The sequence below is a fragment of the Chaetodon auriga genome, chromosome 23, assembly GCF_051107435.1.
Source record: "Chaetodon auriga isolate fChaAug3 chromosome 23, fChaAug3.hap1, whole genome shotgun sequence".
In the NCBI taxonomy this organism is placed as follows: domain Eukaryota; kingdom Metazoa; phylum Chordata; class Actinopteri; order Chaetodontiformes; family Chaetodontidae; genus Chaetodon; species Chaetodon auriga.
This window is the reverse complement of record NC_135096.1, coordinates 1,287,578-1,421,963: the sequence shown is the minus strand read 5'-3', so window position 1 is coordinate 1,421,963 and position 134,386 is coordinate 1,287,578. Positions and strand designations below refer to the sequence as shown.

The window sequence follows — 134,386 nt, the reverse complement described above, 5'->3', positions numbered from 1 at the left end:
TCTGTGTATCTGTCTGGCATCCTTCTCTCTCTCGAAGGGTAACACCTGGGCTCAGGCTCACACTTGACCTCTACTGGCTGTGGTTGGTGGCGGCTCACTTCAGGATTATGTTCTAGTGAGACATGGTGATCTGGACTTTTGGACTTGTACTGAACAAAGTCATCTACAGGTGTTAAGTTAGTCTGTGTCTGCTGCCCTATACCTGTTTTAGCCACAAATTTTACCACCCTGCACTTCTGCACTTTCTTAGTGTCAGGAAAGTAGACAATGTATTCTGGACTGTTTTTGTCATACCCGATGAAAACACCCTTTTCACACCTTGGATCTAATTTTCTTTTGTCTTGTTTTTAAGCAAAACACTCAAACCCAAACCTCTGGGTTCTGGGCAGGTTCGGCTGTCTGCCTGTCAGTGCTTGGATTAGTGTCTGCTTTGTGAGTTTATTAAAACATCTGTTCCTCTCCACAGCAGCAGTCTGGACTGCATAAGTCCACAGTTGTTTTGTCAGATTACTTTCAATCAACATGCACCGTGCCATATCAAGAAGTGTGCGCCAATTGCGCTCAGCAGTGCCATTCTGGTGAGGAGAGTAAGGTGCTGATGTCTCATGTCTAATCCCATGTTTAATGAGTAGACCCTGGTAACCTTTTCCTGTGTATTCAGTACCTTGCGAGATCTGAAACACTTGATCTTGCCGTATGGGGCTGTGTCAGCTAGAAACTTCTCTGTAGCTTTTTAAGAAATACACAAACACTGTACTGGAAAAGTCATCAGTGAATGAAAGTGCATATCTGTGACCATCTCTGGACTCTGGGTGGATCGGTCCTGCCAAATCTGTGAGTACTAGCTCTGGAGGTGTTTTAGCTCTCGTATCAGGGTCTCTGTTTCTGGTTTGGAAAAATTTCCCAGAGTGCACACTTCACAATGTGGAGGTTTGTTTGTTGGACCTTTAAATTTAATGCCATCAACAACACTTTGTAACCTCTGAATGTCATCATAGTTGCAGTGCCGCAGAATCTCATGCCATGTCTGCATATCAAAACATCCCCTGCTTTGGTCATCACATTCATCATCATCATTATTTACTGTGTGAAAATAATATGATCTGTGATGTAACTGAATGTGTGTCGTACCGTCTCTGTGGATCAGAACGTCCTTCCCTTTCTTGAAGATCACGGTGGCTCCGCTGGCAGTGGCTGCTTTCACCGAGAAAATGTCTTGTGGATAGGATGGGATGTACAGAGCTGCCTCAGCGTGGTGTTCAGATGTCTGCCTCTGCTGTCAATCAGACAGACCTCTGTATCGCCGCAGTGCTCTGCCACCCCCTTGCACCTCGTGCCCTCAGCCAGCTCCACGCAGTGTGTATCGGCCTGGAACTCCTCATCAAACCTGTTGAACTTGGCGAGATCTGTGATCATATGCGATGTTGCCCCACAGTCGACCATCAGACCCCTCATGTTGACACCTGCTGCGTCGTCTCGGCCTCTGCGCTGTTTCCTTCTGCAGACTGTGACTGCGCCACAACTCTCGCTGGCAGGTTCTGGCCAGGTGTCCCTTCAGGCCGCATTAGAAGCACACCAGGTCTGCTGCTGCCCTCTCTGCTCCTCGGTCACCTGCGCTGGCAGGTCTCCCTCTCATCACGTTGTCATCAGTTGCCGCAGCCTGCATCTTCTCTGTCCTCGTAGCTGCATAGCTTTGTTTTAAACTCGGCAAAAGATACGGTCTCAGCACGCTGTGTAATATGGACTGCAAATGGTTTGAAGGACTCAGGCAGGCCCTTCAGAACCATAGCTACCAGTAGTCCATCACTTATTCAGTCACACTTTCGCTGTCTGAATTTTGAAGTGATGTCGGTTCTGTATAAAGATTGATTATGTGTGGCTTTCCTTTACCTTGGTAATAGTCCCTTTAAATCTTCAGAGCTTCTCGGCTGTCGTCTGCCACCTCTTGCATCACCAGTGATAGACTTTCTTGGCTGCATCCACTAGATGCTCCTCTGCGTCTTCCGTTTCGGTGTCATTGAAAACAATGTTTTTCAGGCCCTGCAGACGAAGATGGCCCAAATATTTTGTCTCCCATAGTTCGTAATTCTTTTCATCTCCGTCAAATAGGAGCCGAGACCAGCGGCTTGTGTCTGTGATTCTTCTGCTCATGGTGCTAACAGCATCTAATCATCACACACGGTGGAAACACGGCAAACTATCTCTGGATTACTCTGAGGAGTTAGAGAAAGAAGCACCGTATACAAGGAGAAATGAATCGGAGACGCTCTGCTGTTTCCCAGGTCACCTACACACAACTGAACTCAGCTGCGGGTGCGAGACTTTTATTAAACACGCCCACAATGGATATCAGACAGCTGCAATCAATCAGTCCTCAATCAACTCAAACACTCAATAAACATAACATAACATTAAGTTAACCCATCATAAACACAAAATAATAAATGAACATTTAATAATTGGGAGCACGGACTCAACATATGCACATAGAAGTAATCACTCACTTAAAATTGGGGATTGGATTGCAAGTCATGTGTGCATGTACCTTTGCCTTTTTCCTCTCCAAAATCCTTAAAGGCCAAGCCCTTCCAATTCTGCTCAGTGACTGAGCGGATGGGGAGATTGTTGTCCTCAATTTGTTGTCGAGGGGGAACCCCGGCCTTCACAATGTCATCGACAGTGGATCTGTTTGATGTCCAGACTGTCTCCTTGTCCAGTGTCTCCTGTATTTGGGCTGCTTGAGGGGGGTTGCCTTTCCTGTAAATCTGCAAATGGAATGAGCTGTACCATGGAGTACAAAAAGGTGAGTGAGTAGCATAATAGCTATATATATATATATAGCAGAAAAGGTGTGCATGGAAAAAAAATGATGCAATTCAGCTGCCTCCATTAACAAGACATGCACAATGCTTACACAGTATGTATTGACTCCACTGCCTAAGTTGGAGATCCCTCCACTTGTGGTAGTAAGGCCGGTAGTGTAGAAAACCAGCCTTTGTACATTGGTCTTTTAAAGGCGGGTCACCAGTCAGTGTTACAGGGAAGGCCCTGCAATAAGCATCCCAGTCCTGCAGGGATGCGGGTGTGTGTAGACTGTAGGAATTAGATGACTTGCTAATCTCAGGAATCAGTCTGTGAAATGTAAAAGTCTTTGTGGCCTTTGATCTCTAAGGTGAGAAGAGCATTCAATGGGGGAACAGGATGAAGGGGGAAGTTTTTAGGGTGCGATCCATTGTAACTGAGACAGGATGAGTGAACTCCCCCAAATTGTCATTGTTCTTGAAGGAAAGATTTTATCATTACCAGGTGCATGTGACAACCATTTGTCTTTTTGTTGAAAAGTATAAATGCCAAGACATTGTGGAGATCTGCAGAGAACACTCTGCATGGGTCTTCCCTCCATGCTGCATGTATTAAAGAGACCTGATTCATCACACCGAGTCTGTAATTCTTCTGAGAATTAGCAACTCTCAACCAGCAACAAGGAGAATTTCCCTTACAAGACCAATTCGACAGCAGTTCAACACAACAAATGAAACAAAAACAGCTGCAATGTGTCCTCGTCTGTTTAATTGCTATGAGTCAAATCAAAGCCTTGAAAGATTCATAGAGCATGCTTTTGATGTAGTAATACTGATTACTCACTTTGACTTCAGCCGTTGTAAATCTGATGCAGCGTTGGATAATGGGACCTCACCTTCTCCAAGGAAGAACTTGCCCTGGTCCGTCTTGTCTCCATCTTGCTGTTTAAGGGAAAACGGCCTGATGTTGTTGAAGTAGCATTCCAAAAACTCCAGAGAAACAAAGAAAAATAACTTCTTTCCCTGTCAGTTGGTGCTCCAACAGCAGGATAACCTCACAGTAGTGTCTGAAAGATGTGACTGCAGTGTTGGGGATGTAATCGCCACTGATTAGTTTTTGGTGGATATAATCAATATCCCTCTTTGCAGTGGTAAGGACATCCTTCTTTTGAGACCTGTTGCAAAAGTCACTGAGGTAACACAGTGTAGAAAAGCTGTATATATCAGCATACCTCTGAGTTGGCTGAACTGTCGGGCACATTTGAGGAGTGTTGGTGACTATGAATCCTCGACTCTGAAGGTGAAGGCATAGGCTGACACAAGAAGCTGGATCTTTGCAATACTCCTCGAGCTCTGAGAAGTCCCAAACTCTGCCCTCTCTGGCAAATAAGTTCTGGGAGGCAATTGCTCTGGATGCTTCTTGCTCCCTTTCCTCTTGTGTGTTGGTTTTCATACGCACCCTCTTCAGATGCGTTGGGCGGTGGCCTATGATGATTTGTAACCCTAAATGTCCGACCGACACATCACTATTTCCTCTGCCTGTTCCACTGTTATAATAAATAGCGGCGAAACTTGGTGGCCGTTATCCTGCTAATTTCTGTGTGGTGTGTGAGCGTGTCAACAGGTTGAAATGCCTGAAATGTCTAATTTCACATAAAAATGCATTAAGACACACAGAATATGCTTAAAATGTCAACTTTTTGAAGAGCTGACGGGGCTGCAGCTTACCTTTCCATCTTCCAACTCCTTCTGGAAAGTTTTAGCCCCCCCTACACAGCATCACTTGTTGATCATGCACCCTCTTAGCCAACATGGGACATGGAACCAAGACTGGCGTGTTCAGTGCCTCCGAATTAGGGGGCGCACGTTTCAGGCCCTTGATGTGTTGTTGATGTGTGTTTTTGTTTGTGTAGATGTGAGTGCAGCTGCTTATGCACACTGGAGCAGGTCCCTGCTCACACAGGGACGACAAAGGATCCAAGGTAGGTGAAACAGTAGGTAAGAGTAAATTGTTTATTGATGAATGCATGTTTTTATTGTTGTTGTTTGTGAATAAGCTGCTAGACAGCATAGTTGTGTTAGACATGCCGTTTTATTATTATGATTATGATTATGATTATGATTATTATTATTATTATTATTATTAGATCAATGTAATTAAAAAGTAAATATTAATAAAGTAATAACAGTAACAGTAAAGGTTCAAAATCAAAGCACACACCAAGTAATGAAATAACATTGGAAATCAAAACAACAGAGAATAAAAGATTTGACAGGTGAGGAAATAAATATAATACAAACCTGAAAAAGGGTGGGTCTCTTTGTCTGTCACGGTACATACAGCTGGTTAATCTAGTGTGTTTCCCTGATTTCTATCATTCAGAAATCTCTTAGGAGCTGGCTCCAGAGGACTCGCGGAGTCTGTCCCAGCTGCCAAGCCTTATCATTTGTCTCCATCTACTGGTCAACAGTCCAAACTACAGCCTCAGTCTTTTGGCCGATCCTGCTTTTGCGACTGAGCGTCTCTCTGTCATTCTGTCTCTCTGTCTGTCTGTATCTCCCTCTTTCTCCCTCCCTCTCTGTATGTGTAATTGAACAATAATGAGTGATAACTGTATGAATCGTATTTATTCAAAATCACAATGTTTTTCATGAAAGTTAAATGAAGTGTCAAGATGATATTGTGATTTCAAAGTAATAAAATCTAGATGCAATACCACTTCAGGCTTGCTGGGTCTAAGGACAGAGGATGTCACACTTTGTACAGACTATAAAGCCCATTGGGGTGATGTAAATTGTGATTGTGGGCTATACAAATAAACCTGACTTGTTTTTCTTTTTCTTCTCCTTCTTTTATGTATTCAACATCGTGTAAGTTGTGGACTCTTTAGTCTGGTCTCAGTGATCATAGGGACTCTCCAGATCGGCTCTATCCTGCACAGCTTACTCCTGCCTGACCAAACAAGAGTAAACTCTGCTGGGCAGAGCCAATCTGGAGAGTGCCTATGATCACTGAGACATACAAGCCTCCACGCCACGTCAAGGCAGAGTCCATGTGGAGGGTTTTATTTTATTTTCTATTTTTTACTTTTGTTTGTTTTTGTTTTTTCTTTTGTTGGGGGGGGGGGCTTAAATGTATATAGACTATACAAAGATCAGAATTCTACACAGATTGGTTGTCAGTTCCGTCTCGGGGAATCATCTTCTTTTCTCGTTCCTCTCGCTCCAGCTGAACTCTCAGGCGTAGCGCATTTTCACAGCCAAATCCTGAGTGTGGTCTGTGCAGGTCCCCTCAGTGGCTACCAGAGGGGGTGACGACAGACAGGCAGGCACAGACAGAGCGGTTAGGATGAGGCAACATGAGGGGAGGTGGCGAATCAGAGGCAGGTTAAGGTCAAAGGTCAAATGGGAATAAGACTACCTTTAGGTTCGGTTCCAGGTCCAGATCCAGCTGCAGGGTCAGACAGGAGGCTGGGGAGACGAGGGAGGGTGGGTGGACGAGACAGCCGAGGACAGAGGACATCCGGAGCAGCCAGGAGTTTGTCTGCAAGAGAATGACAAAAGAGTAGCATGCAGCATGATCCCATCAACATTTTATATCTTGTATCGTTTTTCCAAATGTATTTGTAACCCAATAAGGTCTTGGCTAAACTCGAGTTAAACTGAGTCAACAACCCGACAACGCCACCCTGGGAATACATCATGTTATTAATTATTACTTTGACCACACAGGTAAGATTCACAAAGAATTAACAGAGACGTGGTTTTGAGTTGATAAAAAGAGTTTTCTTTTGTTTTTAATCTCCTTCAATGATGCAAAACATCACAAACAATATGACATAAAAGAACATAAAACTGAAGGAAGATTGTTCAGTGTCTCGGCTTCAGTGATTTTTAAATAATTAAAAACATACTAAGAAGAACCTAGAAAAAAAATAGGAAGGTGGAGGGCTTGACTAAAAAAAGGAAACATACGAAGGTGTCACACTTTTAGGTTGGCATTAAAATAAAACACTGCAAACAAAGCACACTAAAATATAAAAGAACACACAAGGGAATAAATAAGTCAAATCACAAAGCCACCTTTTACACGGTAAAGCACAAGGCCACCTCTGTATGAATCAGCCAGTTTTAAAATGTAGTTACACAAAAACAAGCCTCACAACCCTAAAACAAGCTACAATCTTTGGTAAAATGTAAAACGAATTAAGAATATACTAAAAAATATAAATAATAAAAGATAAATACACTAAAATCACTGAATAAAATTTAGCACTGAAACCCAATAAAAGAAATTAAAAACTCAAGTGAGTTTCAACAAGCACAAAGCAGCAGTGGCAGTCACTGCTGCAAAGACACAAACACAGGTTAGACAATCTTGCTGTCTGTGCGTTGCTCACTGAAACACTACAACAATAGTAAAATTACCTTGGCTGTACAACACCCGATCAACGCTCAAGTTGACCGGCCGTGGACACAAACACGGACAGCGAGAGAGAGAGACAGAGAGAGAGACAGAGAGAGAGAGAGAGAGAGAGAGAGAGGGAGAGAGAGAGAGATCGGCTGGCGCGCCGCTACACGCATTTATGTGCCGCTAATGGTGCTGATTAGGAGCCTCGCTGCAGGTGCGTGACCGGAAGAAGCGGGGACGTTACTGTTAGAAAACAGCAGTGGTGGGGCAGACCTAACCTGCCGGTTACATATAGAATGTATCCAACACCTACTCTGCTCTGTCCAGCACTAGTGTTTCATAGGCTGCTCGATTCAAATATGCTGCAATGAAAAAAAAAAGCACAGGACTAATGGATCACACTGACATGAACAGACAGACAGACAGACAGACAGACAGACAGACAGGGACAAAGGTCAAAGCTCTAGGTGTTAAAGGAGTATCTCATTGTTCTTTAGCAGTGGGTCCGAGACTTCAACACAGATAAACTGTTGTGTCCGTAGTCACTTGTCTCCATCTAGTGGACAAAACAAGTCATTGCACCCACCTTAGGAAGTAACAACGACCATTAGTCCTACACTTACAAACCATTAAAAAGCAGTGATTTTGACCCCAAATCAAATGGAAATGCAATCAATGGAACCCAACGACTATTGTTAGCAGAAGTAAAGTGGGTTTTTTTTTTGTTGTTTTTTTCCTTTTTTTTTTTTTTTTTGTTCTATTCCACAAAAGGCCGAGTGGCCGAAGCTTTTCTTTGGAGCCGAGCAGCAGCACAACAGACTTGACTCATTTCATCAGCTGATCCCAGTCTTCAGACAGCTGATTGGTCAGACTGCGTGCTCTTGATCGGTCGGAGGAAAAAACTTGCAGCCACACGGCCCTTTTTGGGAATAGTTTGGACGTGCCTCTGGTAGAATGAAATGCATTCCGTGGCACCTGCCCCCCTTTCTCTCTGTCTTTAGCATTTACTTATTTATTTATTCTTTTACTCCATTTATTTATTTGTTTGTTTGTTCTTGTAGCTGTTTAAATGATTTGTTCATCTTCATGTCTGGTGATCACAGTTATCCATATATCATTAAGGAATGTTTCACATGCAGTATTTTATGTCTGCCCTTTTCCTGCAGTAGCTTTTTCAATGTTTAAACCTTTTGTTTCTCAAATAAATGAGTTGAAGAAAAGACAGTGCCTTTGTGTTTTTCACTTTTTTGTAACCCTTTCTATGTCAGTCTTATGTTAACAAGACTTCAAGGCGTTGTCCTTTGTAGCAAAAATGTTTATTTAAACATGACGGTAAACAACAACACAACAACAAATGAGTGAACAATAAAGAGCAATGGCTGTCAAAGCGGATAAGTGGTCTGGTGTAATAGTCAGTACGCTTACGGGACCCAAATGATTATTTTCTCCCTGTCTTCTGCTTTTATGGCTACAATGTTTCACGGGATCTCGAGTGTTTCTCCATTCAGGCCCGTAACAGTCTCCAAACCGCTCGCTTGGAGGAGGAGCGCGGCGATGAGGAGGACACACACGCAGCTGGCGGACAACAAGTGCATCCCTGCGACTCTTTCAGATCCTCAGTCTGTTAGCCCGGTTCTTTGTTGAAAGCCCAAGAACGGTCCGAAGCAATCTTCAGTTCACAGTCAAAGTATTTATTGAGGTCACATATAAAGTAATACAACGCTGGTCTCAGACTGACAGAGCTCCCACAGGATCTCCGCCAGAATGAGCATAGTTGTCAGACAAATGTTCACATTTATCATGTTGGGTTTGACCAAACCTGTATGAGGGTGTGTTGTGTGAAGCGCGTATCTAAATGCAATCGACATCACAAACAGAGAAGAGGAGACAAGACTGTCAACAACCAGAGTGCCACCTGCCTTTTTGTTATGAGAAGTGGAGAAGTGGCTCTCACCAGTCATGTTATCCTTACGACTCTAGGCTATGAAAGACATTCATGTAGGTTAAAGATCATGGGATGAAAACACATGAGATGACCTTAAAGGGCCTGATCTTTACAGTTTCAGCTCAGTTCCTTCCTTTGTCTCCTCCATGTTTCTGTGGCAGGAAGCTGCTCTTTAGCTTTTCTTGCTTGTGTAGAAAGAGGAACGATCAGCCGGCCTGTGAGGAGCCACGTTCCTCTGACGGTCTTTGATTTGAACTTCAGGACCCAGAACTCCTGCGTGGTGACCTGGTCACTGAGCAGGTGAGCCTGTGAAGCTCAGTGTGATGCTGCCCTCTGGTGGCTGCAGCAGTCTGTGCTGCTGATGGTTTGTGTGGATTTTCATTGTGATGGTTGACTTTGAAGAAATGCTGCTGGATGTTGATGTTTGTCTTCTTTCTGTTCATGAAGCTTTATTGAAACAGGAGTCCGTCTCTGCTGGTCTTTTACTGGAACAGCTTCAAATATTCTCACAGCTTCACACCATGTTTTCATTGGTTTGAAGAAAACTGTGTTTAAAGCTCAGTCACAGGCAGAAATGAGCACATCCAGAGTTTTTTTAAGACACTGATTGATTTTCCCTTCAGTTCCTGAAATGAATCCAGTGTGAACCATCAGAAATAAAGACAGACTTGCTGCAGCGTGAATGTAAATGATTCAAGTATCAATAAAGGTCATATGTGTCAAAGATGGCCAGAACTTTAGAGTCAAACCACTGCCACTGTCCTCCTGGCCTGCTGTCTGGCTCTGGCATCATGCAGAACCCTCAGTGGGGGGACAGTGGGCCATCAGAGTTTGTGATCGGGGACCTCTCACACCTGGTGTAGAAGGTGTTGAGTTCCTCAGCTGCTCTGGAGGACGGGCTGATAGCAGGACCTTTCTTCTTGTCGGCAGTGATGGTCCTGAGTGGATTCCAGACGGCTGCTGGTTCTGGTCTTGATGCTTGAATATGAGCAAGTATGAGTTCACTGAGCTGTTTGGTGAAGCAGGGCTTGTGGTTTTGGACCTCATGATGGTTTTGGTTGTGAGGAAGACCTGCTGACAGAAGCTGATATTTGTTGTTGTTGTCGTCCGGATTATGGGATGGAAAAGCACGAGCAGCTGAAATTTTCCTCAGATGTGATGAAGTTCTTTTAAAAATGTCAGATTGACAAACTGATCAGAGGCTCATGTTGAAGTCGTCGATTGTACGACCAGATGTAAAACGCAGGAGCAGCAGGAACAAATCAGCAACACTCATCCAGTGAAACTTAAAGCCATGAGTGTGTTTGTCGTGGTGCATGCTGGGAAGCGTCCCTGACAATGTCCACTCACACAAACTGCAGTTTATCGTCTCATATGTACTTCAGCATGTTTTTGTTTCCAGACTACAGTAAAAATCAGTGATTTTAGTCTCTTCAGAACTAAAAATGTTCATTGAATTATTGGATTGTTTGACTTTTTCAGTTGTGTTTGATAAAACCAGACAAAAACTTGATTTGATCTCAGTAACTAACACTCAGTTAAAGTGATCTCAGGTTTTAAAGCTCACTAAAGACACTTTCTGCAGCCCAGATGAACACGTCCTCAGCTGGCAGCGATCTGAGGTCAACATGTATTTTATCTTTATTTGCTCAATAAAACATGAACTTGATGATAACTGATGTCAGTGTCAGTCAGATCTGATTAAAGTTTAACTCTCTCAGGCCTCTCTGGCTGTTTGGACTGTACTTTCATTCTCTCTGGACGTTGTGGAACAGATTGTTTTCTCCGTCTCAGCCTCCAGCTGAAGGTAAAGAATCAACTCTGAAATGTTTTACTCGTTAGCACAAGCTGTCGTTAGCTTAGCTTCAGCACAAACGGCATCGATCTGCACCTCCGTCCATCGTTTCTCCAAACTCTGAGTTTAACTGTGAACTCTGGATGAAGGAGCTGAAAGCAGCTCCGTTAAAAACATCGGCCATGTTGTGTGGATGTTTGTGAGTGTAAACGCTGGAATAAGAGCAGAAGCAGAGCGAGTTGATCCTCAATAGCTGATGTGGAGACAGCAGGAAGGAGCATTCAGAGGGCTGTGAGGAGCTGAAACCTTTTATTTCTCAGTTCAATCTGTAACTGTGTCACTAAATGAGCTGTCAGAGCTCTGAACTCTCCTCCAACAGCAACGAGTGTCGCTGCTTTTTCTCACTTTGTGCTTCAATGTGATCAAGAATCAAATCAAAGATTCCTCTTTTAATATGACCTGAGAGGGCTTGATTGAGACAGGCTTTTATTTTGAAAGGATCTCTCAGTGGTGGAAAGAAACTAATTTACTCAAGTACTGGAGTTAAGTACAGTCTAGAAGTACTTGTATTTTGTTTGATTATTTCTACTCCATAAATATTTGACTTTTACTTCATTTTGTGACTTTTCAAATTAAATCAAATGTTCAGTTCGTTAAACTTCCTAAAAGTCGATAAAACAGTTAAAAGTTGCTCCACGTCGACCAACTCCAACATTTAAGTACTCGTTACCCATCAGTGATACAATAATCCAGTAATCTAACTGTTCAAGGAGCCGTTTTGATGGACTTTGTTCTCACAGGTGAAATCTAATTTTTGTTGCTGCCACATTAGTTTGTGTGAAGTGAAGCTTCATTTTTGATCTCAGGTTAATCATCGCGCTGCCTCTGTGGACTTTGGCTCCTTATCAAGGTTCAGCGTTCACCTTTATTATCTTTATAACAGGATTGACCAATGAAATGCAGTTACAACTCCTCCAAGATTTGACATGAGAATAAAACACTGAAACACAGCAAAGTTTAGAACAATATCACAAAAGAAATAAAAAGGAAAACTAAATTAGATTTACAGGAAGATACAGTACATATATATACATACACATGTACACAGATAATCATGTACTGTGTGCAGTATGAGTGTAATATACAATTTATACTGCAAAACCTGAGACAGTGGGAATGAGGGCAGTGCAAAGGTGATGGTGGTTTTGTGCAAAAGAAGAACAACAGAGCAGAATAATTCAATGTAAAATCTACGAATGCAGTAAAATGTCAAGAACAATTCTCGATGTGAAACCTGTCGAACGTGTCGAGCTGAGGTCCATCACAATCATCTGGAGACGCTTTGTCACAGTCGGTCCACTTTTACGTCACGACCACTTTGTTAATATCGAGGATCGTTCAGGCGTAAAGAAACTTTCAGTCATGTTGAATTTACTGAATATTCCACAAACTGAAGCTTCCTGTCAGATTCAGTCAGTGTGTGTCAGTGGATGTCAACGATTGACCAGGCATCACTTCACTGCGGCTTCATGGCGCCATCTAGTGGACTGATAGAAGTACAGCAGCTCGGCCTCACACTGCTGTCTGACTGCATTCAGCTGACACTGATATGAAAGACGAGATAACAGCCAATCAGAGGAGGAGCAGCTGATATTTGGACAGGAGAAACCTTGAAAGGATGATTTCAGCTGATGTGCACATGAATGATTTGTGTTTCCTCTCCAGATCAAAGTGTGTGTGAGCTGACGTGAGTTCAGCAGCATGAATCGGTGTGAGGACAGAGAGGAGGGAGTCCGTCCCTCTAAAACCAGTCTGTGTGGGGACGATGACGGCCAGACCGAAGCTCAGAGGTGAGACCAGGATCTCTGACTGTCCAGGACTCGTCTCCATGTCAGAGCACTCGAATCTCTCCACCATCATTATTCACACTCAAAGCTCTGTTTGTGTTGTGTTCAAGGCCAGAGCAGCAGGACCCATCAGCCTCTGCTGGACCTGGACCTGGACCTGGACCTGAACCTGAACCTGAACCTGGACCTGGACCTGGACCCAGCTGCGTGTCCTCCAGGAGTGACCAGTCAAAGGGTCGCCTCATTGACTTTAAACAGCAACATGTCTCTGACAGACAGTAAGCTGTTCTCAGTCTTAAAGTCGTGTTGAACAATTTGACCTGACATGTCCACATGTCCTCCTCATGTTGTCCACTGCTGATGTTTGTCCTCATTAAATCCAGTACATGTCCACATGTGGATACTGAAAGCTGAGGATAATATGAGGCTTCAGCACAAATCCAGTGGGGACCTTCCAAAGTCTCTTTACCATCAAACTTCCTCTTTGAATGTTGGACTAAAATGCTTCACTGACCATCGTCTCTGAATAACAGTCAGGATATTTGTGCTGAGTCTCGTGATGCAAACGTTAGAAAACAGACCAACAGAGTCGGTGCTGATGGACTCCACAGTTTAATTGATGTCTGTCAGTCACAGTAAAATCTGCTCAGAAATCAGTCCGTTGAGTCCTGCTTTGGTTCAAGATTTGATGGACAAATGAAGCGATGATCCACAGACTGAAATTATTCAGCTTCATGTTTGATTGAACTTTGGTGTGTTGATCCTTTTCTTGTTGATAGCTGCTAGTTTCTCCAGCAGCTTCTGAGTCTGAAGAAGAAAAAGTCAATTTCCATCCCTGGTGGTCTTCCTCTGTGTCTGACAGGATCTATGGGAGACCAGCCTCTGCTGGACCTGGACCTGGACCTGGACCCAGCTGTGTGTCCTTGAAGAGTGAACGGTCGATGGGTCTCCTCATTGATTTTAAAGGAGATCGACCATCTGCTGCAAAGAGGTAAACTGTTCATAACATTAATATCGTACAGATTCTTGTTTGAACTGTTATTTATCCAGAGAAGTTTTTTAAACCTGTTTGTTTATTTTCAGCATCGTTCTTCTTCTCATTCGTTTGTATCCTCACATGTGGAAGCTGCCCAGTATAACCAGTCTTCAACTCTTGACTCCAGTTGAACATTTCCTCCATACACACCTTCTGACTGATGACTGCATGAGTATGAAACAGTGACTTGATTGAGGCTAACAGATGCTAACGAAGGCTAACCCTGATTCCACTGAGTTCCTCCATCAAGTCAACATGTTATGGTTTTCAGTCATGTGACAACACAAACACAAACATGTCAGTGATAACAGCTGGACTGAGATCAGCTGCTGTGAAACACAGAATGAAGCAACATAGAGAGTCTGAGGAAACACACAGTCTGTTTGTGATTGATGCTGCTGATGGATTCACAAAGTCAAGAACGACACTGACGGCGGCATCATCGTGCCTCACATCAGGCTGGAGTTGTGTGTCTGTGAAGACATCTGATGCAGAGAAGGGTGTTATGGGTAACTAAAGGCTGCAGGAGCTCAGAGAGGACACAAAGCTCAAATATGTGTTGTGTGTCCAACAAGTGGACAAGAACAAATACATGTTGTCCAAGAATAAAAGAAAGAGCCAGAACAATTTCTCTGAGCAACAGCTGCACCTGTTTCCTTCATGTAGTCCAGAGAAGAACGTTCCAGCTTTCATTTGAAACACAGCTGGATGTGAACTCACCCTCAGCTTTGCTTTGATCCAGTATTCTCTGCTTCTCTCTTTGCTTTTCTCATGTTTCACTGAGTTTATTGTGACTCACTGCCAATTTGTGCTGGACAGGTAGCATCCAGTTAGCTTGTGTGAGTTGTGTGATGCTGTCCACAGTATTATAGGGGTCAATGAGAACTGGAGGGACTCAACCAGACAAGCTGGTGAACCAACACATTAAAGTGAAAGCTGCACAGAAATGCAGACTGGACTGTTGATTCACGGTGGGATCAGCAGTATGAGCAACACTTTAATGTCAGTGGAAACCATCAGATTCAATGTTGGAATCAACGCTTCAGCTCAAATGACCTTCAGCTGGTGTTTGTCTGTGTGTGGACGGACATGATGTGAGCTAATTCTTCATAATTTCTCCACAGAGTCCACCAGGAGAGCTCAGAGGGTCCCAGTGGTCAGTCTGCCCAGCAGCATCAAACTCACCTGGACTCCATATTTATGGTCTGTACTTGTACAGCAGCTGCTTTCACATCTGTTCTGTTCACAATAATCTCCACACTGCACTTTTTAGACCAGTGGACCATCAGTCTGTCCAACATGCATCTGATGTTTGCTTCCATGATTTCAGTTTGTGTCATTCATATCATCTTCTGTTCCAGCTGCTGGAGGAGAACATTGTCTCTTTTGTGAGGAACGAGCTGAAGAAGATCAAGATGGTTCTGAGTTCAGATTACCCAGAATGCTTAGAGAGTCAGGGAGAGGGTGAGGAGATGTTGGATGGTGAGGATGCAGAGCAGAGGAGGAGCAGCAGAGAGGCATTTCTGAAGATCACACAGCACTTCCTGAGGAGAATGAAGGAGGAGGAGCTGGCTGAGTGTCTGCAGAGCAGTAAGAGGATTTCTCTGAAGGTTTAACTGCTGGATCAGTGGAACATTCTCTGATGTCTCAACAGATGGACCAAAATATGTTCAGACAAGGAAATTAAATTCTCATATGAACTTTATCAATCACCTATTGATTTATTTGTTGTGTCTTCATTCAGGAAGTCCTGCAGTTTGTCATCGTAAACTTAAATGTAACCTGAAGGAGAAGTTCCAGTGTGCGTTTGAGGGGATCGCTAAAGCAGAAAAGCGGACCCTCCTGAATCAGATCTACACAGAGCTCTTCATCACAGAGGGAGGGACTGGACAGGTCAATGATAAACATGAGGTCAGACAGATTGAAACAGCATCCAGGAAACCACACCGACCAGAAACCACAATCAGACAAGAAGACATCTTTAAACCCTCACCTGGAAGAGATGAACCAATCAGGACAGTGATGACAAAGGGAGTGGCTGGCATTGGGAAAACAGTCTTAACACAGAAGTTCACTCTGGACTGGGCTGAAGACAAAGCCCACCAGGACATACAGTTCATGTTTCCATTCACTTTCAGAGAGCTGAATGTGCTGAAAAAGAAAAAGTTCAGCTTGGTGGAACTTGTTCATCACTTCTTTCCTGAAACCAAAGAAGCAGGAATCTGCAGGTTTGAAGAGTTCCAGGTTGTGTTCATCTTTGATGGTCTGGATGAGTGTCGACTTCCTCTGGACTTCCACAAAAATGAGATCCTGACTGATGTTACAAAGTCCACCTCAGTGGATGTGCTGCTGACAAACCTCATCAGGAGGAAACTGCTTCCCTCTGCTTGCCTCTGGATAACCACACGACCCGCAGCAGCCAATCAGATCCCTCCTGAGTGTGTTGACATGGTGACAGAGATCAGAGGGTTCACTGATGAACAGAAGGAGGAGTACTTCATGAAGAAATTCACAGATGAGGAGCAGGCCAAGAGAATCATCTCCCACATCAAGACATCACGAAGCCTCCACATCATGTGCCACATCCCGGTCTTCTGCTGGATCACTGCTACAGTTCTGGAGGATGTGATGAAGACCACAGAGAAAGGAGAGCTGCCCAAGACCCTGACTCAGATGTACATCCACTTCTTGGTGGTTCAGTCCAAAGTGAAGAACATCAAATATGATGGAGGAGCTGAGTCAGATCCACAGTGGACTCCAGAGAACAAGAAGATGATTGAGTCTCTGGGAAAACTGGCTTTTGAGCAGCTGCAGAAAGGAAACCTGATCTTCTATGAATCAGACCTGACAGAGTGTGGCATCGATATCACAGCAGCCTCAGTGTACTCAGGAGTGTTCACACAGATCTTCATAGAGGAGAGAGGACTGTACCAGGACAAGGTGTTCTGCTTCATCCATCTGAGTGTTCAGGAGTTTCTGGCTGCTCTTCATGTCCATCTGACCTTCATCAAGTCAAGAGTCAATCTGATGTCAGACGAACAAACAACCTATTATGAATCTACAGAGATACAGTTCTACCAGAGTGCCGTGGACAAGGCCTTACAGAGTCCAAATGGACATCTGGACTTGTTCCTCCGATTCCTCCTGGGTCTTTCCCTGCAGACCAATCAGACTCTCCTACGAGGCCTGCTGACACCGAGGGGATATGGCTCAAAAGCCAATCAGGTAACGGTTGAGTACATCAAGAGGAAGTTTGAAGAGACTCACTCTGAAGAGAAACGCATCAATCTGTTCCACTGTCTGAATGAACTGAATGACCATTCTCTTGTGGAAGAGATCCAACTGTACTTCAGTTCAGGAAGTGTCTCGCCAGATCAACTGTCTCCTGCTCAGTGGTCAGCTCTGGTCTTAATTTTACTGTCATCAGAAAAAGATCTGGATTTGTTTGACCTGAAAAAAATCTCTGCTTCAGAGGAGGCTCTTCTGAGGCTGTTGCCAGTGGTCAAAGCCTCCAACAAATCTCTGTAAGTACACAGATAGTGAAGTTTATTCATCAATAAATACTCTGCAATCCCTCAACAGGAGAAAAAATATGTAACTTCTGACTTGTTCCTTACTGTTGTCTCTTCAGACTGAGTGGCTGTAACCTCTCAAAGAGAAGCTGTGAAGTTCTGTCCTCAGCTATCAGCTCCCAGTACTCCTGTCTGAGAGAGCTGGACCTGAGTAACAACAACCTGCAGGATTCAGGAGTGAAGCTGCTGTCTGTTGGACTGGAGAGTCCACACTGTGCACTGGAAACTCTCAGGTCAGATCACAGTTTGTATGATGTCCTCACTGCAGTGTAGCAACTGCAGCTATACAACTAGCCAAACTCTTCCTTATCAATGAAGACATGAGTCATAGTAAGCTTTCGTGAAAATTGTCATTTAGCTGTGTAACATGTGCTTTCCTCAGTTAAATAAAGGGTTAGGGTAATAACTTGAACTCACCAGGTCCCACCGAGCCAAATACTGCGCCAGCTGTTCGGTCGTGGGTCCAATGTAGGAAGCTGTTGGCGCCCTCTGGTGATAGAAGGGCTGTGCTGGATGAGCTGCTCAGGTTTAAGCTTGCGGCCCCTGTCATTGCAGGTCCTATTGCAGATATTTTTAATCTGTCCCTCCACACATCTGAAATCTCACGTGCATGGAAGGCAGCTGTAGTGCGTTCCCGTTTTAAAGGAGGAGATCAGGCTGACCGAAACAGTTATAGGCCCATTTCTATACTGCCTTGCACATCAAAAGTGTTAGAAAAAATTGTAAACAAGCAACTTAAGGATTATTTGGGTGTTCATAATATTTTGTCTAAAGTTCAGTCTGGTTTTCGATCTGGTTATGGCTGTATCACTGCAACACTCAAGGTCCTTAATGATATTATATCTGCCTTAGACTCTAAACAATTTTGTGCAGCAATCTTTATTCCTGTTTGATTGGTGGCGCTGTACGAATGGCAGCCTGTTACAGCAGCTCTCTAGTTTTTCTTCTATTTTACTGTTTTCTTGTGCGTCTTTTTTATTCCATTTTAGTTCGCGTGTTTGTAATTCTCTGGTGCATCAGAGACATCAAGCACGCTAACTCTGGTGCTACTTTTCATCACTTTTTACAACTTTCTCCGTGGCTGTGGGTCCGTGAGACAATGGCCCCCATTGTTTACATTAGGGATCAGCTGCTTGCCCTGCGTAACACAGCTGTGCGGCCGGAGGAGCGACCTGATGTCCCCCCGCGAGTTAAGGAGGAGGATACAGGGGTGCCGCGCTGGGATCGGACGCCGCAACAGGAGGAGAGCTTATAGACTGACTCTCCCGTCCATCATCATGGGGAACGTAAGATCTCTCTCCAACAAGATGGACGAGCTAGCGGCGTTGACCCGGCATTATCAGGAATTCCGGCGGTGCAGTATGCTATTGTTTACTGAGACATGACTGGGAATGCAGCACACAGACGCGACTGTAGCGCTGGATGGATTCTCACTCATACGGGCAGACCGGACAGAGAAGAGCGGTAAGAGGAAAGGAGGAGGGCTGGCAGTGTTTGTGAATGATAGATGGTGTAACTCCAGGCACATCGCTATCAAGTCCCTTGTTAACAGGCAACCAGCTGTGTCCCACACAGTGAAGAGGTGGTCTGATGAGGCTGAAGAGGCTCTGAAGGACTGCTTCGATACAACAGTGTGGGATATGTTCAGTGACTCTCATGAGGAGGACATTGACAGTCTGACAGACAGCATCACAGACTACATAAACTTCTGTGTGGAGAACACTGTACCCACCAGGACTGTACGGTGTCACTCTAACAACAAACCCTGGATCAATCCTGACATTAAGGCTCTCTTAAAGGAGAAGAAGAGGGCCTTCAAGTCAGGAAACAAAGAGGAGCTGAAAACTGTTCAGAGGGCGCTAAGAAGGAATATCAGGGAGGGGAAGGACAGATACAGAAAGAGAATGGAGGAACAGCTGCAGGAGGCAGGGGAGTCTGGAGAGGCCTGAAAACCATCTCAGGTCACCAGGAGCCAAACTCCCAGGCGGCTGGGGATCCAAAGTGGGCAGATGAGCTGAACACCTACTTCTGTAGGTTTGAAGAAACATCTGTCCCTTCCCCAGCTGCACCAGCACTGCAGCAGACCTCTTTTGATCTGCCAGCACCCTGCCGAGTACCCCACTGACGCCCCCCCCCCCCCCCCCCCCCCCCCACAGTATTCAGCTCACCGCAATCAACGCCACCCCCCACTGCTCCTTCCAGCCCCCCATCCACTTCACAAGACACTCAGCCCCCCTGCTCCAACTTGTCCCTCACACCTCTCCAGGTGAGGAATCAGCTCAGGAGGTTAAAGACCAGGAAGGCTGCAGGACCGGATGGCCTCATCTTCCTCCTCCATCGAGCTCTATCTCACCTGGAATCGCCTGGGAGCTCTGTTCGGGTCCTTTTCCTGGACCTTGGCAGTGCTTTTAACACCATCAGACCAGCCATCCTGAGGAACAAGCTGGAACTTTCGAGAGTGGACCAACACCTCACATGCTGGATAGTGGACTACCTTTCCAACCGCCCACAGTATGTGAGGACAGGGAATGTGTGTCAGGGACTGTCCTCTGCAGTGTGGGGGGCCCCCAGGGAACTATACAGCTGACTTTTCCCACCTGTCACACACCTGCCACCTGCAGAAGTTCTCTGATGACTCTGCCATTGTCTGCCTCATCACAGATGGGGACGACAGGTCATACAGAGGACTCATTCAGGATTTTGTGGACTGGTGCCAGCAGAGCCACCTTCTGATTAATGAGGATAAAACCAAGGAGCTGGTTGTGGACTCTATCTGCTCAGGAGGCTGAGCTCTTTTGGGGTGCGTGGGGCACTCCTGAAGACCTTCTATGACTCTGTTGTGGCCTCTGCCATTTTCTGTGGTGTAGTCTGCTGGGGGAGCAGCATCACTACAGCTGACAGGAAGAGGCTGGACAAACTCAGCTCTGTCCTGGGATGCCCTCTGGAACTGGTGGAGGAGGTGGGGCGGAGGAGGATGACAGCCAAGCTGTCCTCCATGACAGACAATGACTCCCACCCCCTCCAACACACACTCACTGAGGAGCTCCATCAGTGACAGGATGCTACATCCAAAGTGAGTGAAAGAGCGGTATCGCAGGTCATTCCTCCCTGTAGCTGTCAGACCGTATGATAAAAACTGCTCCAAGTAATCAGTGCAATAGTCTGTGCAATAAGCTGTGCAATAAAACATGTACATAACAGTCTGTAAATACTATCTACAATTTCTTACCATTTTTTACAATTTCTTTCTTTTTATTTTCATTTAAAATTCTCACTCTTTTGTATATATACTGATGTTGTTTCTAATTTGCATGCACTTCTTATATTAATCTGCTCTCCTGATGCTGCTGTAATCTGGAATTTCCCCTCACAGGACAAATAAAGGAATATTGAATTGAATTGAATTGTATTGATTTAGCTAAGGCCTTTGATACTGTTGATCATTCTATTCTCATTTGTAGGTTGGCTAACATCGGGTTCTCTTATCATTCACTGGCAAAGTCAGAACATCTAAGTTTTAACATCATGCAATTTAATCTCATGTTCTGCTTTTCCTGATTCAGACACATATTAAGTGGACAGCAGCAAGGATTTCAGCCTCTGCTGGAAAGAGATTATGTGTACTGTATGTGTTTCAAGATGGCACGCAAGAGTGGCAGTTACTTACAGGAGCTCCTATTGCTTTTATTTTTGTGTGTGTTTTTGTGCTTTTTTTGTGTTTCTTCCATCACTAGTCTGGAGTGAACGTGGTAACTTCCAGGTGAAAAACTGGTGAGTGTAGTGATATGCTTTTTACCCTTTTCTGGACTTTTTAAAACCACACTGGGAGATCCATTCAGCCACAGCTCCATTGTTCACACATGGGAATGGCTGTTAGCACTGTGCAACACTGAGGGACTCCCAATGGAAAGACCAGAGATCCCCACGGAAATGAGAAGGAGCAGGGGATTTGAGAAGAAAAGATGGTATAAACCATCCATACCGTCTCTTATTGTGGGAAACGTGAGATCTCTCCCTAATAAGATGGAAGAATGCAGGGCAATAACCAGACTGCAGAGGGAGTATCAGGAATGTTTCCTGATGTGCTTCACGGAGAGATGGCTGAATGAGCTCACGCCACACTCACATGTTTCTTTGGACAGTTTCCAACTGCTGCAAGCAGACAGAGAGCGACGGAGAGCAGGAAGAGGAAAAGTGGGGGCATAGTGATGTTTGTGAACAACAGATGTTGTAGCCCAGGACACATCAGGTTAAAAGAGCAATGATACACAGGAGACATTGAGCTGCTGGCTGTTAGCATTCGGCCATATTATCTCTCACACTTCATCACAATAATTGTGTACATCCCCCTGTCGGCCGATGCTGCAGCAGCATACATGTTCGTACACACACTGCAGTGTTTCCTCTACATTAATTTAGGAGTGGCGGGCCACCATTCCCAAATCCTAGCCGCCGCTCCTTCAAATGTCTTTTTTTTTTTAATTGTCACAAATACACCACCGCCGCCTGTCTCCAGCTTCACAGCAGAGTCCGACGTTAATTACTTGCGAGAGCGTGGCCTTGAAAGTGACAGTCAGAGGAGTGCCGTCTTGGAAAGTAGGGCAACAACTTACCGGAGAAAAGGTAGACTTATTAGCTGAAGATAACTCATAATAGATTTTACAAGTTAAATAGACATTCGCAAAATATTGATGGCCAGCTAACGTTGCGTAACATATCGGTAGCTTAAGTTAATTGGGCCCGGTGCCAACTCAGTGTCTCTAACGTGAGTAAACTAATTGATAGCATTAAGCTAATATCGACAAGCCATGATGTAACTGCTGTCTGCATTTTCAGATGAGCTTGTTCAAATACTTCTCTAAGAAGAGAAAGACAGCTGATGAAGATGACGCTAGTCAGGTATCATTAGCCTTTTACTAACTCATAAATGATTATGGTTAGGCAAAAAATTGTGTCCACACTTGTAATCAGATGTGATGTGAGTGTAAATTATCTAACGTTAATGTTTTATGTAATCATATAAGACAAGTAACATTAGGCAGGGAGGAGCAGTGGAACAAAGTGAAGGAGAGCAGAGTACAGCAGGGGGAGAGCTGAGTGAAGGAGCAGGAGAGCGAAGTGATGGTGCAGCCTCTGAGCCTTAGAGCTCTTCCATGAAAAAACCCCCAGAAAAAATAATTGTTCTGAGCCTGGGTGCAAACTTTGCCACTGATTCTACAGCCCCATCAAGAAATTATTATTTGTTGTTTTTATTTTTTTTAATTAATTTTATTTTTTTATTGTTACATTCAGCCTTTAAAAAGCAAATTTCAACTGGCCATTCAAGGTAAATAGGTTGTAAAAGTAAAATCTGCAGTCAAGTGTCATTTGTTTAAGCCGCCACGGCTCCCTGGAGAGCCCGCCCCCGCTGCTGAAAAAAATCCTAGAGGAAACACTGCACTAGTGTCACAGCTACAGACATTGCACCCCCAGGCCCCCCTCCTCATCTCTGGAAACTTTAATCATGCTTTCTTGTTATCCACTCTCCCCACCTTCATGCAGTATGTTAAATGCTCCAACAGAGACAATCAAACCTTGGCCTTAGTGTATGCAAACACTAAGGATGCTTACACTTCATCACCCCTCCCCCCGCTGGGCCGGTCTGATCACAGCCTGGTTCATCTGTTCCCTGCATACATACCTTTGATGAATAAACAACTGCTAACCATAAGGTATGTAAGAAGATGGTCAGAGGAGTCCAGTATGGTACTGAGGGACTGTTTTGACATCACTGACTGGGATGTGCTGTGCAGTCCACATGGGAAGGACATCAACAGTTTCAACAGTTTAACAATCTGCATCATGGACTACTTTAACTTCTGTGTTGAAAACACTGTGCCTACCTGAAAGGTATCGTGTCTACCAAATACCAAACTCCAGAACTGAAAGCCCTACTGAATGAGGAGAAGAGGGGTTTCAGATCAGGAGACAAAAATGAGCTGAGGAGGCCAATAAGAAGAGGCAAGGAAACTGGAGGCGTGCCTTCAGTGGAACAACACCAGAGAGGTCTGGAGAGGCCTGAAAACCATCTCTAGCCACACCAGTGACAGTGGGAGGGGCCCAGAATTGGAAACTGGGAAATGGGCAAATGAACTGAATCTGATTTTCAAATCTGATTTTCAACAGAGTTGATTCTACCCCATTCCTTCCCCCACCCATCAGAGCCCAGACCTGACAGCATTACTTCTGCACTCCCCCTACGTCCCCCACAGAACAACCCTGACACCAGCAGCACTCTCCTCACACCACCTGTCCCCTCTCCACTCCATATCAGAGACTACACACCCCTTCCCCTACCTCATCTAACAGGAGCACCCCCTTCCTGCTCACTCACTCATTCATCACTCATCTTCAACCGCTTATCCGGGTCAGGTTGCGGGGCAACAGCTTCAGCAGGGGACCCCAAACTTCCCTTTCCCGGGCCACATTAACCAGTTCTGACTGGGGGATCCTGAGGCGTTCCCAGGCCAGTGTGGAGATATAATCTCTCCACCTAGTCCTGGTTCTTTCCCGTGGTCTCCTCCCAGCTGGACGTGCCTGGAATACCTCCCTGGGGAGGCACCCAGGGGGCATCCTTACCAGATGCCCGAACCACCTCAACTGGCTCCTTTCAATGCAAAGGAGCAGCGGCTCTACTCCGAGTCCCTTACGGATGACTGAGCTTCTCACCCTATCTCAAAGGGAGACCTTAGAGATAGGGTGAGACCACCCTCCTGAGGAAACCCATTTTGGCCGCTTGTACCCGCTATCTAGTTCTTTTGGTCATGATCCAGCCCTCATGACCATAGGTGAGAGTCGGAACGAAGATTTACCGGTAGATCAAGCTTTGCCTTCTGGCTCAGCTCTCATTTCTTCACAGCGGTGCGGTAGAGCGAACGCATTATGGCCCCCGCTGCTCCGATTCTCCGACCAAGCTCACGTTCCATTGTCCCCTCACTCATGAACAAGACCCCGAGGTACTTGAACTCCTTCACTAGGGGCAAGGACTCATTCCCTACCCGGAGTAGGCAATCCATCAGTTTCCTGCTGAGGACCATGGCCTCAGATTTAGAGGTTGTGATCCTCATCCCAGCCGCTTCACACTCGGCTGCGAACCGATCCAGTGAGTGCCGGAGGTCACAGACCGATGATGCCAACAGGACCACATCATCTGCAAAAAGCAGCAATGAGACCCTCAGCATACCGAACTGCAGACCCTCCTCCCCCCGACTACGCCTTGATATCCTGTCCATGAATATCACGAACAGGATTGGTGACAAGGCACAGCCCTGATGGAGGCCAACCCCCACTGGAAACAAGTCGGACTTACTGCCGAGTACGTGAACACAGCTCTTGCTTTGGGCATATAAAGATTGGATGGCCCTGAGAAGTGACCCCCTCACCCCATACACATGCAGCACCTCGAACAATATCTCCCGGGGGATCCGGTCAAATGCCTTCTCCAAGTCCACAAAACACATGTAGACAGATGGGCATACTCCCAGGCCCCCTCCAGGATCCTTGCGAGAGTAAAGAGCTGGTCCGTTGTTCCATAGCCAGGAATCCACATTGTTCCTCTTCAATCTGAGGTTCGACTATCGACCAAACCCCACTTTGCAACACTTTGGAGTAGACTTTACCAGGGAGGCTGAGTAGTGTGATACCCCTGTAATTGGCACACACTCTCTGGTCCCCTTTTTTAAACATAGGGACCACGTGTCATCCAAGACAGCCTTTTCCACCCAGAGCATTCAGCATTTCAGGACGGATCTCATCATTCCCCAGGGATTTACCACTGTGGAGTTGTTTAACTACCTCAGTGACTTCCACCAGGGTAATTGATGCTGATCCCCCATCAGCTTCCAGCCCTGCCTCTACAATAGAGGGCGTATCGGTCTGATACAGGAGTTCTTCAATGTGCTGCTTCCACCGCCCAACTACCTTGTCCGTTGAGGTTAACAGTGTCCCATCCTTACTGTACACAGCTTCGATGGTTCTCCGTTCCCCCCTCCTGAGGTTCCGGATGGTTTTCCACAAACACCTTGGTGCCGACCAAAAGTCCTTCTCCATGGCTACTCCAAACTCCTCCCACACCCGCTGCTTTGCCTCCCATATGGCGGAAGTTGCTGCCCGTCGGACCTGTCGGTACCTTGCAACTGCCTCTGGAGTCCTCCGAGCTAACATATCCCAGAAGGACTTCTTCAGTCGGACGGCTTCCCTGACCACCGGTGTCCACCATGATGTTCAAGGGTTACCGCCCCGTGAGGCACCCAAGACCTTTAGACCACAGCTCTCTGCCGCAGCTTCAGCAATGGAAGCTTTGAACATCGCCCACTCAGGTTCGATGCCCCCAACCTCCACAGGGATGCCAGAAAAGCTCCACTGGAGGTATGAGTTGAAGATCTCTCGGACAGGGGCCTCCTCCAGACATTCCCAGTTCACCCGCACCACATGCTTGGGTTTACCAGGTCTCTCTAAAATCTTCCCCCACCCTCGGACCCAACTCACCACCAGATGGTGATCAGTTGACAGCTCTGCCCCTCTCTTCACCCGAGTGTCCAAAACATGTGGCCTCAGGTCAGATGATACGATAACGAAATCGATCATCAACCTTCGACCTACGGTGCTCTGGTACCATGTACACTTATGAGCGTCCTTATGTTTGAACATGGTGTTCATTATGGACAGTCCATGACTAGCACAGAAGTCCAGTAACAGACAACCGCTCGGGTTCAGATCAGGAGGGCCATTCCTCCCAATCACGCCTCTCCAGGTGTCTCCATCGTTGCCCACATGTGCGTTGAAGTCCCCCAGAAGGACTATGGAGTCTCCTATCAGAGCCCCACGCAGGACTCCACTGAGGGTCTGCAAAAATGCCAAATACTCTGAACTGCTGTTCGGTGCATATGCACACACAACAGTCAGAGTTTTCCCCCCTGTAACCCGAAGGCGTAGGGAGGCGACCCTCTCGTCCACTGGGGTAAACTCCAATGTAGCAGCACTCAGCTGGGGATTTGTGAGTATCCCCACACCCACCCGGTGCCTCACACCTTGGGCAACTCCGGAGAAGAATAGAGTCCAACCCCTATCCAGGAGAACATTCCAGAGCCAACGCTGTGCGTAGAGGTGAGCCCCACCAGATCCAACTGGTAGCGCTCCATCTCATGCACAAGCTCTGGCTCCTTCCCCCACAGAGAGGTGATGTTCCATGTCCCCAGAGCCAGCTTCTGCCACTCATGTCTGGTCCGTCGAGATCCCCAGCCTTCACTGCCACCCATACGGCGGCGCACCCGACCCCAGCTTTTTATCCTGCAGGTGGTGGGCCCACAGGATGATCCCCTTCCTGTATGGTCCCAATTCCAAAGACTGTGCATCCCAGACATCGCAACCACTTCAGGCTGGTAGCCTTAACTTCTCACCTGATGAAGACCATGACGAGGATCATACTCAACCATCTCTGTCACCTGATGAGCAGCGAGCTGGACCCCTTACGGTGTGCACATCAAACAGGCATTGGTGTGGAAGACACAGTGATCGATCTGCTCCACAAAAACTTTTTCCCACCTGGAGAACACTGGGAGCACCGTGAGGGTCATGTTTTTTGATGTCACTGCTCAGGAGGAAGCTAGTAGTAGCTGGAGTAGACTGCCACCTGGCTGCATGGATCATGTGTCTACCTCACCAACAAACCACAGTATGTGAAGCTTTGCAACTGTGTGTCTGATGTGATGGTTTGCAGCATGGGGGCTCCATAGGGTACAGTGCTCTCTCCTTTCCTCTTCAGCCTCTACACATTAGACTTCAGACACAACACAGACAGCTTTCACGTCCAGAAGTTCTCAGATGATACAGCCAATGTTGGACTCGTATGATAGGGGGATGAACTGGAATACAGTCATAACCAACTTTATCTACTCAACCATCTGCACATAAATGCCAGCAAGACAAAGGAGATGGTGATAGACTTCCGCAGGAAAGTGCCACAGACTACACCGGTGAACGCCCATGGTTTTGATATTGAGATTGTGGACTGGTATAAATACCTGGGTGTTCACCTCAACCACAAACTAGACTGGACAAACAGCACAGACATTCTGTTCAAAAAGGGGCAAAGTCGTCTCCATCTGCTCAGAAGACTGAGGTCTTTTGGAGTATGTCGGACACTGTTAAGAGCTGGCTCTGTCCTGGACTGCCCTGTGGACACCATTGAGAAGGTAGGTGAGAGGAGGATGTAAGCTAAGCTGACATCAATCATGGACAACCCCTCTCACCCCCTGCATGAGACAGTGGGGGCTTAAGCAGCTTCTTCAGCAACAGACTGCTGCATCCAGTCTGTAAGAAGGAACGGTACCATAGGTCTTTCATTTCAGCAGCTGTGAGACTACTTAATTCCAGAATCATTTAATCTAGCACTGTGTCAACACAACATCACAAACCTACTGTTTGCACTACTATGTTATTTTTGGTGAACATTTGCTAATAAACATTACATTCATGCAAATATTTTGTGCAATACTACATTTTATTTAAGATTTATATATTCTTTTAAGACTAGACTGGATAATAATACATTGTTCTTATATAGCGCTTTTCAGGGTACTCAAAGACACTGCACAAAAAATACAAATAATGAAATAAGGAGCAAAAAGAATAAACACCATGTCGGCAGATTATGTGACCAAGAAGAAACAGGTACATTATGAAGAGGATGGGGCTGAGAACCTTGGGGGACACATTGGGGGAGGGGAGCAGTGGAGGATTTGTAGTTATTGATTTGAGATGAATTGAAGTCTGCCAGAGAGATATGATTTGAACCAGCTGAGGGCAGAGCCGGTGATATGAAAGGTAGTTTCCAGTCAGGAGAGAAGGATGAGTGATTGATGGTATCAAAGGCAGCTCTGAGGTCGAGGAGGATGAGAATGTTGAGGTTTCTGCCGTCAGAGGGGAGGAGGAGGTTGTTAGTGATTTTAAGGAGGGCAGTTTCAGTACTGTGTTTTGAGCGGAATTTCGGTTGAAATATTTCATACGTGCTATTGGTGGAGAGGTGTTTTTTTAGTTGTGAGGCTGCAGCACATTCCAGTGCTTTGGACAGAAAAAGTAGGTTGGAGATTGGTCTGAAGTTTTTTGGGGTATTGCGGTTGAGTCCAGGTTTTTTTTTTTTTTTTTAAATGGGGTTGACAGCAGCAATATTGAGAGATGGTGTGACAATGCCAGTAGACAAGGAGGAGTTTATTGCTGTGGTGATCAGTGGGGAAAGAGTGGGAAAGCAGACCTTTACAAAGCAGCTTTTGTCTGGAATACTTTTGTGATTTGAGCGGAATTCAATGTCTGAAATTAAGATGTCTGTAACATCTTAATTTCCGTTATGTGGGATCAATAAAGCTATATTTTATCCTATCGTACTGTATCACCAAAACTCATACTCAACTTTTATGCACAAATGTTACTTGTCTTCTTGTTCATTATTTCCTCTTCAGACTGAGTGGCTGTAACCTCTCAAAAAGAAGCTGTGAAGTTCTGTCCTCAGTCCTCAGATCCCAGTCCTCCAGTCTGAGACAGCTGGACCTGAGTAACAACAACCTGCAGGATTCAGGAGTGAAGCTGCTGTCTGCAGGACTGGAGAGTGAAAACTGGAAATTGGAAACTCTCAGGTCAGATGAAGTCACAGTTTGTCTTGAATTTTTAAAGAATTTCTCTAAAATTTGAGCTCCATTCAATTTAAACAGCTACTCTCATGTCAGAATTTGAAATTTCACAGAAAATCTTTGAATTTTCCAGTGTATTTTGTTCTAATTCAGATCAAAAAATTTTCACGCCATGAAATTTGAAATCTGGCTGAGATAAATGACTTTATTTTTGTATAAAATTATGTGACTGAATATCATTTCATGTCTTTCGTAATTCAGTCAACTCGCCAACATTTTTAGAGTCAAACAAGAAAGATTTCAACATGTGCTGAGATGAGATTTTATTTTCTTTATCACCAAAACTCTTGATTATTTCCAGACTGAATGTCTGCAACCTCTCGGAGAGAGGCTGTGAAGCTCTGTCCTCAGTCCTAAGATCCCAGTCCTCCAGTCTGAGAGAGCTGGACCTGAGTAACAACAACCTGCAGGATTCAGGAGTGAAGCTGCTGTCTGCTGGACTGGAGAGTCCACACTGTGCACTGGAATCTCTCAGGTGACCATTCAAGATCCCGTTCCACTGATAACCATTTCAAATCTGATTTTTGTCAGAGGGTAAACATTTAAGCTGTGTAGGACTGTGTCTGATAATATAATTTGTACAAAATATAAGCAGACTTGTTTCCTCTGTCCAACAGCAACTTCAATTTCCCACTGTGAAGTCACAGTTTCCTTTTGCCAGTGCACACAGCACTCTGCTCAAAGTGCATGTCTTCATGATCCCTTTGTGACCAAAGCTTCAGTCTTCATAAACTCATTTTAATGTTTTTAGCCATGCTAGCAGCATGTCTTTATGGATGGTCATGTGGGTCTGTCAGTCCTCCACTTGAAATATCTCAACAACTGTTGGATGGATTATCATGAAAGGTGGCTCAGATGTTCATGCTCCCCTCAGGATGAATTGTAACCACTTTGATCCTCTAACGTTTTATCTATCTCCATCATCGGGTCAACATTTTAAAGTGTTCACTACTTTGTATTATGATCAAATACCTGCAGAACTAAAGACATTCCCATCAACCTCAGCTGTACTTTGTCTTCACTGCTAACTAGCTAATTAGAAACAAACATTGTACCTGCTAAACATGAACATGCAAGTATTGTCATGGTGAGCATGTTAGCATGCTGAAGTTAGCATTTGTCTCAAAGCACTGCTGTGTCCAAGTGCAGCCTCACAGAGCTGCTAGCATAACTGCAGACTTTGACATTTAGATCACAGTTACATGGTCACTGTTAACATGTTCATTTAGCCATTCTGTTTATTGATTTATTTATTTGGAGACAGTTTCTTCTTGATTTGATGGACACAGCAGGACCTTCAGATGATCTTCCATGTGTGTTGTTCTGTGTGTTTGCAGGCTGTCAGGCTGTCTGATCACAGAGGAAGGCTGTGCTTCTCTGGCCTCAGCTCTGAGATCCAACCCCTCCCATCTGAGAGAGCTGGACCTGAGCTACAATCATCCAGGAGACTCAGGAGTGAAGCTGCTGTCTGCTAGACTGGAGGATCCTCACTGCAGACTGGACACTCTCAGGTATGAAGAGGCTGCTGCAGCCACAGTCAGTCAGTGTGAAAAAGGAGGAAGAGCTGGAAACATGTTGTCTGTCTTTTTGGTTGATGGTGGATGTGAGTGAGACATGAACAATCACACATGTAGGAAACCTTTGTCCTTTGATCACAACATAAACACTGGTTGAACATGAAAAGGGCATATTTGTGTTGGAGGTCTCAAGGAGAACATCTCCAGGAACAAACATGATAATGACCTGTTGGTCATAATTGATGCAGTTTGGACAGATCTCTGCATGGTAAAAGAACTGTCTGTCAGTTTGACAAATGTCCTTTTTGTCCTCAAAAGACATAAAAACAAGCTTCCAGTAAGTCCAAAGCAGTTGTATTTAGTTCAAACTGCTGGAACCTGACAACCACAGAACAGAGCAGGACTTTTGAGATGCTTCAGTCAAGTGTTTTTCTCAAAATGTTGGACTGTTCCTTCATCAGTGGAGAACAATTGGACTGAACATGGTCTTCACAGCAGTCATGGGTTGTAAATATTTCAATGTGCAGACATCAAGTGGCTCTTCTTGTTCTGGTGAACTTCAGGAAGTTTGACATGAAAAGATTTCCACACAACGGAGTCATGATGACTTGTCTCAGATACTGAATTTATTGACAGTATTCACACTTGTAATGAACACATGAAGCATGGTCACATATGGGACATGACGAGGAAAATCGTGTCCAATAATCAATGATTAAAACTCTGTTGGTTTGTTCAGTGAAGACAAAGTCAGACTGATTATTGATCATCACAGGTGGGAGAGCAAGAGAGCGATCAATGAGTGAAGCAGCTTAGAATAGAAGTCAGCAACAGATTGAAATGAGGAAATGAGCTGATGAAGGCAGATTTAATGATGAGAGAGAATCAGTGTCGCTGTCAGTGTCTGAGCAGAGCTGAAGAGGTTTAGGGGCAGCAGGGAGAAGCAGGCTGGATCAACATGTTGGGTTTGTGTGTATGAGAGTGATGTAACGTCCATGTTTGCATGCTGAAAGAGGAGGTGCTGCTCTGACCCCCCTCCTCCTTTCAGGGTGGAGCCTGCTGGAGTCCGATGGTTGAGACCAGGTCTGAGGAAGTGTAAGTGTGTCTTTAATTTGACTGATGAAAACAAAGCAGAGCACATTCAGCCATCTTCAAACTGTGACATCACTCATTCACATCTCTGATGTCATCATCATTTGTCCATCAATCAGCAGATGATGGATCAATAACTGCAGCTGTTTTCTTCTTCTTCTCTCCATCAGATTCCTGTGAACTCAAACTGGACACAAACACAGTGAACAGAAACATCAAACTGTCTGACAACAACAGGACCATGACGTATGTGAGAGAGGATCAGTCATATCCTGATCATCCAGACAGGTTTGACTGGTGGCCTCAGCTGCTGTGTGGAACTGGTCTGACTGGTTGCAGTTACTGGGAGGTCGAGTGGACAGGAGACATGTCTGTATCAGTGAGTTACAGAAGAATCAGAAGGAAAGGAAACAGTAAAGAGTGTGTGTTTGGATTGAATGATCAGTCCTGGAGTCTGTTCTGCTCTGATGGTCGTTACTTTGCCCGTCAAAATTACAGAGAAACATCCATCTCCTCCTCCTACTCATCTTCCTCTGTCTCTAACAGAGTAGGAGTGTATGTGGACTTTCCTGCTGGCACTCTGTCCTTCTACAGAGTCTCCTCTGACACACTGATCCACCTCCACACCTTCAACACCACATTCACTGAACCTCTTTATCCTGGTTTTGGATTCAGGATCTCGTCTGGGTCCTCACTGTGTCTGTGTTCTCTGTAGGAGGGAGAGTCTTGTAGGAATTAGATGACTTACTAATCCCAGGAATCAGTCTATGAATTGTAAAATCTTTGTGGCCCTTTCTCACTAAGGTGAGAAAGAGAACAAAAGGACATTCAGTGAGGGGAAACAGGATGAAGGGGGAAGTTTAAGCTGCGATTATGGTATAGTATGAACCCTGGGAAATAGGATGAGTGCACTCCCCCTAATGGTCATTGTTTTAAGGGACTGATTTACCAATACGAGGTGCATGTGACAATCAGTTGTCCTTTTTGTTGCCAAACAGTATGAAAGCCAAGATATTGTGGAAATCTGCAGAGAACACTCTGCCTCCATGCTGCATGTATTAAAGAGACCTGGGTCATCACACCGAGTCTATAATTCTTCAGAGAATTAGCAACTCTCAACAAGCAACAAGGAGAATTTCCCTTACAGTCTCCTCCTGTTAGAAAAACACTGCTGAACAGATCAGTTGAATCTTTGCAGGATCTCAGTCACATCAGTCTGTCAGGTTATTGGAATAAATTGATCAATGAACTTTGTTGAAAATGATTGAAAAGATTCCTCATTTACTTTGTGAACTTCTTCCACTTCCAGTCCTTTAAAGATGGAAGCTGTGATCATTAAACTGTGGAAACGCTGTTGACTTGAACCTTCAGCTGTGTGTTGATTTCAATTCTGGATCTTGTTCCAATCAAAGCTGAATGTTGCTGTGAGTGTTTGTTGTGTCTCTCAGATCAGGACTAGAGGTCCACCGGTACGTTTTTTTCAGGGCTGATACAGATTATTAGAAATCAAGGAGACCGATAACCGTTAAAATATCAGATATCATCTTGATTGTTTCACTTCATGTTGTGTTTTCATGGTTCATTTTACTCAACAACATCGAGCTGAACCAAGAATCAAGTGAGCACAAACTAATTCCTGATGGCTGATACCACTTGAACTGTTTGTTGACATATTAAGACATGAGGAAGGAGACCTTCAAAATCAAAATCCAAGACAAGTGACCACAGTGAGAGCAGCACAGGTTTCCCTCAACACCAGAGACAACCTGAGGGACGTGGACCTCGTTAGCAGACGCCCACTTCATTCAAACAACTTTATTACCACCAGTTTGGACCAGGTGGCTGATAACATGTCGTGATACTATTTGCGATTCAAACTTTAATTTAGAGTCAAGTTTCATCTTCGAAAGCAAAAAAACAAGTTTTTAAATCATTGTCAAACAAATCTGTCAAAGACTTTTAGAAAAGCCTTCAAACTTCAACGGTACATGAGAAACAACTGAAAAAAAGGAAACTTCACATAAACGGTAAGTAGTTTTTTCCTTTTTTTTTTTTTTTTAGGCTTCATCTCAACTGTATGCAGAGGATATATAGAGTTACTTTAATTTAAAATAAGCCCATCTTTTTTCCAACAACTTTTCTTTCTCATTAATTCTATAAGTTACCCTCTCCATCCTATAAATATTCTCTACAGTCTCTAGCCATTTATTTACTTTGGGGGCTTCCAACTTTTTCCAGATTCTTGTTATTTGTTTGAGTGCTGTAATTCTCAGAATCCAAAATAAATATTCTTCATCCTTTCCATTAAAGGCCATTAAAACCTATTCCCAACCATAAAGTGTGTTTATTAAATTGGCCCAATTTCCCAAACATCTGTTCTATTATGTGTATGACTTCTGACCAATACATTTCTCTTTTTTTTACATGTAAAGAATATGTGAGTGTGGTCCGCTTTGTCTTCCCCGCATTCCCTCCAGCAGCTAGAATTATTCTGTGTATATTTGCTGAACATCACTGGTGTTCTAAAATACCGTATATTTATCTTCCAAGCATATTCTTGGCAGAAGGCGATTTTATGTTTGAGAAATGATCTTTAAGACTCTGATTCCACTCGTCATCTGATATAGATGTTTTCAGTTCTATCTGCCATTTATCCTTAATGTTATTTATGTCTTCGGTTCTGTAATCCTGAAATATTTGATGCATTTGTCCAGTTATATTTTTCAAATTATGGTTTTGATTGGCCTTTATCCTATGTCTCAGAATGGGATGGAGATCTCCAAGAGATGTAATTTGGACTTTTTCCTTCAAATAGTTTCTCACTTGCAAATATCTGTAAAAGTGATTCTTGTTTAAACCATATCTATTTACTGTATTTTCAAAAGAATCGATTGCTTCTTCCTTGTACATTTGATAGAATCTTGTGAGGCCCTTACTCTCCCATTTTTTAAAAACATCATCAATACTATTTGGAATAAAATCTGGATCCCAGGCTATCTCTCTTAAACAAGTGATTTCCTGATCCTTAACTTTGGTTCATTTACATATTCTTCTCCAGATTTTAAATGTGTTTTGTACAGAATAACTTTGTGTTTTAATCTGTGCTTTTTTCTAAACTGAGAAAATCAAAGTACTGAGTGATTCAGCCAAATTAAACTCAGTGAGTTTCCATTTGGGTCTCATCTCATTATTCATCCATATTAAAATTGGTTTCACCTGTGTTATGCCCCGGTTTAGGGGAACCCTTGGCATAACAGATGCGCTCCCTCCAGGCTTCCCACTCCAAAGAAGGCCAGCAACTGGATAAACCAACTTCAAACCATGTGCAGTTTTATTTATCTTCAGGGGAAGAACAGGCCAACATAACAAACAGAACAAACTGAAATCGCCCTACACTTTCCTAACAAACAAAAGGAAAATAAATGACAAAGTTGTAACCTAAACTCCTGACATAAAACACAGGAGAAAACGGGTGCAAAACAAAAGGCTTCTTCCCCCTACTTCACTGCCCTAACTATTTACAACTATTTACAATGTTTACTAAAGTTCAGAACTTGGTCTTAATACAAAGGTACACACTTAGATTTTCACACTCAGAAGTTACTAATTCAAACCATCTACACATCCTGCTGGTGTCTTTGTGGTGGAAATGCTGGAGAGAGGCCGGGGGAGTGCACGCTGCCGGTTCAAATAGACTGGGGATCCACCCCCTGACCAATCGCGCTGCAGCAGCCATCATCAGGCTCCATCCCTGTTGGAGAGAGAGAGGGAAAAGAGACACACACGCACCGGAGGAGGAGACACTGCAGCAAAGAGAAAAAAAAACCCACATACACACTCACAAATGACCCACAGGGTCATAACACCTGTGCTGAGTAATAGTAGTTAATTACATTTGGTAATGCAAGTCCCCCTCTTTCTTTCTTTCTTTTTTTCTTTCTTTCTTTCTTTCTTTCTTTCTTTTTTTTTTTGTTTTTTGGTTGCAAAATTTTAAGTTTCAGTTTTGGCTTCTTTTCGTCCCACAAAAATTTTCTAAGCAGCCCATCCCAAACATTAAAACTTGTGGGTGGTATGTATGTAGACAGATTCTGAAATAGAAACAAAAAGCATGGCAAAACATTCATTTTAATGATATTTATCTTTTCAGATAATGTGAGAGGTAAGATTTTCCACCTATTCAGATCTTGCTTTACTAAATTCTCCAGATTCTCGAAATTACAATGATGTCTTAGGTCTAAATTATTGGGTATGATAACGCCTAGATATCTCACTTTATTCTGGTCCCATTTAAAGTCAAACTGTTTTTTAAAGTTTCTCTCCAAATGGGTACCAATTTCCATAGCTTCACTTTTATTTAAATTTAACTTATAACCAGACAGTATTCCATAGTTTCCAACTTCATCCAGTAACGCAGGCAATGAATTATGTATATCTGTGAGGTACACCATAATATCATCCGCGTACATTGCTAATTTCTGTTCATCTTCCTTAATTTTGAGACCCTTTATCTTCTCACTTGCCCGAATCCTCTCCGCTAATGGTTCTATGTATAAAGCAAATAGTTGTGGGGATAATGGGTCTCCCTGTCTTGTTCCTCTTTTTAAATTAAAAGTTTTAGAAAGGATCCCATTCACTCTGACTCTTGCTTTTGGTTCTTTATACATATTCTTCATCAAATCAATAAAGGTTTGGTGGAAGCCAAACGTCTGGCACACTCCAAATAAAGAGGGCCATGACACCCGATCAAAGGCCTTTTCAGTTTTGTTTTTATTGTATAGTCAATTACATGAAGAGTACGCCGAACATTGTCACTTAAAAGACGGTCTTTGACAAATCCTGTTTGGTCTAAATTAATCATTTTAGGTAGTATGAAAGTCTATTTGCTATAATTGATGTGAAAAGCTTTTGATCTACATTTAGGAGGGACACGGGTCTATAAGATGAACAATGTTTTAAATCTTTTCCATCTTTAGGTATTACAGTAATAATTGCTGAATTCCATGAGACTGGCCAGTTTCCTGTTCGTAGAATTTCATTAAAAACTCTGCATAGAATGGGAGAAAATAAGTACCTGAATTCCTTATAGAATTCACAAGTGAAAGCGTCACTCCCAGGACTTTTTCCAGTGTTGCTTTTCTGAATTAACGTTAGAATTTCTGTTTCTCCTATTGACTGTCCTAAACCATCATTCAATTTATCCGTCACTGTTGGGAGGTTTAAGAGTTCCAAGTACTTTTTCATTTCCTGCTTGTCTACTTCTGCTTCTTCTGGGGTATAGAGGTTTTGATAGTAATCCCTAAAACATGAAGCTATTTCCAACTTGCCCCTCTTACTTATGAAGTTTTTATCTATAATGGTGGTTACTGCAGTTTTTTCTCTCCGTTTCTTTAATTTAGTTGCTAATATCTTTAGTGCTTTTGGACTGTTATCATAGTATGTTTGTCTACAGAGCATGAGTTTCTTTTCAATTTCTTGTATTTCTATTGTTTCCAAAGCTTTTTTTTTTTTTTTTTTTTGCTACAATTGTGTTTGTATATCTTTATTCATCCATTTTTCATGCTCTTCTTGTAATTTATTTTCCAACGCCCTCTTTTCTTTTTCTCTTTGCCTCTTTTTCCAGCAAGAATATGCTATTATTTCTCCTCTTAATGTTGCTTTAGCAGCTTCCCACAGTATTATAGATGTTACTCCCCCATTATCATTTATCTCCAAATAGGACTTCATACTATTTTTTATTTTTTCCTTAAAACGTTCATCCCCAAGTGAGGAGTTATTTAACCTCCATACCGTTTCTCCTCGTTCCCTCTTCAAATTTAATTCCATTAAAACTGGTGCATGGTCAGCTATAGTTATAGGTAATATTTTGCATATTGTGACATTTGAATTTTCATCTTTGAACATTGAAAAAAATAATCTAATCTAGAATAAACCTTATGTGCATCAGAGTAAAAGGTGAAGGCCTTTTCCTGTGGATGTAAACAACGCCAGCCGTCAAATAGCCCAAACTCTATTTGAGCTTTTCTCATTAAACTTGCTGCTTGTTGTGATTTATGTGTTATTCTACTTTGAGTGTCAACCTTCTGGTTCATCACCAGGTTGAAATCTCCCCCCATTATAGTTTTTCCCTTGGCTTCAGTCATTAGCAGATCTAGAATCCTTTTCAGGAGGTCAACTTCTTTTCCAGGTGGATAAGCATTATGTGTTGTTCTTCTATTTCCCCCATTACAAATACATACCTTCCTTCCTTATCTCTGATACATTTTTCTTTTTTAAACATGAGATTATCTTTAATGAGAACTGCTACTCCTCGTTTAGCTGTTGTGTGGGAGGAGGAAAACACCTGTGCTGAGGCTAATTTCTCCAGTTTTGCATGTTCCACCTTACTCAGGTGTGTTTCCTGTAGAAAAATAATTTCTCCTCCTTCTTTCTTAAGTTTTTGGAGTATTCTCTTCCTTTTTATTGGATTATTTAGGCTGTTTGTGTTGAGAGATATACATTTAAGTTTCCCCATTACATTGATATACAAAATATTTGTTCCCTTTATATATGTATAGAAAGCCTTTAAACCTAGGAAAAAGCCTACAAAATATATGTATAGAAAGCCTTTAAACATAAGAAGAAGCCTACAAAGAATACATTCTGTGTGCATAAAAAACACCTGTGACCCGACCAAAATAACCAACCCTGAACTTCCAAATCCTGCCTCCTCTATATGGTTACAGCAAATATTCCACACTGTTAGTCTTATGTGGAAAAGGGGGTTAACTTGAATTAATCCCTGCCACGAGATGGTAGATGTGGCTGCAGTTCTGGGACTGAGAGTAGCCCATACTTGCATGGTCAGCTGCATACAAGTGCAAGGCCCCTCCAAATACTCTTTAATAGTCTATATAGTATATCCCTTCAAAGTGAAACTAAGGGTATAAGAATATAAAAAAATAAATAAATACAAAGGAATACCATACAATACCCTTCACATCCCTCTCCTATTTATTGGCCATATGCAAATTTCGTCTGAGTTCTAGACTTCTTGTTCAAGTGAAAATTCAGTTCAATCTCTTTAATTAAAATAATAATAAATAAACAAATAAATTGCCTTAATAAATAAATACCAAGAAATACATCCCTTCTTCACATCTTCGCATCCCTCTTTTATTTAATATTCATGTGCAAAGTTCATAGATGGGTTTTAGATCTCTTGTGTGGGTAGAGATAATGAATTTCAACTCATTTAAAAAGAACCTCTTTTCTCTTTGAGTTAATCATAAAATAAATAGTCTTAGCCTGTACAATGGCATCCATTCTGTCCTTAGGTCATGCCTACTCACTTCGATATGGAAGGTGCAGAGAAAGAGAAAGAACAAACTTTTTGTCGGGTATTCCACTGTAGGAAGTGGACCACGAAAGACCGAGGGGTTGCGTCTTCTCGTGCCGGCTTCTGTGTGGGTGAGCAGTGCGCCGCAACTATGTGTATCGTGTCGGCAGGGATCTCCAGCTTTTCCACAAGCACTGATTTGATAAATCTCACCGCATCATCCCCCTCTGCTCCTTCTCTCACTCGGTAAATTCGTACATTGTTCTGCCTTGATTTGTTTTCGAGGTGATTGATCCTTTGTTCAGCTTCTCCAATATTCCTCACAGCCTCCCCTAGAGTACAGCGGACTTCATTCACGTCTTTCCACATTTGCTTCATTTCTGATGAAAAGTTTTCGAAGTCCAACCGGAGTTCCCCAATCTGTTCCCCAATCTGTCCTTTGAAGTCCGTCAGCATACTTTTGAGGCTTTGTTCAAGCCAACTCATTTCCATTTCTTTTGATTTGTTTGTCACGTGCGTTTCCTTTGTCTTATTTCCAGCCCACATTTCCTGAGTAACTGCTCCAGATCTCAGATTCATACCCCTTGACAAATATGATTGAAGTATTCATTACACTTGAGTTCTAATTTGAGCTATTTTTGAGTTACATTTGGAGGTTTGTGAGGAGCCTCATTCACAGTGACATCCACTCGCGTGCAGTCAGACCGAAAGTCAGTCGAAAAAACAGGAAACTTGATCAACATGAACCAGAGACGCAGAATTTATTGTGAAAAAAATCGGTTTGATTTTAATGGAGTTTTTCTGTCCTGCAGCTTCTTCGTATTCGATGGAAAAAGAGGAAAAACAACGACAGAAAAACGGGTTAAAAAACTGGACTGAGGAGGCTTCATCATCACCAAAAATGAACCACAAAATAATGGAAACGATATGAAATTAAAGATAATTTCTCTTATTATGTCTTCCATCAAGGCTGGTTAAATGCACAATGTGCTGACTTTATTTATTGAGTGTTGGATGGTGGAGATGGTTGCAGGTGGACTTGGTATTCTGACGGTTTGTGGGAGCCGTGGAAGAGTCTCCAGGTGAGTCCAGATCCTGCAGATCTTTATTCATCAATCGTTCATCCTGATTCTCTGCCCCTCAGTTGGGTTTTGGATGTTAAAGACAGACATTAGACATCAGATTGACTTGAGGAACTAACAGTTGACTGATGCTGTGTGGACCAGGATTCACACTGATTATTAGGATCAATATGTTCTGATCAGTATTGATGATGTATGTTACAACCCCTAGCTCGTAGTGGGAAAAGGGAAGCAACATAAACCAGTTGTAATTGGTTAAACAAAGTTATTTATTTCAAAGGTAAGGTAAATGATATGTACAAACAAAAAACACCAGAGGCAACTCTAAAGGAAAAGGGCCTACGAGTGCTGATAAATCAAAAAACAATCAAAACCAAAAGAGGACTCTCTGGGATTATCTCACTTTGTCAAACAAAAGAAACCACCCGAAAATAAAACCCTCTCTGCTTAACTAAAACGGAACAAAAACAGCAGATCAGCACCCCTTCTTCCTAGTGCACGCTATCACAACTTCGCTACCGCGGTATCACTAGAATCACAGAATTTTGAAGCTGGCCCTGGCCCAGTCCTTCACTAACTACAAAAAAATGCCTCTTCACAATTTGTGACCACACACAACAAATGTCTGGCGCGCTGCTCCTCAGCCGCCGCGAGTGCCGGTCCGCTCGAGCCTTTCAGCATCCCGTCCCCGATTGGCGCCTGGTGATTGGTGAACGGGTCCGACTCTGCACCAATCCCGCGAGCGGACAGCCGAAGGTGGGAGGTGGGAGGCGAAGGGAGATCACACTTGCGGAACGAGCCAATCCCACGCCGAGGTCCGCTCCGCCTGCTCCGCACACACACTCCTCAGGTGCACGACGGATTAGACCAAAAAAAAAGTGGGGAGGAACGTCGGTGGCCGTAACACCCCTCCCCTTAAAATACAAACCGATAGGTTTTGTAAACCCACTAATTAAAAATACCTACCACAGCCTGGACTGAGCATCTGCCAACACGTTATCTGACCCCTTTTTATGCCGAATCTCCAGATTGTAGTCTTGCACGATCAGCGCCCACCGCATGAGCCGTTGGTTGTGGTTGTACATGCAGGATAGAAATACAAGTGGGTTATGATCGGTCAGAACAACAACCGGAGAGGAACACGAACCGATGTAAACTTCAAAGTGTTGGAGTGCTAGCAACAAAGCAAGAGTCTCTTTCTCAATAGTGGAATAATGGAGCTGGTGCTTGTGGAACTTCCTTGAGAAATAACCCACGGGATGATCAATTCCTTCAGCATCCTCCTGCAGCAGTACCGCACTCGCGCCCACCGCGCTGGCGTCAACCTCCAGTTTGAATGGCCGCGAGAGATCAGGAGCGGCAAGCACAGGTGCGTGGCTAAGAAGGGACTTTACACTATCAAAGGCATGCTGACAGTCGGGAGACCACACGAAGTCTACCTTGGGACTGGTCAAGCTAGTCAACGGCTGGACTACGGTGGAGAAGTTCCGGCAGAAACTTCGATAATAACCAGCCATGCCTAAGAATCTGCGCAGGGCTCTTCTAGTAGGCGGAACAGGGTATTCGGTGATGGTGTCAATTTTTGCATTAACCGGGCGCACCTGGCCTTGGCCCACCTGTCTCCCTAAGTAGGTGACGGTAGCCTTGCCGAATTCACATTTCGCCAGATTTAAGGTGAGCGACGCTGCAGCGAGGCGGGCGAACACCTGCTCAAGGGTCTGAATGTGTTCCTCCCATGTGATGGTGTACACAACTAGGTCATCCAGGTACGCATTACAGTTTGTCAAGCCGGCCAGGACGGTGTTTACCAGACGCTGGAAAGTGGCCGGAGCATTGCACATACCGAAGGCCATGACGGTATATTGCAGGAAATAATCTGGGGTCACAAATGCTGAAATTTCGGAGGCCCGGCTTGTCAGTGGGACCTGCCAATACCCTTTGAGAAGATCCAACTTGCTCACAACTTTGGCTGTACCTAAATTATCAACGCAATCCTCCATGCGCGGTAGAGGATATGAATCAGTGCTTGTGACGGCATTTACTCGTCGAAAATCGGTGATGAACCGAGGAGAGCCATCAGATTTAGCCTCTAAAAGGCACGGAGAACTCCAGGGACTGGAGCTGGGTGTGGCTAACCCATGTTGCAGGAGATACTCGGCCTCCTTCTTCATCAGCGCCCGCTTCACTGGATTAACACGATACGGGTGTTGCTTAATCGGCTTGGCACCTTTAACGTCAATATCGTGCTGGAGAACGGTCGTTTGGCTCGGGACATCACCGAAAAGACACGAAAAACGGCTTAACAAGTTCATTATATCACGCTGCTGCTCGTCTGGCAGGTGACTTAATTGGGACCGTATCACTTTCAGCATTTCCGAGTTCGGTAACCGAGCGCTTTGATGTGACGAATGACGCACCAGTAAATCATCATCATCTCCGTCAGACACCTTTAGGTTGTCAGACACGATCAGTGCAGAACTGCCAGAAACAGACGGCGGAGGATTATCGGGCCGTTTCGGACTAACTGCAGGTGCAGTGCGGGCGTGATACAGCTTTAACATATTAACGTGGCACACCCGAGTTTTTCGCCTCCTTTCGGGGGTGCCAATGACGTAGTCAGTATCACTTAAGCGATCACGGATTTCGTAAGGGCCGGAAAATTTGGCAGAAAGAGCTGAACCGGGAATAGGTAATAATGCCAAAACTTTATCACCCCGCGCAAAGTGTCGGGGAACTGCGGAGCGGTCGAAATGACGCTTCATCACCGCCTGCGAGGAAGAGAGAGACTCCCTCGCAACAGTGTTGGCATGGTGTAAACGCTCACGGAATTTACTGACATAATCTAACACATTAGTTTTGGGGAGGTTTCCGGACGACAGGAACTTGTCTTTTAAGGATTTCAGTGGCCCGCGTGGCGTGTGGCCAAAAACGAGCTCGGCGGGACTGAATCCTAAGGATTCCTGGACGGCTTCACGAGCAGCGAACAAAACGAGTGGGACCCCTTCATCCCAACTTTTTCCTGTTTCCAGGCAATACTTATGGAGCATGGACTTCAGCGTCTGGTGCCACCGCTCTAGTGCGCCCTGGGATTCAGGATGGTACGCGCTGGAGACGGCGTGTTTCACATTCAGCGTCTCAAGGACTTGTTTGAAAAGTCTCGACTGAAAGTTTGTGCCTTGATCTGTTTGAATCACTCGAGGGAGACCGAACGTGGAGAAGAACTTTATTAAGGCTTTCACCACGGAGCTTGTGGTTATTTTATGCAGTGGGACAGCTTCAGGAAAACGTGTAGTGGCGCACATAACGGTGAGTAGGTACTGATTCCCACTCTTTGTACGGGGCAAGGGACCAACACAATCCACTAGCACGCGTTCAAACGGCTCTCCTATTGCAGGTATAGGATGCAGTGGAGCTGGAGGAATGATCTGGTTCGGCCTGCCGGCGACCTGGCAAACATGGCAACAACGACTATATTTTGAAACGTCGCTTTTCAGGCCTGGCCAAAAGAAATGTCTGAGTATGAGTTGGTATGTTTTTGTTACACCTAGATGTCCTGACCACTGACTTTCATGTGCTACGGATAAAACATGCTGCCGGTACCCTGTGGGAATGACTATCTGGTAGACAGCGTTCAATTCAGAATCAGTGTTAGCAGGAGACCACCTACGCACCAAAACTTCATTATCAATGAGATAAGCGACCTTTTCAACTCTTGCTTTGTCGGCACTCACCACACTGGCGAAACACTTCTTCAGTGACGGGTCAGCCCGCTGTGCGGCGCACAGACGTTCGCGGGTGACCGGGAGAGACATGCCGTCAGTGGATGGCTTATCAGGGCTGGCGGAGCGCGCCAGCTCGGTGGTGGTTTTGCGGGGAGACGCAGCAGCGATCTCCGTGTCAGTCTCAGTTTCTTCTGAAAGGGTTGACATAAACACACTGTCAGATAAGGACACATCCTCATCATCTCGAGGTTTGCGTGCTTGTGCGCGAGTGATGACACAGGAGGGAAACAAATCTGAATGTGCATGCGGTACTTTACCATCATCCGTGCGCTGAGGAGAGTCCCGAACTTCCAGCGCAGGAGTCACTTTGCCCCCAGCTATGTCATTGCCCATTAGAAGAGCAACACCTCTGATTGGTAACGCAGGGCAAACAGCGACGGGGAAGAAACCAGTGATTAGTTTGGATTGTATATGGATGCGGTGTACGGGCCTGGGAATGTACCCCATTTCAATGCCGCGTAATACCGAACCATAGCCGCAGGCAGACTGTTTAGAAAACGGCAATGCAGAGGCCAGAATTACCGACTGGGAGCCACCGGTGTCTCGCAAAATACGTACCGATCGCTGGTCAGCAGACTCGCCCGTCAGGGACACTAAACCATCAAAGACAAAGGGCTTAAAGCAAGCATCAAGAGTTTCGTTGGAACTAGATTTAATAGGTTCACGCGGCTCTGCTTGAATTAACCCGATGCCTTGTGGCTGTGACGATCTCGGGGGAGGTGATGCTGGCATCTTGTTCTTAAGTTTGCGGCATTCAGCAATGACATGTCCAGGTCTGTGGCAATAGTAACACTCTTTGTCATGCTTTGTTGTAGCAGGTGCTTGATGTGAGCTAGACTGTGTAGCCGGAGTATAACGAGGCTTCTCAGCAGAGACTGATGGGAAAACAGACTTGTGAGTCAGCACATACTCATCGGCTAACACAGCGGCAGCAGAGAGTGATTTTACTTTTTGTTCATTCAAATATACCACAATGCGGTCCGGCAAACATTTCTTAAATTCCTCCAACAGTATTAGTTCCCGGAGCGAGTCAAAATCACTGGCTTGGCAACTATTGCTCCATTTATCAAATAAGGTTCCCTTTTCCCTCGCGAACTCAGCATAGGTCTGATTTTGGGCTTTTTTGTGATTTCTGAATTTTTGTCGGTACGCCTCGGGGACCAACTCATACGCACGTAAGATAGCTGCTTTCACCGCGTCATAATCGAGACTGTCTTCCAGAGGAAGCGCAGCAACAGCTTCTTGGGCTTTCCCATGAATTTTGCACTGCATCAAAAGAGGCCATACATCAGGTGGCCACTGCAGAGCAGAAGCAATGCGCTCGAATGCAGAAAAATAGGAGTCCACTTCGGCTTCACGGAATGTAGGAACTAAAGCAATGTGCTTACTGATATCGAACGCGGCGCGTGGTGAGGTGGTGGAAAGAGGAGACATACCTGTGCTGCCAGTGCCTGCATGTGGTGCCTGCGTCTCTCTGTGCTTGTTTATTTTGTATCTTCTCCTGGGATTCCATTTGGAGACGGGCAATGCGGACTTTTAACCGAGCCTCATCTCTGGACCCAGTACTGGTAGGAGAGAGAGGATCATAGCGTGGCAGCGTCACTGGCGTTTTTGCCTGCCTGCTCGCTTCACCACCCTCTCTCACAGGCGCGGGAGCTTCGTGAGGCTCACCACCCAGTTTCTGAACACCCACTCCCTCACTCAGGGTGCCATCCTCAAGCACAGCTGACTCCGATATCTCTGGCAACACAAGGACCTCCAATTCCACCAATCTATCAATAATTAAGGCCTTAAGTTCCCTTTTCAGTGAATGTTTGGGATATGAAATGCCGAAGTGGCCTGCTATTGTAGCTAAATCATCCTTGCGGCAGCTATCAATTTGACTAATAGAGGGCGCGGTCAAAAATGAATGTAGGTCAAACATATTTATGCCCAATCACAATTAGCTCAGCTGCCAAAAATTTTTTTTTTTTCTTTTTAAAAAAAAAAAATCAATCCAAACCTTCTCGTAATAACTTTGCTCACAGGATTCCTTTAATAGAATATCCCGGACGAGCCCCCATTTATGTTACAACCCCTAGCTCGTAGTGGGAAAAGGGAAGCAACATAAACCAGTTGTAATTGGTTAAACAAAGTTATTTATTTCAAAGGTAAGGTAAATGATATGTACAAACAAAAAACACCAGAGGCAACTCTAAAGGAAAAGGGCCTACGAGTGCTGATAAATCAAAAAACAATCAAAACCAAAAGAGGACTCTCTGGGATTATCTCACTTTGTCAAACAAAAGAAACCACCCGAAAATAAAACCCTCTCTGCTTAACTAAAATGGAACAAAAACAGCAGATCAGCACCCCTTCTTCCTAGTGCACGCTATCACAACTTCGCGACCGCGGTATCACTAGTATCACAGAATTTTGAAGCTGGCCCTGGCCCAGTCCTTCACTAACTACAACAAAATGCCTCTTCACAATTTGTGACCACACACAACAAATGTCTGGCGCGCTGCTCCTCAGCCGCCGCAAGTGCCGGTCCGCTCGAGCCTTTCAGCATCCCGTCCCCGATTGGCGCCTGGTGATTGGTGAACGGGTCCGACTCTGCACCAATCCCGCGAGCGGACAGCCGAAGGTGGGAGGTGGGAGGCGAAGGGAGATCACACTTGCGGAACGAACCAATCCCACGCCGAGGTCCGCTCCGCCTGCTCCGCACACACACTCCTCAGGTGCACGACGGATTAGACCAAAAAAAAAGTGGGGAGGAACGTCGGTGGCCGTAACAATGTAGTATAATTTTTCTCAACAGATATGTGAAGAATTGAGTCAAACACTGTAATCAATGGTAGTTTTTAGCAAGCAAGTGTTGTAGCAGAAGTGTAATAGTTCATTTACTTAAAAGTACAAGAGCAATGGAGAAATGGAGAAGAGGCACATAGAAGAGTCGAGATGGTGATGCTGTGCAAGGCTGACACGACACTGTGCAGCAAATATCAAAAATCAAGAGATCATATGAGCAAATGTCTGCATCATGAATCTTGGTACTTTCCATGATTCTGCAGGTGTCTCTGCAGCCAGTGTTAGTTGGTTCTAACCGGTTTTGGCCGGTATTGTCTGTAACCTTGCATAGCCCTGTGTGTCCTTATATAACCTTACTGTATTCAATCTATGTTACGTATCTATCATCACTCTATGAAAGGATAACAATGTTATCAATCACACTATGATTTGTTATGTCTTAATGCATACTGATTTCTGGTGATTATTGTGATTATACTTACTTTTAAAAAATAGAGCCTACGACAATCAGAAGCTAATGGTGTAATTGTAAGAGGTAAATACTTTTTAAAGAAACAAAACCCGTGACAATTAGAAGCTAATGGTGAAATTTCAAGGGAACAAGAAGAATAAAAGTACCTACAAGCCCAGGCTAGCGGTCAAGAGATAACGTAATGGTGTATAAAAAAATAGAAGGATCAGAAAAAGAGAAGATGCCCCAAGGGTGGGGGTGACCTTGAACAAACTGTATAAAAGACAAGCACTGACTCTTCTCAGACGGAGAGACTTGGAGAACTTATTGGAGTTACACCTTGTGTGTTTCTGAGTGTTTCCCCTTTGTTGTCAACAATAAAGTTGCTTCTCGGACTTCGACTCCTGCAGCCTCTTTTTGAGCATTTTTCTCGGACAGCTGAATTTGATTTACAACAATGACAGCAGTGAGATGAGGATTGGTGATATCGTCCACATCAGTATGAGGGTCTCTATTCATATGTGTGTTGATGATGGTGTCTCTGTGAGTCACTTTAACAGTCCAGTTCCATCCAGATCAATATCAAGCATGAATGCTTGTATTGATCACATCACTGTTGGTATCAGTGTGGTTAACAGCAGTCACTCAGACACTTCTAATAACATGTTTCAGCCTTTTTATCATTGAAAAACACTTCATGTCATCTGGGTCAGTGAAACTGACATCATGCAGTTTATCTTTCCACCACCAGAGGGCAACACATCATCACCAATGAAAGGTCCAGTGAGGAGGATTCAGTGGCACCTAGTGGTGAGGTTGCAGATTGCAGCCAACTGAATCCACCTCGCCTCACCTTCCCTACGGCGACAAAGTCTCTCTCTGGAGTCAGTGTGTGGTTTGTCTGTTCTGGGCTCCTCTAGAAACATGGTGGTGCAAGATGGAGGACCTGCTGCCTCTCTAGATATCAAGAATCATTCTAAGGTCACCAAAACACAAGAAGAAGAAGAAGAAGAAGAAGAAGAAGAAGTCTGGGAGGACTATGATGGCAGAAATGGTGTCAGAGCAGGAGTCAGAGAACAGATTTAAACATGAAGACACGAGAGGATTTGGTTTACTGCAGGGCGTGGCCGCCAGGTCTGGTCTGGCCTCTTCCTCTTCTGAGTGCACCTGACACCAATCACTCAATCAAGATCCACCGGCAGCCATCGGGACTCTTCAGATCTTCTAAGTACCTTTTGCCCATTGTTGCCTTGCCTCCTGTCTGCCTCCATGACTCCTGGTCCCTGTGCTCAGCTGCCAACCTTGTGCTCCAGCTGCTAAGTCTGGACCGTGAGTCTCTGGAACTGGATTCCCTCTTGGCCTGTCCACTCTCTGCCTACCTGTCAGCTTCAGTGTGTGGATCTCCCAGATTTGCATTTGGGTCTGTTTGCTGCTGTCTCAAACAGAACAGGAATGGGTTGATCATGATTCGTAAGTGTGGAGATGATCGCTGTGTGTCTTTCCCACCTGGACCTCACACCAACTCAGACAACCAGTTCTGAGTTCTAGACTGAACAATGTCATGAGTGGATCACTGTGAGCGGACACTGGAAATTTTTCTCACTGTGAAGCTGTTACAATCCAGCAGGTGGCGGTAATGAAACCCACATGGCTGCCAACCACCGTCAAAGTCAGAAGAAGAAGAACCAGAAACAAGGCAATGCAACATGGTGGACTCTGTGGAAGAGGACCTGCTGCCTCTGTGGACATAAAGACTCATTCTAAGGTAACGAAAACACACTGATTCTTATTTTGAGGTGATTAAACGCTAATGAAAACAGAACTATGAAGATTATTTCCCATATCTGCCAACAGATCCCTCTGAATCCTCCACACTGGACCTTTAACACTGACTGCTCTTTAATTTTGGGCTCTGGGTGAAGTTAATACTTGTTGGCTGGTTTTCAGCTTCATGGTCCCAGTTTTTGTGGTGTTTTGTTGGTTTGAAAAGAGAAACTTCAGACTGAGCTCAATGAAAGTTTGGACCTTTTTAGCAAACAGCTGACGAGCAGAGGTTCTTACAAACCATACCACATAATAACTCAGTAGGAGTGATCCGTGTGATGATCTGTGTGATGGGAGGCACAGATCACCAGCCCTGAGTTCTGGAGCTCAGAGACACTTCCTGACAGGTTAGGCCACAGCAGAGAAGCTGGCGTCCCTCCATCCTCACCGTCACCAGTGCTGAGGTCTCGAGTGGGGGAGTGTGGAAGTTGCGGTCATGACAGCCAGAGCTCCCACTCTCAAATGTGGTCTCCAAACCTCAAACCCAGTGAAACCACTAATGCTCCAGTAAAATCTCCTTTTAACCATTGCAACCAACTCACAAAACCTCTTGAAAAATCTCTCACACCTCAAAACATCTGTGTGAAAACACTTGGAAACTAGTAAAATCAAAGTGAATTCAACAAAATCCTGAAGTAAATCCTGTATGGGCTCTCAATTCAATCCAGCAACACCTGGAGCGAAACCTCATCCATATAAGGACCTGTGTTCCAAAGCCCTGGTCCACTCCTTTGATACGTCACAAAGTGGCTTTGATCCATCAGAGATGACATCGTTCGTTCGTTAATAAAATACGGGGCACCAACCTTCCTCAGCTCAGGATTTTATTTATTATTTCTTGTAATGCTGATGTAATGATAACGAATGAACCAACAGTAACCAGTCTGATAATCTGAAGCGTAAATTCTCGATAAGGGAGTGCTTATATCCAGCTCAAAAGGACACCGTCTGACCACGACTTGAAAGAAAAGTCTTATTTATTAAAACACAATAATGTATATGAATAATGAATAATACAACAGAGGATATGGGTGACATGAGGTAACACAAACAACTGCATTGAGAAACTTATGGCAAATAATGGCAGAATGAGTTTGGCAATAGTGAGAAGTAGTTTTGAGGGAAAAATGGGGATGCGAATGTAAGGTCAATTTCTTGAATGAATGGCTGAGAGGAATTAAGAAAACTGAGATGTTGTAACCTTACGGACCCAACTCGTTATTCAAACCCGGATAAGCATGCCTACTTTGCCAGCGGCGCTCCAGTGGATGTCTGGTCTGAACTGACACGAAGGGACTCCAGGCTGTCGTTCGTTGCTCTGGTCTGCGCTGTGGTCCAACGGACGAACCAAGCAAACCGCGGTTGAGAGCCAATGTTGGACAGGGATGTTTCAGGAGCTGGAAGGCCTCTGGTGTCGGTTACAGATGAGGAACGGCTTCTGATGGTTATTTAATTCAGACAAGTGGGTCGAGGCTGGCTACAGGTCTTTGGTGCAGAGAGTTGGCGACCGTATGGCAAAAACTTTAGATTAATAATAAAATTGAGAGTCTCTTCGATGGCCGGTCGAAAATGTCTCCAAAATTATTATTACGTGACTAGAATTTAACTTTGGAAAAGTTATGCGGCTGAATGTGGCCAGCAAAAATCAAAGTTTCACAAATATAAAAAAAAAACTTGGAAAAGAACGTTTTTCTGAATAAAGAAATCAAACTACTCAGTACTCAGAGCAGCAACAAAAAAAAAAGACAGAGGACAACGAAACGAGACGAATAACTGAAGACTAAGAGAAGACTCAGAGAAGACGAAAGACAAAACTAAAGACTGAGCGTCCGCTGCACGCTGCAGCCAGTATACTTGCTCCAGGCCGTGTCAATAGACTGTCGCGCATGTGGGATGGTTCGCAGGCGAGCGATGTGATTTTACCTTACAGAGCGAGAACTAACAAATGATTCGTTCGAGGGACTCATCTGCTTCTCACTATGGTCAATCACATGTATTTTAAATGATCAATTTTCAATGGCATTTCAACATTGTTCACAACATGCGTTAGACAATTCTTATGAATAATGGCAACATTCAACAATAATCATGATAACATTCTCGAATATTCATCCTAATAAACATGATGACTAAGGGTATAACTAACTTAATTTGACAAAGAAATAAAGAAAGGCAGACTATATTTGCCAAAATGATTATCTCTATTATTGTTACTACTAATAACTGTCTCATGTCAAGCATATGCAACCTAACCGCTACGAAACTCTAGATGGCAGTATGGATCCATGGTAGAAACTCAGACCAACTTTTTAGGAGAGTTAAAATCACAGATTCATCATTTTATAAGCTAGAAACACCAAAGAGCATTGATATCATACAGATTATGAGTTTTGTGTATATTGTAAGAACATCCAAAATTAAATCAAACACAGAGATGTCGTTATCCTGGTGTGATAAAAAAGAGGCACACAGACATACCCGCTTCCCTGAAAGGATGAGGAAGAGGTGTTTCTAAGCCAGACGTCCTGTCTCTCTCTGAAATCACACCTCCCTTTGAACAGTACAAATGATCAATAACTCTTAAAAGTTGGGATGTTTTATGACTCCATGTCTCCTGAAGAAACAGGGGAAAAAGGGGTCAGTTATATGTCAGTTCTGCTACAGCAACAATAAAGACAACATTGAAGTACTCATTGACAACTGCATATGAAATCAATCAAACCAGAGAAATCCCTTCTGAACTCACTGAAAATTGTTATAAACCAGCAAAAACTGCTGCAGGCTGACTGCTGGTCAACCTGTGAAAAACTCTGATCCACCAGTCCACCCCAAACAGTGAAACACGTAATGACCACTAAATCATACAAGATCACTAAATTAACTTACTGTCAGCCTAGTATGAAACTGGGACATAAACATGAGAGGACCATGTCCATCATCCACATTACATGCACAGCCATGATCCACGGGAACCTATGAGAGAAGAAAGCACAACAACACCAGGAAAGATGCTGAGGTACCAACACGCATTGATAGGAAATGAGTGTGTACAGATGGAGAGGCAGGTGTCCTCACTGTGTCATGCAAAATACTTGGACGGGCATTGCTCCCACTGAGTTGAAATGTGGTCTCCAAACCTCAAACCCAGCAAAACCACTAATCCTCCAGTAAAATCTCATCCATATAAGGACCTGTGTTCCAAAGCCCTGGTCCACTCCTTTGATACGTCACAAAGTGGCTTTGATCTATCAGAGATGACATCAACATTCCACTGAGCTCAGGGTTTGAGGGAGATCATTGGTTTCCATAGCAACAATAAAGACAATATTGAAGTCCTCATTGACAACTGCATGTAAAATCAATCAAACCAGAGAAATCCCTAGGGGGGGGCGCTAGTGAGCCAGTAATGGAGTAAGACACATTGTATCGTGCTCCTGCCAAAACTCTCCTAAAACTCCATCTTATTGCGTTTCTACGACCAGCTTGACATGTGTACTGCTTATAAATCTTCTTAGACAGCGATTTTGTGAGTTTGACCTGTGTGCGTTAAGTAAATGGCGAGTAATCTCCGTAAATATAAATATACTGGACTGCAGCAGCAGAGCTAACTCATCGGTGCATCCTTCACCTGCTCAGCCGGATCAATTAACTCCCCTTCCCCTGGAGGGAGAGATGGATGCTGTGGCCTTAAAAGTGGAGGTTCTCGCCTCTCTGAGAGCAGACATTGCTTCAGTCATCAGGTCAGAGCTGAAAAGTGTTCTTTCCGATGAGCTTAATACTATCAGAAATGAGTTAAGAGAACTCGGATCGACCATCCGCTCTGATATGGACTGTGAAGGCCGCAGTTGCCAGTGTGGAGGAAGGCTTAACAACATGGTCGGATGAAGTCACCGCGTTACAAACAACTGTCGCCGAGCTAAAAACAGAAGTTGCAGAACTGAGAGAGAGGAATGAGGACATCAAAGGGAGACTGCGAGGGTGCAACATTCGTATCATGGGCATCACAGAAGAACCAGACCGCTTGCACAGAGGCCTCACACCGAGGAAGCCAAACGGTAAACCCCGGGTCATCATTGATAAACTACATTATTACCAGGACTGCAAAGACGTGCTACGCCATGCTCAAGAGCAGGGACCACTGCACTACAGAGGGCAACCGATCGCTATTTTTCCAGATTACACAGCAAGAGTTGCTCAAGCCCGTGCTGCGTTCAATGATGTCGGGAACCTGCTCCGTGGTAGAAGTGATGTCCGCTATGGAATACTGTTTCCTGCACGTCTCCGCATCTCATACAACAGGGACACCAAAGAGTTTCGGGACCCGGAGAAGGCGATGGCCTACATGAGGAGCACTGCTGTGTCAGCTGAATCTACAGGATAATATTAATCAGACTCGTGCTTGCACCTTGAGAGGCACCCTTTTCTTCTTTCTCTCTCTCTCTCTTCTTTTTTTATTGTCTCTCTCCTCCTGTGTGCCTCGTTGGGCGCGAACTGGTGAGAATTTTGAGCGATAGACGTACGCGGTTCATATATTATGTTTACAATGATGTTCATAATATGCACTGTCTTTAATTTCAGTTTGTCGTAATATTAAGAATGCATCTTCAATAGTAAGGGGAGCTGGCTGGAGCTACCCTGCTGTTCACTTTGTAGTTCCCAGTATCCACACTCGTGTGATTTATTACAAGATAGGGTTTTTTGTCATCATGTTCTTTTAGAATCAGAATCAGAATCAGAATCAGAATCAGAAAAAGCTTTATTGCCAAGAATGCTTTTACACATACGAGGAATTTTTTCTGGTGAAATTGGTGCATGACACATCTACTAAAATATGACACATCTACTAAAATAAGAGCATAAAAATAACAATTTAAATATATATACACAAGTCTGTTATTGTTAGAAACACAGTTCTGTTTTTCAGAAAGAAGTCCAAGTTGAGCGTTAATGTAACGCATAGAGTTATATTTATATCACTCAATGTGACAGAATGAGTCCGAGGTGGAATGTGAAGAGTGTCAGGGGGGGTTCCGGGCCTTGTTGGTAAGGCTGACAGCAGACGGGAAAAAACTGTTCTTGTGGCGTGAGGTTTTGGTCCTGATGGACCGCAGCCTCCTGCCAGAGGGGAGTGGCTCAAAGAGTTTGTGTCCGGGGTGAGAGGGATCAGCCACAATCTTTTCTGCACGCCTCAGGGTCCTGGAGGCGTACAGGTCCTGAAGAGATGGTAGATTGCAGCCAATCACCTTCTCTGCAGACCGAATGACACGCTGCAGTCTGCCCTTGTCCTTGGCGGTGGCAGCAGCGTACCAGATGGTGATGGAGGAGGTGAGGATGGACTCGATGATGGCTGTGTAGAAGTGCACCATCATTGTCTTTGGCAGGCTGAATTTCTTCAGCTGCCGTAGGAAGAACATCCTCTGCTGTGCTTTCCTGATGAGGGAGCTGATGTTCGGCTCCCACTTGAGGTCCTGGGAGATGATAGTTCCCAGGAAGCGGAAAGACTCCACAGTGTCAATAGTGGAGTCACAGAGGGTGATGGGGGCTGGTGAGGCTGAGTTCTTCCTGTAGTCCACAACCATCTCCACTGTCTTTAGAGCATTTAGCTCCAGGTTGTTCTGATTGCACCAGGTCACCAGATGGTCAACCTCCCACCTGTAGGCGGACTCGTCGCCATCAGAGATGAGTCCAATGAGGGTGGTGTCGTCCGCAAACTTCAGGAGCTTGACAGACTGGTGACTGGAGGTGCAGCTGTTCGTGTACAAGGGAAGGATGACAAGGGAAGGAAAATCTAGAAGTTCTATGCTACCTGGCAGCCTTTCTTGACATTTATAGGAAATATTGAGGCAGAGAAGTTGAGACAATGAGGAAAAACTCGACTTTTACTGAGCTTGGGGAGTGACTTTAGTCTGATCTTGTTTTGGTAGTGCGGGCCTAGCAGGTTGGGGGGGGGGGGTGTTCAGATCCACTCAGGCCAGGCAGTTCTGTTAATCTAGAACTGTGTGTATCTGTTTTTGTTTTGTTTGTTTGTGTTTTTTTTTTCTTGTTTTCTATGAACCAACTAATCATTTGGCTGTATTTTTTTTGTTTAATTGTTTTTGTAACCTGAAAAATGCAAATTAACAGACCTTGAACAAAAAAAAAAAAAATTTGCACAAACCTGAATGTGAGTTTGATTGAAAAAATCTCACAAATGAAAGTTTAGCTGTAGAAATATTTTTCCATGTTTTAAAAGGTTTTGTGCAAACAGATAATCTGAATATACTTCAGATATTTTCAGCAGTGAAGTTTCAGAGTCTGAGAGACTGAAACACAAATTTCCTATCTTTGTGAGTGACACTGAAGTTTCAGCTACAAGTTCACTGAGCTGGTAGGGAATAATTCACTGAGTGTCTCTCAGTCCACGCAGGCGTCCATTCATTGTCCTCATGTCTGTAAGAACACAGCTGTGCTGCTGTTCCACTGACTGAAAGCTCAGAGTTGTGTGATATATTCAGAGGAACAGTTTGAGTCAGCCATAGAGGCTGTGTTCTGTGGAGCTCTGGTTGTGTCCGTGGTTGAGGCTGTCACAATCCCTCCTGATGGCCACACACATCAAGCACCACTTTGCTTCATTCTCTGGCGAGCTGGACCCAGACCCAGCTCTGAGACTGGACCAGCACCTGCCAACAGCAGTCTGTCCAGCCATTGGATGGACCCTGCAGTCGCCATCTTCCCTGATGAATCCTCTCTCTCTGGTCAAAACAAACCCTGCCCACACCTGACCTGCTCCAGACGAGGTTCTGTTCACAGTTTCAGACTGAACTTTAATTCTTCTCCTGATGGTTTTCTCTATGAGGGTCCAGACTCTCAGCTGAGGGAATACGTTCTGTCTTCAGACCTGCTGAGACAGACGTTCAAAGCCGTGTGACCACAGCAGAACAAACCTGATGCTTCATGTTGTTTTCAGCCACAGGAACCTTCTTGCATTTAGCTGGTAATCAATCATTTTGTCTCTGTTTGCTTCAGGTCATATTAACACTTTAAATCTGACACAGCAGATCTTCAACACACTAAAAGAATGATGAAGGTACAGAATCTAGAGACCACTTTGGATTCTGGTTTTATGTTTGGTCCTGATTTACTGTCAGTTTCATTTGACACTGCTGGTACTGCAGCTAATAGAACAACTGATGAGTTTATTGATATTTATCATCGGCTCGTAGCTTTCTGTCAGCATGTCTCTCTTGTCTTATTTGCAGGAACAGTTTTGATGAAGCAAACATCTCTTCTTTTGGAATCTGCACAGAGGCTGATGAAGGAAACCTCAGTGAACAAAGAAAGCTGTTTTGTTAAATTACATCGTAGTTCATCCTCCAGAGCTACACATGATACAGCCTCTATGCTTGTCAATACAAACAGTAATGTAGACAGTAACTTGATCCTACCTGAGAGTTTCCAGGGCACAGTGTGGACTTTCCAGTCCACCAGACAGCAGCGTCACTCCTGAATCCTGCATGTAGTTGTTACTCAGGTCCAGCTCTCTCAGACTGGAGGACTGGGATCTGAGGACTGAGGACGGAACTTCACAGCTTCTCTTTGAGAGGTTACAGCCACTCAGTCTGAAGAAGAAGAAGAAAAAGAACATTTATTTTAAAATGTTGAGTCTCTTCTCAGCGTGTGTTCAAATCTTTGCTGTTCCATCATAAACATGTTGTTGATGTTGATTCATTGTCTTCACGTCTGTAAGAACACAGCCATGTGTCCTTCATGAGGGGACAGTGTCAGACCTGAATCCAGTTCCTGAGTGTCATGTTTAAACCTGCTGGATGAAGTTTAAAGTTTCACACTCTCGAATGTGCAGTTAGAAATAAACAGGAGGCTCTGAGAGTGACTGAGTGCTGAAACAAATACATGAAGTGAACCATTTAAAGGATCAGCAGTTTTCTGCCAGCATTCCTCTCTCATCTTATGTGCAGCAACAGTCTTGATTTTCCTCTTTTTTTTTTTACATTCTCCAAAGCTCCATTATAACAACCTGTTCCTCTGGACTGAAGGAGGGGGGACATGATTGGTCCTTTTTGTGGTGACAAAGAGTCAAATGATGGAGCAAACGTCTCTTTTTATGGGAACGTGTACAGAGCCTGATGAAGGAAGCCTGAGTTAACAAAGGAAGCTGATAACCACCGTTGTGATGCCGTTATCTCTGCCTGGAGTTCATGTTTAGTTGAGGCAGCTCACACAGAGGAAGCCTGGCTTTGTCCAATTTGTTTTGTCCTTCATCCCACTGAGCTTCACATGAGACAGCCTCTGTGCTTGACTCAAACTGTTGACTCATAGTCTTTCAGAATTCATGTTTCCCATGACTCAGCACTCTGATCAATAGTAAATTCATCAGATTTAATGACCCATGCTGCACTTTGTGAAACCTCACTGTAGAAAATATTCCTGCACAGATTTTAATTATAGATACACAAAATATTTCTACAGCTACGAAACTTTATGACACATCCGCAAACTTGAATTTGAGAGGTTTTTGTTCTTAATTCACACATTCAGACAAGTGTACACATTTTTCTGACATGCACAGACAAGATGATCTACAACTGCAGACTGGGAAATTATTTCTGATCATCATGTCACAAACTCAATATCATCAATCTCAGTCAGAGATCTAAAAATATACAAAATAGACTGAAAGATTCAAATCCTGACATGAGAGAGACTGTTTAAACTAAATGAATCTCTAAATGTACAGAACTAACTTAAATCTGTCAACACAAACAGTAACTTGATCTGACCTGAGAGTTTCCAGTGCACAGTGTGGACTCTCCAGTCCAGCAGACAGCAGCTTCACTCCTGAATCCTGTAGGTTGTTGTGACTCAGGTCCAGCTCTCTCAGACTGGAGGACTGGGATCTGAGGACTGAGGACAGAACTTCACAGCTTCTCTCTGAGAGGTTACAGCCACTCAGTCTGAAGAGACACAGGAAGGAAGCAAACAGTAAGTTAGATATCAGAGTATTTATTGATGAAGAAACTTCACTATCTCTGTACTTACAGAGCTTTCTTGGAGGCTTTGACCACTGGCAGCAGCTTCAGAAGAGCCTCCTCTGAAGCAGAGAATTTCTTGAGGTCAAACGAGTCCAGATCTTTTTCTGACGACAGTAAGATGAAGACCAGAGCTGACCACTGAGCAGGAGACAGTTCATCTGTGGAGAGACTTCCTGAACTCAAGGACTGTTGGATCTGATCCACTAGAGAATGATCATTCAGTTAATTCAGACAGTGGAAAAGATTGATGCTTTGCTCTGTAGAGGGAGTCTCTTCAATCTTCTTCTTGATGTACTTGACTGTTACCTGATTGGATTTTGAGCCACTTCCTTTCTGTTTCAGCAGGCCTCGTAGGAGAGTCTGATTGGTCTTCAGTGACAGACCCAGGAGGAATCGGAGGAACAAGTCTAGGTGTCCATTTGGACTCTGTAAGGCCTTGTCCACTGCACTCTGGTGTAGCTGTGTTCGTTCATGTTCTCTGTCTCTAAAGACTTTAGACCACCAGGAGGTTGCTTGTTTTTTTGACAGCAGATTGACTCCAGAGCTGATGAAGGTCAGATGGACATGAAGAGCAGCCAGAAACTCCTGAACACTCAGATGGACAAAGCAGAACACCTTGTCCTGGTACAGTCCTCTCTCCTCTTTGAAGATCTGTGTGAACACTCCTGAGTACACTGAGGCTGCTCTGATATCGATGCCACACTCTGTCAGGTCTGATTCATAGAAGATCAGGTTTCCTTTCTGCAGCTGCTCAAAAGCCAGTTTTCCCAGAGTCTCAATCATCTTCCTGCCGTCAGTCCAGTGAGGATCTGACTCAGCTCCTCCATCATACTTCATGTTCTTCACTTTGGACTGAACCACCAGGAAGTGGATGTACATCTGAGCCAGGGTCTTGGGCAGCTCTCCTTCCTCTCTGGTCTTCATCACATCCTCCAGAACTGTAGCAGTGATCCAGCAGAAGACCGGGATGTGGCACATGATGTAGAGGCTTCGTGATGTCTTGATGTGGGAAATGATTCTGTTGGCCTGCTTCGTGTCTCTGAACCTCTTCCTGAAGTACTCCTCCTTCTATTCATCAGTGAACCCTCTGACCTCTGTCACCATGTCAACACACTCAGGAGGGATCTGATTGGCTGCTGCAGGTCGTGTGGTTATCCAGAGGCAAGCAGAGGGAAGCAGGATCCTCCTGATGAGGTTTGTCAGCAGCACATCCACTGAGGTGGACTTTGTAACATCAGTCAGGATCTCATTGTTGTGGAAGTCCAGAGGAAGTCGACACTCATCCAAACCGTCAAAGATGAACAAAACCTTGAACTCTTCAAACCTGCAGATTCCCGCTTCTTTGGTTTCAGGAAAGAAGTGATGAACAAGTTCCACCAAGCTGAACTTTTTCTCTCTCAGCACATTCAGCTCTCTGAAAGTGAATGGAAACATGAACTGTATGTCCTGGTGGGCTTTGTCTTCAGCCCAGTCCAGAGTGAACTTCTGTGTTAAGACCGTCTTCCCAATGCCAGCCACTCCCTTTGTCATCACTGTTCTGATTGGTTCATCTTGTCCAGGTGGTTTAAAGATGTCTTCTTGTCTGATTGTGGTTTCTGGTCCGTGTGGTTTCCTGGATGCTGTTTCAATCTGTCTGACCTCATGTTCATCATTGACCTGTCCAGTCCCTCCCTCTGTGATGAAGAGCTCTGTGTAGATCTGATTCAGGAGGGTCCGCTTTCCTGCTTTAGCGATCCCCTCAAACACACACTGGAACTTCTCCTTCAGGTTAGATTTAAGTTTACGCTGACAAAAAGAGGCAAGATGTTCTGAATGAAGACACAACAAATAAATCAATAAGTGATTGATAAAGTTCAGATGAGATTTTAATGTCCTTGTCTGAATTATTTTGGTCCATCTGTTGAGACATCAGTGAATGTTCCACTGATCCAGCAGTTAAACCTTTAGAGAAATCCTCTTACTGCTCTGCAGACGCTCAGCCAGCTCCTCCTCCTCCATTCTCCTCAGGAAGTGCAGCGTGATCTTCAGAAATGCCTCTCTGCTGTTCCTCCTCTGCTCTGCATCGTCATCCTCATCCTCCCCCTGACTCTTTAAGCATTCTGGGTCATCTGGACTCAGAACCATCTTGATCTTTTTCAGCTCATTCCTCACAAAAGAGACAATGGTCTCCTCCAGCAGCTGGAACAGAAGATGATATGAATGACACAAAGTGAAGTCATGGAAGCAAACATCAGATCCATGTTGGACAGACTGACGGTCCACTGGTCTAAAAAGTGCAGCGTGGAGATTATTGTGAACAGAATAGATGTGAAAGCAGCTGTTGTACATGTACAGACCATAAATATGGAGTCCAGGTGAGTTTGATGCTGCTGGGCAGACTGACCACTGGGAACCTCTGAGCTCTCCTGCTGGACTCTGTGGAGGAATCATGAAGAATTAGCTCACATCATGTCCAACCACACAGAGACAAACACCAGCTGAAGGTCCTTTGAGCTGAAGTGTTGATTCCTACATTGAATCAGATGGTTTCCACTGACATTAAAGTGTTGCTCGTACTGCTGATCCCACCGTGAATCAACAGTCCAGTCTGCATTTCTGTGCAGCTTTCACTTTACTGTGTTGGTTGACCAGCTTGTCTGGTTGAGTCCCTCCAGTTCTCATTGACCCCTATAATACTGTGGACAGCATCACACAGCTCACACAAGCTAACTGAATGCTACCTGTCCAACACAAATTGGCAGTGAGTCACAATAAAGTGAGTGAAACATGAGAAAAGCAAAGAGAGAAGCAGAGAATACTGGATCAAAGCAAAGCTGAGGGTGATTTCACATCCAGCTGTGTTTCAAATGAAAGCTGGAACGTTCTTCTCTGGACTACATGAAGGAAACAGGTGCAGCTGTTGCTCATAGAAGTTGTTCTGGCTCTTTCTTTTATTCTTGGACAACATGTATTTGTTCTTGTCCACTTGTTGGACACACAACACATATTTGAGCTTTGTCTCCTCTCTGAGCTCCTGCAGCCTTTAGTTACCCATAACACCCTTCTCTGCATCAGACGTCTTCACAGAGGCACAACTCCAGCCTGATGTGAGGCGCCATGATGCCGCCGTCAGTGTTGTTCTTGACTTTGTGAATCCATCAGCAGCATCAATCACAAACAGACTGTGTGTTTCCTCAGACTCTCTGTGTTGCTTCATTCTGTGTTTCATGGCAGCTGATCTCAGTCCAGCTGTTATCACTGACATGTTTGTGTTTGTGTTGTCACATGACTGAAAATCACAACATGTTAATTTGATGGAGGAACTCAGTGGAATCAGGGTTAGCCTTTGTTAGCATCTGTTAGCCTCAATCAAGTCACTGTTTATACTCATGCAGTCATCAGTCAGAAGGTGTGTGTGGAGGAAATGTTCAACTGGAGTCAAGAGTTGGAGACAGGTTATACTGGGCAGCTTCCACATGTGAGGATATAAATGAATGAGAAGAAGAACAATGCTGAAAATAAACAAACAGGTTTAAAAAACTTCTCTGGATAAATAACAGTTCAAACAAGAGTCTGTGATATTTTAATGTTATTAACAGTTTACCTCTTTGCAGCAGACGGTCGATCTCCTTTAAAGTCATGGAGGCGACCAATCGACCGTTCACTCTTCAAGGACACACAGCTGGGTCCAGGTCCAGACTCAGATCCAGGTCCAGGTCCAGCAGAGGCTGGTCTCCCATCGATCCTGTCAGACACAGAGGAAGACCACCAGGGATGGAAATTGACTTTTTCTTCTTCAGACTCAGAAGCTGCTGGAGAAACTAGCAGCTATCAACAAGAAAAGGATCAACACACCAAAGTTCAATCAAACATGAAGCTGAATGATTTCAGTCTGTGGATCATCACTTCATTTGTCCATCAAATCTTGGACCAAAGCAGGACTCAACCGACTGATCTCTGAGCAGATTTTACTGTGATTGACAGACAACAAACTAAACTGTGGAGTCCATCAGCACCGACTCTGTTGGTCTGTTTTCTAACGTTTGCGTCACGAGACTCAGCACAAATATCCTGACTGTTATTTAGAGACGATGGTCACTGAAGCATTTTAGTCCAACATTCAAAGAGGAAGTTTGATGGTCAAGAGACTTTGGAAGGTCCCCACTGGATTTGTGCTGAAGCCTCATATTATCCTCAGCTTTCAGTGTCCACATGTGGACATGTCAGTGCTGTTTAGGGACAGACTGGACAAATGTCCTTTAACACTAATCTAGCTCTAACCTTCATCATTATTCTAATACAACATGAACATTAGAAGGACAACTGGTCAGACTGGATTTAATGGGGACAAACATCAGCAGTGGACAACATGAGGAGGACATGTGGACATTTCAGGTCAAATTGTCCAACACGAGTTTCATACTGAGAACAACTTACTGTCTGTCAGAGACATGTTGCTGTTTAAAATGAAAGAGGCGATCCTTTGACCGGTCGCTCCTGAAGGACACATAGCTGGATCCAGGTCCAGGTCCAGGTCCAGGTCCAGCAGAGTCTGGTGGGTCCTGCTGCTCTGGCCTTCAACACAACACACACAGAGCTTTGAGTGTGAATAATGATGGTGGAGAGATTCAAGTGCTCTGACATGGAGACGAGTCCTGGACAGTCAGAGATCCTGGTCTCACCTCTGAGCTTTGGTCTGGCCGTCATCGTCATCGCAAAGAAAACACTAACACAGCTGACCAAGTCTACAAAATCCAAGCTTTAAATCAAGCATGTCTGTAGGAGACAGTTAGGGTGGCACGGTGGCACAGTGGCAACACTGTCGCCTCACAGCTGCGGGCACTGGGTGTGTCCTCCACCATGCTTCGGTGCCTGCTGCTCGAGGAGGGCCTTTCTGTGTGGAGTTTGCATGTTCTCCTCGTGTTCACCTGGGGTATCCTCCGTAAAAATATACCCCCACTAAAAACATGCAAGAAGATCACCACCTGACCAATGGTGACACAGAAGAATGGGTCCCCGGGCGCCGGTCTGGCTGCCCACCGCTCCTGGTCTGCCGCGGAGGAAGGACGACCAGGATGGGTCAAAGGCGGAAGACAAATTTCACCTCCGTGTGCTGTGTGCATGTGTGTGTGACAATAAAGGGGAATGTCTCCCCCTGATTCTTCTCTTCTTCTTCTTCTCATTCCTGAATCCAAGCAGTCGTTTAGTGTTGGTGTATTTACGTGAGGTGGACCGTCAGTACTGCAGGACAGTCCAGACGCCTCCTCTCCCACAGTGATGGTCCATCTGTCCTCTGAAGACAGACGTCAGGAGGTTCAGTCGGGCCCTGAAGTCCATTCCTGCATTGCATAAAAAGAACAACACTAAAAGTCACTGCAGCTCGTTCAGACTCAAAACTCCTTCACAGACTGAATGACCTCAACTGGAAATGTTTATTTTACAGTGGCAGCAATTTCATGACACGGTCGAGACGTCTTTATGTGTCTTCAGACGCTCATTTTGTCGACTTTCACATGAAACTCAACAGACACCAACATGGATTTCTGTTGTCAAAAGACAGAAAACGCTCAGATTGCGACAGAAAACGACAGCGACATGTTTTTACACCACCAACAGCTGGAGGCAGTAAAAACACATCAACATCACTCCAGTATCCAGAGAGGAATCTCGTCCATCGTCCTTGTGAGTGTCCTGGACTCTCAGATCACTGCATCATGGGTCAGTGACCAATAAGGGTTGGCAAGATGAGAAATTCCAAAACTTTTTAAAATTCTGTTTTAAAGCATTCATCAGGTCTGTCAAAATGTACATTTTGTGTTCATGTTGATTTCATGTCATTTGAAATCACGTTTGTACCATATTTTGTACCACGGAATGTGCCTGAAAATGTCAAATGGTGTAACCGAAAAAGAACGATAAATTTTAAATGTTTAATCCACCTAGAATGCATATAAATGCAGCCATAAAAATAATTACCTGATTTTAAAATATCACATGAAAAAAGATTCTATAAGGATGACCTCCAAATTTAAATTTTAGGCTTTTTTAAATACATTGAGTGGGACATATACTGTAATTATCCTTTGTGTTCTCAATAATCTTTATATTCCACATTCATTTTTCTGTATATTATAATATTTTCATGAAAAATACTGGTTACGCCAATTGACACTAACCAGTTACACCACCTGACTATGCTGCTTTTAGAGTCAAAGGTCACTGTTTCTTGAAACAATTGACACTGAAAATCAAGAATGACAGTCACATGAATTCAAGCTTAATTGAACTTTATTGTTTTCAGTGTAGAAAAACATTTGACAAGAATCAGGGAAGCTCTTTAGTTTAAAAGAGACAAAAACGTGTGTGTGTGAGTGAGAGAGAGAGTGAGCACGAATGACGGTAAAAACAGAAGGGGGATTGAAAGCAAAGAGAAGGGTTGAGAATCGGGGGGAGACCTTCCCCTTTATTCGTCACACACGTACATGCAGACACTGCACACGAGGTGAAATTTATCCTCCGCTTTTCACCCATCCTGGTCGTCCCTCCTCCGCGGCAGACCAGGAGCGGTGGGCAGCCAGACCGGCGCCCGGGGACCCATCTCGTCGTCACCATTTGTCAGGTGGTGATCTTCTTGCATGTTTTTAGTGGGGGTATATTTTTACGGAGGATACCCCAGGTGAACACGGGGAGAACATGCAAACTCCACACAGAAAGGCCTTTTTTCCTCAAGCAGCAGGCACCGAAGGCATGGTGGAGGACACACCCGGTGCCCGCAGCGAGAATCGAACCTGGGACCTTCTTGCTGTGAGGCGACAGTGTTGCCACCGTGCCACCGTGCCACCTTGGACCTTGTGTTTAGTGCCATGTGTAGGTTTTTTTCTCGTGAAGTTGGTGTTTCAGAGAGGAGTGTGCCAGTGTGACAGAACGTCTGAATCTTAAAGTTCAGGCAGTGTGTGCTTGGGAGTGTTTCCAGTCCTTCGCTGTGAGTTTTGAATGACGCGAGTTCAAAGGTTCCGGCTCAGAGACAATGTTCAGCACATCAGACTCGTAATAGAGAAGGAGGTCAGGTGGTTGAGGCCAGGTGAAGACATTCTTCCCACCCATTATATTACAACATAAATCAGCATCATAAAATACTGATATTTGATCAAATTGACCTCTAACAGAGAGGTTTGTAATAGGAGTCAAACGGTGTAACCGGTTACATCATTTGACATTTCAATTTAAAATTATGGACACATATGTACACACACGGCCTTTGTGTGAATATTTCAAACATGATTTTTTAAGTAAATACTCATTTTTATAATTATGAAGATTAATAAATGTTTTCCTGGGGTCGTACCATTTGACATGTAAACATAAGCATACCTGGCCGTACCCAAAAAATATAAGATTATCTCAAATTTGAAAGAGAGTTACTAACCTTGGCACATGACAGTTAGTCTCATCAGGGGTCCTTCTCTGTGATGTCATTTCCTGTCACATTGTCTTCTTGCATCATATTACCAAAATGGCTCTTTGAATGGTGGTTACACCACCTTGACACTTCAGGATTTTGACTTGACGGACAAAATTCCCCAAATAAAGTCTAATATTCTGAACAACTGTGTTTTATTACTTTTATTTACTATTAAATAAATCTAATGTAAGATTATGCCAAACTAGTTGATAGCATGCTTTTTTGAAAATTTTAACCTTTTTAAGCAAGTTAAACTATTTGGTACCAAGTTTTTAGGGTTACACCACATGACATTTTTGCCATTATCCCCAAAATATTCTCTCAAAATATATTAAAACCATATATTTTAGACTAGGTCTTCAAAAAAAAGGAATGTATGCAAGTAACATGTAAGTTTATTTTTAACATTTTAACCTTTTTAAATGTAAGCAAATCAAAGACACAAAAACATAAATGTCACGTTATTGACCCATATAATGTTACCCCCCCAAAAATACACTGTCTCTATATGTTCATAATTTTCGACCAGAGCATTAACAGTCAAGCCAGATTTGGGATGAGTTATCGTGACCCAGTAACTTTGTGTAAAGTTAAGGTTGATATGGAGAAATAAACCCTGACATGATGAATTTTCCCGCCTATTGCACGGTTTACGAGTGAAATTATCAGTTTGAGACATAATGCTGATCAAAATTCGACTTCGATTTATAAATTGTGTTATTTAGCGTATAAATCTGCCCTTTGTATAGATCCAGTCACTTTTCAGCTGTTTTGCTAACCCTCCTCCCGGCTGAGTGCATTTGTTTTCAGTGAAGCCTTTGAGAAATCAATCCGTGGAGCGGTGGATTATCTGTACAATTCTGTACAATAGTACTCATGTCCCATGTCTGTAACATTTCTCATTCAATTTCGCCTTTTTTCTCACTCAGGTGCAATTAAGAGAGATCATCAGCACTGTACAAAATTTTATTTGGTGTCAATGCTGAATAAGCTTGTGTCAGGGAATGTCAGGCTGTTAGCTCAGGGACAAGCAGGAGAAGCTGCGCAGTCAGGTCTGAGGCCGCAGCAGGCAGTGCAACGCCCGGGAGTGAAACAAGCAATGGCGCGGGAGGATACATGAGTCATTTGTCTGGACAAACATTCGGACAGACTAGGTCTCTGATTCTGATTGAAGCAGAACGCAAGGAAACAGCTGCAGATGTTTTAAATTCTATTATTTACCTCAGAATATTTGCTGGAGCTTCAGACCATCATCATGTAAACTATTGCATTCAACAAATTAAATTTAACCCAACATAATTATTTCATCAGAATGTAGACATCTTCTGAGTGAAGTTATTTTGCGTTGATGGAACATAAAATATGAGAATAATAGTATGCCATCTTTTTAGATCTTTTCCAGGAATCTTTAATAAGGAGACAAGAGGCAAAAGGCGTTTTGCAGCTTACAAGTCAAAAGAATATGGGAAGAGTTTTTTGGTGAATGTATTCCTTCTTGATAAACAACATGAAAAGACACCAAAAGAGGAACTGCCTCTCATGCTGGCTGGCCTTGGAAAACGTACTCTAACCATCTCTGAAAACATGACACATTCAGAGGTATGCTACCATTCATTTACTGCCTTGTGTCAAGTCACATCTAAAGAGAACACACATCTAAGAATTCATCTTCAGGCATAATTGAATTCACATTTGCATGATGAAATACACAGCGTTTCAAAAATGTAAGTCATTGCAATAAAGCTTTAACCATGCTTTTATCTCTTAAGTTTTCAGATTTGCTTGTGAGTGCATATCCAAGACTGGCAAACATCTGTGGTGGCTGGATGCTGCACAAGACAAAATTCCCCTAATAAAATAGAATATTCTGAACAACTGTGTTTTATTACTTTTATTTACTATTAAATAAATGTAAGATTATGCCAAATTAGTTGATAGCATGCTTTTTTGAAAATTTGAACTTTTTTAAGCAAGTTAAACTATTTGGTACCAAGTTTTTAAGGGTACACCTCATGACATTTTTGCCATTATCCCCCAAATATTCTCTCAAAATATATTAAAACCATATATTTTAGACTAGGTCTTCAAAAAAAAAGGAATGTATGCAAGTAATATGTAAGTTTATTTTAACATTTTAACCTTTTTAAATGTAAGCAAATCAAAGACACAAAAAAATAAGCGTCACGTCATTGACCCTTAAACATCCCAGCTGAAATTGTGGAGTGTCTTTTATCCCTGCAAAGTCAGATCCACGCGGCTGTTTCCCAAGAGAGTCCCTGTGCTTTTATTAGAGCCGGAGAACAAGGCCGACCAAAGCTCATTTTTTCTGAGGAGCTTCTGTCCCGGCTCATCGACATCGCTTCACCAGTGTCCTGCATCGCAAATCTGTTGGGTGTCAGTCAAAGCACAATCTTTCGGTGTATGCGTGAATTTGGTTTGTCCACATACATACAGCAACTTATCAGACAGTGAGTTGGATGATGCTGTGCTGTCCATAAAAAGCAAGATCCCAAATGCAGGATACAGAATGGTCAAAGGCTGTCTGCAGGCAGATGGGCACAGAGTTCAGTGGGATCGCATCAAGGAGTCTGTGCACAGAGTCGATGGTCCGGGTGTTTTGGAAAGGATGACACAGCTGGGGTGCATCGTAAGAAGGTCATACTTTGTGCAGGGCCCTTTATCATCAGTCCACGTGGACACAGACCATAAGCTCATACGGTAAGGCAGTTATTTACATATTTATTTATTGGGAGGGAGGTGACTTCTCATTGTCGTTTTATCTTTTGTCTTCAAGGTACAACATTCATCATATTTGGAGCAATAGATGGGTATTCCAGAAACGTTTGTCACCTTTGATTACAGCGCTTTATTATCTCTGTACATGTTTGTGTTTATGTATTCACTGTTCATTAATTGCGTACTTACCCACACGGCTCACAGCAACAGTAACAGAATTTTCCAAAATTTTCACAACGATAATCATATTTCACTCCATCACTTTCAGTAGATAGTCCCAGATGGCAATCGTAGGGAGCAATACTGATTGACTTTACATGGCCACCACTGCTCAGTGGTCTTCTGGTGCAGTGTCCTGAATATACACCTAAAGATCAACTAAAAGTTAAGAGGGCCGCACTCAGAAAGACGTCTTTACTCCAAAATACACAGAATGTTTTTTTTTTTTTTTTTGGCCAATCATATGGAGAAAAAATATGAGGCGAAGAGGAGAAGATAATGAGAAGAAAGGGAGTGAGAGGTCAAGAGTAGCAGGAGGATGAGGAGGCAAAGGAGGGTGTACAGGAGGAAAGGAGCAGGGGATAAATACGTTAAAACATTATATACTCAGAACTTTACAAAACATTTTGTAAATCCTAAACCATTTCCATGCCTGTCATGACTGTAGAAACCCTGTACCCAGAGAGTACATATGCTAACCCAGAAATTTAGGGACATAGTGCAGATGTGTCAGAAAGCTTATTTCAGTTCTTATTTCATTTTTATTTTATGCTTATGTTTGGTGTTCTTGACTCTTATCTATTCCTGTTTTTACCACTGTTGCTATGTCTCCTGAATTTTCCCCTAGGGATCGATGAATATTATTTATCTTATGTGTTGTAGGCCTTCGTATTTTGCCTCCACAGATTCAAACACTCTTTGTCTTTCTATACAGATTTTCTATCTGGAACCAGCAACAAACCACTGCTCAGACGCTGCTCATTCATTTTTCCTGAAGGCAGTGGAAAACTATGGCTGGCCTTCAGGTACACAGTGATATAAACATGGGCTACTGTTTCCATGCCCTAATTACTCATTTCAGTGATGTTAGATTTTGTTGTGATGGACATGACTGAACATTTCCCCCATGTATTTTCAAGGGTCAGGGGCAATGAAGGCATTGAAAATGTCGCCATTGCTGAGACCATGTTCGCTGTTAAAGGCACTGGAAGAGGGAGCTTCATATTTGGGCGGAGTGTACATAATCAGAGGGTACAATAATAATTGACCTCATTTACTGTATATAAATAGTAAGAACATGGGAAATTATTGTTGGAAAGTAATTTCAGTCAGACAGTTTAAGTTATTACGTTTCAATTGAATAAGTGCTGTTTCTGATCTAGAACAGAGCGCCTGTGGCGAGACGTCTGGACCAGCGTGACACATCTATACTATGAAGTTCTTCACAGTCTCGAGGAAGATGGCCTGCTGGATTCGGCAGATGTGGTTCATCTGTTTTGTGTCCACTATGTTTTCCTTCCACGCCTGGCAGAGGCCCTTCACACCTTCACAGAGGGCTGGGACAACCATCCTTAAGGTGGACTCTCCCCGAACCAGCTCTGGGTTTTGGCTCACATGAAGAACCCTTGTGACGTGAACGAAGATTTGCAGGTTTGTTGATGCTCAAACTCGAAGCGCTGTGTCCAAAGACAAAGTCCAGTTGACAAGTTTTAGACCTGAATATGTGGAGGCTAAAGTTTATATAAAAACAACAAGAAAATTGTTGAATTATGATATTTGCATGTGTGTTACTTTATTGATGTGATCACACAATTAGAGCAAGTCAACAAAGCAAAATTTATGATTGACGTTTTGATTGCTTAAACATTTTACGTATTTGACTCTGGTTAAATGTTTTCTATCGTCACTGCAGTATACCTGTGTAGGTCAGTGAAATATTTCTAAATCATTAGCCTCATAGCTTAATTACCCAAGTCATATTTTGGCTAAATTGTGGTATCTACCCAGTTCTACTCTCCTAACACTGCTGAATCACTTTGCATCATCATGCTAAAAACCTTAAAATATGAGTTAGGCAGTTATTCTATGAGGCTAACAAATGCTTTTTCATTCAAAATAATCTTAAAAGGAATTTTTTTTTCTGGAACATGGAGCTATTTGGAACTGACTGGGAGATGTTCGACGCTGTACATGAGGAACCAAATGGGGTTCAGATCCAGGAAATGGAGTGTCCTCTGACTCCTGATATGATGGAAACTGCCAACCTGTACGCATTTTGCGTAGCAAGTACGCAATTTGACATCTAAATACGCTGGTACGACTCGCCCCTCTAAACTACGCAGAAAGCTGCGGACATGTGAGTTCTGTGGCAAATGTGCACGTGCGGTACTCATGTCTGACAACACGATGTAGCCAATCATTATAGAAAAGCGGAGAATAACGAGTCTGCCGAACCTATAGCGTAACATCCCCGCCCCCCTCCTCCCTGCCTCCTCCTGCCCTCTGCCTCCCTCTCCGTCCTCCGTTCCCCACTCGCTGAAGTTGGAGCTTAAAAAGGTAAGTGTGTCAGCGGACCTGCCAGCTGTTGGTAAATGTGTTACGTGTAACGTTACTTTCACTGTGGAAACATTCGAGCCGAAGTCTAAGTGAAAAAAAGAAAAATAAAGATTTGCAAGGTTTTTTTTCTTAGCAAATTTATCGATCATGTTCAACTAATGACCCCAATGCATCGTGTGTGTGTGTGTGTATTTTAGCCTTTATATATCCATTGCAGATAGAGTAGGCCTGTATATAAGGAGGAATGTGATTATTTATACAGTTTAAACATGTAGCCAACAAATCTTTTGCAGTAAGTTTTGCAGCCACTATCATTGCAGATGAGGAAGACGAAGACAGGGAGGGACAGGGCAGCAGACCTGCCAAAAAGAAGAGGGTCCATGTCCCTCAGAAGTTTTTGAGTTAATGTCAAGAACAGTGGCCATGCTTCCGACCCTCTGAAGTTCCTCATCATGCATTTTGCACAGTGAGCAATTATGATGTGGACATAAGCCACCAGGGAGCTGCAGGTAATATATAAATTAGCCCCAGTGATGAGTGCATATGTGCTGTAAGCCAATGTAACTATTACACTCTTGAAAACAAAAACACCTGTTGCAATATACAAAATATATTATTACCATTTTAATGAAATACATATTAAAATATTTTTTAATTAATTTGAGTGAAATAAGTAGTGAACACTGACATGATCAGTGCTTTGGTGACAAGAAAGGTGAGCATGGCTGCAAAAGGGACCATCTGTCACATGGAGGGTTTCAGTGATGCTCTATTAAAGAAGGCAAAGTCAGCAACCTATGAGGCAACACAGTCCAGAGCAAGTTCCACTGCAGGAAGGAGTGATGACTGATGCAAAAACTGTATTTAAAAGAGCATCAGGGTCAAAGTCAACAAAATAAAAAAATTGAAATAATACAGTTACCTTGTTTTGAAAGTGTTTCTGTGTTCCATTGAAAGGCTGTAAAACCTGGATGTCCTGCCCTTCACCATCAGATTGCTCTGAAACACTTCCTGTATCACTGTGTGAGGTATTAGAGGGCATTTCCTTTGTATTGATGTAATGCAGCTCCTTAATTGAGGATATTTCCAAAAATCTCTCTTAGGGAGTTTGTATTTAGCAATCATCTGTTCAAAGACATGTATGCAAGTATTTATTTCAAAATAATTTAGGACAAGCTGTTTTCTTTATGTGTGCAGGCCTTCAGACAATGACAGCCACGAGTCAAGTGGATCAGTAGCAGTCAGTCCAATCAGGACCTTTCAAAGGTGATATTGTACATGAGGTAATTCTGGTGGCAAATTCTGTTATCTGGATAATATCCCCTTTAAAGTGATACTACAGTATCAGTCATCTTTTTCCTGTTGAAAAGCTTTGTCATGTTGGAGTGTGATCACAGAGAAATGCGGTAATCCAAAAACATGGTATGTTTGTGACACATTTTGCTCTTATCTCGCATTGAGGCCTCCCCTCACCCCTTCGGATTTCACCAGTGTAGGAGGTGTGGCAATTGCCGTACCGTGCCACACCCTGTTAACCCCCCTGAATAATAGTAGCAGACAGCTATGAAATCCCACAGACAGCATAACCACATCTGATTTAAGTTTTTATTCAAATGCTCAACGTTGAACAAGAAATAAATAAGTAAATAAAACACTCAGACAATATGTGAATATGTTGGTGTCTATTTTAATGTTCAATATTTGTCTTTTGTTTTTAATTCCAGTTCTGAGGAAATCTTGAATTGGATCACTTGTCAAGTCAATGAAACAAACACATTTTCCATCTGTGTGTCGCGGACTGACCTCTTTAGCAGAGGCATGCAACAGTGGCAACGGCAGAAGAAGACCACGCCCAAAAGCAGACCTCAGGTCACATTGTTTGGTGAAGCAGGCGTCGATACTGGTGCCCTTAGCAGAGAATTCCTCCCAGGTAAAAATGTTTGTCTGTATTTAATTTCACAGTAAGAGAAAAATTCTACACATCCAATTCTTAAAAGGCCAGGTGCAGGAGAAAAGATAAAGAACAAAAAGGAAAGGAATTCCCCACATACGGGCGCCTCTGGTGGTATAGTGGGCTCAAATGCTAATTAAATGAAAAAAAAAAGAGAGACAGAAGAGACCTTTTGGATTTCCTGTGTTTGCTGTTTTGCAGAAATGTTGGTAGAGATGGAAAACAGACTCTTTGCTGGAGGTTCAGATGAGAAAGGGAAGATTCTTTCACTTTACTACACAGCTCTATTAAATGTTGTACTCTGGTTGTAATCAAGCAGTTTATTTGCTGTGTTGTTTTGCTTTGGTTAGGACTGCTGGGGAAGTCATGGCAGCTAGTCTGGCACAAGGTGGACCTTGCCCTAACTTCATGCTTCAGATATCTCTGCTCTGTGTCTGCCAGTGATGTAACAGATCTTGAACTGTCGCAGCTTATTGAGAGGGTAAATACAATTTGATCAAAGTCAGTAATTGTATTAACATCATTATGATGTGGCGTGCACAGTTACTGTTTTGATTTGTTGCCTGCAGAGAACAATGATACAATGCAGCTTAATTTGACTTGATGCCTGATCTGTTTTCAGATGACCAGCGCTGGTAATGACATCATCAGTGACCTGACTGACGACGTTGTTACCTGCGGATACACTGGAATCGTGTCTGTGGGGAAAAAAAAGACAGCATGATAAGGTATTTTGGTGTCATTTTTGGTTTTTATTAAGGCAAGGATGTATTTTACAAGAATTTGTGATTTGAATTATGGCTTGGTTTTTTTTTTTGGTCAAATCTAAAACATGGATTACAAGTAACATGGCATTGGTCTCATGCAAAGCTGTGTTGTTAAAATTCTTTGCATGTTACCAAACAATAACAATTTTACCTAAATGTTACGAAAGTGACCATGTAATGTGGATGATGGACATGGTCCTCTCATGTTTATGTCCCAGTTTCATACTAGGCTGACAATAAGTTGTTTTAGTGATCTTGTATGATTTAGTGGTCATTACGTGTCTCAGTGTTTCGGGTGGACTGGTGGATCAGAGTTTTTCACAGGTTGACCAGCAGTCAGCCTGCAGCAGTTTTTGCTGGTTTCTAACAATTTTCAGTGGGTTCAGAAGGGATTTCTCTGGTTTGATTGATTTTACTTTGCAGTTGCCAATGAGGACTTCAATATTGTCTTTATTGTTGCTATGGAAACCAATGATCTCCCTCAAGCCCTGAGCTCAGTGGAATGTTGATGTCATCTCTGATAGATCAAAGCCACTTTGTGACGTATCAAAGGAGTGGACCAGGGCTTTGGAACACAGGTCCTTATATGGATGAGGTTTCACTCCAGGTGTTGCTGGATTGACCTGAGAGCCCATACAGGATTCACCTCAGGATTTTGTTGAATTCACTTTGATTTTACTCATTTCCAAGTGTTTTCACACAAATGTTTTGAGGTGTGACAGATTTTTCAAGAGGCTTTGAGCAAGTGCATTGTACTCTGACTCACAACTGGACAGTGCTACGGTTGGCTTCTTTTGGTTTTCCATGCCACTAAAGTGCCACCCTTCGTTAGGCTTATACAATAACCTGATGTACTTTGTCTATCACTGACATGAGCAGGCCAATCCGTTTCACGGTATGCTTGTATACGCAGGTTCTCATCACTTTTCCTGTAGCACAACTTTTTGTTAATTGTGCCTTTGAGATACATCAGTACAGCTTAACTGTACTCCATTGCTGTTCGGTAGGTTCAGTAAAGTACTTTGACTATTTGCTTACAGTGCAGCTCAAATCAGATCTGGTACACACAATCAAACAGATGAGGCTTCCTACTGCCTCTCTGTATCTTGTGTCATCATTCATCAGTGCTGCATCATCCACGTAGTTCAGTTTTTGTTCACACAGTGTGGATCTAGGTTTACAATCCACCTAGGTTCAGGCTCACACTTGACCTCTACTGGCTGTGGTTGGTGGCGGCTCACTCCAGGCTGGTGGCTCACTTTAGGATTATGTTCTAGTGAGACATGGTGATCTGGACTTTTGGACTTGTACTGTACAAAGTCATCTACAGGTGTTAAGTTAGTCTGTGTCTGCTGCCCTCCACCTGTTTTAGCCACAAATTTTACCACCCTGCACTTCTGCACTTTCTTACTGTCAGGAAAGTAGACAATGTATTCTGGACTGTTTTTGTCATACCCGATGAAAGCACCCTTTTCACAACTTGGATCTAATTTTCTTTTGTCTTGTTTTTAAGCAAAACACTCCAACCCAAACCTCTGCGTTCTAGGCAGGTTAGGCTGTCTGCCTGTCAGTGCTTGGATTGGTGTCTGCTTTGTGCGTTTATTAAAACATCTGTTCCTCTCCACAGCAGCAGTCTGGACTGCATAAGTCCACAGTTGTTTTGGCAGATTACTTTCAATCAACATGCACCGTGCCATATCAAGAAGTGTGCGCCAATTGCGCTCAGCAGTGCCATTCTGGTGAGGAGAGTAAGGTGCTGATGTCTCATGTCTAATCCCATGTTTAATGAGTGGAGCCTGGTAACCTTTTCCTGTGTATTCAGTACCTTGCGAGATCTGAAACACTTGATCTTGCCGTATGGGGCTGTGTCAGCTAGAAACTTCTCTGAAGCTTTTTAAGAAATACACAAACACTGTACTGGAAAAGTCATCAGTGAATGAAAGTGCATATCTGTGACCATCTCTGGACTCTGGGTGGATCGGTCCTGCCAAATCTGTGCGTACTAGCTCTGGAGGTGTTTTAGCTCTCGTATCAGGGTCTCTGTTTCTGGTTTGGAAAAATTTCCCAGAGTGCACACTTCACAATGTGGAGGTTTGTTTGTTGGATCTTTAATTTTCATGCCATCAGCAACACTTTGTAACCTCTGAATGTCATCATAGTTGCAATGCCCCAGAATCTCATGCCATGTCTGCATATGAAAACATCCCCTGCATTGGTCATCACATTCATCATCATCATTATTTACTGTGTGAAAATAATATGATCTGTCATGTACCTGAATGTGTTTCGTACCATCTCTGTGGATCAGAACGTCTTTCCTTTTCTTGAAGATCACGGTGGCTCCGCTGGCAGTGGCTGCTTTCAATGAGAAAATGTGTTGTGGATAGGATGGGATGTACAGAGCTGCCTCAGCGTGGTGTTCAGATGTCTGCCTCTGCTGTCAATCAGACAGACCTCTGCATCGCCGCAGTGCTCTGCCACCCCCTTGCACCTCGTGTCATCAGCCAGCTCCACGCAGTGTGTATCAGCCTGGAACTCCTCATCAAACCTCCTGAACTTGGCGAGATCTGTGATGATATGCGATGTTGCCCCGCAATCGACCATCAGACCCCTCACGTTGACACCTGCTGCGTCGTCTCGGTCTCTGCGCTGTTTCCTTCTGCAGGTGATGTCCCAGTGTGCGGTGCTCCTGCAGTGACTGCACCACAACTTGCGCTGGCAGGCTCTGGCCAGGTGTCCCTTCAGGCCGCATTTGAAGCACGCCAGGTCTGCTGCTGCCCTCTCTGCTCCTCGGTCACCTGCGCTGGCAGGTCTCCCTCTCTGCTGCTGCATGCGCGCCTTCATCACGTTGTCATCTGTTGCTGCAGCCCGCATCTTCTCTGTCCTTGTAGCTGTGTAGCTTTGTTTTAAACTCGGCAAAAGATACGTTCTCAGCACGCTGTGCAACATGAACCGCAAATGGTTTTAAGGACTCAGGCAGCCCCTTCAGAACCATAAACATAACGTCACTTAATGTTTCTCCGACATTTGTCATAGCGGTGATTGCGATCTCAGCGCGGATCACATATTCAGTCACACTTTCACTGACTGACTTTTGAAGTGATGTCGGTTCTGTGTAAAGGTTGATAATGCGTAGCTTTCCTTTACCTTGGTAATAGTCCCTTTAAATCTTCAGAGCTTCTCGCCTGTCGTCTGCTGCCTCTCGCATTACCAGCGATAGACTTTTGTCATCCAAGAACTGAATAAGTTCTGCATATGCCTCGGCATTCTTGTCTGCATCCACTGGCAGCTCCTCTGCGTCTTCCGTTTCGGTGTCATTTAAAACAATGTTTTTCAGGCCCTGCAGACGAAGGTGGCCCAAATATTTCGTCTCCCATACTTCGGAATTCTTTTCATCTCCGTCAAATAGGAGCCGAGACCAGCGGCTTGTGTCTGCAATTCTTCTGCTCATGGTGCTAACAGCATCTAATCATCTCACACGGTGGAAACACGCTAAACTGTCTCTGGATTACTCTGGGCCCATAACCTGTTGACAGAGTAGGGCTATACAGCGGCACAGCATTGTCAACCCAGAAGTTAGAGAAAGAAGCACCGTGTACAAGGAGAAATGAATCGGAGACGCTCTGCTGTTTCCCAGGTCACCTACACACAACTGAACTCAGCTGCAGGTGTGAGACTTTTATTAAACACGCCCACAATGGATATCAGACAGCTGCAATCAATCAGTCCTCAATCAACTCAAACACTCAATAAACATAACATAACATTAAGTTTGCCCATCATAAACACAAAATAATAAATGAACATTTAATAATTGGGAGCACCGACTCAACACATGCACATAGAAGTAATCACTCACTTAAAATTGGGGATTGGATTGCAAGTCATGTGTGCATGTACCTTTGCCTTTTTCCTCTCCAAAATCCTTAAAGGCCAAGCCCTTCCAATTCTGCTCAGCGACTGAGCGGATGAGGAGATTGTTGTCCTCAATTTGTTGTTGAGGGGGAACCCCGGCCTTCACAAGGTCATCGTCAGTAGGTCTGTTTGATGTCCAGACTGTCTCCTTGTCCAGTGTCTTCTGTATTCGGGCTGCTTGAGGGGGGTTTTCCTGTAAATCTGTAAATGGAATGAGCTGTACCATGGAGTACAAAAAAGGTGAGTGAGTAGCTTAATAGCTATATATATATATATAGCAGAAAAGGTGTGCATGGGAAAAAAAATGATGCAATACAGCTGCCTCCATTAACAAGACATGCACAATGCTTCCACAGTATGTATTAACTCCACTGCCTAAGTTGGAGATCCCTCCACTTGTAGTAAGGCCGGCAGTGCAGAAAACCAGCCTTTGTACATTGGTCTTTTAAAGGCGGGTCACCAGTCAGTGTTACAGGGAAGGCCCTGCAATAAGCATCCCAGTCCTGCAGGGATGCGGGTGTGTGTAGACCAATTCGACAGCAGTTCAACACAACTAATGGAACAAAAACAGCTGCAATGTGTCCTCGTCTGTTTAATTGCTATGAGTCAAATCAAAGCCTTGAAAGATTCATAGAGCATGCTTTTGATGTAGTAATACTGATTACTCACTTTGACTTCAGCCGTTGTAAATCTGATGCAGGGTTGGACAATGGGACCCCACCTTCTCCAAGGAAGAACTTGCCCTCGTCCGTCTTGTTTCTATCTTGCCGTTTAAGGGAAAACGGCCTGATGTTGTTGAAGTAGCATTCCAAAAACTCCAGAGAAACCAAGAAAAATAATGAACTTCTTTCCCTGTCAGTTGGTGCTCCAACAGCAGGATAACCTCACAGTAGTGTCTGAAAGATGTGACTGCAGTGTTGGGGATGTAATCGTCGCTGATTATTTTTTGGTGGATATAATCAATATCCCTCTGTACAGCAGTAAGGACATCCTTCTTTTGAGACCTGTTGCAAAAGTCACTGAGGTAACACAGTGTAGAAAAGCTTTATTAGTCACTACATCAGTGCAAGTCACAGTGCAGTGGTAATAAGATCAGCATACCTCTCAGTTGGCTGAACTGTCGGGCACATTTGAGGAGTGTTGGTGACGATGAATCCTCGACTCTGAAGGCGAAGGCATAGGCTGACACAAGAAGCTGGATCTTTGCAATACTCCTCGAGCTCTGAGAAGTCCCAAACTCTGCCCTCTCTGGCAAATAAGTTCTGGGAGGCAGTTGCTCTGGATGCTTCTTGCTCCCTTTCCTCTTGTGCGTTGGTTTTCATACACACCCTCTTCAGATGCGTTGGGCGGTAATGTAATTAAAAAGTAAATATTAATAAAGTCATAACAATAACAGTAAAGGTTCAAAATCGAAGCACACACCAAGCAATGAAATAACATTGGAAATCAAAACAACAGAGAATAAAAAGATTTGACAGGTGAGGAAATAAAACAAACCTGAAAAAGGGTGGGTCTCTTTGTCTGTCACGGCACATACAGCTGGTTAATCTAGTGTGTTTTCCTGATTTCTATCATTCAGAAATCTCTTAGGAGCTGGCTCCAGAGGACTCGCTGAGTCTGCCCCAGCTGCCAAGCCTTATCATTTGTCTCCATCTACTGGTCAACAGTCCAAACTACAGCCTCAGTCTTTTGGCCGATCCTGCTTTTGCGACTGAGCGTCTCTCTGTCATTCTCTCTGTCTGTCTGTATCTCCCTCTTTCTCCCTCCCTCTCTGTATGTGTAATTGAACAATAATGAGTGATAACTGTATGAATCGTATTTATTCAAAGTCACAATGTTTTTCATTAAAAGTTAAAAGAACTGTCAAGATGATATTGTGATTTCAAAGTAATAAAATCGAGATGAAATACCACTTCAGGCTTAGGTACAAAACACACAAAGACACGCACAAGCAAACAACAAACTGTGACAAATCTCAACTTAACAACTTTCTAAATTGATTAAGAACACACACTAATCACTGCAAAAGAACACGTCAACAACAACATGTTTTTTCTAAGAGTGTTATGAACAGAACTGTAATTGTGAACAATAGTTTGATGAACAATTTCCAATGAACAGTGAACATAAGCTATAAATCTAGATGTAATACCACTTCAGGCTTGCTGGGTCAAAGGACAGAGGATGTCACACTTTGTACAGACTGTAAAGGGTGTAAAGGGTTAGACCTTAAATGTACATAGACTATACAAAGATCAGAAATCTACACAGATTGGTTTTTCAGTTCCGTCTCGGGGAATCATCTTCTTTTCTCGTTCCTCTCGCTCCAGCTGAACTCTCAGGCGTTGCGCATTTTCACAGCCAAATCCTGAGTGTGGTCTGTGCAGGTCCCCTCAGCGGCTACCAGAGGGGGCGACAACAGACAGGCAGGCAGACACAGACAGAGTGGTTAGGATGAGGCAACATGAGGGGAGGTGGCGAATCAGAGGCAGGTTAGGTCAAAGGTCAAATGGGAATAAGACAATCTTTAGGTTCGGTTCCAGGTCCAGATCCAGCTGCAGGGTCAGACAGGAGGCTGGGGAGACGAGGGAGGGTAAGTGGACGAGACAGCCGAGGACAGAGGACATCCGGAGCAGCCAGGAGTTTGTCTGCAAGAGAATGACAAAAGAGTAGCATGCAGCATCATCCCATCAACATTTTATAACTTGTATGGTTTTTCCAAATATGTTTGTAACCCAATAAGGTCTTGGCTAAACTCGAGTTCAACTGAGTTAACAACCCGACAACGCCACCCTGGGAATACATCATGTTATTAATTATTACTTTGACCACACAGGTAAGATTCACAAAGAATTAACAGAGACGTGGTTTTGAGTTGATAAAAAGAGTTTTCTTTTGTTTTTAATCTCCTTCAGTGATGCAAAACATCACAAACAATATGACATAAAAGAACATAAAACTGAAGGAAGATTGTTCAGTGTCTCGGCTTCAGTGATTTTTAAATAATTAAAAACATACTAAGAAGAACCTAGAAAAAAATAAAAATAGGAAGGTGGAGGGCTTGACTAAAAAAAAGGAAACATACAAAGGTGTCACACTTTTAGGTTGGCATTAAAATAAAACACTGCAAACAAAGCACACTAAAATATAAAAGAAGACATAAGGGAATAAATAAGTCAAATCACACAGCCACCTTTTACACGGTAAAGCACAAGGCCACCTCTGTATGAATCAGCCAGTTTTAAAATGTAGTTACACAAAAACAAGCCTCACAACCCTAAAACAAGCTACAATCTTTGGTAAAATGTAAAACGAATTAAGAATATACAATAATAACAATAATAATAATAAGAAGAATAAAAGATATATGTATAAATAGTCTAAAATCACTGAATAAAACCTTGCACTTAAACCCAATAAAAGAAACTAAAAACTCAAGTGAGTTTCAACAAGCACAGTGGCAGTCACTGCTGCAAAGACACAAACACAGGTTAGACAATCTTGCTGTCTGTGCGTTGCTCACTGAAACACTACAACAATAGTAACATTACCTTGGCTGTACAACAGGCCGTGGACACAAACACGGACAGCAAGAGAAAGAGAGAGAGAGAGAGATCGGCAGACGTGCTGCTACCTGCTGCTATTTATGTGCCGCTAATGGTGCTGATTAGGAGCCTCGCTGCAGACGCGTGACCGGCAGAAGCGGGGACGTTACTGTTAGAACACAGCGGTGGTGGGGCAGACCTAACCTGCCGGTTACATATAGAATGTATCCAACACCTACTCTGCTCTGTCCAGCATTAGTGTTTCATAGGCTGCTCTATTCAAATATGCTGCAATGAAAAAAGCACAGGACTAATGGATCACACTGACACGGACAGACAGACAGACAGACAGACAGACAGACAGACAGACACAAAGGTCAAAGCTCTCGGTGTTAAAGGAGTATCTCATTGTTCTTTAGCAGTGGGTCCTCGACTTCAACGCAGATAAACTGTTGTGTCCGTAGTCACTTGTCTCCATCTAGTGGACAAAACAAGTCATTGCATCCACCTTAGGAAGTAACAACGACAATAAGTCCTACACTTACAAACCATTAAAAAGCAGTGATTTTGACCTCAATTTTTTTTTTTTTTTTTTTTTTTCTCTATTCCACAAAGTGCCGAGTGGCCGAAGGTTTTCTTTCGAGTCAAGCAGCAGCACAACAGACTTGACTCATTTCATCAGCTGATCCCAGTCTTCAGACAGCTGATTGGTCAGACTGCATGCTCTTGATCGGTCAGAGGAAAAAACCTGCAGCCACACGGCCCTTTTTGGGAATAGTTTGGACGTGCCTCTGCGAGAACGAAATGCATTCCGTGGCACCTGCCCCCCTTTCTCTCTGTCTTAAGCATTTACTTTGCTTAAACTTCTTTGTTGAAAGCCCAAGAATGGTCCGAAGCAATCTTCAGTTCACAGTCGAAGTATTTATTGAGGTCACATATAAAGTAACACAGCGCTGGTCTCAGACTGACAGAGCTCCCGCAGGATCTCCGCCAGAATGAGCATAGTTGTCAGACAAAAGTTCACATTTATCATGTTGGGTTTGACCAAACCCTGTACAATAATCAGATATACGTTACAGAATATAATTGGTCAGTTCCCAAGGCCTGGGCATACCATATCTTTGTTCTGGACATGTGATAAACAACCTGAATGAGGGTGTGTTGTGTGAAGCGCGTATCTAAATGCAATAGACATCACAAACAGAGAAGAGGAGACAAGACTGTCAACAACCAGAGTGCCACCTGCCTTTTTGTTATGAGAAGTGGAGAAGTGACTCTCACCAGTCATGTTATCCTTCCGACTCTAGGCTATGAAAGACATTCATGTAGGTTAAAGATCATGGGATGAAAACACATGAGATGACCTTAAAGGGCCTGATCTTTACAGTTTCAGCTCAGTTCCTTCTCTTTGTCTCCTCCATGTTTCTGTGGCAGGAGCCATGTTCCTCTGATGGTCTTTGATTTGAACTTCAGGACCCAGAACTCCTGCGTGGTGACCTGGTCACTGACCAGGTGAGCCTGAGAAGCTCAGTGTGATGCTGCCCTCTGGTGGCTGCAGCAGTCTGTGCTGCTGATGATTTGCGTGGATTTTCATTGTGATGGTTGACTTTGAAGAGTTGCTGCTGGATGTTGATGTTTGTCTTCTTTCTGTTCATGAGGCTTTATTGAAACAGGAGTCTGTCTCTGCTGGTCTTTTACTGGAACAGCTTCAAATATTCTCACAGCTTCACACCATGTTTTCATTGGTTTGAAGAAAACTGTGCACATCCAGAGTTTTTGAAGACGTTGATTAATTTTCTCTTCAGTTCCTGAAATGAATCCACTGTGAACCATCAGAAATAAAGACAGACTTGCTGCAGCGTTAATGTAAATGATTCAAGCATCAATAAAGGTCCGATATGGCAGAGATGGCCAGAACTTTAGAGTCAAACCACTGCCGCTGTCCTCCTGGCCTGCTGTCTGGCTCTGGCATCATGCAGAACCCTCAGTGGGGGGACAGTGGGCCATCAGAGTTTGTGGTCGGGGACCTCTCACACCTGGTGTAGAAGGTGTTGAAGCACAGACCTGCTGTTTTGTATATGTTGATATATGTTGTTGTTGTCGTCCTCAGGGCCTCTCAGAGACTCCCAGTCGTGACACTCCATGCATCCTGGAGCATGTCAGTTGCTTCTGGAGTCCATCACCTTCCTGTGGTCCTGGATGGTTTAGTCCTCTTCAGGTGCTGTCTCAATGTTGGGACCATCTGTATGATGCAGTGATCTGAGAGTCCAGGACACTCACAAGGACGATGGACGAGATTTCTCTCTGGATACTGGAGTAATGTTGATGTGTTTTTACTGCGTCCAGCTGTTGGTGGTGTAAAAACATGTCGCTGTTGTTATCTGTCGCAATCTGAGCGTTTTCTGTCTTTTGACAACAGAAATCCATGTTGGTGTCTGTTGAGTTTCTTGTGAAAATCGACAAAATGAGCGTCTGAAAACACATAAAGACGCCTCGACCGTGTCATGAAATTGCTGCCACTGTAAAATAAACATTTCCAGTTGAGGTCATTCAGTCTGTGAAGGAGTTTTGAGTCTGAACGAGCTGCAGTGACTTTTAGTGTTGTTCTTTTTATGCAATGCAGGAATGGACTTCAGGGCCCAACTGAACCTCCTGACGTCTGTCTTCAGAGGACAGATGGACCATCACCGTGGGAGAGGAGGCGTCTGGACTGTCCTGCAGTACTGACGGTCCACCTCACGTAAATACACCAACACTAAACGACTGCTTGGATTCAGGAATGAACCGTCTCCTGCAGACATGCTTGATTTAAAGCTTGGATTTTGTTGGTCAGCTGTGTTAGTGTCTTCTTTGCTTCTTCTTTTAATGAGCGTAGATTGAAAAATAGACGCTAAGTGCACCCATAAAGTCCACCTCTCTGTTTACGGGGAACTTTCAAGGTAAATTTGCTGCATTTATCTGGAAAAAATATGGCTAAACTGAAAAATGAATGTCCTGTTCGACGTATGGTTGATTACCTTAATATATGATGAAATTATGTCTTCAGTGGGTCATCACATACAGATTAAGTCCATATGACTTCTCACTTTTTATGATTAAGACTAAACTAAGTACTCAGATTAAGACTAACCCGTCATATAAACTGAGTTGTTTTACATCCAGAATAGTTTGTTCCCATTTCAGACTTCCTCATGTCACATGCTCTTCATGCTGCTGCACCTTTAAACCTTCCTGTTAAAACCCCTGATGATAAAAACAGCTGATGCAGCGAGTGTGCTGCCTGGGCGTCTGAAACATCTCATCTTTGGAAACTGTCTTCATGTTGCTGCTGCAAATCATCCAAACCTTTCACACTTCAGGGCTTGAACCCAGGAGGCTCCAGCGTCACGCTGAAAAATCCTGATTTGCTGCCAGGAAAAATACAGTGAAGTAACTCATTAACTGATTGTTTTCAAGCTCTAATTTTTCAATTCATGTTTTTATTTTCATGGAATTCCTGGAAGGAGTTGAAATCCCACATTTGAGTTTCCTGAATGTGTTTGATGCAGATTTAATATCCTGTTAATTTTCTCCATGTTATGCTCAGAATTTGAAGCCTCCTCTTTAAATCTGTAAATCAGTGCTCCACATGTGTGTTTGGCCTTCAGAAGTGACTGATGAACGTCTCAAAGCCCGATGCCTTCAGCGTCAGTGCTGAAACACCGACTCTAACCCTGCATGTGAATCAGGAGTTTGCATCTCGCATCTCGTTGGTGTACTTTCCGCTCAGTTTGTTGCGTGTACGCTGTGAAGTGGAGTTTTGTTGCGCTCATCGATTAGCGAATGGCTCCTTCCACCTTTTGCTTTTTGTGACGTGCTACAAGTTTCCCAGCAGAGCGACGTTCTCATTGAAATCCACTGAAAACTGATCAGTTCACATGTAAAAAAGGATTCAGTTTCATTGTTTTTTAAATCCGTTTTGTCTCTGATTGTAAGGGAACATTTGTGCCTCATAAAGGTACAACACGGCGTGTGGCTCCAGCTGTAGCTCATTGGCTAACAGTTCAGCACCTTCGCAGCAAGTACATTGTTGTACCTGGATATAAAGGTGCTTTTTATCACTCGGGGTGCAGAAATGTTCTTTCAGAGGTAACAGACAAGAAAGAGCAAAGATGTCTCATCATCCTGAGTCATTAACACAGAAATGAATTCCAATGGAAGACACGATGGCGCTAACATGCTTCCTTCCTGACAACACTGGACAAAAGTCCAATCTGACGGCCACAAGTGTGTTTGATGAGAACCCAAATCTCACAAACCTGTAAACTTCAATCACTTGTAGAGTCACAGTAAAGCAGCCTTTTAGCCATTATACATACAAAACACAGCAGGTGTTGGTTTCTGATGAAAAAATACTCAAATCTGAAGGGAGAGAAGCACACAGACAGTCTCAGCAGTCGAAGAGGAGAGGGTCTTTTCCAGCTGTTCATTGCTTTGTTTATCTTTGGTTCATATCATGAAGTCGATTGACTCCATCTGACGTCTGCAGCTCCGTTCCTTTTGCTGCTACACAGCTAAAATAACCCACAGAGCGACTCTATCATGTCGTCCGATCATCATCAGAAGCAGCCGGACCAGCTGTCTTTGCAGCTGAAGCGTCCCAAACCAACGAAGCAGCTTCAAACAGACCTGCAAGTTCGGGCTTGTCGGCCAGTTTGATCACTTTTGTTGGTGTAAACTGGTTTCTCCATTTGGGCGAGTGTTTAAACTTTACTTTCACTTCCTGCCTTCGGTGTGTCGCAGTTTGTTTTCTCCTCTGAAGCTCCAGCTGAAGGTAAAGTAACTCGTTTCAGGTGTTTTTTACTCAAGCTGTCGTTAGCTTAGCTTCAGCACAAACGGCATCTATCTGCAGCTCCATCCATTGTTTCTCCAAACTCTGAGTTTAACTGTGAACTCTGGACGAAGGAGCTGAAAGCAGCTCCGTTAAAAACATCGGCCATGTTGTGTGGATGTTTGTGAGTGTAAACGCTGGAATAAGAGCAGAAGCAGAGTCAGTTGATCCTTAATAGTTGATGTGGAGACAGCAGGAAGGAGCATTCAGAGGGCTGTGAGGAGCTGAAACCTTTTATTTCTCAATTCAATCTGTAACTGTCACTAAATGAGCTGTCAGAGCTCTGAACTCTCCTCCAACAGCAACGAGTGTCGCTTCTTTTTCTCACTTTGTGCTTCAATGTGATCAAGAATCAAATCAAAGATTCCTCTTTTAATATGACCTGAGAGGGCTTGATTGAGACAGGCTTTTATTATGAAAGGATCTCTCAGTGGTGGAAAGTAACTAGTTTACTGAAGTAAAGTTATGAAGAGGTACATTCTGGAAGTACTTGTACTTTACTTGAATATTTCTGCTATTTTACATTTCTCCTGTGTAAATATTTGACTTTCTCCTTCACTTATCGATGATCGAGGATCATTCAGGCGTAAAGAAACTTTCAGTCATGTTGAATTTACTGAATATTCCACAAACTGAAGCTTCCTGTCAGATTCAGTCAGTGTGTGTCAGTGGATGTCAACGGTCGTCCAGGCATCAAGTGTGTGTTCACTTCACTGCGGCTTCATGGCACCATCTAGTGGACTGATAGAAGTACAGCAGCTCGGCCTCACACTGCTGTCTGACTGCATTCAGCTCACACTGATATGAAAGACGAGAAAACAGCCAATCAGAGGAGGAGCAGCTGATATTTGGACAGGAGAAACCATGAAAGGATGATTTCAGCTGATGTGCACATGAATGATTTGTGTTTCCTCTCCAGATCAAAGTGTGTGTGAGCTGACGTGAGTTCAGCAGCATGAATCGGTGTGAGGACAGAGAGGAGGGAGTCTGTCCTTCTAAAACCAGTCTGTGTGGGGACGATGACGGCCAGACCGAAGCTCAGAGGTGAGACCAGGATCTCTGACTGTCCAGGACTCGTCTCCATGTTAGAGCACTCGAATCTCTTCACCATCATTATTCACACTCAAAGCTCTGTGTGTGTTGTGTTGAAGACCAGAGCAGCAGGACCCACCAGACTCTGCTGGACCTGGACCTGGACCTGGACCTGGACCTGGACCTGGACCTGGACCTGAAACTGATCCTGGACCCAGCTGTGTGTCCTTCAGGAGCGACCAGTCAAAGGATCTCCTCAATGACTTCAAACAGCAACATGTCTCTGACAGACAGTCAGTTGTTGTCAGTGTTAAACTTGTGTTGGACAATTTGACCTGAAATGTCCACATGTCCTCCTCATGTTGTCCACTGCTGATGTTTGTCCTCATTAAATCCAGTCTGACCAGTTGTCCTTCTAATGTTCATGTTGTCCTAGAATAATGATAAAGGTTAGAGCTAGATTAGTATTAAAGGACATTTGTCCAGTCTGTCCCGAAACAGCACTAACATGTCCACATGTGGACACTGAGAGCTGAGGATAATATGAGACTTCAGCACAAATCCAGTGGGGACCTTCCAAAGTCTCTTTACCATCAGACTTCCTCTTTGAATGTTGGACTAAAATGCTTCAGCGACCATTGTCTCTAAATAACAGTCAGGATATTTGTGCTGAGTCTCGTGACGCAAACGTTAGAAAACAGACCAACAGAGTCGGTGCTGATGGACTCCACAGTTTAGTTTGTTGTCTGTCAATCACAGTAAAATCTGCTCAGAAATCAGTCCATTGAGTCCTGCTGTGGTCCAAGATTTGATGGACAAATGAAGCGATGATCCACAGACTGAAATCATTCAGCTTCATGTTTGATTGAACTTTGGTGTGTTGATCCTTTTCAATTTCTGTCCCTGGTGGTCTTCCTCTGTGTCTGACAGGATCTATGGGAGACCAGCCTCTGCTGGACCTGGATGTGGATCTGACTCTGGATATGGTCCCAGCTGTGTGTCCTTAGAGAGTGACCGATCAAATGATCGCCACATTGATTTTAAAGGAGATCGACCGTCTGCTGCAAAGAGGTAAACTGTTAATCACATTAAAATATGACAGATTCTTGTTTGAACTGTTATTTATCCAGAGAAGTTTTTTAAACCTGTTTGTTTGTTTTCAGCATCGTTCTTCTTCTCATTCGTTTGTATCCTCACATGTGGAAGCTGCCCAGTATAACCAGTCTTCAACTCTTGATTCCAGTTGAACATTTCCTCCACACACACGTTCTGACTGATGACTGCATGAGTATAAAACAGTGACTTGATTGAGGCTAACAGATGCTAACGAAGGCTAACCCTGATTCCACTGAGTTCCTCCATCAAATCAACATGTTGTGGTTTTCAGTCATGTGACAACACAAACACAAACATGTCAGTGATAACAGCTGGACTGAGATCAGCTGCTGTGAAACACAGAATGAAGCAACACAGAGAGTCTGAGGAAACACACAGTCTGTTTGTGATTGATGCTGCTGATGGATTCACAAAGTCAAGAACAACACTGACGGCGGCATCATGGCGCCTCACATCAGGCTGGAGTTGTGCCTCTGTGAAGACGTCTGATGCAGAGAAGGGTGTTATGGGTAACTAAAGGCTGCAGGAGCTCAGAGAGGAGACAAAGCTCAAAAATGTGTTGTGTGTCAAACAAGTGGACCAGAACAAATACATGTTGTCCAAGAATTAAAGAAAGAGCCAGAACAACTTCTATGAGCAACAGCTGCACCTGTTTCCTTCATGTAGTCCAGAGAAGAACGTTCCAGCTTTCATTTGAAACACAGCTGGATGTGAAATCACCCTCAGCTTTGCTTTGATCCAGTATTCTCTTTTATTTTATTTTTTATTTAACCTTTATTTAACCAGATAAAAACCCATTAAGATCAGGATCTCTTTCACAAGGGTGACCTGGCCAAGAGGTCTGTAGCACATGTCATAAGAGCAGTTACAAGGAAATGATGGTATAGAATAAGACATACAATTTTAGAGATGCAGTAGTGTTTTCAAGTGCAGGAGCTTTGACAACAACAATAAACAACATTTTACGATTTAAAACGCAAGCACTGTTCAGTGGTCTCTCGCTGTCTATCCCTCAGGATAGAACAGAAGGCTGCAAGTGGAATAAGTTCAGAAAGCTTCAGTTCGGCCTGTAGAGTATTCCACGCAGAGGGGGCAGCAAAGCTAAAAGTTCTTTTTCCAAATTCTGTCCGTACTCTAGGAACAGAAAAACTAGTGACGTACAAGAGCACAAGGCATAGCAACTGCTTGTTTTCTGCAGTAAAGTGCACAAATAAGGGGGAATCAAGCCTAAAAGAGTCTTATAGATAAGGGTCAGCCAGTGTGCATACCTGCGAGCACTCAGAGAAGGCAAGTTTGATTTCAAGTACAATTCACAATGGTGGGTGAGACGACTGCAGCGAGTGACATATCTGAGTGCTGAATGAAAAACAGTGTCCAATGAATGGAGACATTTGGATGATGCACTTTGATAAAGCACATCCCCATAGTCAAGGATAGGTAAGAAGGTTGCTGTCACTAATTTCTTTCTGACCTTGAGAGAGAAACAGGTTCTATTTCTAAAAAAGAACCCAAGCTTCACCCGAAGCTTACTTACAAGATTATTTAAATGTGCTTTAAATGAGAGCTCCTGATCTAGGATAAAACCCAAGTACTTGTAATTTAAAACCTGCTCTATAGGTTTTCCTTTGGATGTTATTTCTCTGCTTCTCTCTTTGGTTTTCTCATGTTTCACTCACTTTATTGTGACTCACTGCCAATTTGTGCTAGACAGGTAGCATCCAGTTAGCTTGTGTGAGCTGTGTGATGCTGTCCACAGTATTATAGGGGTCAATGAGAACTGGAGGGACTCAACCAGACAAGCTGGTCAACCAACACAGTAAAGTGAAAGCTGCACAGAAATGGACTGGATGATTCCTGACGATTCCTGATGATTCCTCCACAGAGTCCACCAGGAGAGCTCAGAGGTTCTCAGTGGTCAGTCTGCCCAGCAGCATCAAACCCACCTGGACTCCATATTTATGGTCTGTACATGTACAACAGCTGCTTTCACATCTGTTCTGTTCACAATAATCTCCATGCTGCACTTTTTAGACCAGTGGACCATCAGTCTGTCCAACATGGATCTGATGTTTGCTTCCATGATTTCACTTTGTGTCATTCATATCATCTTCTGTTCCAGCTGCTGGAGGAGAACATTGTCTCTTTTGTGAGGAAGGAGCTGAAGAAGATGAAGACAGTTCTGAGTCCAGATGACCCAGAATGCTTAGAGAGTCAGGGGGAGGATGAGGATGACGATGCAGAGCAGAGGAGGAGCGGCATAGAGGCATTTCTGAAGATCTCACAGCACTTCCTGAGGAGAATGAAGGAGGAGGAGCTGGCTGAGCGTATGCAGAGCAGTAAGAGGATTTCTCTAAAGGTTTAACTGCTGGATCAGTGGAACATTCACTGATGTCTCAACAGATGGACCAAAATATGTTCAGACAAGGACATTAAATTCTCATCTGAACTTTATCAATCACTTATTGATTTATTTGTTGTGTCTTCATTCAGAACTTTTTGCTCCAGTTTGTCGGCGTAAACTTAAATCTAACCTGAAGGAGACGTTGCAGTGTGTGTTTGAGGGGATCGCTAAAGCAGGAAAGCGGACCCTCCTGAATCAGATCTACACAGAGCTCTTCATCACAGAGGGAGGGACTGGACAGGTCAATGATGAACATGAGGTCAGACAGATTGAAACAGCATCCAGGAAACCACACGGACCAGAAACCACAATCAGACAAGAAGACATCTTTAAACCCTCACCTGGACGAGATGAACCAATCAGAACAGTGATGACAAAGGGAGTGGCTGGCATTGGGAAGACGGTCTTAACACAGAAGTTCACTCTGGACTGGGCTGAAGACAAAGCCCACCAGGACATACAGTTCATGTTTCCATTCACTTTCAGAGAGCTGAATGTGCTGAGAGAGAAAAAGTTCAGCTTGGTGGAACTTGTTCATCACTTCTCCCCTGAAACCAAAGAAGCAGGAATCTGCAGGTTTGAAGAGTTCAGGGTTTTGTTCATCCTTGACGGTCTGGATGAGTGTCGACTTCCTCTGGACTTCCGCAACAATGAGATCCTGACTGATGTTACAAAGTCCACCTCAATGGATGTGCTGCTGACAAACCTCATCAGGAGGAACCTGCTTCCCTCTGCTCGCCTCTGGATAACCACACGACCTGCAGCAGCCAATCAGATCCCTCCTGTGTGTGTTGACATGGTGACAGAGGTCAGAGGGTTCACTGATGAACAGAAGGAGGAGTACCTCAGGAGGAGGTTCAGAGACGAGGAGCAGGCCAACAGAATCATCTCCCACATCAAGACATCACGAAGCCTCCACATCATGTGCCACATCCCGGTCTTCTGCTGGATCACTGCTGCAGTTCTGGAGGATGTAATGAAGACCAGAGAGGAAGGAGAGCTGCCCCAGACCCTGACTCAGATGTACATCCATTTCCTGGTGGTTCAGTCCAAAGTGAAGAACATCAAGTATGATGAAGGAGCTGAGTCAGATCCTCAGTGGACTCCAGAGACCAGGAAGATGATTAAGTCTCTAGGAAAACTGGCTTTTGAGCAGCTGCAGAAAGGAAACCTGATCTTCTACGAATCAGACCTGACAGAGTGTGGCATCGATATCAGAGCAGCCTCAGTGTACTCAGGAGTGTTCACACAGATCTTCAAAGAGGAGAGAGGACTGTACCAGGACAAGGTGTTCTGCTTCATCCATCTGAGTGTTCAGGAGTTTCTGGCTGCTCTTCATGTCCATCTGACCTTCATCAAGTCTGGAGTCAATCTGCTGTCAGAAGAACAAAGAACCCTGAAGAAATCTAAATCCAGAAGAGTCACATCTGCAGAGACACATCTCTACCAGAGTGCAGTGGACAAGGCCTTACAGAGTCCAAATGGACACCTGGACTTGTTCCTCCGATTCCTCCTGGGTCTTTCACTGCAGACCAATCAGACTCTCCTACGAGGCCTGCTGACACAGACAGGAAGTGGCTCAGAAACCAGTCAGGCAACAGTCGAGTACATCAAGAAGAAGATTGAAGAGACTCCTTCTGCAGAGCAAAGCATCAATCTGTTCCACTGTCTGAATGAACTGAATGATCGTTCTCTGGTGGATCAGATCCAACAGTCCTTGAGTTCAGGAAGACTCTCCACAGATAAACTGTCTCCTGCTCAGTGGTCAGCTCTGGTCTTCATCTTACTGTCATCAGAAAAACATCTGGACGCGTTTGACCTGAAGAAATTCTCTGCTTCAGAGGAGGCTCTACTGAGGCTGCTGCCAGTGGTCAAAGCCTCCAACAAAGCTCTGTAAGTACAGAGATAGTGAAGTTTCTTCATCAATAAATACTCTGATATCTAACTTACTGTTTGCTTCCTTCCTGTGTCTCTTCAGACTGAGTGGCTGTAACCTCTCAGAGAGAAGCTGTGAAGTTCTGTCCTCAGTCCTCAGATCCCAGTCCTCCAATCTGACAGAGCTGGACCTGAGTCACAACAACCTGCAGGATTCAGGAGTGAAGCTGCTGTCTGCTGGACTGGAGAGTCCACACTGTGCACTGGAAACTCTCAGGTCAGATCAAGTTACTGTTTGTGTTGACAGATTTAAGTTAGTTCTGTACATTTAGAGATTCATTTAGTTTAAACAGTCTCTCTCATGTCAGGATTTGAATCTTTCAGTCTGCTTTGTTTATTTTCAGATCTCTGACAGACTGATGATTTTGAGTTTGTGAAATGATGATCAGAAATAATTTCCCAGTCTGCAGTTGTAGATCATCTTTTCTGTGCATGTCTGAATGTGTGAATTAAAAAAAAATCTCTCAAATTCACATTTGCAGATGTGTCATGAAGTTTTGTCGCTGTAGAGACTCAACATTTTAAAATAAATGTTCTTTTTCTTCTTCTTCTTCAGACTGAGTGGCTGTAACCTCTCAGAGAGAAGCTGTGAAATTCTGTCCTCAGTCCTCAGATCACAGTCCTCCAGTCTGAGAGAGCTGGACCTGAGTAACAACAACCTGCAGGATTCAGGAGTGAAGCTGCTGTCTTCTGGACTGGAGAGTCCACACTGTGCACTGGAAACTCTCAGGTCAGATCAAGTTACTGTTTGTTGTGAAACTGTTGACGTCATTCTTTAATCCCAAAAGTCCACACATTTGACACATACATACATTAATTGGCAGATTTTTTTCTCTCAATGTTCCTTTCATTAATGAAGTCTGGCTGAGATGGAAATCCTCATTTCTCTGTTGTTGTCATGTGATTTTGAGTAGTGGACGTCACTTTATTCCTGATTCAGTCATGATTAATTACCACAAAGGTGTCGCTGAGGACCTTCAGGAAGTGAAGTGTCGAGTGTGAAGTTGTTGACCTCAAACACAGAAACTGTTGAGAATTATTATGTGTTGTAAATCCTCCCACGTGATGCTGCTCAGCCTATCAGATCTCTGCATTTTGAGAGCAATGATTTGACGGACACAGCAGGACCCTCAGATGATCTTCCATGTGTGTTGTTCTGTGTGTTTTCAGGCTGTCAGGCTGTCTGATCACAGAGGAAGGCTGTGCTTCTCTGGCCTCAGTTCTGAGATCCAACCCCTCCCATCTGAGAGAGCTGGACCTGAGCTACAATCATCCAGGAGACTCAGGAGTGAAGCTGCTGTCTGCTGGACCGGAGGATCCTCACTGCAGACTGGACACTCTCAGGTATGAAGAGGCTGCTGCAGCCACAGTCAGTCAGTGTGAAAGAGGAGGAAGAGCTGGAAACATGTTGTCTGTCTTTTTGATTGATGGTGGATGTGAGTGAGACATGAACAATCACGCATGTAGGAAACCTTTGTCCTTTAATCACAACATAAACACTGTTTGAACATGAAAAGGACATATTTGTGTTGGAGGTCTCAAGGAGAACATCTCCGGGAACAAACATGATAATGACCCGTTGGTCATAATTGATGCAGTTTGGACAGATCTCTGCATGGTAAAAGAACTGTCTGTCAGTTTGACAAATGTCCTTTTTGTCCTCAAAAGACATAAAAACAAGCTTCCAATAAGTCCAAAGCAGTTATATTTAGTTCAATCTGCTGGAACCTGACAACCACAGGACAGAGCAGGACTTTTGAGATGCTTCATTCAAGTGTTTTTCTCAAAATGTTGGACTGTTCCTTCATCAGTGGAGAACAATTGGACTGAACATGGTCTTCACAGCAAACATGGCTTGTAAATATTTCCATGTGCAGACATCAAGTGGCTCTTCTTGTTCTGGTGAACTTCAGGAAGTTTGACATGAAAAGATTTCCACACAACAGAGTCATGATGACTTGTCTCAGATCATACCTGAGACTGTCCAATAATCAATGATTAAAGCTCTGTTGGTTTGTTCAGTGAAGACAAAGTCAGACTGATTATTGATCATCACAGGTGGGAGAGCAAGAGAGCGATCAATGAGTGAAGCAGCTTAGAATAGAAGTCATGTTTGCATGCTGAAAGAGGACGTGCTGCTCTGACCCTCCTCCTCCTTTCAGGGTGGAGCCTGCTGGAGTCCGATGGTTGAGACCAGGTCTGAGGAAGTGTAAGTGTGTCTTTAATTTGACTGATGAAAACAAAGCAGAGCACATTCAGCCATCTTCAAACTGTGACATCACTCATTCACATCTCTGATGTCATCATCAAACTGTCCATCAATCAACAGATGATGGATCAATAACTGCAGCTGTTTTCTTCGTCTTCTCTCCATCAGATTCCTGTGAACTCAAACTGGACACAAACACAGTGAACAGAAAGATCAAACTGTCTGACAACAACAGGACGATGACGTATGTGAAGGAGGATCAGTCATATCCTGATCATCCAGACAGGTTTGACCAGTGTCCTCAGCTGCTGTGTGTAACTGGTCTGACTGGTCGCTGTTACTGGGAGGTCGAGTGGACAGGACAGGTTTATGTATCAGTGAGTTACAGAAGAATCAGAAGGAAAGGAGACAGGAGAGAGTGTTTGTTTGGAGGGAATGATCAGTCCTGGAGACTTTACTGCTCCGATGATGGTGATTACTTTGTCTGTCACAATAACAGAATAACATTCATCTTCTTCTCCTCCTCCTCCTCTGTCTCTCACAGAGTAGGAGTGTATGTGGACTGTCCTGCTGGCACTCTGTCCTTCTACAGTGTCTCCTCTGACTCACTGATCCACCTCCACACCTTCAACACCACATTCACTGAACCTCTTTATCCTGGCTTTGGGTTCAGGTTCTGGTCCAGGTCCAGGTCTGGTTCCTCAGTGTCTCTGTGTCCTCTGTAGGAGGGAGAGTCTCCTCCTGTTAGAGAAACACTGCTGAACAGATCAGTTGAGTCTGTGCAGGATCTCAGTCACATCAGTCTTTCAGGTTATTGGAATGAATTGATCAATGAACTGTGTTGAAAATGATTGAAAAGATTCCTCATTTACTTTGTGAACTTCTTCCACTTCCAGTCCTTTAAAGATGGAAGCTGTGATCATTAAACTGTGGAAACACTGTTGACTTGAACCTTCAGCTGTGCGTTGATTTCAATTCTGGATCTTGTTCCAATCAAAGCTGAATGTTGCTGTGAGTGTTTGTTGTGTCTCTCAGATCAGGACTAGAGGTCCACCGATACGGTTTTTTCAGGGCTGATACAGATTATTAGAAATCAAGGAGACCGATAACCGTTAAAATATCAGATATCACCTTGATTGTTTCACTTCATGTTGTGTTTTCATGGTTCATTTTACTCAACAACATCGAGCTGAACCAAGAATCAAGTGAGCACAAACTAATTCCTGAAGGCTGAGAACACTTGAACTGTTTGTTGACGTATTAAGACATGAGGAAGGAGACAGCAACCTTCAAAATCCAAGACAAGTGACCACAGTGAGAGCAGCACAGGTTTCCCTCAACACCAGAGACAACCTGAGGGACGTGGACCTCGTTAGCAGACGTCCACTTCATTCAAACAACTTTATTACCACCAACAAGTCTTCAGTTTGACCAGCAGAGGTTTTGGTGTCTGATAACATGTCGTGATACTGTTTGTGACTCAAACTTTGATTTGGAGTCAAGTTTCATCTTCGAAAGCAGAAAAACAAGTTTGGAAATCGTTGTTAAACAAATCTGTTAAAGACTTTTAGAAAAGTCTTCAAACTTCAACGGTACATGAGAAATAACTGAAAAAAGGAAACTTTTTTTTTTATATACTTTATTGTGTCAGTACAGTATACGACATTCCTACAATACACATCCTGTTATTTAAATAACTTGACACAATATTTATTTTTTTCTTATCTTTCACCCGTGTGGCACAGTCAAACATAACCTTTCATAACTTAAAACACATATACACAAATACCTCAAAAGTAAGCAAAATAAATAAATAAATAAATAAATAATAACATTACCCAGCAAAAAATATGCACGCAATTACAACAAATACAACAGAAATTATAAATGCGCACATAAACGGTCAGTAGTTTTTTCCTTTTTTTTTTTTTTTTTAGGCTTCATCTCTACTGTATGCAGAGGATATATCTAGTTACATCTTTTTTCCAACAACTTTTCTTTCTTATTAATTCTATAAGTTGCCCTCTCTACCCTATAAATATTCTCTACAGTCTCGAGCCATTTATTTACTTTGGGGGCTTCCAACTTTTTCCAGATTCTTGTTATTTGTTTGAGTGCTGTAATTCTCAGAATCAAGTGTGTTTATATTATATTTTTATTATGTGTATGACTTCTGACCAATACATTTCTATTTTTTTACATGTAAAGAATATGTGAGTGTGGTCCGCTTTGTCTTCCCCGCATTCCCTCCAGCAGCTAGAATTATTCTGTGTATATTTGCTTAACATCACTGGTGTTCTAAAATATTTGATACATTTGTCCAGTTATATTTTTCAAATTATGCTTTTGATTTGCCTTTATCGTATGTCTCAGAATGGGATGGAGATCTCCAAGAGATGTAATTTGGACTTTTTCCTTCAAATAGTTTCTCACTTGCAAATATCTGTAAAAGTGATTCTTGTTTAAACCATATCTATTTACTGTATTTTCAAAAGAATCCATTGCTTCTTCCTTGTACATTTGATAGAATCTTGTGAGGCCCTTACTCTCCCATTTTTTAAAAACATCATCAATACTATTTGGAATAACATCTGGATCCCAGGCTATCTCTCTTAAACAAGTGATTTCCTGTTCCTTAACTTTGGTTATTTTACATATTCTTCTCCAGATTTTAAATGTGTTATGTACAGAATAACTTTGTGTTTTAATCTGTGCTTTTTCTGAAACTGAGAAAATCAAAGTACTGAGTGATTCAGCCAAATTAAACTCAATGAGTTTCCATTTGGGTCTCATCTCATTATTCATCCATATTAAAATTGGTTTCACCTGTGCTGAGTAATAGTAATTAATTACATTTGGTAATGCAAGTCCCCCTCTTTCTTTTCTTTTCTTTTTTTTTGTTGCAAAATTTTAAGTTTCACTTTTGGCTTCTTTTCGTCCCATAAAAATTTTCTTCGCAGCCCATCCCAAACATTAAAACTTGTGGGTGGTATGTATGTAGGCAGATTCTGAAATAGAAACAAAAAGCATGACAAAACATTCATTTTAATGATATTTATCTTTTCAAATAATGTGAGAGGTAAGATTTCCCACTTATTCAGATCTTGCTTTACTAAATTCTCCAGATTCTCAAAAGTACAATGATATATTAGGTCTAAATTATTGGGTATGATAATGCCTAGATATCTCACTTTATTCTGGTCCCATTTAAAGTCAAACTGTTTTTTAAAGTTTCTCTCCAAATGGGTACCAATTTCCATAGCTTCACTTTTATTTAAATTTAACTTATAACCAGACAGTATTCCATAGTTTCCAACTTCATCCAGTAACGCAGGCAATGAATTATGTATATCTGTGAGGTACACCATAATATCATCCGCGTACATTGCTAATTTTTGTTCATCTTCCTTAATTTTTAGACCCTTTATCTTCTCACTTGCCCGAATCCTCTCCGCTAATGGTTCTGTGTATAAAGCAAATAGTTGTGGGGATAATGGGTCTCCCTGTCTTGTTCCTCTTTTTAAATTAAAAGTCTTAGATAGGATCCCATTCACTCTAACTCTTGCTTTTGGTTCTTTATACATATTCTTCATCAAATCAATAAAAGTTTGGTGGAAGCCAAACGTCTGGCACACTCCAAATAAAAAGGGCCATGACACCCGATCAAAGGCCTTTTCAGCGTCTAGCGTCAAAGTTAGCATTTGTTGTTTTGTTTTTATTGTATAGTCAATTACATTAAGAGTAGGCCGAACATTGTCACTTAAAAGACGGTCTTTGACAAATCCTGTTTGGTCTAAATTAATAATTTTAGGTAGTATGTATGAAAATCTATTTGCTATAATTGATGTGAAAAGCTTTTGATCTACATTTAGGAGGGACACGGGTCTATAAGATGAACAGTGTTTTAAATCTTTTCCTTCTTTAGGTATTCCAGTAATAATTGCTGAATTCCATGAGACTGGCCAGTTTCCTGTTTGTAGAATTTCATTGAAAACCCTGCATAGAATGGGAGAAAATAAGTACCTGAATTCCTGATAGAATTCACAAGTGAAAGCGTCACTCCCAGGACTTTTTCCAGTGTTGCTTTTCTGAATTACCATTAGAATTTCTGTTTCTCCTATTGACTGTCCTAAATCATCATTCAGTTTATCTGTCACTGTTGGGAGGTTTAAGAGTTCCAAGTACTTTTTCATTTCCTGCTTGTCTACTTCTGCTTCTTCTGGGGTATAGAGGTTTTGATAGTAATCCCTAAAACTTGAAGCTATTTCCAACTTGCCCCTCTTAATTATGAAGTTTTTATCTATAATGGTGGTTACTGCAGTTTTTTCTCTCTGTTTCTTTAATTTAGTTGCTAATATCTTCAGTGCTTTTGGACTGTTATCATAGTACGTTTGTCTACAGAGCATGAGTTTCTTTTCAATTTCTTGTATTTCTATTGTTTCCAAAGCTTTTTTTTTTGCTACAATTAATTGTGTTTGTATATCTTTATTCATCCATTTTTCATGCTCTTCTTGTAATTTCTTTATTTTCCTACGCCCTCTTTTCTTTTTCTAGGCCCTCTCTTATTTTGCAGTATATGCTCTGTCATAACCATATTAGGTCTTCTTCAACCCTTCTGTGTTAGTTGTATGAACACAATTCCCCTATATAATTCATGTCTGAGATGCTGTATGTGTGTGTTGGTTCTATTGGCTGAAACCACCCAGACATAGCATGCTGTCTGAGATGCTGTACTTGCTTTAATAAACCTTTTTACATATGAACAAGACAGTATCGGCAGAGAACTTCTTCATCATCTTCACTTCATTGCTGCATCATTTATACACAACATCTCTTCTATAACACACATTCTACATCTCGCGGTAGTAACGTCAGGGAGTGAGCTCTAACGCCATCAGCTGCTGACAAGCTAACGTTAGCTATTATCCATGAGTGCGCCCGTAATACATGCTTTACAGTAAACACACGGAGCAGAGCAGACGGCTACAGGTTTATGCTATCTCATGCAGCCTGGGTAATACGGATTTTGAGTCAATTGGTCACATGACCTGGGAGCTATTGAGCTAAAATGCTAATATTTACATGTAAAAAAATTAATAATAATTATTTAGAGTTTTAAAATGTAAAAACAAGAGGTGTATCTCATGCAGCCAGTGGAGTATCATCCCACACTGATTTTGAGTCCATTGGTCACATGACCTGGGAGCTATTGAGCTAAAATGCTAATATTTACATATAAAAAATTAATAAAAATTATAAACAGGTGTAAAATGTACAAAGAAAAGGTGTATCTCATGCAGCCAGTGGAGTACTATCATCCCACACTGATTTTGAGACAATTGGTCACATGACCTGGGAGCTATTGAGCTAAAATGCTAATACTTCCATATAAAAATTAACAAAAATCATAAACAGATGTAAAATGTACAAACAAGAGGTGTATCTCATGAAGACAGTTGAGTAACATGATGCAACACTAGCGAGGCTACAGTTATTTTATTGTAACACATGCCGCTTGTTTCTGTTGGCATAAGGGACATTTCCAGGTTTTGTCCAAGGACAGACATGAGCCATGGAACCAGTCACAGTCATCACATTGGATCTGTTTAGGTAAAAACAAATTCTATATTTTATTATTATTAATTTTCTATTTACTATTATTTGAGACTTAAACATTATTATGGGTTTTTATGGCTATATAACAATTCATTGTGTCTTTAACTGTTTCCAATCACTCACCCACTGTACAATGGCAGTTCCCTGTCCTGGTGGCTTGAAGGTGGCACACATAGCACAGCGATTCTGATCATCAAAGACTAAAAACGAAACAAAACAAAAACATTTATTTAACCATATCCTTATCTATCTTGTTTCTGATTATGCTTAATTTGCCTTTACCGGAGGCCTCCAGGATGTCAAGCGCCAGATCTCTCCTCTCCTTCTGCATTTCTTTTTTAGATGTGCTGAAGTTCATGTCAGGGATGGCTGGGAAAGCCTTTATGAGGGCTTTTGCCATCTAAACAACATATATTGCAGGTACTTCCGACAATAATGGGGGGCATATAATAAATTACATACACTCATGAGCACTATTGTCGCTAAAATGTTATCTACTCTATTCATGCACATTTGCTGATATTGGTTCAAATCAATTCATCTCTCGCAAGAAAAATTCCTACCAATGTTTTTGGCTTACCTTTGCAACAATGACACCACAGCTGCATCCATCCTGTTGAGATGAGTGGGGCATAACCCCCCCTTTCCACTTGACATCCACCCACTCTGTCTTTCCATGAAGTACTCCCTGAGTAAAGTTTATATTCATCATTCTCTTTAAATTTCAGGTCCCTCGTGTCCAGAGATAATCACACATTTGCAACAACCCAATGAATAACTAATGTTTTCATTAATTACAAAGAATTATTCGTCATCACCATTTTCAGATCAAGATGGGAATACACTGTTAAATTTTGTGAACTGTTTTCAAATCTAAATGAATTGAACCTGTTAAGGATACAGTACAACATCCATGCAGGATACAATGATTGCATCCAGCATGGATTCAAGATAGTCACACTAACAGAAACAGGAAGACACAGACTGTTATGTCAACACCTGGCGAAATAGAGAACGTTTCCTCTCTGTTAGCCCTTACTACGAAATATGTATTCAGAGACATGCATCAATTGATAACGTTTTGAACTGACATCGCTGCAGATGTAAAAAAAAAAAAAAAATGTACCATGGGTCTTTTCTAAAATCTATTTTACAAGTGAAGTATAAGCAGCTAAGTCATAGGTTTAAGCTCTGAACAATGAATGCATTTGTAAATCACTGGCTTTACATTTTTGATGAAGATTTTGAGACGTAACATTTTCATATTATATTTCATATTTTACCTTTTAGAATGATCTATCCCCAGCGATTGATCATTAAAAGAGCTTTGGCATGTGGCCCATTGAATGAAAACAGGTACACTTTATTTGATAACATTTGCAACATTAACTGAAAGTAGCTTTTATTAATTCATCTACCTGGTTCTTTTTGCGGCAGTTTGTGAGGCCTTCAGCTCTGATCCCTTTTGGGCTGGAGCCACCAGGTAAACTGTGCTGGTTTTTGCATGCATGTACTGTGACAAAACAAAACAAAACATTGTCAAACTACAGAAATTCTGGCCCCAAATTTTGAGAGTGCCACCCGGTGATGATGGAGATATGTGTGATATTAATATATGAATTTGGGCTAATCAGGACTGTCTGTCAGCTGCTTTATGCCTGTGTGCCCCTGTGTCTGTTTTTTTCTGCAATCATATTTGTGGTTATTCACAGTCAGTGTACCTTACTGCATGGCCCACGGCACGATCAATATTTTCGTCTCATCACTTGGGAGATGATATGCATTTAAAAACAAAAAACAGGAGATCAACATTCAAAATTTACAAACCAGCAAGTTCCAATGATTGTTGCTGACCATCACAAACGATAACACAGCTTCAGATTGAGTGAAGTCCACCTACAATTGGAATACGAATGAAAATGATCACAGAATCAAACTAAGACAAACTAACAGACACACAAACACACACTTCGTGAGGACACTCATTGACATAATGTATTCCCTAGCCCCTAACCCTAACCTTAACCATCCAAACCAAATGCCTAACCTTAACCTTTACTCTAAACCTAACTTAAACCTAATTATAACCTGAACCCTAAAATAAAGTCTTAACCCTCAAACAGCCCTTTGAAGGGGTTGGCCAAAATGTCCTCACTTTCCCAAAATGTCCTCACTCTGATGGTTTAAAACTCAAACTGGTCCTCTAGCCAGTACACACACACACACACACACACACACACACACACACACACACACACACACACACACACACATACCTTACATAGACTTTGTTGAGCCAGCGTTTTCCGGTCACCAAACAGAATACATCCTGCTGTATAGTGGCTCATTAAATAGATGGTGCCCATCATACTGAATTTGTGGGCAAAAACATGAAGCAGGCCCTCAATAACCTGATAGAAACAACAAATTGACTGTCCAATTAATAATAATAAACATTCTCAAATAGTGCGAAATATGACTTACGTTACAAGCTTTACTATCTAATTATCAAAATAGTTCATAGTATAATTGGCCTACAAAACATCAATGACAGTTTAAAAATAACATTTGCACATTTCATTCATACCTCCCCTGTCAACCACTGGTGTGGCCTAAGTGTGCACAGGTCCGAGTGGTGGATAAGGAGGTTCCGCCCCTTCATCTGTGAGGGAATCGCCGCAACAACCACCTCACTATCCCTTTTTCTCCACAGTAGGGTTAACTGCAAAATAGGATTAAAAAAAAGTGTGTTCTAAATGTGTGTGGATGGGGGGTGGGACAGAGATGTGACAAAGATTTATTTCTAAGCGTATGTTAATTAGGGCCTGGCCCCTGGCAGTGCAAAGCCCGACTGTGTCTGATATGATTATTCGTATGGCCCTGGCCTAAAGTAATAATTACTAATTCATTTTCACACAACAACACATACTGTATAAATCTCACCTGTGCGTCTTTGTCTCGGTGATCCTGGTCGACCGTCTTCATCTTGCTCTTGGGTTTAGTTATCTTTTTTGGTGGATTGAAGTATTTTGATTTTGACTTGGACCGTCCAGCAGAGCTATCTCGCTTGTTCCATTGTTCAATAGGGTCATCATCTGACTTCGCCTGAACTTGTGTTGAGTTTCTCCAAAATCTGCTCTGGAAGATTATGTTGCATGATGTGCTCAATATATCTTCCCTGCATTGAGGCATACATTTTGGACACAAACTCTGCTGGTCGCAAGTACCTCTTCTTTTGCAGGATGGAATGCTTCACTAAACTAAACCACAGCTCAACATGGCAGTTTGTATCTCTTTCCATCACTTATTTTAATTTTTGTCTTCATGTGCTGTGAGAGATCCCCAAGAAGCAAACCACTCCATAAAGGAAAGATCCCCATGTAGTTTTTAAGTAGCACATCGATAACACCAGGACAGCGGTACTGGTTTTTTGTGCCAACAGCATCATCAGAAAGGACGTCACATTCTGCTTGGTCCCTTTGGAGTTGAAAAACTGGTGTGAAAGGTGGCTTTGCAGTAATGGTGTTTGCAGTTTTATCCATGATGATCTTCTCACCTTTCATCATTTGGTCACTTTCTTCCACCTTAAGGCCCTTGTTTTCCAAAACACACACGTCAAGATATCTTTTGCTCTGGTTCACCACTGCTGTGTCCTCTTCTGAATCAAAAAGCACACACGTGATAAAAAACCTCCATAGCCTTCTTCATGCTAGTGCAGTTTAGAAGGTAAGCAAAGGTGTGGTGGAAATTCTTGTGAGCTGAAGGAGGGAGTTCACCAGGAGACTTCAGATGTCTTAGGCAGAAGTATTTTTGCAGGCTTGATGCATCAAGGAGACGTTGATGAGCAACACAATGTCCACAAGTGAACCAAGGTTGTGCCACACCAAACTCTGAAGATGTCTTTTCTAATAGGGTGTTTAAATACCCATACCTACGTATGCCCTGACATCCAACCCTCTAACCGAGGACACTTTTGACCTAATTCCTTTAAAATGAGACCTCAAGCATTCTTCCTCGAATCGGTCCGGTATCTGTCTGTACAGTTTATCGATAAGACCTCGGCTACCTCTGTAGTAACATCAGGAGAAGAGAATTCCTGTCTGATGTCTGCTAGAATGGCCTCTAAATATTATGTTAATGTGTCTCTGTCTGCTATCTCTGTGTTATCCAACCTTGAGACCTTTGGGCGCCTAACTGTACAGAAGGCCTTTGATAGAAAATTCCCTCACAAAGGTGTATAAGGCATATTCCTTTATGCCTTTGTCGGTGGTTTTCTTCAAAAAAGCCTGTAATACAGCCCTCAAAATGTGGGCGGAGCAAACATGAAGCACTGTAAATGTTGGAATTTCTTTGGTTTGTCCCATTCCAATTTCATATGCTCTGTCAAGGTAGACAGAAACATTTTCTTTGTTGAATGCAAGAAGCACACTGTTAATCATAGCCCAGCTATAATCTGTCTCAACCTGTGCTATTGTTTTTTTTGTTTTGTTTGATATTTGTCTTTTAAATTCCAAAAGCCAGTGTGATATGGCAGGAACTGAATGGCTGTTTGACACAAGTTCTGTGACAGGTTGGGGAGGGCTGTCTTTGCCACTGCCGGGCAAAACTAGAGCATAATACAGAACTTTCTTGTTTTGATCTGGTATTTTCTGGACAACACTACCTGTAGCATCAAGGTAGAGAGTGACAGGTGATGGGTTTTTTTGGTGCTCAGTCAGAATGTTAAGTCCACCCTCTGTGTACAAATGTAGAGCAAATGGATCAATTTGTAGGTGCTGAAGGTAACCTTCAAATGATGCATGACTGCTAGCAATACATCATTGTGAAGCCTTGAAGTCTGCCTCACTTCAGAGGATATTTTCTTTAAAACATCCTTCGTCAAACTTCGAGTTATGTTGCCAGCTGTTATTTCTTCAATCGGTGTATTTTTCAGCATGGCGTAATGAAAATTGCTGACGCCTTTAGTGATAGCTTTGGCTATTTTCCCTCTTCGCAGGTATTTTGCGGGGGGGAGTGCATTTAGCTTTTGCACTGAAATAGTGGCATTTCGTTTTGTGACTATGACGTTTTTTAACATGCTGATACTTAAATGCAAGTATGCAACATGGGTTCTCTTTCAAAAACTCATGGTACAAGACGTCAGTCCATGGAGATCTGAGTTTATTCATGTTAGGTTTTGGTTTTATTTTGTCCCTTTTTTTTTTTTTTTTAAATAAAAATCTTGAACTTTTTTCGTCCTGGTTTGCAATGCTGTTGGTAATCTGTTCATCCTGTGCACCTTCGTCCTCTGTACTGTCAACTTTTTCTGCTGTTGTGTCTCCACTGAAACTCTCCTCTTCGTCCTTCTTACCATCTGTCTTTCCCTGGCTTTTCTGTGCCTGTTTTTGTGTCTCATCTACAATGAAAAAACATTTTTTTCTTATAATAAAACATTACATCTCAGCATAAAAAGCCTTTACATCTACAAAGTTTCACATTAAGTAGTTTTCTAGTGGAATTGACCTTTTAAAGTGCAAGAAGTTTGGCATTAAGTTATATTTTATCCGTATAACAGTCCGTGGTGCTGAACACCTTGACAACAGTAAACAATTGAGACACAGCATATGTCCATAGTAGGCTATATAGGCCATGAGCGAAAAAAAGACTGTATGGATGTGTTTTACACAATACTATATTGATGTGCTACTGTATCGATGTACTGTATATATATACTATGTAGGTGTATGGTAAGTGTAGGCCTACAGTGTGTTTCTTCCCATTCACTTAGTCTACATTGTAACACCTACACAAAATAAATAAATGAGTAGAATATAAATTTAAGTTGCAGTGTTTCCCTTTAGGTCTCCTTGGGGTCTGCCACAGTCTCTCACAGAAAAAAAAATAATTTTGTGTATTCTTTTCTTTTTTTTTAAGTGTTTCACCATCCCTCATCTCTGTCAGTCAGCCCCTCTTGCTCTCTCTCTCTCTCTCTCTCTCTCTCTCTCTCTCTCTCACACACACACACACACACACACACACACGGGCGCATGAACAGGTCGCCCTGTACGCACCTGCAAGAAGCACTGCTGTCTGGACTCCTCGTCTGTCCTCCCGCCAGATGATTTTCAGCCAATTGGTAAGTTTTTTTTCGCTGGTTTTAAACACATCAGGTGTGACTGATGTCCAAATATCTTGTGGGATATGATCACAAACATGATGATTTATAAAAAACTGGATAATGGCTCTTGCCCCCCAGCTTTTTCCCACATGTCTCTGGTCCTCTGTCTGTGGCCTTTTTTGAAGCGCCCCATATTCAAGACCACAGTTAACCTAACCTTGTCGTACAACCTGTCGCCATCAACAATTCTACTGCTTAAAATATGTAGGCCTATTTTTTTCCCTGTAACTCTTAAATGTTTCGTGCAATCGAACAAAATGAAAACGGTTTCTGAAAGCAGACATTCGGTGCTTTGTGGTGATATACGGGTCATTACGGTAATCCCAGGCACAGCGTCTCAGCAGCAGAGTACTTGCAGCAGCCCCTCGATAGCCGACGTTTGAGGAAGGATGGAGCTGGTAGCCTATTGACAAGTGAGATTTTGTCGCACTTTTTTATGTTTTTTCCCCATTGTTTCTAGTTAGGCTATTCTTTTTACATTTCACGTCTTTTTGTAATTTTTCATACATTAGAAGTTCAGCTGAATAGCTCCCAGGTCATGTGACCAATGGACTCAAAATCAGTGTGGGATGATACTCCACTGGCTGCATGAGATACACCTCTTGTTTTTACATTTTAAATCTCCAAATAATTTTTTATTAATTTTTCATATATGGCGAATGATATTGGAGCAGATTAGGAGCAAATGTCTGTCGAATATCCAACTTAAAACTAACTTCACTGCGGTGGCTGACCATACTCGCCTGCCTCTACGAGGCTGAAGTTGGCCTCCAATTCACAGCTTCTGATTGGAATCTTTAGAGCATGAAACATTGAGAGCATGAAACATTGTAGGAGGATGAAAAGAGAATCAACCCTCAATTGCAACGGTATTTAATTCATCTAAAAACCAGGATTTTATTTATTATAATTGTAGATCTACTCTCTAATATGTGTAACTCACAGTAAAATGTAAAAGATGTATTTCTACGTCTTTTTCTGATCTACATCACATTAGACCTGTTCCTGTTATAAAACCACAAACTTAGACTCCTCAAACCTGGACTGAATTATTCTACATAGCCTAAACATTCATAAAAACACAGTCTCTGATTTGTGAAACCTTTATTCTATTTGTGAAAATGCAAAAAAGGCGCATTTCACCACTTTTTTCTCATCTAGACCACATTAGACCAGGTCCAGGTCTACAACCGCTACACTTAGTTGGGGTTGCATCACTTATCCATACAATTTAGCAAGAGTAAATCATCTCTACAGATAATGTAACGATAATATGAGAACATGTTTAAGCATTTGTGATGGGTTGAATATATGTTGTATTTTTCATATCCTGTTCTAATAGTTTCAGTCCAGTATTTGGTGTTTGTTTATGTTTCATGTTCAAAATGCAGTTCTAGCTCTGCATTCTAACAGTGCTAGCAGTAGTTGTAGTTACCAGAGGGAGACAGCAGAGGGAGTGTAATGCTGTTGAGCTACCTTACGGTGCACTTCAGGCGTTCCTCTCAGTCATTACACTCGTGGCCTGAGGAAAGTTTGTGTCCGTGTGTCGTTCACTTATTACTCCCCTTTTCAGGTGTTTTACACACCCAGCAGCAGTTGACAATAACTCTAGCCTTTGATTTCAGGGATGTTACAGTGTTTTTTTCTGTTTGCTCATGCTTCTTCATTTGATATCTGATTACAGGTGCCTTGGTTTTGGCTGCATGAGATCACAGGCTTCCAGACTACTTACTACCTTCTTTAAGTTAACAGTGTGCTAAATATTTTGAAGAATAAAACTTTTTTGGGCAATCTACAATGACCCGTGTTTCTTTTTCTTTTCTCTTTAAACTATTAAATACCTTGGACAAACTATTTAATTAGCACTTGGATTATTAGGATGGGGGGGGATAACTTTTTTTCCATTGACGAATCGTTTAAAAGGTTCAGATTATGGCACAAAATGTTGCAATTTTTGTTCTTTTAACTTTTGGGGGTGTCAACTCTGTTTTTGTAAGGTTTTGTCTTTGTAATGATCAATACATCTGACCAATCATTCACAAAATAGTCACAATATGTGTCAACAATGTTATAATGAACCCTGTGACACCACGGCATTTCAAAGCAATTTTTTAAAACTATTTATTTTTACAATTAATAAATGCACACAATCTTCAAGGCTACATAGACTTTTTTTGCTTGATATATTTATTTCAAACATGTAAACAAAATTATTAATATAATAACAATAATAACTAGACAATTTCCCCCGGGCGAGAAATTTTGAGAGTGATACAGTGCGCAAACGCCGGGGTGTGTGGCTCGTGCTATAGAGGTCAGTGTCCAGTACTAAAGACAGAACACTGACCTCTATAGCACTGCAGTGCTATTAAAACACACACACAGAAACGCACACATCTCAGCTGTGTGTGTTTGTGTTTGTGTTAGTAAACACCACAGACAACACTGCATGAGATCCTTGTAAATGCTATAGAGGTCTACTGGGCCACATGTGAGGATTTTAACCCTGGTTACGTGTGTTGGCATTTGTGTCTCTCTCTGTGTGTGTGTATCAGTAATCACACGAAGCTTCATATGTGTGTTTGGGTGTGTGGGAGAGGAGTGCTCAGAGAAGTACTGAGGCTCAGAGGTTGTCACGGCAACTTGAGCTGGTTGCCATTGACGATAGGGGCCCCCCAGGCAGACAGACAGGGGCAGACAGAAAAGCGGAGAAAAGAGCCATTTTCTGCCTCTGCACTGCTCTCACATTTGGGCTTATCCTGAGAGAACGGCAGCTCCTATCAGAAAAACACACAGACCACCATCGCCGTAAGGACTTCCTGAACGCTTTGGTGTGCTTTTGGTGTTTCTACACAAAATACTTTGCAGACACTTGCGAGTTAAAAACAGGGGTCCGTTGTGCTTCTCTCAGAAAATCTTTGTATTGGAGTCAGTGAGGAGCAGAGACAGACGTGGCCGCGCTTGGAGGCTGCTAATTCAAATTCTGTAAGTCTCTCTGATTGTTGGAGCACATTGTGAGAGACAGAACACATTTGTCTACAAATGTGGAAAAAAATCATGTGTCTAGAGCGTAAATTGTGGCTGGGAGGAGCGTGGAAAGACAAAAAATCTGGAGTTTTTTTAGGCTCTCTTTTCGGCCACTCTGACCGATGACATCACGCACTCTAACACGAACATTCCGTGCAATAGCCATGTCATAGCGCTCAGCACTGTATCACTAATAATGATAAAATAAAGCGAAAGTAGAATAAGAAAAAACCCCTGATTAGTAGGCCTATTTAACAAAATCAAATATGCACATTAGTTACGCCAACGTCTTACTGTGAAAAACGGAAGTTATCTCGCTCTGTATTAAACCAGCGATGTTTTATTCCAGCGCTCTATCGCCGACTTTCTCAGTGGACTCCGAGCATTTGCCGTAAGTTCCATGACACGGTCACACTCAAAATGTTGAATACGGCTGGCTTGACTGCTGTAGGCTATTTATTAATGGGTGATAGAGAAGGTGCAGTTAAAAGGAGTGATGTGCATTTAGCTGGTTTAGGGCGCAAAGCATCAGCCAAAATTTATCTTTCAGGGATTAAGTAGGAGCTCTTAACTGCAAAAAATGTTTGGGTGTAAGCATTGTTTTGTACTCCAAATAACCTTTATAAATACATGTTTCTTTCATTACTTAGGCTTCAAAATGAAGAAATTAAGAAGAGGTCAGAGACATGGCCTTCCAGATTTATGGACAGAGTCAGGAGGACAGGACCGGATAGTTACTGAACTGTCAGCTTTTGAAAATCTTACTCGAAAAATTTCTTGGAATAGCCCCATGTGGGAAATGTTGGCAGAAAAAATATTCAGGGACAAGAGTTTAAAGAAAAGGAAATGGCTGTACACTCTATGGCACAGTGACAGAAAGTTCATTCGAACAAGGGTGTTGTTGAGGCAGAAGGAGCACAAGCAGGTGGTCATGACAGAATGTGACTCTGGTGAAAAGGCAACTGAGGAAAAAAATGAAGATGAGGAAACAAGAGACACAGAGTCTGAGATTAAGGAAAGACTTGAAAAGAAGGAACAGTATAAAACTGAAGCAGTTCAAGAGGAGACCCATGTGGATCCCAGTATTGAAAAAAACACAAATAATGATGGTGACTGCATGGCTGTTAGCAAAGAAGTTGAGAAAACATTGGAAATGGAGGAAGGGATAAAGAAAACACATGAAGACACAACGGTTATGACTGAAGCCAGTGGAGATGAAACGTCTGAGTGCATTCAAACTGACAGCATTTTGTTTCTGGATGACACCTTATTTTGTACTTGTAGACAGCCAAATAAACCTAATGAGCCATATGCCCAATGTAGCCTCTGCAAAGACTGGTTTCATCCTGTTTGTGTTGGCTTCCAAAGTGTTCAAGACATTGCTGCCATATCCCCATGGCACTGTCCTTCATGTACCACAGATACCCAGACATCAGAGTCTGGAGATAAGGACAAGGTGAAGAGAAGGTTATCTTTTGGAAAAGAATTGCCTTCTTGCCCCCAAGAGTTCAGTGTCAGCCTGACAAGGACGGAATGGGCGGCAATTCAGCCAGCTGACAGAGTAGGACACAGAATCTTGAAGAAAGGCTGGGCTGATGTTATGAGCCGCAAAGTAAGCTCTGTAAACAAATTTTGTGTCCTTTCCTTCAAGACTAATAAAGTAAAATGCAGTCGAAGTCGAAAAACTAAAAATGTCTATTGGAGGGGTAAGGCTGTGTGCAAGTTTTCTGGTTGCACAACTTATTTCCTGTCTATAGACGAAGACCCTAATGATACAGAAGGTGATATACCTGTAAATGTCAAAGTCTAGGGAAAAATTCAACACAGTTGCCATGAACAACACCGCCGACACTGTCGCCAACCTGAACGCCACACGCTCAAAGGACAACTTGGTCAATGTTCTCCCATGCTGGTCCACACAAAACAACTGGCATCCACGGATGAAGACCAACTTCTAGCTGGAAATCTAAATGATGTCAAGTCCGTCCCAGTGCTGCAAAAGACAGGGATGCTTTCATGGAGTGTTTTCAAATTCAGCAAAAGCAGGATGTGGAAAATCCCAGTTCCAAGATAAAACACAGTGGCATTCAGTATGTTGCAATGTCTCCTTTTGTTGTTCACACTTATTCTGAATCACAGCTGCAGATTCTTCATGAACAACAGAAGAATAATAAGTGTTTGCTATATATGGATGCAACTGGCAGTGTAGTTGCCAAACCTCACCCCTCCAGCCAGTCAGTACTGTACTATGCACTTTGTATGGTGTACAAAGTCCACAACCAAAACATTGGCTGACTTGACTGCGTCGAGACTACTACAAGCTGTTCATGAAACACTTGAAGCCACAAAAAATTGAAACTGATTTCAGTTGGGCCATGATCCATGCAGTTGTTCAGGCATTTAACATTGTCAGCATTCAGGAATATCTGCAGCTTTGTTTCCAGGTGTGCCAGGAGCAGCACACAGTGCAAATGACTGATACATCTCTGTGCTGCTCACATGCTTAAGCTGATAAGCATGAAATTGAGCAAGGTGCAATGCAAAAAAGAAACCAAAATTTTTTTTCTGTACTGCTTTGCCCTTCTCCAAAATGCCACAGATTTTTGTGTGATCTTGTCCATTGTAAAATCTGTCGTGTTTGTTTTGTCCTCAAGGACTAAGACAGAAGCATGTCAGGAACATCTGTCATTACTGCAGGAAGCCATACAGACACAGAAGACGGACAAGATAGACATAAAAAATGAAGATGATGATGATGATGACAGTGAACCCAGGATCTCTGAAGACCAGCATAGATCAATCAGAAAGTCATCACCTTTCTTTGCCCCCATAGAAACAGTGGTGAGGGAAGCCAAAGAGAATGCAAGAAAGGAAGATGAAACAGAGGGAGCAACACAAAAGAATACCCATTTCTGTGAGTCTGTGGTGGAGATTCTTTTAGATTATGCAGGTACTGTTCCTCTTTGGTCAGGTGTTATGCTGAAACATCTTGGAAAAACAAGAGACAGTAATGCCATAGTTGAGAACTGGTTTCGCACCACAAAAACTGTGGTTCTGGCATCAAAGCTGCATAGAAGAGCTGGAGATTTTCTGCAGCTCCAGCATGAGTTTGTAGTGGGAAGAATAAAAGGAACATTAGTCAATAAACAGGTACCACTGACAAAACAGCCAAGCAGCAATGAAGATGGAGAGAAGATTGATGGTCCAGACTCTCTTCCACTATCACAAGAGGAGAAATGGAAGAAGCGAAGTACTCGGAAGACAAAATCAAAGTACTTTAACTCCCCTCCTCCAGTCAGTCATTTTGTGGCAAAACCAGCAACAGAGGCCAGCAAAAAAAAATGTAAGGTCAAAGAGTCACATCAAAGGTGCAACAACACACCCACCACCACCACAAGAAAAGGGATGCTGTCCATTTTGGGGAGGAGAAGGGACTATAAAGCAGCAAACAGTGTCCATGACAAATACATGTACAGTGGACAACCTCCTGTACATGCTTCATTTGGCTATTAAGAGGAGACCTGGGATTAAAGCTGACCTCAATGCAAATGCCAAGTTGAGTGATTGGATTTCCATCCTACTAGAAGTCCATGAACTCTTTGGCAAGAAAGAGTGGTCCCAGGGTAAATTATTGTGGCTAAACACCATTGGGCGCTTCAAAGGGACCTCATGGGATGCATATGGGACAGAGGAAGACATGGTTGCATGTCGTCTTGAATTCCTCATGACAACAGAAATCCTGCAACGGTGCAAGAATGCAGCTTGTCCTGTCGTGAGAAGAAGAGTCAACTGTGTTGATATCTTGTAAGGATTTTTTTATTCTGTAGAATTAAAATTTATGCATGTTTTTTGTAAATCAAATGACTGTAATTGTGGAAAAATAGTATAATTTCTTCTAAAACTACGAATACTGCTTCATATACATTAACAAATATAGAGACTGGTCATATTTAATTTCATCTTCATAGCTTACAAGCGTTTTGTTTATTTGTTTCAAGGTGTGAAGACTTTAGTACTTTACAGACAGATATTGACAGGTGGATGACTGCATCCCTCACAGCTCCTTGCAAAAGGTAAGTATACAGTATGCAAACAGGTGTTTCATTCATACAAATCATTCTCAAATGCAGTTAGACAGATCTACTGCCTAATAGTCTGTTTACTAGTATTTATTCTTTTATACCTTTTATCTCATCAGAGGCCCTGTCCCGTGTACTGAAAGTGAGCAAGCACTGCAGCGTGTCTTTATGAATGGACAGCCATGTCTTCTACTGGTCTCAGTGATACACAAAGACAAGCTCAGTCACAAGCTGCATCCTACAACCTTGCCACACCTGGTGACAATTCTTGGTGGGAAGTAAGTACTGTAAAGACTTTACAATTCACTGTGTCACACTTGAATAATTTATTGTCACTGCTTTTATTTGTTTTTGTTGTTATTCTAATGTAGTTTCAATTAATTTGTGACTGTTCATCACATTTTTCTATTATACTCTCATCACCCACAAAGGTACGAGCCAGCTGCAGTGACGTACCACCTGGGCACAAAAAATCACTTTGTGGCATTCCACAAACTAGGCACTGAAAAAGGCTGGCATTCTTTCGATGCCCTTGAAGAACTCCTCAACCCTGGCAAGGGAGATGTTGTCATCAGTGACACATTTATGAGGAAGAAACTTAAGGCTAAGTGTAATGTCAGCCACATTGTCATGATCAGGGTAAGCATGGACATCTAATTATGGCACAAGATTGTCTTGACTTCTAAAACTAGTTTTCCTTTGTTTTCCGCTCCTTTTTCCAACATAAAACAACAATATTCATGTCTTTTGGTTCACAATCAAGAAACTGAAATCAATCAGTAATAACTATAACTACTGTTGATCAGATTTGCTTAGCTTATTGCTTATACTATCTTTCAAACTCTGGTGACATTGATTTATGGAGAAATTTGGTTTTAGTCCTCTTACATAATCTTATCAGAAAAATAATTTGTATTCTCCTTGCATTAGGACAAAGCAGCAGAAGCTGTTGAAGCCAGGCGGCAAAAAAATGAAGAGCTTGTAACCTTCATTGTGGACCACAATGGTGCAGATGAAAAGCTAAAGGTAAGTCTCTACTTGACATGTAATAACTTTACCATTCCTATGGAACAGTTTTGCCACAAAAAATTATCAAATTATAGAGCAACACTTGACCTGATCCATTTCTAAAGTATCACCCTGTGATATAGAGTAATGTGATATGTTAAACACCCATTAACCAATTATAGAGTTAGTGGAATTAGAGCTGCTTTATTCGTTTTTGCCAAGAACGCCATCTTTCAAATATGTACAAGACCACAACCAAATTGTGGAAACATGGGTCTTTGCAAATATGTTGGGAAAAGTGCTATACAGATAAAGTGTATTGTTATCATTATCAAAGAAAACACTTTGTACCAGCTTATTTAGATACCACAGTAGTTAAGTTTGTTTGAGAGTAAAGCAAGTTTCATTGCTGAGTTTTAAAGCCACATTTGTCCACTCTCGAAAGAAAGCCACTATTGGGGTATTCTGCTCTCTTGCTGTCAATGGAACTGATGAAATGCTGACTAGAGACAAGGCTAAGACCACCACTATGGCCTTGCTGTCCAAGCAAAGGAGAATGAACTGAATATTACATGCATACATGTTTCATTATTTCCATAATTCATATTTTTCAGGCCATTCTTTCCACTGATGAGAAGCCCCACTTTTCTTTTAAAGATGGGTGGGTTCCAATCATCTTTGATGATGATATGCAGCTGGACAGGATTGTGAGGTACCTGTCAGGCTTCCTTGACAGCTGTGACACCCTCTCTCCTGAAGTCTGCACCATGGTGTCCTCTGACAGGATCAAATATATCCTGAATGTCATGCTGTCAGAGGTAGGTCAACGGCTGTTTGGCTTTCATTTATGAACTTAAATACATGAATGACAGTATTCCTATTCCTTGTGCATAGTACAATGAAGAGAAGTGTTGATAGTTGAGATTTAACCTCAGAAGATGTGTACTTCTCTGTTCTATGAAGCACATACAGTATATTTCTGTTATTTTTAACCTTTCAGCTCAGTACACTTTCAGACAAGTTACGCCAAAAAAATCCACGATCCACTAGATGTGAGTTATTGTAAAAAACATTTTTCTATAAGAAATAGTAACTACCTGTGCTCCAACGAAAATGATAAAATAAAAGGAAAAGGGAAATAAAATTGGAATAGAAAAAAGAGTGAAGGAAAATAGGACAACAACAAATCCATTGATTGAAGTGAGAGAACTGCAGGAATATGGAACAGAGGAGAAACAGAGAAGGTAGTGAGAGTAAGAGAATGGAAAACTTTAAATGTTGCCTTTAACATAAAAGCAGAATCACAGACTCATGAAAGTTAAGTATTAGGAACATAGTTTACTTTGTTAGCAGGTATTGTACAAGACGCCAACAAACGGAACAGCTAAAAGGTCCAAGCAGGCAGGAAAAAGCTTTCAAAAAACAAAGATTGTTAACTAGTAACAATCTTTGTTGCAGGAAGGCAGAATCCAGCAAAACAAAGGGGCAGCAGCCTTACACATTATAATAAATAATTTTATCCTGGTATGCTATTGATGTACTTATAACACACCTTTATAAATTAATAGTAAAGCTATCAAACACCTGAATTAATTTCCTTTTTGTAAAGTATGTCTAGGAGACACAATACACTATGTTACAAATGATTTGCAGGTCTACATTGTAAACTCTGGATAGTGGGGTAGGATCAGGATCATATCTGCAGGTAGGTAGGAGCTCAGGTGACGAGCAAAGGAAGGAACACAGTTAGGACAACTGGTGGCCAGGAAAACGAGAGCAGGGTCTGAAATAATGGCAGATGTTAGTAAAACCAACAAACTGATTAATCATCAAATATTCATAAGTGTGATGAGTACTGACAGAAAAGGTTTACTGTACATGTCCTCATATTGTTCAAATGAAAAATAAGCACACGAACAGCTAAAGTGGTTCTACCAAAGGCAACAGTAAAGGCTCTTCAGGAGGTGAGGAAACTGACAGTGACAGAAGCTGTGGGAGCGGTGGAACATGGGCGGATGGAGGAAAGGTAAGAGCAAATCATAATTTTTTTTGGTATATTTCCCAAATGACCAATCTGTGAAGATGTGTTTAATGTTTCTCAAGAGGTAAACATGACTTTTCTACTTTTGTTTTGAAGTGAGAAAGAAGAACTATTTATGTCACTCAGGAACGAGATGGGGAGACGTGTGATCGTCTGAAAATAAAAATGTTAATACGTGATGTAATATACTGAAATTATTTCTGTATTTGTTTTTATCTAATCAAGTATTTTGACTTATTTGTTTCTTGCTTGTTTGATCATTTAATTTTGTTTTGTCATATCTATATCCTTTCTCCATTGCATGTTTGTTTTGTGCTATATATCTGCAATTCCCAATGTCTCTGTTTCATGTTTATCACGCTATCTCTCCAATAATAAAAAAAAGAAAATAATAAAAATGAAAATAAAGATGTTAAGAAAGACTGAACTGCGCCTCTTTTGCACTTTCACAAATAGAATAAAGGTTTCACAAATCAGAGACTGTGTTTTTATGAATGTTTAGGCTCTGTAGAATAAGCTGGCAGGAGAAGCTGCGCGGTCAGGTCTGAGGCCGCAGCAGGCAGTGCAACGCCCGGGAATGAAACAAGCAATGGCGCGGGAGGATACATGAGTCATTTGTCTGGACAAACATTCAGACAGACTAGGTCCCTGATTCTGATTTAAGCAGAACGCAAGGAAACAGCTGCAGATGTTTTAAATTCTGTTATTTACCTCAGAATATTTTCAGGAGCTTCAGATCATCATCATGTAAACTATTGCATTAAACAAATTAAATTTAACCCAACATAATTATTTCATCAGAATGTAGACGTCTTCTGAGTGAAGTTATTTTGTGTTGATGGAACATAAAATATGAGAATAATAGTATGCCATCTTTTTAGATCTTTTCCAGGATTCTTTAATAAGGAGACAAGAGGCAAAAGGCGTTTTGCAGCTTACAAGTCAAAAGAAAATGGGAAGAGTTTTTTGGTGAATGTATTCCTTCTTGATAAACAATATGAAAAGACACCAAAAGAGGAACTGCCTCTCATGCTGGCTGGCCTTGGAAAACGTACTCTAACCATCTCTGAAAACATGACACATTCAGAGGTATGCTACCATTCATTTACTGCCTTGTGTCAAGTCACATCTAAAGAGAACACACATCTAAGAATTCATCTTCAGGCTTAATTGAATTCACATTTGCATGATGAAATACACAGTGTTTCAAAAATGTAAGTCATTGCAATAAAGCTTGAACCTTGCTTTTATCTCTTAAGTTTTCAGATTTGCTTGTGAGTGCATATCCAAGACTGGCAAACATCTGTGGTGGCTGGATGCTGCACAAGTCCACAGGTATGTAGGCGTATACACTGGATTAACGCTGTTTCAAAATACTCTGCCTCCCACTGTTTGCTCCAGGGGAGACGATAAGGTATATTCTTACATTTTAAACTACTTTTAATTGAACATGAACATCTTTTGCAAGAAGTACAATGTTGAATGTAGCACTGAAATGCACGTCCTTTTTCTTAAAGGTGGATGCAGCCTTCCTCCTGGAAAGGAGCCGCCCTGTCTTCAGTGAGATTGGTTCTGCCGAGCACCAGATGGAAGTAAACATCATGAACTTTCTCCAGGACTACCTTCAGGAAATTGAGGATTCTGGTATGTTTTAGCCAAGATGAAATATAATGTGACCTCTAGGATAACACAGTTTCATGAAACGAGACATGGAGGGCTAACAGATGGATGACTTGCAGAGTTATGTTGGCAATAACTAGAGGTGTCTGAACAGTTGCCACACCATAAAGTCTGTCATCCAGCCAAAACAAATGCAATTTTTGTCAAAATCTCCATGTAGTTTCTGCTTTGATTTATCACTTACATACATGCAAGAATCACCTCATGATTTTGTTGAATTCACTTTGATTGAGGACACCTGCCTCTCCATCTGTACACACTCATTTCCTATCAATGCGTGTTGGTACCTCAGCATCTTTCCTGGTGTTGTTGTGCTTTCTTCTCTCATAGGTTCCCGTGGATCATGGCTGTGCATGTAATGTGGATGATGGACATGGTCCTCTCATGTTTATGTCCCAGTTTCATACTAGGCTGACAGTAAGTTGTTTTAGTGATCTTGTATGATTTAGTGGTCATTACGTGTCTCAGTGTTTCGGGTGGACTGGTGGATCAGAGTTTTTCACAGGTTGACCAGCAGTCAGTCTGCAGCAGTTTTGCTGGTTTCTAACAATTTTCAGTGGGTTCAGAAGGGATTTCTCTGGTTTGATTGATTTTACATGCAGTTGTCAATGAGGACTTCAATTTTGTCTTTATTGTTGCTATGGAAACCAATGATCTCCCTCAAGCCCTGAGCTCAGTGGAATGTTGATGTCATCTCTGATAGATCAAAGCCACTTTGTGACGTATCAAAGGAGTGGACCAGGGCTTTGGAACACAGGTCCTTATATGGATGAGGTTTCACTCCAGGTGTTGCTGGATTGACTTGAGAGCCCATACAGGATTCACCTCAGGATTTTGTTGAATTCACTTTGATTTTACTAGTTTCCAAGTGTTTTCACACAGATGTTTTGAGGTATGACAGATTTTTCAAGAGGTTTTGTGAGTTGGTAAGTGGTTGCAATGGTTAAAAGGAGATTTTACTGCAGCATTAGTGGTTTCACTGGGTTTGAGGTTTGGAGACCACATTTGAAAGTGGGAGCTCTGCCTGTCCCTGCCCTAACCCTAACCCTGGAGCACAAGGTTGGCAGATGAGCACAGGGAACAGGAGTCACGGAGGCAGACAGGAGGCAAGGCAACAATTGGCAAAAGGTACTTAGAAGATCTGAAGAGTCCTGATGGCAGCAGGTGGGTCTTGATTGAGTGATTGGGGTCAGGTGTCCTCAGAAGAGGAGGAGGCCGGACCAGACCTGGCGGCCACACCCTGCAATAAACCAAATCCTCTCGTGTCTTCATGTTTAAATTTGTTCTCTGACTCCTGCTCTGACACCATGACTGTGTCCCATTTCAGGGGCTGCATCCTTCGGAGGATGGATTTGAAGGCCACTTACGTCATAACGCTGCGCGAAGGCTGTCCCAATTCGTCCAAATTCGAAGGATCCTCCAAAAGCAGCCGACAAATGCGTCCTCCTTTTCCCTGTATTTGGAGGATGCGTCGCTACTATCCTTCACGGCCTCCCATATCCCAAGATGCTTTGCGCACCGATTGTTTTTTTAATAATGGCGACCTGTTGATATGAGGAGCTCAGTTAACAGTCAGCCTTATTAAAACTCTTCACTTACAAATGTTACAAGCTCGCATGTCCACTAATATCTTATTTTGGGTGAATACTCGATTGTGATTGGCTGCAGTAGTAAAAAGTGTTGTAGGACAACTATAAAAAAGTTCCGGTCAAATAGCCTGATTGTTCTAAATTATTGCGCTGGCTCAAACGCTAGTTGGTAACCGTGGCAACAGAAACTCAGAACATACGTTATTTCACAGTTTATTTATCACAGCGGCAAGACAGTAGACAACATGAGTGATTTTATAGTTTCCTTTAACCACATTTAATGATCAGAGTGAATGGTGGATAATATTTCTTGCAATAAAAACGATTTAGGAAGCTATCTGCGGACTTTGAGTCTTTGAAACAAAATTTGGCATCATCCTCTGGACACACACAAGCGGTAAGAGGTGCACTTGTCCTCTGAAATGATACTTTGTATCACGTAACATAACGTTAAGCAATCATGTCACTTCCCTCCACTGATTAGGTCTAATATAACAGTTGCGCCGACCAAGCTGCAGGTTCTGTGGCCAGAGCCGGTTACCTTGGCAACGCGTCACAACGAGCGATATTAAATAGTCCACTCAGCCGCGTCTTGTGAAAAACTTACGATGTTAACGGTAAAAAAAACCCAACATTAACGTATTAATAATTGATTTAATAGTTATTTCTTTCTTAAGTGACCATGGTATATGCTGGATAATGCCCTTCGAGGTGTCCATTATCAGAAATGAATGGACGACGCGGAGGCGTGAACCGTCCGACGCGAAGCTGTGAAGATATTCACATCAGGTGAATTTGTAAGTTGTATAATAGGCTACATTTCGCGCCTCTTACAAGCGATAGGAGCTGTACGGGCGCATCTCTGCACCCCGTACGTGTGTTTTTCCCGGGTTAGGAGGGAAGAAGTTATGACGTCGTGACGCAATCAGGACACGCTCTGAAGGCTAGACCGTCCCATTTACCGATAGTTGATGCGGCCGACGGAGGATCCTCCGCAGGACCCAGCCTACAGAGACCGCGTAGGCTGGGTCCTCCGAAGGATGCAGCCCCTGAATTGGGACACACCTCATTTCTGCCATCATAATCCTCCCAGACTTCTTCTTCTTCTTGTGTTTTGGTGACCTTAGAATGATTCTTGATATCTACACAGCAAATTCACCAGAGTCAAATTTCTAGTGTTAGGCCAGTTTAGAGTAAAGTGTTGAGGTTTTGGTGCTGGTTCTAGGAGAATGAACTCTGCACTGGTGTGAAAACATAGTATTATGGGTGTGACATAACAGAGTTAACGTTATTCCGCACCTATCAGTGTTGTTTTCAACATCCGGGCATTTGGGCAGGTACGCTTGGGGAGGAATTGGACGGCCGCCATTTTCTTTCACTCGCATGAAGCATGAGAAGGGGAGACTCTTTTTGAAAAGAGTTGTAAGCTCTGTAAGTCGAGCAAAATTTACTTTTAAATGGTTTGCTCCAGACTACGTTTCGACTGACAGGGTCAAGTTGTCTGCATTGTGGGTGCTGTCGGTTAACTAATTAGGGCCACGGGGCAAGCCACGAGCACTATTGTTATCCTGCGTGTTTTTTCTTATTCTTCCTCTTCTGTGTCAAATTTCGATTCGCGACTCCTCCTACAGTTTTGGGAACACCCACGCAAATGATATATCAAAACGTGTGTCTCGATCGGGATCGGCGTGCAATTACTTTTCTTGAATTTCCCATAAGAAATGAATGGGAGGAGGTCGAGAACCGAAAAAATTATTTCAGACACAAGTCTTGTCTATTGGTGTATTAAGCCACGTTTTGATAACTCATGTAGTTTTTGAGTAATCCCTCATCAATGACCATGAGAAATTCTCAGATTTCAATGGGTGTGTATTGCGTGGACAGTTAGAGGCTAGAGTGGGTGACATCATTGCTAGAGTGGGAGAGAGCCGATTAAAAACGTCTGGATTTTTGCTCTTTCCATGCTCCTCCCGGCCACAGTTTACACTCTACAGGCATGGTTTTTTCCACAGTTGTAGACAAACTTGTCCTCTCTCCCACAATGTGCTCGAAAAATCTGTGAGACTTACAGAATATGAATTAGCAGCCTCTAAGCGTGGCCATGTCTGTCTCCACTCCCCATTCACTCCAATACAAAGATTTTCCGAGAGAAGCAGAAAGGAGCCCTGTTTTCAACTCTCGACTGTGTCCACAATATTTGCTGTAGAAACACAAAACTACACCAAATGGTTCAGGAAGTCCTCAAGGCGCTCACGGTGTGTGTGTTTTTCTGATAGGAGCTACCGTTCTCTCAGGATAAGCCCAAATGTGAGAGCAGTGCAGAGGCAGAAAATGGCTCCTTTTCTCCGCTTTTCTGTCCGCCCCTGTCTGTCTGCCCCTGTCGTCAACGGCAACCAGCTCAAGTTGCCGTGACAACCTTTGAGCCTCATTACTCAGAGTGGCAAAGAGCCTAAAAAAACTCCAGATTTTCTGTCTTTCCACACTCCTCCCAGCCACAATTTACGCTCTAGATGCATGATTTTTTCCACAGTTGTAGACAAACTTGTCCTCTCTCTCGCAATGTGCTTGATAAATCTGTGAGAATTACAGAATATGAATTAGCAGCCTCTAAGCGTGGCCACGTCTGTCTCTGCTCCCCTTTGACTCCAATACAAAGATTTTCTGAGAGAAACAGAAAGGAGCCCTGTTTTCAACTCTCGACGGTGTCCACAATATTTGCTGTAGAAACACAAAATTACACCAAATGGTTCAGGAGGTCCTCAAGGCGCTCACGGTGTGTGTGTTTTTCTGATAGGAGCTACCGTTTGGTCAGCAGAAGCCCGAACGTGAGACCAGTGCAGAGGCAGAAAATGGCTCTTTTTCTCTCTCTGAGTGCATGTGTGCCTGAGTGCTGAGAGGGGGCGTGTGTGTGCGTGTGCAGCTGTGTCTCATAGAGCATGATTGGGAGGGCCTCTCAAGTTGCCGTGGCAACCTGTGAGGCTCAGTACCTCTGTGAGCACTTCTCTCTCATGCTCCCTCACACACAAACAGACATATGGGCATATAATGTAATGTATGTGTATGCTGATTTTTACCAATTAAAAATAATTTTTAAAAAAATTTAGAGATTTCCTTACCTTATCAGTAGTATAGTAAACACTAGTTAAATTTATATTTAACACCACAAAATGTTACTTGAATACAGGTGCAGTGTTGAATAGTTAACTCTGTTGGTCACTAATGTGTCACTAATTAGTGAACTTTGAACACTAATCTAGTGTTCTTGTCATCTATTGTGGTGTTAATATTTTACACTTTAAGAGTTTGTTTGGTAACACTGTCATAGTGTTAATAATTCTAACACTTTCGAAAGTGTTAATTTAACACTTAACCAGTGGTTCCCATATAAACTTTGGGTCAGTGTTAATTTCAACTCTGAGGGTGTTAAATTTGCGTTTTCAGATTTGCAGTGTAGAGAGGCAGCAGGTCCTCCATCTTGCACCACCATGTTTCTAGAGGAGCCCAGAACAGACAAACCACACATTAACTCCAGAGAGAGACTTTGTCACCGCAGGGAAGGTGAGGCGAGATTTATTCAGTTAGCTGCAATCAGCAACCTCACCACTAGGTGCCACTGAATCCTCCTCACTGGACCTTTCATTGGTGATGATGTGTTGCCTCCTGGTGTTGAAAAGATAAACTGCATGATGTCAGTTTCACTGACACAGATGACATGAAGTGTTTTTCGATGATAAAAAGGCTGAAACATGTTATTAGAAGTGTCTGAGAGACTGCTGTTAACCACACTGATACCAACAGTGATGTGATCAATACAAGCATTCATGCTTCATATTGATCTGGATGGAACTGGACTGTTAGAGTCACTCACAGAGACACCATCATCAACACTCATATGAATACAGAACCTCATACTGATGTGGACAATATCGCCAATCCTCATCTCACTGCTGTCATCAATACCGATCAGAGCATATTGATCCTAATAATCAGTGTGAATCCTGGTCCACACAGCATCAGTCAACTGTTAGTTCCTCAAGTCAATCTGATGTTTAATGTCTGTCTTTAACATCCAAAACCCAACTGAGGGGCAGAGAATCAGGATGAATGATTGATGAATAAAGATCTGCAGGATCTGGACTCACCTGGAGACTCTTCCACGGCTCCCACAGACCGTCAGAATACCAAGTCCACCTGCAACCATCTCCACCATCCAACACTCAATAAATAAAGTCAGCACATTGTGAATTTAACCTGCCTTGATGGAAGACATAATAAGAGAAATTATCTTTAATTTCATATCGTTTCCATTATTTTGTGGTTCATTTTTGGTGATGATGAAGCCTCCTCAGTCCAGTTTTTTAACCCGTTTTTCTGTCGTTGTTTTTCCTCTTTTTCCATCGAATACGAAGAAGCTGCAGGACAGAAAAACTCCATTAAAATCAAACTGATTTTTCACAATAAATTCTGCGTCTCTGGTTCATGTTGATCAAGTTTAGTTTTTTTTTCGACTGACTTTCGGTCTGACTGCACGCGAGTGGATGTCACTGTGAGTGAGGCTCCTCACAAACCTCCAAATGTAACTCGAAAATAGCTCAAATTAGAACTCAAGTGTAATGAATACTTAAATCATATTTGTCAAGGGGTATGAATCTGAGATCTGGAGCAGTTACTCAGGAAATGTCGGCTGGAAATAAGACAAAGGAAACGCACGTGACAAACAAATCAAAAGAAATGGAAATGAGTAGGCTTGAACAAAGCCTCAAAAGTATGCTGACGGACTTCAAAGGAGATATTTCCAAACAGATTGGGGAACTCCGGTTGGACTTCGAAAACTTTTCATCAGAAATGAAGCAAATGCGGAAAGACGTGAATGAAGTCCGCTCTACTCTAGGGGAGGCTGTGAGGAATACTGGAGAAGCTGAACAAAGGATCAATCAGCTGGAGGAGAGACAGGTGACCACAAATGTGACGGTAAAACACCTGTTACAAGAACAAAAAAAGATGAATGAAAAGTTGGAGTACCTCGAAAACAAATCAAGGCAGAACAATATACGAATTTACCGAGTGAGAGAAGGAGCAGAGGGGGATGATGCGTGAGATTTATCAAATCAGTGCTTGTGGAAAAGCTGGAGATCCCTGCCGACACGATACACATAGTTGCGGCGCACCGCTCACCCACACAGAAGCCGGCACGAGAAGACGCAACCCCTCGGTCTTTCGTGGTCCGCTTCCTACAGTGGAATACCCGACAAAAAGTTCTGCAAGCAGCCTGGTCAAAAAAAGAGGTTAAAGTTGGAGATGACCGGATTTATTTTTCCCAAGATTTCTGGAGCAGGATACAGAAAGAAAGAAGTGGGTGTGCCTCAATAAGAAGACAGCTGAAAGAAAAAAAAAGTGAAATGACACATAATATATCCAGCCAGATTGAGAGTCTTTGGAGATGGGGGGTCCATGACATACAACACCCTGGAGGATGCAGAAGCGCACCGACAGGAGCAGGGAATACTCTCCACCACCAACCCGAGGCCGCATCACGTGCTGGTGGGCGCAGCGGAGGCTCAATCCAAGCCATTCCAGAAAACGCATAACTAGAAGCACAGCGGAGGCGGAGAGACTGTAACCGGACCTCTGGAAGACTTGGAGTTAAAACTGTGAAAATGACTTCCAACTGGGAAATGGAAATGATCTCAAACTAAGTGGACAGCTCTCTCTCTCTCTCTCTCTCTCTCTCTCTCTCTCTCTCTCTCTCTCTCTCTCCTTAAGCTTAATGGGACAAACTTTTATTTATTTATCTATTTTTGGAAGCCTTTTGTTCTTTCTCTTTCTCCGACCTTCCATATCGAAGTGAGTAGGCATCACCTAAGGACAGAATGGATGCCATTGTACAGGCTAAGACTATTTATTTTATGATTAACTCAAAGAGAAAAGAGGTTCTTTTTAAATGAGTTGAAATTCATTATCTCTACCCGCACAAGAGATCTAAAACCCATCTATGAACTCTGCACATGGATATTAAATAAAAGAGGGATGCGAAGATGTGAAGAAGGGATGTATTTCTTGGTGTTTATTTATTTCGGCGATTTATTTGTTTATTTATTATTATTTTAATTAAGGAGATTGAACTGAATTTTCACTTGTACAAGAAGTCTAGAACTCAGACGAAATTTGCATATGGGCAATAAATAGGAGAGGGATGTGAAGGGTATTGTATGGTATTCCTTTGTATTTTATTTATTTTTTTATATTCTTACCCTTAGTTTTATTTTGAAGGGATATACTTTTGCATTTATTTGGATAATTATTTCCTATCTCCTTTCTTCCCATCCTTTTTTTTTTTTTTTTTTTTTAATTTCTCTTTTTTTAAAAGGAAACATCGGATAAAACGGTTTTATTTGGTCCCTCAAAGAGAAGACTTTAATAACGATTAATACTGGGGAACTAAACTTCCATTCATATTGTCTTGTTTTCATTTAAGGAAGATGAACAGAAATTAGCAATGTACGTGGATGATATTATGGTGTACTTCACAGAGAGACATAATTCATTGCCTGCGTTACTAGATGAAGTTGGAAACTATGGAATACTGTCTGGTTATAAGTTAAATTTAAGGCAAGGCAAGGCAAGGCAAGGCAAATTTATTTGTATAGCACAATTCATACACCAGGCAATTCAAAGTGCTTTACAGAAGCATAAAAATACATTAAAATCATACATTTCAAAGAAAGAAAGAAAGAAAGAAAGAGATTAGAAGAGAATAGAAAAATAAAAATAAAATACAATTAAAGGAAGCCAGTAAAAGACAATAATTTAGTGTTTAAGACAATAATCTAGCATTTAAAATGATTAAGTAAAAGCTGTAGCGAATAATAATGTTTTCAACTCTGATTTAAATGAGCTGACAGTTGGTGCAGACCTCAGGTGTGCAGGGAGAGTGTTCCACAGGTGAGGAGCATAATAACTGAAAGCTGCTTCACTTTGTTTGGTTCTCATTCTGGGAACACACAATAGACCTGTCCCTGATGACCTGAGAGGTCTGGATACTTCATATGGAGTTAATAAATCTACAATATATTTCGGTCCTCGACCATTTAATGCTTTGTAGACCAACAGTAAGATTTTGAAGTCTATTCTTTGATTCACAGGAAGCCAATGTAGTGATCTGAGGACTGGTGTAATATGGTCCATTTTTCTGGTGTTTGTAAGGACTCGTGCAGCAGCATTTTGAATCAGCTGTAGTTGCCTAATTGATTTTTTGTTTAGGCCAGTAAAGACTCCATTGCAATAGTCCAACCTACTGAAAATAAATACATGAACCAGTTTTTCCATGTCTTCTTTGGACAGACATCCCTTAATTCTGGTTATGTTTTTCAGGTGATAGTAGGCTGATTTGGTAATGAGCTTTAACTGGCTGTTAAAATTCAGGTCAGAATCAATAATTACACCAAGATTTCTGGCTTTATCTGTTGTTGTCAGTGACATGGAATTAAGGTGAGCACTGATCTTTGACCTTTCATTTTTGGGGCCAAATACAATCACTTCTGTCTTATCTGCATTAAGCTGAAGAAAATTCTGGCACATCCACTCATTGATTTGATGAATACACTCACTCAGTGAAAGTAAGGGACTGTAGTCATGTGATGACACAGAAATATAAAGTTGTGTATCATCTGCATAAGTATGATAAGAAATATTATGTTGCTCCATGATCTGAGCTAGGGGCAACATGTAGATATTGAAAAGAAGTGGTCCGAGAATGGACCCTTGTGCTCACCAATTGACACAAAGTAGTCTCTATCTTGTAAGTAAGACTTGAACCAGTGTAGCACAGTGCCAGTAAGTCCCACCCACTTTTCCAGTCTGTCAAGAAGTATGTCATGATCAACTGTATCAAAGGCAGCACTGAGATCCAATAATACTAAGACTGAGGTTTTGGAAGCGTCATTATTCAGATGCATGTCATTTAAAACTTTGATAAGTACAGTCTCAGTACTGTGGTGTGGACGAAATCCAGACTGAAATGCATTAAAAAGATTGTTCTGCATCATGAAAGCATGCATTTGTTGAAAAACAACCCTTTCAATAATTTTTCCTAGAAAGGGAAGATTTGATATTGGCCTGTAGTTACTTATCGCTGAAGCATCCAGATTAGTCTTTTTTAGGAGAGGTTTTATTACTGCAGTTTTCAAGGCCTGGGGAAAGTGACCAGACTGAAGAGAATTATTTATTATCTGCAACACATCTGGAGCTATGCAATTAAAGACATTTTTAAAAAAGTTTGTTGGCAGAGTATCAAGGCAGCATGTTGTGGATTTTAACTGTGACACAGTTTCTGCCAGCCTTGTATGATCTAGAAGGTTAAAATGTGCTAGATTAACTGTAGAACAAGAAGGCACAGATGGACTTATCATTTTGCCTGAGCTGGAGCTGCACACTGTTTGTCTTATCCTTGAAATTTTATCTGTAAAAAAGGCTGCAAATTCATTGCATGACTTGTTGGATAGCAGCTCAGGAGGGACTGATGCTGTCAGGTTTGTCAGTCCACGGTCCACAACAGAAAACAAAGTGCGGGCATTATTACAGTTTCTGTTGATAATCTCTGAGAAGAATGCTTGCCTTGCCTTCTTTAGTTCATGGTTGTAGGTGTGGAGACTGTTTTTGTAAATCTCATAATGAACCTGGAGTTTAGTTTTTCGCCACCTGCGCTCTGCCTGTCTGCAGACTCTTTTCTGGACTTTGACCAGTGTGGTGTTTCTCCATGGTGTCTTTTTCCTTCCTGATAAAACTTTTGTCTTAACTGGGGCGATGGAGTCAATAATAGCCATAACTTTGGAACTGAAACTATTTACAAGGTCATCAGTTGAAGCTGAGGGCAGTGTTGGTGATGGTGTAAAACACTGAGTAAAGACTGCACAGGTGTTATCATTAATATAACGCTTTTTGATTACCTCTGTTCCACTTTTGTTAAGAGTAGCAGGTATGGCCATTTTAAATGACATACAGTAATGATCAGAAAGAGCAACATCCATCACCACAACCTCAGAGATATTAAGCCCTTTGGAAATAACCAAATCTAATATATGCCCTTTGTTATGTGTTGAATGTGTTACGTGCTGAGATAGGCCAAAATGATCCAGGATGTTTAGAAGTTCTTTAGCACATCCATCTTTGAGATTATCAACATGAATGTTGAAGTCACCCACTAACACAACACAGTCAAAATCAATACAAACAACAGACAGTAGATTGGCAAACTCATCGGAAAACTTTGCATTGTATTTTGGAGGCTTGTAGATGGTTACGAAGACTGATCGACAGGGAGACTTAGATTGAATGGCAACATATTCAAAAGATTTAAACTGACCATAAGAGACTCTGCTGAATTGAATGCTATCATTAAACAAAATGGCGACTCCACCTCCTCTCTTATGCATTCTTACTTCACTTATGAAACTGAAGTTCGGAGGGGCTGACTCATTGAGAACCGCTGCGCTGTTATCTTGTCCTAACCAAGTTTCAGTTAAAAACATAAAATCAAGCTTGTGCTTGATGATAAAGTCACTGATTAAGAATGATTTGCCTGCCAAAGACCTAACATTTAAAAGGGCTAAATTAAATGTGCTAAAAAGTCCAACATCCCCATGTTTTAGAACATACTGTGGCTGACGTGGAATACATGTTAAATTCGATGATGTGATGTTTCTGGAGAGATGGGCCGATCTTCTCCTCCTACCTATTGAGACATGAATCACTGCTTCCGGCACAATGGGCCCTGGCTTTTCCTTGGAAAAGTCAGGCATAACATTTGCCTTAAAAGCTGGACCCGGAACACATCAGTTACCAACACAAATAGGTGGCTGTGCTGGGCTCTTACTAGGGGACTGGAGTAGGTTCAGATCAAGCCGTGGAGGGGGTGGAGGTGGTGCCCGTCGGCGCTGTGGTGGTGGAGGGGGACAGGGTGGTTGTAGGGGGCGGGGTGGAATTTGGGGGGACAGGACCCCAGATGGGCGAGGGGTAAGTCTGATACCCGCGCTGACAAGTTTGTTCATTTGGTCAGTAAACTCCAGAAGGGGGGAGGATGGTGATGGGATACCCAGTGAAGATGATGAGCTAGATGGAGTTTGGGCAGTTGGAGATGGTGACCTAGGTGGAGTTTTAGTGGTTGGAGTCAGTGAATCCTCGCGAGCAGTGGCCCCTGGTGGAGGACATGAGGCATCCCCCTTTTTGCTCTGGCATCCTTCATGGTTAGAGCATACAGGCGGGGGGAGAGTTGGTTCTCCCTCATGTTTTGGTGTTTGCTGCTTTTGTTTGGATTCCTCTTGTCTCTTGTCCTTGGGAGTGGGAACAGTGTTATGCAGGAAGAAAGATAGGTTGGAGGCAAAAAGTTTTACTCCTGACTTGTTTAGGGAAAGTCCGTCTCCTTTGAAAAAATGTCTGCGGTCCCAGAAAAAGTTGAAATTGTCAATAAAATGCACTGAGTGGACATCACATGCAGTTGAAAGCCATCTGTTTACTGCCAATAATCTGCTGAATCTCTCTCCTCCTCCTCTGACTGGTGGTAAAGGCCCACCGAAGAAGACCTCAGCATTCAGAGAGCTCACTGCATTTAGCAGTTTATCTAAATCTCGTTTGAGCACTTCAGATTGTCGTTTCGCAATATCATTTGCACCTGTGTGCAGTACAAGGTGTTTCAAAGTTGGAATTTCTGCAACAAGACTGAGGATTCTGTCGGTCATGTTGGAGACCGTATCATCAGGAAAGCACAATACTTTCGTGTTTCTGCTGTACATGCTTCCCACGTCTTTAATAGCAGAATCACCAACAACCAGAGTCTCAGGACCAGTCAGTAGCTTTCCGTGTAGCTTTCTAGCTTCTGACTTCCTGTCAGGCCTTACCCTTCTCTGTGAGTCCGAGGAGTTATCCAGGTTTTCAGTTGGAGATCCAGGGTCCTGCAGTAGTGGAGCAAACCGATTTTGTAACTGCACACTAGCTGGTTTGGGAGCTTTGTTGCTCACCTTCCCTTTAGCTTTTATCCACAGCTGTGCCTTACTCTGCACAGGTGTTGAGGAGGATGATAACGCAGGCCAGCCTGTCGCATCACAGATCTCTGGGCGCTGGGTTCTACCTGTTGGACGTCTCCCCATGTCAGCTGATTTACTCTTGGGCTTTGCCCCGAGAGCATTCCAGGGAGGACTGATACTGGCAGATTTATTACCCGGTACACAGCCCTTTAGTTTCGTGGGAGCTGTATCAGAGCCAATTAGCTGGATGTTAGCATTCTCCAGTCCGCTGTTTTGAGTCAGCGGCAAAGTGCTGTCATTTCCACAAGGTCCGTTCACCTCTGCGTTTATTTCCAGACGCTGAACTTTAGTTTCCAGCACTGCAACCTGCTGCAGAAGTTTGTAGAGGTCATCTGTGGAGAAAGGAGGCATCTTGGTGCTATTTAAATACTATTTAAATAAAACTGAAGCTATGGAAATTGGTACCCATTTGGAGAGAAACTTTAAAAAGCAGTTTGACTTTAAATGGGACCAGAATAAAGTGAGATATCTAGGCGTCATCATACCCAATAATTTAGACCTGATATATAATTGTAATTTCGAGAATCTGGAGAATTTAGTAAAGCAAGATCTGAATAGGTGGAAAATCTTACCTCTCACATTATCTGAAAAGATAAATATCATTAAAATGAATGTTTTGCCTGCTTTTTGTTTCTATTTCAGCATCTGCCTACATACATACTACCCACATGTTTTAATGTTTGGGATGGGCTGCTTAGAAAATTTTTATGGGATGAAAGGAAGCCAAAAGTGAAACGTAAAATTTAGCAACCAAAAAAAAAAAAAAAGAAAAGAAAAGAAAAGAAAGAGGGCGACTTGCATGACCAAATGTAATTAATTACTATTACTCAGCACAGGTGAAACCAATTTTAATATGGATGAATAATGAGATGAGACCCAAATGGAAACTCATTGAGTTTAATTTGGCTGAATCACTCAGTACTTTGATTTTCTCAGTTTCAAAAAAAGCACAGATTAAAACACAAAGTTATTCTGTACATAACACATTTAAAATCTGGAGAAGAATATGTAAAATAACCAAAGTTAAGGAACAGGAAATCACTTGTTTAAGAGAGATAGCCTGGGATCCAGATTTTATTCCAAATAGTATTGATGATGTTTTTAAAAAATGGGAGAGTAGGGGCCTCACAAGATTCTATCAAATGTACAAGGAAGAAGCAATGGATTCTTTTGAAAATACAGTAAATAGATATGGTTTAAACAAGAGTCACTTTTACAGATATTTGCAAGTGAGAAACTATTTGAAGGAAAAAGTCCAAATTAATCTCTTGGAGATCTCCATCCCATTCTGAGACATATGATAAAGGCCAATCAAAACCATAATTTGAAAAATATAACTGGACAAATGTATCAAATATTTCAGGATTACAGAACTGAAGACATAAATAACATTAAGGATAAATGGCAGATAGAACTGAAAACATCTATATCAGATGACGAGTGGAATCAGAGTCTTAAAGATCATTTCTCAAACATAAAATCGCCTTCTGCCAAGAATATGCTTGGAAGATAAATATACAATATTTTAGAACACCAGTGATGTTAAGCAAATATACACAGAATAATTCTAGCTGCTGGAGGGAATGCGGGGAAGACAAAGCGGACCACACTCACATATTCTTTACATGTAAAAAAATAGAAATGTATTGGTCAGAAGTCATACACATAATAGAACAGATGTTGGGGAAATTGGGCCAATTTAATAAACACACTTTATGGTTGGGAATAGGTTTTAATGGCCTTCGAAAGGATGAAGAATATTTATTTTGGATTCTGAGAATTACAGCACTCAAACAAATAACAAGAATCTGGAAAAAGTTGGAAGCCCCCAAAGTAAATAAATGGCTAGAGACTGTAGAGAATATTTATAGGATGGAGAGGGTAACTTATAGAATTAATAAGAAAGTAAAGTTGTTGGAAAAAGATGGGCTCGTTTTAAATTAAAGTAACTAGATAAATCCTCTGCATACAGTAGAGATGAAGCCTAAAAAAAAAAAATAAGGAAAAAACTACTTACAGTTTATGTGCGCATTTATATTACTGTTGTATTTGTTGTAATTGCGTGCATATTTTTTGCTGGGTTTTTTTTTTTTTTTTTTGGCTTACTTTTGGGGTATTTGTGTATATGTGTTTTAAGTTATGAAAGGTAATGTTTGACTGTGCCACACGGGTGAAAGATAACAAAAAACTAAATATTGTGTCAAGTTATTTAAATAACAGGATGTGTATTGTAGGAATGTCGTATACTGTACTGACACAATAAAGTATATAAAAAAAGTTTCCTTTTTTTCAGTTGTTTCTCATGTACCGTTGAAGTTTGAAGACTTTTCTAAAAGTCTTTGACAGATTTGTTTAACAATGATTTCCAAACTTGTTTTTCTCCTTTCGAAGATGAAATGACTCCAAAGTTTGAGTCACAAACAGTATCACGACATGTTATCAGCCACCTGGTCCAAACTGAAGACTTGTTGGTGGTAATAAAGTTGTTTGAATGAAGTGGACGTCTGCTAACGAGGTCCACGTCCCTCAGGTTGTCTCTGGTGTTGAGGGAAACCTGTGCTGCTCTCGCTGTGGTCACTTGTCTTGGATTTTGAAGGTTGCTGTCTCCTTCCTCATGTCTTAATACGTCAACAAACAGTTCAAGTGTTATCAGCCATCAGGAATTAGTTTGTGCTCACTTGATTCTTGGTTCAGCTCGATGTTGTTGAGTAAAATGAACCATGAAAACACAACATGAAGTGAAACAATCAAGGTGATATCTGATATTTTAACAGTTATCGGTCTCCTTGATTTCTAATAATCTGTATCAGCCCTGAAAAAACCGTATCGGTGGACCTCTAGTCCTGATCTGAGAGACACAACAAACACTCACAGCAACATTCAGCTTTGATTGGAACAAGATCCAGAATTGAAATCAACACACAGCTGAAGGTTCAAGTCAACAGCGTTTCCACAGTTTAATGATCACAGCTTCCATCTTTAAAGGACTGGAAGTGGAAGAAGTTCACAAAGTAAATGAGGAATCTTTTCAATCATTTTCAACAAAGTTCATTGATCAATTTATTCCAATTACCTGAAAGACTGATGTGACTGAGATCCTGCACATACTCAACTGATCTGTTCAGCAGTGTTTCTCTAACAGGAGAAGACTCTTCCTCCTACAGAGGACACAGAGACACTGAGGAACCAAACCAGGACCAGAACCAGAACCCAAAGCAAGGATAAAGAGGTTCAGTGAATGTGGTGTTGAAGGTGTGGAGGTGGATCAGTGAGTCAGAGGAGACTCTGTAGAAGGACAGAGTGCCAGCAGGACAGTCCACATACACTCCTATGACAGAGGAGGAGGAGGAGGAGGAGATGATGGACATTGTTCTGTTACTGTGACAGACAGAGTAACGACCATCAGAGCAGCACAGTCTCCAGGACTGATCATTCCCTCCAAACACATACTCATCACTGTCTCCTTTCCTTCTGATTCTTCTGTAACTCACTGATACAGAAACTCTTCCTCTACACTCAACCTCCCAGTAACAGCGACCAGTCAGACCAGTTCCACACAGCAGCTGAGGCACCCAGTCAAACCTGTCTGGATGATCAGGATATGACTGATCCTCTCTCACATACG

General features: G+C 42.6%; 2 protein-coding genes, 1 long non-coding RNA gene and 1 pseudogene across 4 annotated transcripts in view; 2 read left to right on the top strand and 2 right to left on the bottom strand.

Annotated features, from left to right (window-relative positions):
* The first annotated feature begins 12,713 nt into the window (after positions 1-12,713).
* Positions 12,714-95,281, top strand: LOC143315903 (uncharacterized). Its single transcript, XM_076723469.1, is given in 14 exon segments — positions 12,714-12,813; positions 12,981-13,077; positions 13,662-13,790; positions 14,960-15,038; positions 15,197-15,425; positions 15,580-17,359; positions 17,467-17,640; positions 28,903-29,076; positions 29,432-29,605; positions 92,321-92,494; positions 92,834-93,007; positions 93,448-93,621; positions 94,440-94,486; positions 94,655-95,281. Coding segments are annotated over 14 exon segments (4,062 nt in total). The 3' UTR covers positions 95,212-95,281.
* LOC143315905 (NLR family CARD domain-containing protein 3-like) lies at positions 56,404-60,549 on the bottom strand (annotated as a pseudogene). The gene is made up of 6 exons (XR_013076199.1): positions 60,525-60,549; positions 60,349-60,427; positions 59,974-60,190; positions 58,020-59,820; positions 57,761-57,934; positions 56,404-56,581 (listed from the first exon to the last, which is right to left on the bottom strand). The product of XR_013076199.1 is annotated as an NLR family CARD domain-containing protein 3-like (transcript).
* LOC143315909 (uncharacterized) lies at positions 85,599-87,588 on the top strand. Its single transcript, XR_013076200.1, has 3 exons — positions 85,599-85,736; positions 86,713-86,837; positions 86,945-87,588. It is a non-coding gene; the product is annotated as an uncharacterized LOC143315909 (long non-coding RNA).
* A 38,638-nt stretch (positions 95,282-133,919) lies between the features above and the next one.
* Positions 133,920-134,386, bottom strand: part of LOC143316304 (NACHT, LRR and PYD domains-containing protein 6-like) — a 12,978-nt gene continuing 12,511 nt past the window's right edge. Inside the window, exon 11 of the mRNA XM_076724189.1 lies at positions 133,920-134,386. This exon is cut by the window's right edge and continues 75 nt beyond it. Coding sequence (XP_076580304.1) covers positions 133,920-134,386 — 467 coding nt within the window.